The sequence below is a fragment of the Haliotis rufescens genome, unplaced genomic scaffold, assembly GCF_023055435.1.
Source record: "Haliotis rufescens isolate VD_foot unplaced genomic scaffold, xgHalRufe1.0.p SCAF_8, whole genome shotgun sequence".
In the NCBI taxonomy this organism is placed as follows: Eukaryota; Metazoa; Mollusca; class Gastropoda; order Lepetellida; family Haliotidae; genus Haliotis; species Haliotis rufescens.
The window spans coordinates 14,893,926-15,038,104 of record NW_025964372.1 but is presented as its reverse complement, the minus strand read 5'-3'; the positions used below and the strand labels follow the sequence as shown (position 1 = coordinate 15,038,104).

General features: G+C 42.2%; 2 protein-coding genes across 3 annotated transcripts; both read left to right on the top strand.

Annotated features, from left to right (window-relative positions):
- The first annotated feature begins 36,472 nt into the window (after positions 1-36,472).
- Positions 36,473-113,680, top strand: LOC124149067 (protein lev-9-like). Of its 2 annotated transcripts, none has more exons than XM_046520429.2 (13): positions 36,473-37,966; positions 97,738-97,872; positions 98,543-98,737; positions 99,964-100,161; positions 100,961-101,137; positions 101,768-101,953; positions 102,894-103,070; positions 104,083-104,256; positions 104,348-104,432; positions 106,118-106,209; positions 106,744-106,920; positions 107,806-107,982; positions 108,416-113,680. In XM_046520429.2, the coding sequence occupies exons 1-13, from the start codon at positions 37,897-37,899 to the stop codon at positions 108,691-108,693; spliced, it is 2,121 nt and encodes a 706-aa protein (XP_046376385.1). In that variant the 5' UTR covers positions 36,473-37,896; the 3' UTR covers positions 108,694-113,680. The 2 variants fall into 2 exon arrangements, with proteins under 2 accessions (XP_046376385.1, XP_046376384.1); XM_046520428.2 differs by having other exon boundaries at positions 100,958-101,137.
- A 9,393-nt stretch (positions 113,681-123,073) lies between these two features.
- On the top strand, positions 123,074-125,227 carry LOC124149017. Its single transcript, XM_046520349.2, has 2 exons — positions 123,074-123,154; positions 124,017-125,227. The coding sequence occupies exon 2, from the start codon at positions 124,019-124,021 to the stop codon at positions 124,949-124,951; it is 933 nt and encodes a 310-aa protein (XP_046376305.2). The 5' UTR covers positions 123,074-123,154; positions 124,017-124,018; the 3' UTR covers positions 124,952-125,227.
- Positions 125,228-144,179: the final 18,952 nt, after the last annotated feature.

The window sequence follows — 144,179 nt, the reverse complement described above, 5'->3', positions numbered from 1 at the left end:
ACTCACAGTTTCTGAAAGTACATGGGTATTTAGTAAAAGTGAAATGTGATCACTCCCCCTAAAAACAATGATATTATTAGTTGTGGTGCCTTTTATAGTTTCCGTATACGGTGTCATATTAGGTTAGCAGTCTGGGGGAAACGCCGAGTCCAATATTGTTCTGCTTACCTAATATGACACCGTATACGGCAACTAAAGACACCATAACGAATTTATTATGCCGAAAAGTGTACACTATTTGGTATCTTCCTCGCACCTCGATGTCAAAATAAAAAGTTGATACTTACAACCGGTATAGTTGACAGGACCAGTACATGTGTTTTCCTTACAACGCTTTAGTTTAAACACAGACGTTAACAATGGGATATATAATGCATTAAATGTTGACGGTTAAACAAGTGTTATAGCTAAATGGATGTAATTATCATAAAATTGTTATCAGAAATCTGCAGGCCTCTGTAACTTGATAGCAGTCCACTATCCCCTGACGACGGGCTGCTGTCTATTCTATTGCTATGTGACGTTATTGGCGTCACGTTTCTTGTTTGTGACGTAATCCTATATTATGTTCGATGAAGTTGCTATTTGTAACTCAGTGACCTCCGTTGTAAGCTTTTTCTCTCTGTATTTTTTATTATCAAAGTCACGAACGTGGTTTCTTTAAGAATTAATGTCTTTGCACGTCACAATTAATGATATTAAAACACAAAACAGTACCAGAATTTTCATGTGAAATAAGTCAGGTGGTTATTGGAAAATCTAAAATGGCTGTAACTGACGGTATACGGTCTCATATTATGTCAGTAACAACCATCTTGGGTTTTTACTGACGGCATACGGCTTACGGGATCATATGGGGTCAGTAGTTCTGCGCTCTGATTGGTCAATCTTACTTTGAGGCATAATAAAAAAATAAATAACATATGCCAAAAGAGTATAAAATTATGGGAAAAAAAGGTAACAAAGTTTCCTACGTAATATTGTTTTTGGTGTTGAGGTACCATACCAAACCTCGTTGGTTTTACCAGTAGTAAACGTCTAAGACCTGAATCACTTTGCGATTTTGTTGGGATTATGCATAGACTCGTTAGTCCAGCGAAAATGTAACTCTAGAATTCCAGTCTAGTTCGGTAAGGGTGAAAACTGGACTTTGATAATAGTCAGTTAACGCCCTTGCCTGGGGAAGATGATATAAACACGGCGGGAGACTCACTGATATTTCAGCTATATCACATCAGATCAGACTGCATAAACGATGCTTCAATGATAGTTATTCATAATACATATTTCATTTTTTCCTTTGTGGTTTCTGAAAAGATTTATTCCAAAAGATGAGACGTTGAAACACGTGGCACTTGTTTTCAGAAAACAGTGCAAACATTAAACATTTATCTTGAAAATATCCGCCTTTGAATAGCCTTGGGAATGTGGTCGAACTGAAAACGGATTCATAATACATATTTCATTTTTTCCCTTGTGGTTTCTGAAAAGATTTATTCCAAACGATAAGACGTTGAAACACGTGGCACTTGTTTTCAGAAAACAGTGCAAACATTAAACATTTATCTTGAAAATATCCGCCTTTGAATGGCCTTGGGAATGTGGGCGAACTGAAAACGGAGATCGTTTATTCAAAACTCGCCAAAGAGCATGTTTACACGCTGATTTCTGTTTGTGTCTGAAAAAAGCAGCGATCTTCCAGCCCAGTGACAGCTATTGACGAGCACGATGTATATTTCAAAGGCAACACGGTATCACATTTCACAGTCCCCGCTACCAGCAACATTCATGCATATTGCAAGCAACGCCTTTCATCGAATCTATTTCATTGAGATGAGAGTTGTTTGTCAGTCAGTTGTTTTCGTAGCTCTTATTTTAGCATGCGAAATCACTATCATGTGTATCTTAGAGAAAGCAATTGGCACCAAGGAGAGAGTGTTAATTATTGATGTCAATTTCTCTATCACGTTTGCAACGTGTTTGGTGTGCAAGCGCTGGGCAAGAGTTTTGCTTGCAAAGATCACACACTTCTATAAGCTCCCGGCGGCTCCGGTCAAGTGGCCCTTATATCAATTAACCCATAAACGGTGAAACACTGGAAGCCAATAATCTGTCCATTACTTTATGTCAATGGTGAATCGATAAGTAATAATGTATCTGTGTTCTCACCAGACCCGGAGAAATTGATGAGACAATTTAAGCAGGCTGAAATTGACGGAAAGGATAGTTATGTTTTCTGAGTAAATGAGTGAGTTAAACATAAACTGCCGCGCAATGGAAAGTATACACTTGAAAATTTGATTTGGCCAAACATTTACTAACGTTATCAAAATGTTACAAGGCCGAGAGCAGACGCCTCAACACTGCAAACTTTAGGTCCAAAACACAACTATGATACCCGTGTCAAATACATCACAATCTCTATAATAACTCTTTCATTCTTTTTTTAATATTTAGCAGTGGATGTATACTCTTTTTTTGACCTGTGGTATGCTTCGCTTTCAATGTAGCGCTATACCATGTATAGCGGGCGGCGCTTAATTGAATTTGGAACCGAAAGCGCACGTGAGGTTTCGAATTGTAATTGCCGCGTTGCTTAAATCACATGTGGTTATTGTGATGTGAGGTGGGCACGGGTGGCCCAGTCGTCTAAGGCGCCGCGAATTGCCGTGCAGAGTTGCGTCCCTTTGGCACGCCAGAAACCTATGATTATGGGTTCGAATCCCGGTTCGCCCTGATTATGTTTCTAGGTTTGTCAGCACTATACCCGTGCTCGTGGGTTTCACCGAAGTGGTAAACGTCTGAGACCTGCATCACTTCGGGCTTTCCTCCCACATTAAGCTGGCAGCCGCGATATAACTGGAATACTGTTATAAGTGGCGTTAAACCCAACTCACTCACTATTGTGATTTGAAAACCCCGAATGACCAATAAGCATGCAGTATTTTCAAAAGTCATGGCAGGAATAATAGTTTTGAACACCGCTGGTAACATATTGAAGTGGCACTAAAGAAACCTAGAAACATTATTTTGGCGAAAAGGGTTCGAACCAACGCCTTTGATTTAAATTAAAGGATACAGATATGGTGCAGACAGACCAAGGGAAGTCGCAATGGGTGAGCATGAGGTTCGAACCCACAATCAAGAAATAACCTAACGTATCGAGGTGGGGCGCCGCATCCCACTGGGCGAAACTCACTGTCTGTTTTCTGAGTGAGTTAGTACGTGCGTGCGTGTCAAGTGGAGATCCGGGGTAGAATAGGTCTTCAGCAACCCATGCTTCCCGTAAAAGCGACTATGCTTGTCGTAAGAGGCGACTAACGGGATCGGGTGGTCAGATTCGCTGACTTAGTTGATGCATGTCATCGATCCCAAATCGAGTGGATCGATGCTCATGATGTCAATCACTCAATTGTCTGGTCCTGACGCGATTATTTACAGACCGCCGTCATTTTGCTTGAATATTGCTAAAAGCGGTGCAAAACAATGTTCACTTCAAAACTATGTTGACTACAACACGTCAAAAGGTGATTTTAAGTTTTCTGTTAACAAGGAAAAAAGAAATAGCGTTTTCGCTTTTTAGTCGGAGGTAAATATTTATTTGAAGGATCGCGTTCACACGGTGCTGCACAATTTATTTTTAACTGCCATGCAAGCCATGTAACTTAATATCCGTGTGCTCCAGAACGTGAACAAACTATTTTAATAAATAACGTTGACATATTCATGGCAATGTACTTTGTTGATATTCTCTGTCACCGGTATCTGTGCCGTCTGAGTACAGGCAATGTTGTCCAGTCCCGTCAAGCTATACAGGTTTTAACATGCCCCACGTCGGGGTATTCCACCAGATGGATCACGTTGCAGCTTCACATCAAGACCCAGAAATAAAGATCTGTTGTTTAGAAATCTATACTACTACATATAAAATCAAATCCAAATGGAGCCCCGAAAAACCCGAGGCAATCAAAACTTGTCAAATCATTCTAGACTTGAGTTGGATTCTTTTTTTAATTGATTCTCTAAGTTTTGGGAGACAGAATAGATCATGTTACTGCTTAAAGCGTTGTATGTCTTTCATTATCACTTTGATAGCTGTCGACTGAACTAAAAAACAAGCTCGAAGCATGCTGTGTGCGTGAGTGTGGGCGTGTGCGTGTGCGTGTGCGTGTGCGTGTGCGTGTGCGTGTGTGTGTGCGTGCGTGATTGTACTATGCACTTGTTATAGTGTTATCCCACTGATATACCATACCATCAGTCAAACATGAATACCCCACCCAGTCAAAGTACTCTCCGAGCCGACCAGCCCTTGTTTCGACGTCTCAATTCCGAGCGCCAGGCAGGGTAACAACAAGTACCATCTTTTACATCTTTTGGTATGAATGAATGAATGAATGAATGAATGAATGAAACTCGACTCGAACTCCATTTTCTCGTTGAACATTATGCAAGACTTGATAGTTCGCGCAGTATCCTTAACTGCTTGTCTCGAACCACGATAAACCATATATATGTCGATTGTTACTAGATCTTCGAGTTAATTACATATGAAACAATATTTCTACTGTCGATCACTTGTCCAGTGAGTGAATTTACGTTTTAATAAGCCAGCGCTTTAACCCCTAGACCACCCCAATATCAAACAATTGAATTGAAATATGTCTCGTTCTCCTATTCTATTATCGCCGAGGATAGATGTAAAATTGCTGATGAATATTTATTCATTCCAGTTCTTTTCATGAAAATATGTAAGATCAGTTTCTTGCGTAAGAACAGCAGTTTCAAACAAAGGTTTATGATTAATCTCTCATACAAAATGAATCGTCTTCGCTATGTAGGACGCGATCCATTCTGCATGGATGTAAAACACCTATAGCAATTTCATGCTTGAAAATGTCACGTTCCAACACATTGCAAATCCATGTATTCGTACGTTCGGTAGGCGTCCCTTCTATTTCCGTGCAGCGAAGGCGTAATTCCCCAATGTACTGCCAAGCCTACATTTACAGTTTGAAGCTGAATTTGATCGGGATTAAAACAAATTTGAGTGAGTGAGTGGTTGAGTGAGTGAAAGTTGAGTGTGTGGTTGAGTGAGTGGTTGAGTGAGTGGTTGAGTGGTTGAGTGGTTGAGTGGTTGAGTGAGTGATGCCGCTTTGGAACATGCTTTAAAACATGCATCCCCCATCTCCCATCCATCCCTACCAACCTCCACATTTTCCCCTCGTTTCACCCCCATCACTCGCCCAATCTTCTCCCACCCATCCCTAAATCCACGCACCCCTCAATCACCCCCCCCCCCCCCCCCCCCCCAAAGCTATCCCATAACACACACACCACACAGGCCGCGTTTCCACCTCATCTCAGCCACGTTGTTGTAGTCTGGTGTCTGTGATCAACAACTCTACCGTTTCGTCCTGGATTGACCAGACAGGGATTTCCTGGCGCCTTCTCACGCTAGCCAATCAATGGTTGTCCATGTTACCAGGCCTGCCAGGATTAGCCGGCTCCGCTAAGAGGATTAGTGGATTATGAGACAACCCCTGCAATCATTTCATCTGAAGAGGCTGACCTAACGATGTGTTCGTTTCTTGCCTTCCTTCAGACCAATCCAGTTTGACTATTGGCTGTTAACAAAGGTCGCCTTTTTATAAAGGTCAGTCAGTCATAAGAACTAGCATCATTTACCGTTTCACAAATGTATGGCTGTATTTCAAATTGTAACCCCAATTACAATCGTTGATAAAACAGCAGGTTATTCGTATTAAAAAGTGAATGGCAATTATGAGTTTAATTTATGAAGTGGTTTGGGTGTATGGATGGACATATGATGGAATATGTGTCCATTGTTTATGTAGGAAAGGAGGGGTGATTCGATAGATTCATGGAGAGAGAATGAATGGTTGATGGTTGAATGTGTGGTTGATTGGTGACGGGTGAATGGTAGATGTTGAATGGGTGGTTGATCAATGATTAATGAATGGTAGATGGTTGTTTGGTGGGCTGATCGATGATGGATGAATGAAAGATGTTGAATGGGTGATTGATTGATGTGTTATGAATGGGAGATGATTGAATGGGTGGTTGATTAATGATGGATTGATGGTTGAATGGGAGAACGAGGGATGATGGATGAATGGCAGATCGTTGAACGGGTGGTTTGATCGATGATTGAAGAATGGTTGATGGTTGGTGTTGACCGAGTGATGATTGATGAAAGGTTGATGGTTGAATGGATGGTTGATTGATGATGAGTGAATGGCAGATCGTCGAATGGGTGGTTGATTGATGATGAGTGAATGGCAGAATGGTTGATTGATTCCTGATGAATAGATGTATCGATGAATTTACTAATATATGGCTGGTAATTAGATGCCGAATAGATGAAAGACGAATCGATGGATAATGCATGGATGACTAGATGATGGCTGGTTGGGATGGAGAAGAATGCTTGGATAGCATAGCTTGCCTGAATGAAAAATCGATTGTCTGATAGTATCAACACATACTAACTATGGGATAACAATACATTACATAAAAAAATCTGACGTGATAGATGACACCGTGAACGAAACTGAACATCAAACCAATTTACATTTTTATATTTTTGAATTTACACATTTACACCCGACTTGAAATATGAATAATTGCGTTAAAATCTCGGGTATGCCCGTCATCGCAGATAATTCACGGCAATGCTCAATAGTTAATGATCCGTGCCATCTCATTTGGAAATGCAGACGCGGCAGTTCATACCGAACGATGCGGAGGACGCAGGTCTTTGATCTCACTTCACTCGGCCGCTTCGTACGGCCATCCGTCGGAAACGCCGCATCGTTTTCATGGCTCGCCGAGGAATCTTTTAGTTTCCAACCAAAATGAAGAGGACACTGAAAAGCATGTGACCGAGTGTTGTCAATTAAACTAAAGCCAAGGAAAGATGAAACCATTACAAGAACATGAGGGCGCCATCAAAACATTCTGTTTAAGTCTTAATTTATTGATTGTCTTCGATCGGAATTCAAACGAGACTGGGAAATTATAAATATTTAACGCCTCGGGGTTGCCCCTAAAACTTTGTCTTGTAGCATGTTTTCTTGTAATGCAATCAATAGCTAGTTTGAAATCCGACTCCCTGGAGGTGTCACGCGGCAGTTCTGAATACAGGAGCTGTTTTACAGGAGGTAATAAGAAAGAGTCTTAAATTATTATTTTTTTGGCAAATTTGAGAAAAATGTTCTGTTTCAGCCTCGAATCAATACATGTAGTTGATCTTGCAATGCAGATCCACTAAAGATCAAATTGGAATATTGGATATGTGTTCAACGAAACCTATCTTCACTCTCTGATTGGCAACCAGGCCGTCGCAACTAAAAAACAACGCGTAGCTGGTGCCATTTAGCGTTGAAGGAACTACAACGGCTTAGGGGTTTTTCATTCGTATTGATTTTTTGCCAAATGTTTCATTGAAAGAAATCTAAAGGTGTTTTCAAGGTTCACTTAAGGTAATGGTTTTTTTCGAGATCCGTCTTTTATAAATGTATAAGGTCAAAAAGCATATATAGTTTCTCTCTAAAAACTCTTGAGGTTGTGGGGCTTATGTTACCCAGTAGTCGAAAGCACCGCGACTGACATGAGGAGAGTTGGGTTTCTTATTTCTACCAGGATCCGCTGATCATTGGTTCGATTCCCTGATGCGCCTTGGCAACACCATGCTGGTTCTCACTTGTTTCATCAAAGTGGTAAACATATAACACTGCATGAAATATTCCTGGTTGGAATTGGTCTTCAGCAACCTATGCTTGTCGTAAGATCGGGATCGGGTGGTCAGGCTCGCTGACTTGGTTGATGCATGTCATCGTGTCCTAATTGAGTAGATCGATGCTCATGATGTCAATCACTGGATTTTCTGGCCCAGACTCGATTATTGTGGCGTACGTCTTGGGTGTCCCCCTCCTCTCCCCTACTGAAGTTCCTTATTGCCCGAGTGCCACCCCCCCCCCTCCCCCCCCCCCCCCCCCCCTTTATTAAAAAAACCCCAAACAAACCACCCATCCTGGATGTCAGTGCATCTCTATCATGATGAAAGCACACCTAACAGTGCACCCAATGGGAATTCGTGCTGCACGTGCATTTTATGTAAATTATGTTATGGATGTGCTTTCAGTTTGATCGTGAAGGATCCAGTCCGATTTAGAAGTAAACTGACTCAACTAATCACAACCAGCCTAGCGCTTTCAGTCTTAAGGCTAAAACATGTACAAATCTATTCCATATCCGGTTAAAGGTGCCCATGCGCATTGTATTACAACATCTCAACTCATTCGTCACTACTCGCCCCTTTCCGTAACCTGCAAGAAGACTCGTCCCCATATCGATGAATGTTACGTGCGAAAATACGACAAACCAATCAGAATGCGCGTAAGTATGACTTCAATTACTTCGGCCAAAGAATTCCTCAGGAATAATGTTTGATTTTACATATGTCTTGCATTTAAAACTATACCCAAGATACATTTAAATGTGTTCAACTATACTGTATAATAATGTAAGTCTCAATGAGTTTTCAGTAGCATGAGGAATATATATGATATATGGGGGAACTATACGTGAATCATTACGCAACGAGTTGACAATTCTTTTAGTGATGCCCGTTTGCGCTTAGAACCCAATCGCAAAACTGGCCACGAGATGGGCACGAGTCGCTATTCGGCTTGTCCTGGAACATCACGAGTTGGTCACGAATGATCTCAACAAGGGCCGCGCCCCTCAAAGCAATCTTCCCGAGGCAAGGGAGTTAAGTAACTGTAAAAATCCAGTTTCCACCCTTGCCGAACTAGGCTGGAATGTCTGACCCTTCTATGTCTTTCCTATTAACCTATCAGATTCCACCTCTCATATCATTTGCATTTCCTTTAAACAAAATGGCGACCCCTAGTCAAGAAGATCTGATCGATAATCAAAATCGTTTTTTTAAATATAAAGGATTTTACTTCGCGAAGTGCATCCAATCACGCGAGCACCTTGAATAAAACCACGAAGAGATTTGGAAAATATCTGTGGACGCCGATTTGGCGGTACACATGTTTTGCATATCCTGCAATCGACCGAAATCTGCACGGCAGTTTAGGAACCGGATGTCGATTTCATTTCGCAATTTTGATTGGACAGTGCATTGACTGGTTAGTCCAACCAATATGACTCCATAATTCCAGCCTAGTTCGGCAAGGGTTAAAACTTGACTTTTATAGTCAGTTAACTCTTTTTCCTCGGGAAGATGCTCAAAGTATATTTAACACTTCGACTGTCTTAAATATAGGCACCGAGTCAATACATAAACGCTGAAAGACCTAAACTTTTTTTGTTTTGTTTGTTGTTTAACGATTGACATCATGAACATCGATCCACGCAGTTGAGATACGATGACATGCATCAACCAAGTCAGAAAGCCTGTCCACTCGACCCCGTGGGTTGCTGAAGACCTATTCTACCCGGGTCTTCACGAGTGAAGGACCTAAGTGAGTGGGTATGATTCTACGCCGCTTTTAGCAATATTCCAGCAATATCACGGCAGGGGACACCAGAAATTGGCTTCACACATTGTACCCATGTCGGGAATCGAATCGGGTCTTCGGCGTGACGAGCGAACGCTTTAACCACTAGGCTACCCGACCGCCCCTGACAGACCTAAAGTAACAAAACATAGAATTTATTTATGTACATCGTACATTGCCCTTTGTGTTCAAGAAAAGTCTTCATCCATTCCTTTATGAAAGGGACAGCATTTAAGTCTAGTAAAGTTAAGGATGGGAATTATGTCTGTCGTAGCTTTATGATCGATTGTTTTATCACACCGGTAATATACGGCGACGGAAATTGTATCCCAAAGTCAATAATTTCACCTCTGATACAGATAGCGACAAAGTGATAGTAGAGAGTAGTGAACATTGATTTCCAAGAAGTTGCAATCAGAGAATGTTCTTTCCGAGAACGGGGAGCACGGGTGGCCCAGTCGACTAATAGTCCAGTAATTAAAAGGTCCAGGTTCAACAAAATTGACGGAAAAGGTTTATTGCTTGATTTTGGTGCCTTGGCACCTATACATTAAAATAAAAAATAGTTTACCAAAATCGGACATGGGGAACCATCCGAAAATAGGTCAAATCCAAAATGGCCGCCAACAAAAGTAATAATAGTCATAAACGTGGAACCAATAACAATAAAAACATTTATGATGAGTTTATCTATATTAGCTTGCCAGGATAAATGCAAAGAAATGTATCTTTAATCATTTTGAAAGGAAAATTCACATAGAAGTTTTAAATAATGCTTCAAAATGACGAGAAAGTACATAAATTTGTTAATATCAGTAATTCTTGCAGAACATGAACCGATTTATTATAATCTTGACGTTTTACATAGAAAATCATACCGTTTATTGTCTTCACTTAAATAATCAAGTTAGAAACAAATATAATTGAAAAAACTTCTTCAAAATGGCGGCCGAGCATACAATGTTTTAAAGACAGACCTCAATAACATAAAGGTATGTATAAGCTATTTTTCTTTTATAGCTAAAATGAAAACTTGTATAATATATAGTTGATTGGCTCTAGAGAGAAATAACTGATGAAAATATGAACAAATATAAATATAAAATTTGAAACAGAGCCTTAAAATTAACATCAACATTTGTTTCAAGGAAAATCAAGGGAGATAACCCAAACTCCGGGAAGCAGTTATTTTTCTCAAATGGTATTAGCTTCTCAGAAACTTTATTAAAAGTTAATTCAGAAGATATAATCAAGACATTTAGCACAAAAATCATTTGCTATAATCGGAAAAGCAACATTTGTATCTGTACACATGTCAACCATATTTCTATCAACTGTTACTATTCTCAGGTGACTATTCTCAACTGAAGGTGTCCTATGTAGATCACAGATGGCGACTTGTTTGCTATGTATGGAACCAGTTAACCTGGACAAAATCCAGGATTATGTGAAGTTGACAGCAACATGCTGCTGTAGCATTAATAACGCAAACAGACTGTACAAATTAGATGCACCAGACATCATATACAACTGTAGCCTGTTGGTACACAGACAGTGTCGAAGTATGCATATAAATCCAAAGGCAATCAAAGTAGCTGAAAACTCTTCGATCATATGTTTAAGCCTTAAATTTTAAAACTCACTGTTTTCTATGTGGTTCTTGTATTGACCAGGATGTTGCATACAAACATCCATACAGAAGTGTACTTCAGCCGTGCGATGGCTCTTGAGTTACTCAACATATGTCTGCAACATACTGTGTCAACAGGCAAGATGATTGGGCCAAGATAGTACAGTCAAGTATCGTGCCCATATACGATCTACCAGCTGAAGAAGCTATCCATCACCATTCTTGTGATAAGAATTTTCGGAGAAGGACAAGTATACCTGCAGCTTATATTGAACATGAGGAGGCTCCACCAAAGGAACGGAGACTTGGTCGACTGAAGTGTATGTCCTAGATGACAGCATTTGAGATTGCCATTTATTACTTGGAAGAGAATGATGATGAAACGATTCCTTTGGACAATTTGCATCACATTATGAAGTCAGTGAGTGCACTGAGTGATGATCAACTACACACTACATCTCAGCTGAAAAGGGAATTCATGAATCACTATGGGAACAAGGTATTCATAACTACAATCAGGCAACAACCTAACATTGCATCTCTTACAGCATATGAAAATGTTGCAAAGGTGGACAAATCTGACATGGACAGTTTGATTAAAGTTGGGGGAGGATACGTTCATACACCATGTCGAAACATGTTGATGTGTATCTCGACAATGAGCAGATGGCATTGATTGACACCAATCTTGATTACCTCCCACATGCATTACGCATCCTCCTTCAAGCGTCATCAAGAGCTGAAACAGTAAACCCCATACTGCGTCATTGGGTCAGGCAATAATGCATTCGACATGTCCCCATCATTTCTGCCTCCTCGACAAGTTTGACAAAGTATCACACTATAACACAAATATGGTCATTGTAATTAAGTGGATATGATAAGTCAACTCGGTTTCAGCTCCTCGTAAATTTAGAAAATTCTCGGTGACCACTCATGGTGTTCACCTAATCAGAGACATTGCAGATACATTCGTGCAATACCAGGCTGGTTATATAGATCATGCCAGCAAAAGGTTTGATGGCACTGGCTCAATCCATGCCATGGGCGAGATGGTGAAACGGAGGGTACCAAGAGTTGAGGTGGACTTGGATGATGTTAAAAAAATCAACAGTGTCAAACTATTCTCACAAAGAAATCCAAAGGCAGTGCTGGCGAACATTATCTATCCACCAATTGGTGACTTCTGTCTTGATGAAAAGAATATCAAATTATAGATATTTCGTGGAGTGTGCCACTTCTGTGTGTGTTGACCACTGTGTTCCGGTTGCATGCAGTTGCTCCATTCTGACATTCCATACCCCAGGAAGAGCTCTGAGATATTCTTGTCGATTATCAACGTGACACCAAGTGACAAATCCTGTGTCAGATCAACGCTGGAGTATATTTCCAAACATGCCAGACGACATGGAATCACACCGGTTATTACAATCGACCAGCAACTTTGGTGAATTGCATACATGATCATCGAATCACGGCAAGCTGAGAGCCCCTTGCATCAAATAGCCCTGGTCTTGGGGGGATTCCATACTTAGATGAGTTTTGTGGGTACAGTTGGGAATCTGATGGCTTGATCTGGGTTAAAGAAGATCATCACTCAAGTATATTCAGAGGGGTAGTACAGATCAGATGTTGTCCGGCAAATCAGTGTCACAAGCTGTGCGGGCTCATTTCTTGAGGAACCACTTCTGCAATGCTCTTTTCGTGTTTGATGGTTATTGTGGTGTTTTTTGACCAAGGATGAGACCCATCAGAGAAGAACTGGAAGTGAGATTGGAGTGGATGTGGATTTCACAGCAGACATGATTCTGAAAATGAAGAAAAAGCCCTTTTGGCAAATGAAAGAAACAAACAGAAATTCATCAGTCTGTTGGGGTCAAAAATCGAAAAAGGTGGGTTTTCAGATTAAACACTCATCCGGAGATGCTGACTATGACATTGCAATGTCTGCCTGTACATTGGCTCAAACACAGCCTGTGGTAGTGGTAGGGAATGACACAGACCTTCTCATCCTGTTGCAATATCACTTCAGACCCGATACCATGAGGCCATCTTTCTTCAGACAAGTACAAAGATCATTGAAATCTTCATCCTACAGATGATTCTTGATCCTAATCTCAGCCATTCTTTGCTCTTTGTACCTGCATTGTCAGGGACCGACACAACATCGTTGCAATATCACTTCAGACCCGATACCATGAGGCCATCTTTCTTCAGACAAGTACAAAGATCATTGAAATCTTCATCCTACAGATGATCCTTGATCCTAATCTCAGCCATTCTTTGCTCTTTGTACCTGCATTGTCAGGGACCGACACAACATCGAGGCCATATGGCATAGGGATGGTCTCAGGAATATTCAAAGGTTTTCATGGTGACAGGTGAAAACCATGCAGAAATCGAGCAGGCTGGTAATCGGGCACTTGCAATCCTCTACGGCTGTATGCCTGGCTTGGATTTGAATTCTGAACTTGTGACAAAATTCACTGAGAAGGTATGTATCAAGCTCAAATTACCTACCCCTTCGACACCTTCCACCGACATCAGATGCTGCCAAATTGCCCAGCCAACGAGTCTGACTCCAAGTGGAGACCTGGCTAGGCAACAATATGGATGAGACAGAATGGGGCTGGACGCTTCACAAGAGCAACAAGGGCACTATATTGAAACCAATCACAAGGCACCAAGCTGTCACTCCTAAATTTCTGTTGGAAAATAATCAGATACAATTGCATTGGAAAGTGTGATGAAAACACATGCTCATGCGGAATTTTTTTGTCTACAATATACCTCAGCATGGGGACAACGCAAAGGGATGACATGTTCAAATGAACCAAGTCATGACTTTTCTGACATTACTGAATAATCGTCTCTTCATGTCCAGTATATGAGTGTGAATATAAAGACTGTCTTGAACTTTAGACATTTAAATTGATAGTAAGTTTGGCTTGTAAAGTGTAGTATTGCAGGGTTATTCCCTCTTTATAAGCCCGTGTTAAGTATTTTGTAGTCCGATATTGTACAATTGCATTTTTTCACATTTCGGGCAGCCTTAATTTATTTCTGTGTAAGATTTCAATTCAAAATTGTTAAATATATATTCTCCTGTCTTGATCCTATGAAGTTGATTGTAAATAGAGTCATCATCCATGTTTAGATTTTGAATGATTCTTTTTTTTTACTTTTCCGATTTTCGTTTGTATTGATGGCGACCATCTTTGATTTGACCTATTTTGGGTGTTTCCCCAAGTCAAATTTTGGTAAACTATTTTTTTTTTTAAAGTAGACCTATCAAGGCAGTGAAATGTGTTAAAAAACCTTTTCCGTCAATTTTGTTGAACCTTCATGAAAAATAAACCTTTAATTACCGGACTATAAGGCACCGCGATTCGCTGTGCAGAGTTGCGTCCCATGGGGACGCCAGAAACCTATGATTGTGGGTTCGAATCCCGGTTCGCCCTGATTATGTTTCTAGGTTTGTCAGCACCATACCCGTGCTCGTGGGTTTCACCGAAGTGGTAAACGTCTGAGACCTGCATCACTTCGGGCTTTCCTCCCACATTAAGCTGACACGCCGCGATATAACTGGAATACTTTTAAAAGCGGCGTTAAACCCAACTCACTCACTCTTTCCGAGAACTGTCCGTCAGGCCGACAGTTTCAGCCAGTGCACCTGTGCGCCATCTGGTTGTTGACTCAGAGTTAACCTGTCCAAATATGTCCATGCGGCACGTGTTTCACGCGTGTCAAGTGAGGATTCCGAGTGTCGATTTCGCCAGTTCATTGGGTCTCTGTTGGTCGGTTCCCAACAGTTGTGTTCTTGCAATAGTGTTGAAGCGGCGTAAAAATATATTCACTAAGTTTTGTCTGGATGATTGGATACATCCTCGCAGAGTAAGACGTGACCTAAAAGACATTAAAATGATATAGTTTTGCCAACGATGTTGGACGAATTTTATCCCATTTTCGTTGAAATCCTGCTATTGGTTGTCCAAACATTTCTCCACACCTGCTATGACGTAATTGTTCGAGTCGAAATGGGTCCCGGGTGGAGGTGTCTTCATGTCTGGGCACAGATGAAAGACTAAGGTTGGTACTGACGGAATTCAAAGTCACACTCGTGGTTTGTAGCAATGGCAGTTGAATTGTGCACTGGCACATTGCCCTAAGATAGAGCACACCTTTTCTCAACACGTCTCACGTCTAAATTTCACCCCGTAATTACCTGAAAAGTGCAGCTAAACGTGTTTGGGCTGGAAGTGGTAAACCCAGGTTTCACACATAATCACAAACCGTTGCAAGAACCTTTCTGGATCATCTTCAAACAGAGCAAAATTATCACTAGACAAGTTGTGCCTGGCTTGTTTTTGATCAGATGCCAGAATCTTTGGAAACCCAATTAGCTGATACTCTTCATTGCGAAAGTTGGTGTGATAATGGAATGTACTTTCTGGGAACTAACAATATGACGCACGCTCATTCGCCTGTCGATCATCAACATATCGTAGATTGTCTGGATCATTTCTTGTGTTGCCGACTTCACAGGCTTTCCAGGGTAGGGGTCGTCTTCGAGGTTCTCCCTGACACACTTAAACTCTGCTGCCCGCCTCTTTACCCCATATGAAGGGGCATCCTTCCCTATTGTTGTACTAGTGTTAAGCCATTCTCATGCATGTACTTGACCACCCGATCCCGTTAGTCGACTCTTACGACAAGTATGGGTTGCTGAAGATCAATTCTTACCCGGAATCTTCGCGGGAGTGAGTGGTCAGGCTCGCTGACGTGGTTGATGCATTGCATCGTATCTCAGTTGCGTATCTCAGATGATGTCAGTCACTGGATTGTCTGATCCAGACTCGATTATTTACAGACCGCCGTCATATTAATGGAATATTGCTGAGAGCCTTAAACAAACAACAAACCAACATAACGGTATTTTCTAGCTTTTATACATTCAAATATATTATTTTGTATACTTATCACATTCTTGTGTACCTGTAAAACAGGAAAATAATTAGAAATCTACAATATACATTTACATTATGCGTTTAAATATATTCGTCAATGATGTAAGGTTCCACCTAGTAATCTGTAACGATCAGATGGCAAAGATATTGATGAGCGAATTTGCTCCCGTTTTAAATGTCGAAAAAGCCATGATTACTCGCTCTGGGCTTGGAATTAATCAATTTAAATTTGGAAAACGTGAGACATCACACTATGACAAGTGCTTAATGCCCAAAAGGAAACGTCGGTGGATTGAACGCATAAATTTAGTGAACGAATTCTTGTAATCAGTGAGCTAATATAAATAATGGTCGGTGAAACAATTTGTGTAATTGTCATGGAAACAATATGGGTAATGGTCATGGCAACAATATGGGTAATTATCATAGAAACAATCAAAGGCCCCCCCAACCGAATAATAAATGCTTAGTTATCCAAACTTGCAAACTCAAGGAGGATCAGCGAAAGTAACATGTCTTGAAATTCACGTTAAAAGTTTTCAGGTTTTCAAGCCAAATTACAAAAGTCACAAATGTAGGCAGCACATGTTTAGACCAGTCAGTGCCTTCGACATATTGAAACGCCCAAGCAGGGCTGTTAGACAAGTTATCTTGGCCCGGGTGAAGGGTAAGAGTCGTGAAACGGCAAATGTCACGCTTTTCCACCGACTGTACGCTCACAGTGCTAGCATTCTCTGACCAAGTGTCATCAATCAACGCAACTCCGAATAAATAGCTTCTCGAGGTAATGAAGTGTGCCGAGTGTCGTGGAGTTCCTCGCTAAAACAGACAAATTAACTCTTTTGTGGCTCCAATTCCAACTATCAATTTCTTTGTCTGGAATTCATTACCCGCACAAGAACAGTTAATTTCAGTAAAGGGTTGGTAAGTTCTTCCGGATTGTAAAGAATGGATACATTAGACTCATCAATATGTGTCCCTCTCACCCATCTGCATCTTATCACCTGTCTCTCGGTGCTAACAGCGCCCATGAAGATGCCGGTAAGAGTTGGTCTTCAGCAAACCAGACTTGTGGTAAGAGGCGACTATACTTGTCGTAAGAGGCGTCTGGCAGGATCGGGAGGTCAGACTGGCAGACTTGTGGTAAGAGGCGACTATACTTGTCGTAAGAGGCGTCTGGCAGGATCGGGTGGTCAGACTGGCAGACTTGTGTTAAGAGGCGTCTATACTTTTCGTAAGAGGCGTCTGGCAGGATCGGGAGGTCAGACTGGCAGACTTGTGGTAAGAGGCGACTATACTTGTCGTAAGAGGCGTCTGGCAGGATCGGGAGGTCAGACTGGCAGACTTGTGGTAAGAGGAGACTATACTTGTCGTAATAGGCGTCTGGCAGGATCGGGAGGTCAGACTGGCAGACTTGTGGTAAGAGGAGACTATACTTGTCGTAATAGGCGTCTGGCAGGATCGGGAGGTCAGACTGGCAGACTTGTGGTAAGAGGCGACTATACTTGTCGTAAGAGGCGTCTGGCAGGATCGGGAGGTCAGACTGGCAGACTTGTGGTAAGAGGAGACTATACTTGTCGTAATAGGCGTCTGGCAGGATCGGGAGGTCAGACGGGCAGACTTGTGGTAAGAGGCGACTATACTTGTCGTAATAGGCGTCTGACAGGATCGGGAGGTCAGACTGGCAGACTTGTGGTAAGAGGAGACTATACTTGTCGTAATAGGCGTCTGGCAGGATCGGGAGGTCAGACTGGCAGACTTGTGGTAAGAGGAGACTATACTTGTCGTAAGAGGCGTCTGGCAGGATCGGGAGGTCAGACTGGCAGACTTGTGGTAAGAGGAGACTATACTTGTCGTGAGAGGCGTCTGGCAGGATCGGGTGGTCAGACTGGCAGACTTGTGGTAAGAGGAGACTATACTTGTCGTGAGAGGCGTCTGGCAGGATCGGGTGGTCAGACTGGCAGACTTGTGGTAAGAGGAGACTATACTTGTCGTGAGAGGCGTCTTGCAGGATCGGGTGGTCAGACTGGCAGACTTGTGGTAAGAGGAGACTATACTTGTCGTAAGGGGCGTCTGACAGGATCGGGAGGTCAGACTGGCAGACTTGTGGTAAGAGGAGACTATACTTGTCGTGAGAGGCGTCTGGCAGGATCGGGTGGTCAGACTGGCAGACTTGTGGTAAGAGGAGACTATACTTGTCGTAAGGGGCGTCTGACAGGATCGGGTGGTCAGACTGGCAGACTTGTGGTAAGAGGCGACTATACTTGTCGTGAGAGGCGTCTGGCAGGATCGGGTGGTCAGACTGGCAGACTTGTGGTAAGAGGCGACTATACTTGTCGTAAGAGGCGTCTGGCAGGATCGGGTGGTCAGACTGGCAGACTTGGTTGATGCATGTCATCGTATCCAAGTTGCGTAGAATGTTGTCAATCACTGGATTTGTCCAGACTACCCATCATATAGCTGAAATATTGCAAACAAACAAACAAACTGGCAAACAGTGCCAATTGGTCCTCTGCTGTCGGTTTCCGTCTTCTGTACTCGCATAGTAGGTTGGTCACGTCGTCTGTCCTCTTCCATCATGTAGCTACGATCTTCAGTGTCGTGTAGCTCACCTCTTCTGTCCTCTTCCATCATGTAGCTACTATCGTCAGTGTCGTGTAGCTCACATCTGTCCCAAACCATCATGTAGCTACTATCCTCAGTGTCGTGTAGCGCACCTCGTCTGTTAACTACAATCATGTAGCTACTATCTTCAGTGTCATGTAGCTCACCTCGTCTGTTCCCTACCATCATTTGGCTACTATCTTCAGTGTCATGTAGCTCACCTCGTCTGTTCCCTACCATCATTTGGCTACTATCTTCAGTGCAATGTAGCTCACCTCGTCTGTTCCCTACCATCATGTAGCTACCATCTTCAGTGTCGTGTAGCTCACCTCGTCTGTCCCAAACCATTATATAGCTACTATCTTCAGTGTCGTGTAGCGTACCTCGTCAGTCCCGAACCGTAATGTAGCTACTATCGCCAGTGTCGTGTAGCTCACTCGTCTGTCCCCTACAATCATGTAGCTACTAACGTCAGTGTCGTGAAGCCAACCTCGTCAGTCCTGAACCATCATGTAGCTACTATCGCCAGTGTCGTGTAGCTCTCCTCGTCAGTCCCCAACCATCATGTAGCTACTATCGCCAGTGTCGTGTAGCTCACCTTGTCAGTCCCCAACCATCATTTAGCTACTATCGCCAGTGTCGTGTAGCTCACCTCGTCAGTCCCCAACCATCATTTAGCTACTATCGCCAGTATCGTGTTGCTCTCCTCGTCTGTCCAAAACCGTCATGTAGCTGCTATCGTCAGTGTCGCGGAGCTCACTTCGTCTGTCTCAAACGATCATGTAGCTACTATCGTCAGTGTCGTGTAGCTCACATCTGTCCCAAACCATCATGTAGCTGCTATCGTCAGTGTCGTGTAGCTCACCTCGTCAGTCCCGAACCATCATGTAGCTACTATCGCCAGTGTCGTGTAGCTCACATCTGTCCCAGACCACCATTTTGCTACTATTTTCAGTGTCGTGTAACTCACATCTGTCCCAAACCATCATGTAGCTGCTATCGTCAGTGTCGTGTTGCTCTCCTCGTCTGTCCCAAGCCATCATGTAGCTGCTATCGTCAGTGTCGTGTAGCGTACCTCGTCAGTCCCCTACAATCATGTAGCTACTAACGTCAGTGTCGTGAAGCCAACCTCGTCTGTTCCAGACCATCACGTAGCTACTATCTTCAGTGTCATGTAGCTCACCTCGTCAGTCCTGAACCATCATGTAGCTACTATCTTCAGTATCGTGTAGCGCACCTCGTCTGTTCCCTACAATCATGTAGCTACTATCTTCAGTGTCATGTAGCTCACCTCGTCAGTCCTGAACCATCATGTAGCTACTATCTTCAGTATCGTGTAGCGCACCTCGTCTGTTCCCTACAATCATGTAGCTACTATCTTCAGTGTCATGTAGCTCACCTCGTCAGTCCTGAACCATCATGTAGCTACTATCTTCAGTGTCATGGAGCTCACCTCGTCAGTCCCGAACCATCATGTAGCTACTATCTTCAGTGTCATGTAGCTCACCTCGTCAGTCCTGAACCATCATGTAGCTACTATCCTCAGTGTCGTGTTGCGCACCTCGTCTGTTCCCTACCATCATGTAGCTACTATCTTCTGTGTCATGTAGCTCACCTCGTCTGTTCCCTACCATCATTTGGCCACTATCTTCAGTGTCATGTAGCTCACCTCGTCTGTTCCCTACAATCATGTAGCTACTATCTTCAGTGCCATGTAGCTCACCTCGTCTGTTCCCTACCATCATGTAGCTACTATCTTCAGTGTCATGTAGCTCACCTCGTCAGTCCTGAACCATCATGTAGCCGCTATCTTCAGTGTCGTGTAGCGCACCTCGTCTGTTCCCTATCATCATGTAGCTACTATCTTCAGTGTCGTGTAGCGCACCCCGTCAGTCCCGAACTATCATGTAGCTACTATCTTTAGTGTCGTGTAGCTCACCTCGTCAGTCCCGAACCATCATGTAGCTACTATCTTCAGTGTCGTGTAGCTCACCTCGTCAGTCCCGAACCACCATTTAGCTTCTATCGCCAGTGTCGTGTAGCTCACATCTGTCCCAGACCATCATGCTGCTACTATTTTCAGTGTCGTGTAGCTCACCTCGTCAGTCCCGAACCGTCATGTAGCTACTATCGCCAGTGTCGTGTAACTTACTCGTCTGTCCCAAACCATCATGTAGCTACTAACGTCAGTGTCGTGTAGCCCAACTCGTCTGTTCCCTACCATCATGTAGCTACCATCCTCAGTGTCATGTAGCTCACCTCGTCAGTCCTGAACCATTATGTAGCTACTATCTTCAGTGTCATGGATCGCAACTTGATATTTCTGTTGTAGGAAACATGCTTTCTCAAACTGCCAATCATATATAACATTCTTACCAACGTGATAGTCATATGAAATAAATTTTACTTAGAATGGCAGTCATATAAGAACATACTTTCTCTAATCACCAGTACCGGTACAACGTATTTCTCAAGCTGCTAATTCCCTGACCTTAATGATCGCCTTTGACCACTGCCCATCCTGGACAATTTGCCCACCTTGTTCAACCATCACCCCTCCTGTGTACACCATGCGGTAATCACGGACAGATGTCCCCAGTGGACACGGCGTTGACCACAGTCTGTAATGTCACCTCTGCAGGGAGTCCCACCGGTCAAGTGTGTCCAGCTCTATGGAATTAGAGGACGGTTGTGTGAGAAGACAATGCTATTAATTCTCTGTTGGTAGATGAATGTGTCCGATAACACAGATATTAAGCTTCACCAGAGGTCGCACCAAGGCTAAGTAGGCCCGGCTGTGTCGTAAACTTGTCTGTCGGACACACGTGCGCTGTGTAACTTAAGTCTTTGTGTGAGGTGTTAAGTCACATACTAGCAACAGTAACAGTTTATTCCACTAAGATAGGAAGAGAGTGACGAAACTATCCAGGGGTGAATGACAGGAATGATGACTTCAACTTCCAATTGGAAACTTTCTGTCATGTCCAGCAATATTCACAAGTTCCAGGTGTCGGTGACTACCTTTTACAACTTGTAAGGTACGAGGGGCGTTCAATAAATTTTGCAACTTCAATATAAGGCCAAGTCGCAGAATATCTTTGGCACTTTTATTTTTCAATATAATCTCCATTCACCTCAATACACTTATTCCATTTGTCCATCAAGCTTTTAATACCACTTTTATAGAAATCCGTAGATTAGCCCCCTAACCACGCCGCTGTGGCAGCCTTTATGTCCTCGTCATCCTTGAAGCGTCTTCCATGTAGGGCAGATTTCATTTGCCGGAACAGGAAATAGTCACCGGGGGCTAAGTCTGCACTGTAGGGTGGACGATTTAACCCTTTGAGTTCACATTCACATATGGCGGCCTGTGCAATTCTCCACTTGTGAACCGGGGCGTTGTCATGCAAAAGTAGAATACCACGTGTTAACATCCCAAGGCTTTTCTGGCGAATAGATTCTCGGAATTCTTTCATTACATTAGCATAATACTGTCCAATGAATGTAGGTTTTTGGGGTGGAAGTTGGGGTGGGGTGGGGTGGGGTGTGTGTGTGTGTGTGTGTGTGTGTGTGTGTGTGTGTGTGTGTGTGTGTGTGTGTGTGTGTGTGTGTGTGTGTGTGTGTGTGTGTGATCAATCAGTTATGTGCCAAAATATGGTGGCCATTACTTTGCCAATTTAATTTCTGGGTCCCAGTGGTGGATCCATGTTTCATCACCTGTCACAAGACGAAAAAGAAATCCGGCTTCATCAGCAGTATAGAGATCCATGGGGTCTCGACAACTTTCAGTTCTCTGATGGATATCTTAAGCTCTGACGTTTCTAGGTACCCATCTTGCAGATACCTTGGACATACCAAGATGCTCATGAATAATGGTTCCAACAGTTCCAACTGATATTTGGAATTCCCTAGAAAGTTCAGATACTTTCACTCGTCGGTCAGACAAAACTCTTCTTACTATAGCAGCAATGGTTTCCGGTTGGGTGGCATCTGAAGGCCTGCCTGGCCTTGGGTCATCGTCTATGGACTCCCTACCCCTTTTAGACTGTAGGGACCAACGGCAAACTGTAGAATAGTCAGGAGCATCACTTTACACATGCGATCATGGATTTCTTTTGTTTTTCATTCCTCCTAGGTAAGGAACTTTATTACAGCGCGTTGTTCATTTTTGAGAGAATCCATGATTGTGACCACCCTTGGGTGAATGAAGCCATCACATCTAACTTATTGTTGTGTCTGGAACTTGTTATGACACGTGTCAACCTGATGTTATGACTAGTGTCACACCTGTCACAAGTTGACATTGTTTGTGTAAACACAAATGCCCAAGTTGCAAAACTTATGGAACGCCCCTCGTACAATCGAGCATGCTCTTCCTACGAAGCTTTCAAAGTGCGTCACACGACTCTGTTTGTTGTTAAACGCCGCACTCAGCAATATTCCAGCTATATGATGGCGGTCTGTAAATAATCGTGTCTGGACCAGACAATCCAGTGATTGACATCATGAGCATCGATCCACACACGACTCTTGCTCAAAGTTGTTTGAACTGGGTTACATGCAGTACCGGTACTTACGTTCTTGGTAAATTCTCAGATCTTCTTATTGAAGACATGTTAAGGATGTTCCCCAAATTGTCGCATAGGTGAACAAACTGATGACTGATGCAATTCCTATCGATTTGTACCATATGTTCCTGTGTTTTGTATGGTGAAAAGTTGACGTTCCTGTGCATGTGTTTGTAACGGATGCCACTGATGGGGCGGCATACACTGGCCTTTTCGCGAACGCCTGTTATCGTCATTGTTTGATAGTGATTCATCAACACATTATCATGATGTAGTCGTCTGGTCTGCTTTTAGCAGATATCTCTTATGAATATGGCAAGGGCTTTGTCGCTTTTATTTTTTATGTAGGATTTTGTTAAAAATAACAGAATGCAATATTAACTCGAGTCAACTGTTTGTTTTGCGAGATACGTTCAATCATACCGGTGACGAGTGAAGAAAGGAAATTATAATTTGACCTATCCAGACCACGTGTTACTGTAGGTCTTCCAGCCTTTTGGTATGATTCGATGACCATCTTTAAGTAGCTTTATCGGTGCATACTTCTCAAGGATGTGTTCCTGGTTTGAATCCTGATTTTATGTCTGAAATGTAATGGTGATTAATCATTTATTACGGACATTAACTTCCCCATGAACGGAACTTAATCAAACTACATTCCAAAGACAAGGTTTCTCCAATTCAGAAACAAGTCATACATCATTTTCGGTAATGTCTTCAACGTCAAATAAATCATATTCTTCAATGCTGTGTTCGCATTTGACGCCATGATTGAGTATGTCTAATAAAAGGAAAACATTCTGGGGATATTTATGGCTTTCACTGCATATCTGAAAGATCGATTTAGAAATTGAAGGAAACGCTGCATATAATTTTAGCGATTTTTAAAGTTGATTTTTAAAGATGATTTTTGGGAGCTCTGGAACCGGGCTGTAAAATTAACTTTCCGTTGCTTAGTTTTATCCCGAAAAAATATCTTTAAAGATCAACTCTGCTATAAAATTAAACAAGGGAGAAACATTTTATACTACCCGTGGTGATTATTGTTATATTATTACTGTGGGCTGTATAAGTCCCCAGTAACTCATGGCTGGGTGACCTTGCTGTGTCACCGTGACCTTGACGGGAGAGGTCATTTGGTGCTTGTGATGTCAACGAATTGGTTCTCCCGTCCAAACTCAATCATTCACATGCTGGATTGTCTGGTCCAAACTCGTTTATTTACAGACCTCCGTCATATAGCTGAAATATTGCTGAATTCGGCGTTAAACAACAAACAAAAGTGTCACGTTTTAAAAAGAATAAAGGAGTTGTTATTCATACAAAGTGAAGATGTGAGTATGGTAATGCGTCGTGTTGTTGCAACATTCCACCAATATCAAGGCGGAGGACATCATCTATAGGCTTTACACATTGTACCACGCGGGGAATCGAACCTGTTCCTTCCTTCGTCAACCGTTCTTGTCTTACACGTCTAAGGCGTGTAGAGGCCTCAATATGTTTCAGTAGCCATGGCACTATTTTACGATGAGCAATGACACAGCGTGATATATTCCGCACTGTATTCTTACACCGGCAGTTATTGTTATTTTGGCTTCTATCGTGCGGCACTAATGTCCTACACTCTAAATAGGACTAAGCGATCTATTCCTATATCTACTCTGAGCTCCCTATCACAGACAGTGAATCTCTTCAGTACTCGTGTCTGTTAATCCAGAGAGCAATTTACTGTCTGAATTCCAGACAGACCAACAATGCTCCATGGCTACTGTTTATGCATGACGACAAGCTCTGTAGCTGACGAATCCCGTCTAGACCGTGAACCTGATGCACGAAGTGTCTCAATACAGACGTAAGCCCGGACCAGTATTCATAAATGGGTTACATTTTCTGCTTCTGTTTTTCGAGATCTCATATTTTTTAGCAGTCCTTTGATTAAAAATGTCACATTGAAATGTAGATGAAAAACGTAGGTTTCCAGCCGTCATGTCGGGCTGACACGTGAGTGTTATTAATAGGAACGCGTGGACGTAAATGTCAGACAATGTCCAAGGCCCATTTGCAGAAAACAATCTTAGTGTTAAGATCATCCTTGTCTGTGTTAAAGATTGGGAGTTAGTTCTATGGTGCAGTCTGAGTTCCACGAATATTGTCAAACGAATAGATAAAAAATAGTCGGTTTCAGAAGAAGGCTTATTATCTACGATGCTTCAGTTTTTATAAACAAATAAAGAAAGCTGACACTAATGTTATTTGTCTGAGCAGAACCTGTGATATTTGGGAATTGTATCCCTGGGAAAAGTGGAGATCGGTGAGTGTGTGTAATTCAGAAGACTATGAAACTGACGAGAAAATGGCCTAGCGTGTTAGTTTCTGTACAATGATTTGCACATGGTTGCGCCTGGTATTAACGCAAAAAATTATCCTTTTCGACTCATGGAGAACAGTCAATATTGTGCAGGTGACCGTGAGTGGGTGAGGTACCGAGTGAGTGAGTGAGTGAGTGAGTGAGTGAGTGAGTGGATGGATGTGTTTGGTTGGACGGAGTTATTCGTTGTATAGAACTAGAGTTGCTTCCCTTGCGAGGATTTTCTGATCCCTTATTCGTCTCTGATTATCATCCTTAGTTCGCCGTGCTCGTTGCTTTATTTGCGTTTCCTTCCTTCCTCTGCAAAGCAATATAATCATTATCTTAATTTACAAATGAATATATATGGTCATAGTTCCATTTGCCACTTTGTGTATTTCAGTGTGTTGCAAAAAGCATTGCCAGAGCAGACAGGTAACTGACTTTGTTTTTTTTCCAGTTTATCTAATTTGGTTAAACTTGCACATAATTAATTAATTTTAATAGCGAAAGTTTTAATCTGCTTAATATCTTCAAATTCCCTGTTACTGTAATGGCTGACGTGCGTAATCTGTTCAAGGTCGTTGTTTACACATACATAATTTCCGGGTTAGAGTCGTAATTTATGCAACCCAGTCACCTATGCTAAGTCTACAGATGCGACTATTGGTAAATATATCGTGTGGTCAGGGTCGGTACCTTAGTGACGAGTGTGAAATCTGCGTGTCGTCACACACTGACGACGTTCGACGTTATATCAAGTACTCCAGGCGTGTTATTTACAGGACGCCTTTGATTTTACAGATCGCCTGGATTATTACCGACCGCGGATAACAAACACACAAACAAACGAAACAAACAAAGACAGAACTGTTGAAGACAGCAATGTTGTACCTGCTGAGGATTTCACTCCGGGAATTGCACAGCAGTTATCTGCCCTTTATTTGGAGTTCAAGGCCTTTCAATAATTCCAATTAAGTCAATATTGGCGATTCAATTAGATAAAGTAAATCAGTTTCCATTGGATATTTATGCAGTACTCCAGTACCCGGCGTTCGATTGATTAATTGTACTCCCATCCATGGGGACTTTTCATAATTCCCCAGATCTAAATAATACATAAGTGCCCGGATGCGATTATACAGTCCATGCGTGCTTCTAAACATTTCGTGTATTTATTTATGCAACTTTTATGCATTTCTCATGTCACTGAGATGTGCTAATATTTTCTCAAGTCGCTGCCATCGGCTATTGCAATTGGACACATTGTTGATTCCAGTGTCAGTTGCCTAAATTTAACGGTCCCTTGTGGGGGTCTGAATTAAACATTCATATCCATTTCTATGGTATAGCTAGGGCTGTTACGACGGAGACTGATTTAGTTTTCGACATCCACACGAGTCAGGCGTTTTATTGTCGCCCAAGAATCCCTTAATTTGTATCTCTAATTTGTATGGGTATTCATATCACCGACCTAAAGTTATTCACGGTGTTTGCTCAATTGGACTTGGAAGTGTTTATTCATCCCTGTTTGTTTCTTTGGGAATATAATAATTGGGAAGATCTTGAACAAAATTCTGTCTGTACTGGGGCAATCAAGGAACTGCCTTCGGCTGTTGGGTGTTACTCAGGCATGCTCACACTGTACGACTTATCGTATGCTATATGTTGTCACGGGCGGGTCTTTATTATATGAAGACCCATGAAGATCCGGGATAGAATAGGTCTTCCGCAACCCATGCTTGCCGTAAAAGGTGACTATGCTTGTCGTAAAAGGCGACTAACGGGATCGGGTGGACAAGCCAACAGCATGACACAGTTTCTGCTTCTCTGCCAACAGCATGACACAGTTTCTGCCTCTCTGCCAACAGCATGACACAGTTTCTGCCTCTCTGCCAACAGAATGACACAGTTTCTGCCTCTCTGCCAACAGCATGTTACAGTTTCTGCCTCTCTGCCAACAGCATGACACAGTTTCTGCCCCTCTGCCAACAGCATCACACAGTTTCTGCCTCTCTGCCAAAACCATGACGAAGTTTCTGCCTCTGCCAACAGCATGACACAGTTTCTGCGCCTCTGCCAACAGCATGACACAGTTTCTGCCTCTGCCAACAGCATGACACAGGTTCTGCCTATGCCAACAGCTTGACACAGGTTCTACCCCTCTACCAACAGCATGACACGTGTTCTGCCTCTCTGCCAACAGCATGACACAGTTTCTGCCTCTGCCAACAGCATGACAGTTTCTGCCTCTGCCAACAGCATGACACAGTTTCTGCCTCTGCCAACAGCATGACACAGTTTCTGCCTCTGCCAACAGCATGACACAGTTTCTGCCCCACTGCCAACAGCATGACACAGGTTCCGCCCCTCTGCCAACAGCATGACAGTTTCTGCCCCTCTGCCAACAGCATGACACGGGTTCTGCCCCTCTGCCAACAGCATGACACAGTTTCTGCCTCTCTGCCAACAGCATGACACAGTTTCTGCCTCTCTGCCAACAGCATGACACAGTTTCTGCCTCTGCCAACAGCATGACACAGTTTCTGCCTCTGCCAACAGCATGACACAGTTTCTGCCCCTCTGCCAACAGCCTGACACAGTTTCTGCCTCTGCAAACAGCATGACACAGTTTCTGCCTCTGCCAACAGCACGACATTGTTTCTGCCTCTCTGCCAACAGCATGACACAGTGTCTGCCTCGCTGCGAACAGCATGGCACAGTTTCTGCCTCTCTGCCAACAGCATGACACAGTTTCTGCCTCACTGCCAACAGCATGACACAGTTTCTGCCTCTCTGCCAACAGCATGACACACAGTTGCGGCCTGCTGACTTTGTGGTGACGTAATCTGTAAATTAATCACCTTGGACTTCTCTGCCTCGTGCGTGTCCGCTGCGTTTTGACGCAATTGAAATTAAATATTTAAATGTTTTTACCAACTTTTGACATAAGAATATGACGCCTATATCTCCCACTGTAGGACAATTACACAAAATTCACAAGCAGACATTAATATTACAATAACTCGATTAATGGGCGCTGATGAAGAAGATGATGTTATGGGATTTAATCGTATGGTGATGAGAGAGCCTTGATGATAATACATATGGTGTAGCGAGGGTTGCGAAACATAAGAAAAACATCAGTGTAATATTTGTGGCAGGCATTTTTTCAACAGTCTGAAGCATAACTATAACGAATATCCGGGGGATTCTTCTTCGATGAAATCCCAGCTCCAGCGCGTATCAACCACTAAGACCCATGTCTCAACGCTGACGCAGAGCAACATGAACATTCCTGTTTTGCCATGACCTTCAAGTTCTTCAAGACATGAACCACATCAAGCATTTGTGGAATTATCTTGACAGGCAAATCAAAAGGCGACCAGTCAACCGTCAGGGCATCTTTATGAATCTTCTTTATGAATGGCACACAACATCTTCCCGAGGCAAGAGAGTAAACTGACTATAAAAGTCCAGTTTCCACCCTTGCCGATCTAGGCTCGTGTTATGGAGTTACATTTTGGCTGGACTGACGAGTCTATGCATAGTCCAATCAAAATCGATCACTGAAATCGAAGTCCGGTTAGTTGTCGTTGTCAACATATATTTTCCAAGTCTTTTCATGTTTTTAAACAAGGTGCTCACGTGATTGGATGCACTACGCGATGTAAAACCCGTTTTATCACAATATAGATCTTGATTATCGATCAGGGCGCCGCCATTTTGTTTCAAACAAATGCAAGTGATACGAGAGGTGGAATCTGATTAGTCCATAGGAGAGGCTAAGAAGGGACAAAACTCGTAATAATCACTGGTGGCGCTACGATCGAGCCCAGGAATTCATGCTTCCTGTACTTTTTCAACATCATGCCAAAACACGAATGTAAACTATGGAGATATCCACTTACTTGTTGATTGAATAAACCTTTACACATGTCAGATTACAGTTTCTTGAAAAAAACATCAATAGAATATTCCATTTCTATGTTTTTGGTGACTGAATATTTACTGTTTGAGTCTTTAATCCTGATAGTGCTACTAGTGGTAGTAAATATGGTTCCTTGGTCGCAGTGTGTTCTATTTGCGCTCAATGTATCCTCAGTTATCGCCCTTGGTGTTTTTCGGCGTTCGTTTATAACATATTCCTGTTGTTTAACCGTTACCTCCAAACTGCAGGGCAAAAGAAAGTACACACCCATGTTTGATGATGGCTACAAATGAACCAACAAATGGTTATGCGATGGTGATGTTGTGATGTACGGGTATCAGAGTTTGGGGCCTTAAGTGTGCAGTGTTTCAGCAACTGTTTTCAGTAACGATTTGATGACGTTTGTAATTTGTTTGTTTCGGGTCAAATCCAGTTTTCAAGTGTATGCTTTTTTTGCCCGACAGTTTACACGAACGACCCTTACTTATAAGTGTAAAGGGGTTCAGTATACACGAAAACAACTGACGATCCAGGGAAACCTTTGGCTCACCACAGACGACCCATGGTTTTTTTCCATAATGGATCCATTTTCTTTTTCTGTTTGGTCACTCACTCACTCACTCACTCACTCACTCACTCACTCACTCACTCACCCACCCGTCCACTCACTCACTCACTCACTCACTCACTGCACACTATCGAGTAGACCAGGGTCATTTTTTGAGTGAATACCAACTGACGATCCAGGGAAACCTTTGGCTCACCACAGACGACCCATGGTTTTTTTCCATAATGGATCCATTTTCTTTTTCTGTTTGGTCACTCACTCACTCACTCACTCACTCACTCACTCACTCACTCACTCACTCACTCACTCACTCACTCACTCACTCACTCATTCACTCACCCACCCGTCCACTCACTCACTCACTCACTCACTGCACACTATCGAGTAGACCAGGGTCATTTTTTGAGTGAATACCAACTGACGATCCAGGGAAACCTTTGGCTCACCACAGACGACCCATGTTTTTTTCCCATAATGGATCCATTTTCTTTTTCTGTTTGGTCAGTCAGTCAGTCAGTCAGTCAGTCACTCACTCACTCACTCACTCACCCACCCGTCGACTCACTCACTCACTCACTCACTCACTCACCCACCCGTCCACTCACTCACTCACTCACTCACTGCACACTATCGAGTAGACCAGGGTCATTTTTTGAGTGAATACCAACTGACGATCCAGGGAAACCTTTGGCTCACCACAGACGACCCATGGTTTTTTTCCACAATGGATCCATTTTCTTTTTCTGTTTGGTCACTCACTCACTCACTCACTCACTCACTCACTCACTCACTCACTCACTCATTCACTCACCCACCCGTCCACTCACTCACTCACTCACTCACTGCACACTATCGAGTAGACCAGGGTCATTTTTTGAGTGAATACCAACTGACGATCCAGGGAAACCTTTGGCTCACCACAGACGACCCATGTTTTTTTCCCATAATGGATCCATTTTCTTTTTCTGTTTGGTCAGTCAGTCAGTCAGTCAGTCAGTCACTCACTCACTCACTCACTCACCCACCCGTCGACTCACTCACTCACTCACTCACTCACTCACCCACCCGTCCACTCACTCACTCACTCACTCACTGCACACTATCGAGTAGACCAGGGTCATTTTTTGAGTGAATACCAACTGACGATCCAGGGAAACCTTTGGCTCACCACAGACGACCCATGGTTTTTTTCCACAATGGATCCATTTTCTTTTTCTGTTTGGTCAGTCAGTCAGTCAGTCAGTCAGTAAGTCACTCACTCACTCACTCACTCATTCACTCACTCACTCACCCACCCGTCCACTCACTCACTCACTCACTCACTGCACACTATCGAGTAGACCAGGGTCATTTTTTGAGTGAATACCAACTGACGATCCAGGGAAACCTTTGGCTCACCACAGACGACCCATGGTTTTTTTCCACAATGGATCCATTTTCTTTTTCTGTTTGGTCAGTCAGTCAGTCAGTCAGTCAGTCAGTCAGTCAGTAAGTCACTCACTCACTCACTCACTCACTCACTCATTCACTCACTCACTCACCCACCCGTCCACTCACTCACTCACTCACTCACTCACTGCACACTATCGAGTAGACCAGGGTCATTTTTTGAGTGAATACCAACTGACGATCCAGGGAAACCTTTTGGCTCACCACAGACGACCCAGGTTTTTTTTCCATAATGGATCCATTTTCTTTTTCTGTTTGGTCACTCACTCACTCACTCACTCACTGCACACTATCGAGTAGACCAGGGTCATTTTTTGAGTGAATACCAACTGACGATCCAGGGAAACCTTTTGGCTCACCACAGACGACCCAGGTTTTTTTTCCATAATGGATCCATTTTCTTTTTCTGTTTGGTCACTCACTCACTCACTCACTCACTCACTCACTCACTCACTCACTCACTCACCCACCCGTCCACTCACTCACTCACTCACTCACTGCACACTATCGAGTAGACCAGGGTCATTTTTTGAGTGAATACCAGATGCCAGGCGCAACCATGTGTCAATCACTGTACAGAAACTGACACGCTGAGCCATTTTCTCGTCAGTTTCATCTTCTTCTAAATTACACACGCCCACCGATCTCTACTTTTCCCAGCGATACAATTCCCACATATCACACGTTCTGCAGGGACAAATAACTATCAGTGTCTGTTTTGTTTATACAAAAAACTGAGCATCTTTGATTATAGACGTGCTACTGATACAGACTATTTCTTCTGTCCATGTGATCGCTGAAGACTCCCACAAAACACGGAAGTTGTGTTTTCCCCACGTGAGTGTGTGCAGAAGGACCACTTATAGTCATAACAGGGCGATGGACAACAGTCTTTTAATTTTTCTCTTCAGAAGGGGAGCGGTGTATTATTTTGTGTTTTTTGTTTGTTGTTTTAAGTTACACACTTTTTATCGGATCACTTCTATCTTAAAGATAAAACAATAAGTCTACATAAAAAGGATCAGCTCCTTAAATCAGCTCGACTGTTGTGGGTGTATGTTACACCAGCCAGCTATGTTACCGGCCCAGGTTGCTTAGTCACTTAATGTTGAATGACAGAATCCTATTGTCCTGGTTCGAATCTCACATTCTTTCTGAACCACCATATCGGTGTGCGTTGGTTGCACACAAAGTGGTATAGCCACACCGTGATACAAGTGGAATACTGTAAGTTCAAATCGGCGTTAAACCCAACTCACTCACTCAATTATTATAAGGGAGGAGTTCAATAGTTCCCATCCTCGACCATGCAGGGTATACTATATCCACTCTGTAATGATTAATACCCTTGATCCATTCGCTGCAAATAGGGGCGGCTGGGTAGCCTTGTGGGTAAAGCGTCACGCCGAAGACCAATGCGTGAAGCCCTTTTCTGGTGTCCCTCGCCGTGATATAGCTGAAATACAGCTAGAAGCGGCGTAAAACCATACTCACTCCCTACTCACTACAAAGACTGATCTAGAATCAGACATATGGTTACATCCTATGATGACAGCCACAGTGGCGAATGATTCCATGGTAATTATAAAAATATAAAGGAAATATATGACATTAGATAATCGAGGTTGCCTGGATACTGATATTATTCCTGTCACGAGTAATATACACCGGTAACGTTACTGACACGTGAATGCCGTATAACGAGGTGAGTTAAAGTACGGAACTCACTTTCATGTAGAATAGTGTAAATATGTTCAAGGTGTTGGCAAATCTTCTACTCCTGCAGCTGTTTTAAGTGAGGGTGGTCGGTGTAATATATATTGTGATTCACTCACCAGGTGCATTAAATATTGGTGGAAACTTGTCGGATACTAGATATCCAAAACAATGTCATGACATGTTGGGAATATTGGACGAGCAAGGCAGAATTCCATGGGCCTCAAATGTTAAGAAATTACTTTATTCATGTTGTTGTGTGGAATAATCAAAGTCTAGGAAACATTGATTTATTTCTTTTAGAATTTCAACAAAGAATTAAAGACTGTTGTGTTCAATCTCTTTTTTCAACGCTAAATGAGCATTCAAATTTATTTTTACTCCACGATAAGGTCAACTTTCGCAATTGAACCATATTTGCTGCATGCACACCAGAGACTAAAGAAGATATTAAACATTAATAAGAATTGGAGAAATACAAATTATGAAACATATAGGCAGGCGGGAGGGTGTAGCTAGAAATCTTACATTTTGTCCTTTTTGTAAAAATATTACAGAAGATGGGTTACCCTTTTTTAGTATGCCCAACTTATGATATTCTAAGACACACATATTTTCACAACACTAACTTAACTTAATATATTCTCTCAGAACTTTACTACAAACTTCTACCAATGAAAACTTGTCATTATGTGCTAAATACATTAAAGATGCCCTATCTTTACGTTCTTCATTATTATAATTCTAATTTGTACTTTAACTGTTCATTGTACATCTTGATATTGTACCACCACTTTGTATACGATACATGTATCTATACTGCACTTGGGCATGTGGCCTTTATTATTGATTAAAAGTATCGGAGTCGTTATATCCGGACCTGTATTTTTAACTTCGTGGAGGCGGTAGGTAGATATGTGGTGCAGGTGGTCGCTCGTGTATCGGAAGACTGGGTTCGATTCCCGGGATTGAGTGTGCCACGTCGTGATACTGCTTGAAAGCCTGGGAACATTCGCGTTAGAATTGTCTTCAGAAACGCATGCTTCGCGTAAGAAGCGGCCACCGGATCGCTGTATCGCATGTCATCGTATCCCAATTACGTAGATCGATGCTCATGATGGTAATCACTGGATTGTCTGCTCCAGACTCGATTATTTACAGACCGCCGTCAAAAGCTAGATTTTTGCCTGGTGCGTAAAACAACAAAGAAAGAAAGAAAGAAAGAAAGTAAGACAGAAAGCAACAAACAAACTGCCGCATGAAAGATAGTTGACAGCGGCATAACCACGAACTAAAAACTGTCTGTGTGACTTTGTTTCGTCTTCAACACACAGATATTTTCCAAATCTTAGTTTTTAATCAAGGTGCTCACATGATTTGATGCACTTCGCGATGTAATACCCGTTTTATCACAGTACAGATCTTGATTATCGATCAGATCGAATTGACTGGGCACCGCAATTTTTGGTTGAAGCAAATGCAAATAATACGAGAGGTGGAATCTGATTGGTCCATAGGAGAGTTATTGAAGGGACATAACTCGAAAAAGCCACTGGTGGCGCTACGATAGAGCCCAGGAATTTCAGCCTAGTTCGGCAAGGGTGGAAACTGGACTTTTGAAGTCAGTTAACTCTCTTGCCTCGGGAAGATGTTTGTTGTGGGGATTTTGTGAAACTTGTTTCTTTTTTATTCTGCTGAATAATCATTTGATTAATTTATGAGAAAAGTTCTGAAACATAAACGAATGGCCATAAAACAACCATTTCTAAATCTCTCCAGACATCAAACAGGCAAGCCACGCTCTACTAGACAGAATATTAACACGGCCTGTTACAGTTTCAATAAAAAGATAAGAACGAAGAGTTATTTTAGTGTTAATAACAATTTCTTTGCTTAGTTATTTCTTTTCCATATCAGGAGTTTTTATTTTCCGATTTATTGTGTTATGGCAATCTTTATTTCATCTTGATCAATTCCAATATTAACTCTGCCGGTTGAGAAAAAATGTCAACACGTTCAATGACTGTTTACAATATCTCTCATTCCGTCAAATTAAATATTTAATCAGTCAGTCAAACAACAAAGAAAATAGATTTCCCCGTAGGCTTCTCCGAAGACTATGACATTAAGAGTGAAGAACTTTAATTTGACTTCATCGCTTGTCCCATTTCCTCAGAAGTTACCTTAAAACAAAACCGAAGAAATACGGCTTCATTTCCCGAAGCGAAAGACGAATACATTATTGATAGCCGTGAGCGATTGAATTCCTCAGTCAATTGAAAAGGATACAAGCATTTTTTCTACGCGTTGTAATCCACGTTCTAGCAAAGAACTACATAGAACACAAGTAACTGCTAACTACACACTACCAACGTCATGATCATCGCACATTTACGCTGACCATGATAAAAATGTACATGTAAATTATGTGTAAAGGTTGTGTAAAAGGTTTAACGATGTGAGAACATTGAAAACAGCACTAAAACTCGTGTGAATGTTCGGATAAATAATTCGAAGGGGATTCTCATTTTATCCGAGAGACTGTATCATGTATGTGAACAAAACATCAATTCTCACCTGGTGAACGATTACTGCTAATTCAAATGTTTAAAGTCCGGATTTTAAGCATCACCGATGAAGCCGTGGTATGGATTAAAGGGAGATTATCAGCTCAGCCGTAAGGCAATACAGTTTTGCAACGTTATCAACCGCCTATAAAGCACGAATATCTCAGGCAAGAATATCTATTTATCTAAGTGCGCACGACCAGGCAGAACACGTGCATCGATATTTATTAGCGGTCGCGGACGATATATCTAGGTTTATGCTAAACATGACCTCAATCAAAGGCAAAGCTCTCATAACAATATCATAAAATATATATTGATATTGGAAGGAAATCCCGCGGGATGCAATCTTCAGCTGATCATGCATTTATAGGCTTAGCAACTGTATACTTAGTACATTTTTTCTTGGTTACGCAGCATCGTGATTCTGGTCGGCCAGCGCCGATAAAATGCTTGAATATGAACATGTCAGCGAAAGCCTCGTATTACACGGGAGGTAGAATGATAATATTGATTTGACACGTGTAACTAAAATTTCTTTCAGGCATGCAGCCATTTCAGATGCGCATTGGTGTATTAGGAAGGATTACATCGCGGTAAGCAATCTTGCGTTAAAAGGAACTTCGTGAACGAAAGATCGAATGCGGAATTTTATGCCCCGGTAAGCATTGTTGAATTTCTCAAGGAATTCATCAAATGTGAACGAGGCATATCTGTCAAAGACCTCATCCTAATTACCCCGGTCGAAGGAATAGGTTCAACCTGCAATGACTGTGTGGATCGAAGACGAGTCTTCAGTTTAGTGTGCATCGTGTAAAATTCAGATTTTCAAGATTTGATCTTCAGTGCATTAATCATTCATAGAAGTTGGGATATCAGACATTCATTATGATGGTCAGCTAGCCCCGAGATCTCGTTACTCCTGACGAGAGTTGTCTTGCCACACTGAGAACAATGAGAATGCGAAATGATTGACTTGGGAAAATTAATCGTACTTGGGAATATGGAAAGCGTATCGAATATTTCACATAACGGACATGTGATGGAACAGCTCGGGGCATTGTAAATATTTTGAAATTCCTTCGAGTGAAAGTGATGTGCCAATTTGATGCCAAGGAATAGTTTGGAACGCTCTCCCAAGCGCCGAAATGGGCATTTCGGTGTGGTCTTTAACTGTAATGGGGTGTTTTTCCTGATAGTGTCTGGGTTCAGTCAATACTGACTTACCAATGGATTTTCTCACGGAATAAAAGATTGCTTCGACTTGCGAAAATATCAGGAAAAAGCTAATTATCACGATTCTCAGAAGTTTTTGTGGATAAATGTAAAATGTACCGACTCGATAAAACCGATGTTACATTCATACTGAGATGTTTGCCTTGCAACAAATGGCAAGCGTCACGCTTAGCCCTATAAAAGCATATGATTTGAGCTGGAGCCAAGATTAGTCTGTAATAAAATCGCCTCTGAATGCGGGATTACGTTTTCGTACCAGCTTATATAGTTCGCTTATATGACAGCAGAGTTATGGAAAATTGACAAAAGTTTCTTGTACACACGCAATCGTTTCACAATGCCATCTCAACCTCGGGCAAGCTGATTCGCCAACCAACTTAGCGACTGTATAAACATCATCAGTGACTCATCAAATCAAAGCTGGACTGACCAGTCCACTGACCGGTACACTCCTCGTATCGATACAGTCCAAAACAAAGCCGCTGTATCGAATTATCGACTTTCATATCAAAGCTCTGAATACGGGACTTTTTCATTGCGGGTTCGCTATATATTCACGTGCAGTGCTACAACGAACGTCCAAACAATCGCACGCGGGCTCCGGGGCTAGAAATGCGATACACTCTCACTTGGAAAAACGGCAGCCGACAGAAGTCGACGTTCAGCTAATTGGAGGGGGTTTGATAAAGGCGCAGGGATCTAACACTGTGACGACACGGGGGATACCAGATCGCTTCGTCGACATCGACAACAGTTGCCACAATGGGCAGGCAGTGGATCTCGCTAAGTGTGTTGTTCATTGCGTGTACATTTCAACTGACTGACGTAGCAGGTGGGTGCTGTGCTTTTCGTGATCAATGTCGAGTGTGTGTACATTTCGCTCTTATTGCCATCAATCAAATACATGTAATGGCAAAAGTATTCTTTCTGAGGAGAAATACCGCTCCCATATTTCCTTCGTATGCATTATAGCATATACATTTATAGATATTTTGTTTATGATGAGAATTTTGAATTCGTTTATATAAAAAGGCATATTTGTTTCGTGTTTATTTGATGGATATGAAGATCTCTACATTTATTGGGATCGCAGACAACTTTATCATTCTAAATTAAGTTTGATCTTTTCTTCGCCAAACATACATATGTATTTATCACCCGTTGTAGAGTCAATATTTTAGATCTAAATCCAAATGATTGAAACATAGTGGCATGGGTGACATCGATTTGCTTTCATAAATAAACAATCCCAATAAGACATGAAGAACGATAGCACCTGTTAAACAGTTTGCCTTCGAGCGGTGAATTGGTGCACATCCTAGGAAATCTGGTTCAGTGGGTTTGATACACATTATTCCTCACAACGTTCAAAGGTGATGGCTGAAACTAAGCCAGGTAATATTGGAGCTCACCCAAGCGTCTTGTATACGTCATGCCAGGAAAGAAACATGTTCAGTGTAGCACCTTAACCTCGGTGAGGAGTTTAGGTAAGGATTTGAACCTCTTAACGAATTCCAGGTGAACTGTTTTTAGAATTATTTCAGTCTAAACACGATTTGCGTGAATCGTTACCTATGTAACATTTAACATGTAACTTGTAACATTTAACATGTAACTTGTAACATTTCAACCACCTGTGTCATTTATGTTTTAAAATGGCACTGAAGGGAATAGTGAAAGACGTGTGGTTATCGAACGGCGTGTGGTCCACATAATCTTATCCATCGTGATGAGGAGGGATGTCGGCTATTGCTGATGTAGATGCAGTCCTTGCTTGAGGGATATCGTGTGGCATGTTTCGTGTGCGTTATTCATCAGTACGTAATGAAAGTATTTTTACACACAGCGACGCATGCATGTATGTTGTGTGCGTTTAGTGGTGGGTCTGAACGTCATTAGAAGTATGCCCCGCTTGATATGCGTCCAATGTTACTGTTGCCTTCAGGTGATGCTGTTTGGGTTTCGTTATTACGTGTACAACACCATTAGAAATAATGATAATAATGGTAAGAATAATCATAATTATTGCAGAAACATGATGATGGCGACATAATGGTCAAAATATTTTTGTTGATAAAACATGGTTATTCTAATATAATGATACGCTGGTGATGATGATGATGATGATGATGATGGTGAGGATGAGGATGAGGATGGTGATGATGGGTATCACAGTGGACAAGTTGATTGTTCATGACAGCATCATTCCAGCCAACATATTGTTTTCACGCGCCCTTCATATGGAAGTTGATTGAGTGAGTGAGTTGGGTTTAACGCAGCTTTGAACAGTATTGCAGTTATATCACGGCGTGTCATCTTAATTTTGGAGGAAAGCCCGAAGTGATGCAGGTCTAAGACCTTTAACACTTTGGTAAAACCCACGAGCACGGTATGGTGCTGGCAAACCTAGATCATAATATAGGCGAATCGGGATTCGAACCCACGCAGAAGTTAAATATGAATCAAAATGATAACGGATTTATGTAATAAAATATGATTTGTATGAGATCAACGTTCAGTGTGATTATAGGGTTGTTCACAGCTATAATACACCAACCTACAATTTACAATCTCAGAAAATGCCCTCCCTCTCGGCTTTCAACTGTTGAAGAATTATCTGAACGCGAAGGGATCCATTTGTAACGGGAAGCATTTTGACTCCGCACCGGAAGCTTAAGGTCTCCAGCTGGAATGAGTCGCGTTTCGCTGTAATACGCTCGGTAAATCCCGATATGATTACGTGTCTCGTGAATAGATTCATAACGGGATTAAAACGAGACATTGAGAACGTTGAAATATTAGAACACACGTAACCACACAAGTCACAAAATCCCCTGACAATAGCATTTCCATGTAACGCACCATCATCCGTACGGCACACTGCTTTTGACATGCTTAATGGGGATTTTACATCGGGAATAGGAGAATTTATTAAAGCAGTGGAAAATTCCTGTGATATATGACGATATGAATTTCACAAAAGCATGCAGTGTGCCAGTGGAGTAGAATTATTGTTCTGCATCAAACATCACGACAAGCCGAAACTCAGGTGTCAATAATGACGACACCCAGTGTTCTATGTAAATGTGATATGAGATATACATATTCGCTATGACGTAATACTAAATTCTTTGGTAGCTGCGGTAACTATGGTAACTATGCTGATGCAACTGCTTATTTCGCTTCTATCAGTACTCACGTCGCTGCAAATACGACTATAACAAATACTGTCGTCACAGCCTCTAGTATTACCAATACTGTTATTGCTTTGATGGGGCGGTGGGGTAGCCTTGTGGTTAAAGCGTTCGCTCGTCACGCTGAAGACCCGGGTTCGATTCCCCACATGGGTAAAATGGGTGAAGCCTATTTCTGGTTTCCTCCGCCGTGATATGACTGTACTATTGCTAAAAGCGGCGTAAAACCATACTCACTCACTCACTCACTCACTATTGCTTTGATATGTACTACACATTTTACCGTTACAGCCTATAGCATTTTTCATAGCGATGTTACCTATACAAGTACTACATTTTCTGTTGTTGCTAATGATAACAGTAAACCGACGGGCTAAAGAAAGTATACACCCATTTTTAAGGGTGGCTAAAAATTAAAACGAACAAAAAATGGTTATTCGATGGTGATGTATTTGATACGGGTATCACAGTTATGTTTTTGACAGTTTTCGGCAACGGTTTTCACAGCGCTGATAATTTTTTTGGTCAATTTTCAAGTGTCTTGTTTTTCCCGGTAGCCTACAACAGATGCTGTTGCTGTTAGTACGAGTACTACAGATGCTGTTGCTGTTAGTACGAGTACTACAGATGCTGTTGCTATTGGTACGAGTACTACAGATGCTGTTGCTATTGGTACGAGTACTATAGATACTGTTGTTACCGTTACTGTGGAGCTTTTCTATAACTCGAAAGTGAGATCGGGGTCACCGCGTGTGACCTGATTGTTTGTTATCGTACATTGACGGCGTTGATTGTTACTCATGCTATCAACCACTGGTTCGTCTGATCCGGACACATTATCCAAGCAACTACCGTTTGATAGCCACGTGACACAAGTCACTACTTCACTCACTCACACTCCACTGCTGTTGTGTTTGGAGTGAGTGAGTTGTGTTTAACGCCGCTTTTAACATTATTCCAGTCACATCCCGGCGTGTCAGCTTAATGTGGGAGGAAAGCCCCAAGAGATGCAGGTCTTAGACGTTTTCCACTTCAGTGAAACCCAAGAGCACGGGATGGGTGCTGATAAACCTAGAAACATAATCGGGGCGAACCGGGATTCGAACCCACAATCATAGGTTTCTGGCATGCCGAAGGGACGCAACTCTGCACAGCGAATTGCGGCGCCTTAGACGACTGGGCCACCCGTGCCCCCTGATGTGTTTGGAAGAAGTCTGATGAATTTAGATGCAGCGTTAAGCAATATTTTTTCACTGATGTACTCCCCAAGTTAGATCCTCGTGCAACTAATGTCGATTTACTAATACTACGACATTTGCGTTATCGTTCATGTGGTTAACAAACGTCGACCGCCTTCATGGTCAGATTGACAGAGTGTCCGAGCGGAAAGTCGGTGGTTCGATCTCATGCCCCGTCATACCAAGAGACGTTAAAAGATGGTACTTATTGTTACCCTGTCTGGCGCTCGGCATTGAGGGGACAAAAGCAACGACTGGTCGGCACGGAGTCCGTGTACTGTGTCGGAATGGGGTATCCATGATTAACTGTGGCTGGTATCTCAGTGAGGCAGTTCTGTAAAACCAGCATCCGGACTAGTACAAGCAGCTCCCTCTCAACCAACACACAATACATACGTATATATATATACACGTATACATACGTACACGCCGCACTATACGTGCATAAACCTCACCTCACCAACAACCTTCGGGTTTTTCGACGTTCAGCTAGAACAATTTTCGGTTGTTACGAAGTCCGGATAGAGCAGTTTTAAGGTTATTACGAAGTTCGAATGGAACGTTTTTTTGGTTATTACTAAGTACGAATAGAACAATTTCCGGATAGATGTTCGGATAGAACAGTTTTCGGTTTTATTTACGAGGTTCGGATAGAACAATTTTCGGTTTTGAAGACGTTCGGATAGAACAATTTTCGTTTTTTACGACATTCGCATGGAACAAGTTTCGTTATTTACGACATTCGCATGGAACAAGTTTCGGATATTACGAAGTTCCAACGAGATTGTTATATTTCGGATTTGACTGTGCATCTATTTCTTCAATAGCAACGACTGCCTCTCCACCTACTACAACATGTACAACTACTGTGCTACATTGACAGTACCGACGACAACCCTCATCACTAGACCCATGTCATTAGCGTCGAGGGGGTCTTATTCAGCAAATTAATGTCGTACACACGTGTAGTATGACCCGTTCTGACCCACGTGAACCAACTAGATCATCCTGACTTGACAAGCAGTTGTCAGCTGCATTTATCAGTAGGGTAAAAATTCCCAACACAATTGTTCCCAGATCTGTCCGGCACTCAACAGATCTCTCAGAGGGACGTTTCCCAACCTCGAGAGTTCGCGATGCATCTGTTCCGTGCAGTCGTCTTAGTCTGATAAAGTGGACAGATTTTCTTCGCCAAGTGGGAATGCTTTTAGAACTCTAGAAAATCTATTTTGATATCTTTATTCACGAAGATTGCGTGACGAGTGGAGGTTATTCTCCTAAGATATGTAACACTGCTGTCTTCACTGACAGATAAAGTAAGGATGTCGTCTCACAATAGACGATGTTGTACGGTAATAGGCTGGAGATTTTTGTGATTAGCGGAGTATGCCGTGAAGTGTCTTCCAGCCAAAGTCGCAGTGGGAACATGCGCATCATGGCTATTTCGGGACTGGCTGAGTATGACGAGTTCCAGATGACATACAATGTCATACGTTTGATTGATGAGGTACACTGGCGATAACAAGTTGTCTGTGTTACACTGCGCTTGGCGGCAATTGTTGTTGTGGACATGTTGTTAATGATGATGGTGGTTGTGACAATATTTGTAGTTATTATTATGATGATGATGGTGGTTGTGACAATATTTGTAGTTATTATTATGATGATGATGGTGGTTGTGACAATATTTGTAGTTATTATTATGATGATGATGGAGGTTGTGAAAACAGGGGTATGGTGATGATGATGATGGTGATGGTGGTTGTGACAATATTTATAGTTATGATGATGGTGATGATGATGATGGTTGTGATAAAAGGGTATGATGATGATGGTGGTTGTGATAAAAGGAGTATGGTGATGATGATGGGGACGATGGAGTTGGTGGTGAAGACGACGACGATGATGATGTGACGATGATGATGATGGTGTTGATGATGGGGACGATGACGATGATGGTGATGATAGGGACGATGATGGTGATGGTGTTGATGGGGACGATGATGATGATGGTCTTGATGATAGTGACGATGATGATGGTGTTGATGATGATAGTGACGACGACGATGATAATGGTGACGTTGATGAGGGTGTTGTTGATGATGGTGAACATGAATGGTTGTGATGACGAGGCTGACCATGGTGTTGTTGATGATGCTGATGATGCTGATGGCGATGTTGATGTGGCTGCTGCTGATTCCCCTACCTTAAAATAAATCTGCAACGGTCTAACTTACCTTCAGTCACACCCTAACGGAAACATACTGTTTTATTAAATACTGTTTCATCGATAGTCATCAACCCCCAAAATAAGTTCTTTTCGACAGTAATTTTTACCTGTAATATTTATATCATTTTTATGTTTTGCACCAAGAACCGTTCTGATAAAAAATTAAATTAATGAGCCATTCGGATTTAAGAACTTGTTCCACGGAATTATTGGATTTGATGAAATCTCATCAAACACATCAACTTCACAATGACAATTTCCACGTGAACAGGTGCAATGAGGTGAAATACATGCGTTTAAGGTTCGGATCGATGGAACTGTCATAACCCTCGATGTCAACGTGACTTGTAATTGACATGAAATTGACATGAAATTCACATCGCGTTGACAAGGCCAGACCGTTAGTCATACGTGGATCGACAGAAAGGTTATATGAACATCAACAGCAAAACAATCTCGTTTTGACAATTAATTGAAATGATACGCGAGCACGGAATTGCAAATTGTCTGTGTTTGAAGTGAAATCTAATCAGCTGATATTTGTATGTTGCTATTAATTTTTGTTGTACATTTAATACGTCAAGCCGTTATGGTATTGCTGTAGGAATGTATACAGACTTTCAAAATGTCAAAGAATTATGATGACAAATCGATCACAAGTTGCAGAACGAAATATTTTTATGATCTTTATTTAGTTTTATCCCAAATATACTGTTCAGCCATTGCTAAGAAAATGAGCACAGGTATGGTTCTGATAAACCAAGAATCATTTTCAGGGCGAATATGGGATTCGAACCTGTTGTTGCTGGATTCTGGTACGCCTGTAAAGCAGAACAGCGAATTTCGGGCCTTAGTCGACTGGGTCACCCGTGCCCGCGTATCTTTTTAATGTCACATATATGATGGGTGATCAGTCGGTGAGTGGGTTTTGTTTTACTCCACAGTGAACAGCAGTCTAGCAACATCATGGCGTTGTCTCCTGTGTAGTGTTGTATGATGGGTGATGTTTAATACTTCAAGGTGTTGAATGTTCTTTAAAATAGAGTCTTCCTTTCTCTGTTGTTTGACCGGTGTAGATCCGGGGTAGACTAGGTCTTCAGCAACCCATGCTTTTCCCCCGTGTAGATCCGGTTAGAATAGGTCTTCAGCAACCCATGTTTGTCCCCCGTGTAGATCCGGTTAGAGTAGGTCTTCAGCAACCCATGCTTGTCCCCCGTGTAGATCCGGGATAGACTAGGTCTTCAGCAACCCATGCTTGTCCCCCGTGTAGATCCGGTTAGAGTAGGTCTTCAGCAACCCATGTTTGTCCCCCGTGTAGATCCGGGATAGACTAGGTCTTCAGCAACCCATGTTTGTCCCCCGTGTAGATCCGGTTAGACTAGGTCTTCAGCAACCCATGCTTGTCCCCCGTGTAGATCCGGGATAGACTAGGTCTTCAGCAACCCATGTTTGTCCCCCGTGTAGATCCGGTTAGAGTAGGTCTTCAGCAACCCATGCTTGTCCCCCGTGTAGATCCGGGATAGACTAGGTCTTCAGCAACCCATGCTTGTCCCCCGTGTAGATCCGGTTAGAGTAGGTCTTCAGCAACCCATGCTTGTCCCCCGTGTAGATCCGGGATAGACTAGGTCTTCAGCAACCCATGCTTGTCCCCCGTGTAGATCCGGTTAGACTAGGTCTTCAGCAACCCATGTTTGTCCCCCGTGTAGATCCGGTTAGAGTAGGTCTTCAGCAACCCATGCTTGTCCCCCGTGTAGATCCGGGATAGACTAGGTCTTCAGCAACCCATGTTTGTCCCCCGTGTAGATCCGGTTAGAGTAGGTCTTCAGCAACCCATGCTTGTCCCCCGTGTAGATCCGGGATAGACTAGGTCTTCAGCAACCCATGCTTGTCCCCCGTGTAGATCCGGTTAGAGTAGGTCTTCAGCAACCCATGTTTGTCCCCCGTGTAGATCCGGTTAGAGTAGGTCTTCAGCAACCCATGCTTGTCCCCCGTGTAGATCCGGTTAGAGTAGGTCTTCAGCAACCCATGTTTGTCCCCCGTGTAGATCCGGTTAGAGTAGGTCTTCAGCAACCCATGCTTGTCCCCCGTGTAGATCCGGTTAGAGTAGGTCTTCAGCAACCCATGCTTGTCCCCCGTGTAGATCCGGGGTAGACTAGGTCTTCAGCAACCCATGTTTGTCCCCCGTGTAGATCCGGTTAGACTAGGTCTTCAGCAACCCATGCTTGTCCCCCGTGTAGATCCGGGGTAGACTAGGTCTTCAGCAACCCATGCTTGTCCCCCGTGTAGATCCGGGGTAGACTAGGTCTTCAGCAACCCATACTTGTCCCCCGTGTAGATCCGGGGTAGACTAGGTCTTCAGCAACCCATGTTTGTCCCCCGTGTAGATCCGGTTAGACTAGGTCTTCAGCAACCCATGCTTGTCCCCCGTGTAGATCCGGGGTAGACTAGGTCTTCAGCAACCCATGCTTGTCCCCCGTGTAGATCCGGGGTAGACTAGGTCTTCAGCAACCCATGCTTGTCCCCCGTGTAGATCCGGGGTAGACTAGGTCTTCAGCAACCCATGCTTGTCCCCCGTGTAGATCCGGGGTAGACTAGGTCTTCAGCAACCCATGTTTGTCCCCCGTGTAGATCCGGTTAGAGTAGGTCTTCAGCAACCCATGCTTGTTAACAGAGGTGACTATGCTTGTCGTAAAGATGCGACTAACGGGATCGGGTGGTCAGGCTCGCTGACTTGGTTGATTAATGTCATCGTATCCCAAATGAGTCGATCGATACTTATGATGTCAATCACTGGATTGTCTTATCCAGACTCGATCATTTACGGACCGAAGTCCTATAGCTGGAACATTGCTGAAGGCGGAGTTAAAGAACAAACAACAAACTTGCGTAGTGTTGAACGATGTGTGATATTTAATACTGCGTGCATGGTGTTGAATGATGCGTGGCGTAGTCTACTGCATTATGTTGAATGATGCGTTGTGTCAACTGAGTGGTGTTTAATGCTGCGTGGTGTAGTCTACTGCACTGTGTTGAATGATGCGTGGTGTAGTCTGCTGCATTATGCTGAATGATGCGTAGTGTCTACTGTAAGGTTTTGAATGATGAGTGGTGTAGTCTACTATGTGGTTGAATCATGCGTGATGTCTTTTGCGCGGTGTTGAATTCTACGGGCTGTTGTTTGCAGCGTGATCTTGAATCAATGTAGATGTTGGATTTACAATATAATGTTTGGCGCCTAAGTGAGTGCTGCGTAAAGATGCTAAATGTCAAATGCTGGGGAAACTCGAAGTTGCTTGTGATGTGTGGCTGCATGCTGAAACTCGTTTACATCGCACACAACTCTTGGGAAATTGATACTATCAGTTGCCTGCGCGCCCTCTGACGCTAAGCGTGTAAAGCGTGTTATTGGCACGTGCAGCACGAGCATTCAATCTCCTATCTACGTGACGCACGGGCTGCACGCGGGATGTGAAGCATTCCTTGCTATCTCTGGTGTCTCAAATGCAGAATAGACAATCGCTCAATATTTTTTTGATGATCATTTCTAGCTCATAACGGAATCCTGATTCTACAAACGTTACACGGGGACCCAATTCTTTTGGACGTACGGAATGTGCAATATACAAATTGAAATTGAACAAACAATGAATGAAAAAGCGTTCGTGTTTTTTTATGAAATACTTCACAAATCTCCCAAAAAGGACAATTCTCCACGACCAGGGCAAATCTAGACGGCAGGTCTAGACGTTGTAATTGGTACTTAACCGAGGCCGTTATAAACTGGAATATTGCTGAATACGGGGTAAAACAACACATGAATATTATTTCAGTGTAGTTAATCGCGCACTGTCCGACTGATACATCTTATAATTTGATTTTTTTTAATAATAACGTGAATCAAACCTGTTGCCCTATTTAATCCTAATAAATGATAATATATACTTATACGTATTGTTTCGAGGTGATTTCCAAACTGAAACGCGAAGGTTAACCCCGACATCAGTACGTACATATCTAAATTGTGAAATCGGTAAATGACTTTAGAGATCAATGAATAATCAATGAATTTGAAACGCAGTTTTAGGTTTACAGCAGGAAAAACAATGTTTGTTTGTTTGTTATTTAACGCCGTACCAGGCAATATTCCAGCTGTAAATAATCGCGTCTGTACTAGACAATCCAGTGATTGACATCATGAGCATCGATCCTCGCAATTGGGATACGATGACATGCATTAAACAAGTCAGCGAGCCTGACCACCCGATCCCGTTAGTCGCCTCTAATGACGAACATTGTCGCCTTTTACGGCAAACATTGGTTGCTGAAGGGGGGCACGGGTGGCCCAGTCGTCTAAGGCGCCGCGATTCGCTGTGCAGTGTTGCGTCCCCTGGACACGCCAGAAACCTATGATTGTTGGTTCGAATCCCGGTTCACCCCGATTATGTTTCTAGGTTTGTCAGCACCATACCCGTGCTCGTGGGTTTCACCGAAGTAGTAAACGTCTAAGACCTGCATCACTTCGGCTTATTCTCCCACAGTAAGCTGACACGCCGTGATATAACTGGAATAATGTTAAAAGCGGCGTTAAACCTAACTCACTCACTCACAATGGGTTGCTGAAGACCTATAGATAACACACAGAAAGAGGCCTGGAATCGCCCACTTGCCGCTCTTATATATGCACGTACAGCCAGCCTTCTAGAAACTATTCCATCCCGAAACTTCTCGAACGGTCAAGCCTGTCATGTTTGTAAACAACCAGCGGTTTGATAACTCTAAGTTACTCACTGTCGCTGACCGCTAACACATATGTGAAGTGACGCCACAGGTGACAATATTGAGCTGGACCGAAAATTCAAGTAGACGACATGGCACGTTGTCCGTCGCCCGTGGATAAAATTTAAAAAATAAAACTGTTAAAGAAGCTTCTTTTAAAAACCGCAAGGCCTAAGACTTAAAAAATAATGATGAAATGCAGGACTAAAATACTTTACTTGGCAATTAAATAAATGTTTTAGTGTCCACTTCATAGAAACCGATGGCTCAGAGAACTGATATTTTGGTTAATTCTGTGGACCACAAATGGTTTTATCGTGCCATTTAGATAAAGATCAAGCTGAAACTTTGTGTGACAAAATACATATTATAAACACTATAATCTGTACTTCGTTGACGATCTTTTGAAAAATTCTCAGAAACTGCTTGCAGTGACACTTTACATGAATGTCAGTTACCATGACAATGAAATGCTCTAACAATGGTACCATGCTCCCCTGACACACCAAACAAAGCCAGTTAACAGCTGGCCACACTCTCTTTCCTGATGCTTAAAGACTTCACTGCAGATCACCTTCTTGTCACTTTGCACCGTTTGAGCAACAGTGCCTTAACGCTATTTTTACAGATTAGTCAACTGTAAAGATTGTTGATTGAAACTAGTCAACTTGGGAGTAGTAAGAACAAGAACACACACATATAATTCCCCATGCTCCCCACAGGGCTATCCCATTACGTACTGAGAGTGGCGCTACGTGCTTCACTCCAGAGCATCTCATTTGAAATGGTTTCTATTTGGAGGTCATTCTGAGAAATCTATATATAGACTCCCTGCCAGTAGCCGTGCTGGGTTTGCTCTTTTGTTTGATGATCGATATCTGTACACATCACAGGTTGTCGTAAATTTGAATATCAAATGTAGAAAACGAAAGTAAATACATCTGACCTTGTGTCGTTGAAGCGTACTTGTATACGTGTGAAAAGGTATTAACAATCTAACCTTGAAAGAAATACTGATCTTTTGTAACCTACTTTTTGAGAGTCGGCAGATTTTTTTTCACAGATTCTCTCATCCGTTTTCAGATCAAACTTTAACCAGATTTAACCAGCTCCGATGTAACCATCGGTCATCCATCTATGTACTGTTATTTACAGTATTTTCTTTGTTATTTAGTGCATGTTAAACTTAAAGACACCTTTATGCTCTCGAAAACCTTGGATACAAGGTGCTCTTAGATCTTACGATTACTCTTTACATTGTGGGGCATGGGTGGCCCAGTCGTCTAAGGCGCCGCGATTCGCTGTGCAGATTTGCGTCCCTTGGGCACGCCAGAAAACTATGATTGTGGATTCGAATTCCGGTTCGCCCCGATTATGTTTCTAGGTTTGTCAGCACCATACCCGTACTCGTGGGTTTCACCGTAGTGGTAAACATCTAAGACCTGCATCACTTCTGGCTTTCCTCCCACAGTAAGCTGACACGCCGTGATATAACTGGAATTATGTAAAAAAACCGACGTTGAACCCAACTCACTCCTTCACTTTTTATTGTGTACACCCGGTGCTCTTAGCTCCAACAATTACTTTGTAACATTGTGTACGCCCGGTGCTCTTAGCTCCAACAATTACTTTGTAACATTGTGGACACCCGGTGCTCTTAGCTCCGATAATTACTTTGTAACATTATGTACGCTCGGTGCTCTTAGCTCCAAATTACTTTGTAGCATTGTGTACGTCCGGTGCTCTTAGCTCCAACAATTATTTTGTAAAATTGTGTACGCCCGGTGCTCTTAGCTCCAACAATTACTTTGTAACATTGTGTACGCCCGGTGCTCTTAGTTCCAACAATTACTTTGTAACATTGTGTACATCCGGTGCTCTTAGCTCCAAATTACTTTGTAACATTGTGTACACCCGATGCTCTTAGTTCCAACAATTACTTTGTTACATTGTGTACACCCGGTGCTCTTAATTCAAACAATTACTTTGTAACATTGTGTACACCCGATGCTCTTAGCTCCAAATTACTTTGTAACATTTTGTACACCCGATGCTCTTAGCCCCAACAATTACTTTGTAACATTGTGTACGCCCGGTGCTCTTAGTTCCAACAATTACTTTGTAACATTGTGTACACCTGGTGCTCTTAGTTCCAACAATTACTTTGTAACATTGTGTACGCCCGGTGCTCTTAGCTCCAACAATTACTTTGTTACATTGTGTACGCCCGGTGCTCTTAGCTCCAACAATTACTTTGTAACATTGTGTACGCCCGGTGCTCTCAGCTCCAACAATTACTTTGTAACATTGTGTACGCCCGGCGCTCTCAGCTCCAACAATTACTTTGTAACATTGTGTACGCCCGGTGCTCTCAGCTCCAACAATTACTTTGTAACATTGTGTACGCCCGGTGCTATTAGCTCCAACAATTACTTTGTAACATTGTGTACGCCCACTGCTCTTAGCTCCAACAATTACTTTGTAACATTGTGTACGCCCGGTGCTCTTAGCTCCAACAATTACTTTGTTACATTGTGTACGCCCGGCGCTCTCAGCTCCAGCAATTACTTTGTAACATTGTGTACGCCCGGTGCTCTCAGCTCCAACAATTACTTTGTAACATTGTGTACGCCCGGTGCTATTAGCTCCAACAATTACTTTGTAACATTGTGTACACCCACTGCTCTTAGCTCCAACAATTACTTTGTAACATTGTGTACGCCCGGTGCTCTTAGCTCCAGCAATTACTTTGTAACATTGTGTACGCCCGGTGCTCTTAGCTCCAACAATTACTTTGTAACATTGTGTACGCCCGGTGCTCTTAGCTCCAACAATTACTTTGTTACATTGTGGATCCCGCAATTACTTACTGGTCCTCTTAGACCCCGCACGCGCATGCTTTTGTTTTGTTTGTTTGTTGTTTAGCAGTATTAATGCTATATGACGCCGGTCTGTAAATTGACCTTTCAATCATTTACTCCTCGTATCATAAGGACCTCAGACACGGGGCTTTGATATCATGTTCTGTAGCATTATGCTCTCGACAATCATTGACACATTGCGTCGACTCGGGATGATCCGGGGTGGAATAGGTCTTCAACATCCCATGCTTGTCATAAAAGGCGACTATGCTTGTCGTAAGAGGCAACTAACGGGATCGGGTGGTCAGGCTCGCTGACTTGGTTTGATGCATGTCATCGTACCCCGATTGCGAAGATCGATGCTCATGATATCAACCACTGAATTGTCACTCACTCGATTATTTACAGACCAGCGTTATAGATGGAATATTGCTGAGTGCGGCGTTAAACAAACACAAAACAACCACATGTTATGTCATGTGTTCTTTCATGCTCTTGGGGACCGCGGAGACCTAGAACTCCTAGCAGCGCCAGATCCGTGTATGGAGTTATAAACACTTAATCGCTGTTTAGACCAAGAACGGAATACATGATGTATAATCATCTCGTGTGATCTTGTAACCCCCTCCATAAACTGGCCTGTGTTATATTGCTTAGAGGGCCTCGGGGGTAGGATGATCAACTCAGGTGTCGGCGTTTTTTTTCAATTCATGGAAGCTGCCAACTTCATACAGGAAAACGCCATATTTTCCATCCCAATCGATCCCTTGACTATTGCCGCTCGTCATATACACTATGTAACTTTTGATAGGGACCCTGGTGTACTCCGCGCAGTGTTCGGTGTATCAGTGTAACTCACTCACGCATACACATACAACGCAAATGTGCGTGGAGCGTTATCATCTAATGGAAAGTGTCATCGATGCAATAAGCCAATCCTATACACTTGCTATCACCATCTGGTCAATATATGTCCCGTGAAGATCCGGGTTAGAATAGCTCTTCGGCAACCCATGCTTGTCCCCCGTGAAGATCCGGGTTAGAACAGCTCTTCGGCAACCCATGCTTGTCCCCCGTGAAGATCCGGGTTAGAATAGCTCTTCGGCAACCCATGCTTGTCCCCCGTGTAGATCCGATTAGAATAGCTTTTCGGCAACCCATGCTTGTCGTGAGACGCGACTAACGGGATCGGGTGGCCAGGCTCGCTGACTTGGTTAGTGTTCGTCATCGTAGTGTTCGTTCGATGCTCATGATGTCAGTCACTGGATTGTCTGGTCCCGACTCAATTATCTACAGACCGCCGTCATATAGCTGGAATATTGCTGACAAACAAACAAACAAACAAATAAACAAACACTAGTATAGTACTTTTGAAGTTACTTCAGCTGGTGAAGTTACGTATTCAACATCGACTTAAAATTTTAAGAATGATATTATTAATAGATTTTTACCCCGTGTGTTTCTTCGTCGTAATGATCATTAAGCGTACATATATGCATGAGGCTCGCCAATGGTTCGTGTCATAAACTATTTATTTTTTATATATGATATATGGCATTTACAGTAAAGAAGCACACTCGGCTAATAATCTTTACTTTCGTTAATGTTTAATAACGCTGAAAGTGCGTAAGTTCCGTGACAAAATTGAAATCTATTCATGTGACAATATGTCACATACGTCTCCAGTGAGTGAGTACGCGGGTGGGTTGGGTTCAACACCGCTCCGAACAGTTACATTAAACTACGTTTATAACGACACTCTTATAACAAACTGCCCGATATAACGAACTCATTTTTTTTAGTCCCGGCTATTTGTTGTAGATTTCCTGTATATACGCTTAAAACTAACCACGGTTATTAGGAACTAAAGTTTGTGGTCCTTTTGAGTTCGTTATAACCGTAGTTTACTGTATATCACGGCATGTCAGCTATATATGTGGGCAAAGCGCGAAGTGATGCAGGCCTCAGACGCTTACCACTTCGGTGAAACCCACGAGCACGGTTATGGTGCTGACAAATCTTGAAATATACTTGGGGCGGATCGGGATTCGAACCTACGGTCATAGGTTTCTGGCGTGTCCAAGGGACGCAACTCAGCGCAGCGAATTGAAGGGCCACCCCTGTCCCCGTCTCCACTTAGGGAACCCTTTCAAACTCTGAGTAATATACCCGTCTATCATAGCACAGCAGCTATTTATACAACAATAATCCTTCAGTTCAGGCCGCTGTTGCAGCGCCTCACCGTCAACGTGTGATTGCGCACCTGACTTTGGAATGAAAACCTATCCCCAAGACAACCAGACGCAGAATAAATGTGTTCAATTGGTTGTTTTTGAAATATATCATTAGGCGAGGCTTACGATTTCATAATGCACTTTCGAAATCAATTAACAGTGTTTTTTTTCGTTAATGAATTATTTTGTGTACGCGGGGCATAGTAACAACTGTCTTCATGATCACCATGTGATATATTGATGTCAGTGAAATGAGTTTACGTGATGGAGGCTGAATGATGCCAACATTGTTAATCCAGGCGCAGTCATTTCGCAGATGACAGATTGCTTCGGCTGAGAAAACAAATGATTATTTGTCCGTGTTGAGACACACATGTTTCTGTTTAAAATGCCTATGTAATTATTTTGAGAGTTACTTACGAGATATTTGGAATTACAACTTATCTGCCCTGAGAGAATTAAGTGAGCGAGCATTCGAGAGGAGCTTTCAACATCAATTCACGAGGGATAGATAATCGGTAACTCCGAGCTGCGAGTAGGTAATCCTTTATATTACCCATAGTCTTTTGTTCTGAGACAAATGTAGAGAAATGTGAGATTCCTGATCTCATAATGAGAGATCAGCTCAGTTGCTCTATTGCTGGAAAGTCACGTAATTCATTTGTGACGTCGGTTGTGTCGTTATTAATGGATGACGTTGTATTAAATTATTTGCACCAATGCGTTCATATGCAGCCACGTTGCCATAGGCCTTTTCGAAAACAATTAAAACATTGGAACGAGACCCGTTGTGTGGATATTCATCTGCCAAACCAGTGCCCCTTAAGACAGCTTTTTCGCTTTGTGTTTGTTTGTTGTGCACTCAGCAATAGTCCAGTTATACGGCAGCGGCCTGTAAATAATCGAGTCTAGACCGGACAATCCAGTGATTGATATTGTGAGCAACGATTCACGTTTTGAGAGTACGGTGGCGCACAATCAACCAAGTCATCGAGCCTGACTACCCGATCCTTAAAGACGCCTCAACACAGGTTTCTTGGGTGCAGTTCGAGTCAAAGTCAAACCCACCCATAACGTTTCGGTGAATGTGAAGACTCCCCAGCACTGCAGCCTTCTGCATTACCCAGACTGTCAGAAGGGCTGTATTCCGGGTAGCTAACCCGAGTACTCAGTCAACAGATTGGGAGGTACCAAACCTAAGGGTACAATGGGGAGTCGGACAACTTGGTACTTGGGATGCAAGCGTGACATTTCGAAAGCGAGGCCTGCATATTTGCCATGCCTTTCCCGAATCTTGTCAATCACGTTAGTGTCAAAAGGGACAGAAAATTCAATAATATAAATAAATTTTATTAGATTTATCAAAAAGGACAAGATCAGGTTGTTTGTCTGGATACGCCTGAAGCTATATACTGACCTATTCCAAAGAATTTTTTGTTTATCATTTTCCATGACGCCCTCTACATATTCCGAGTCGTACCATTATTATTATTATGATGATGATTACGATTATGTTCAGATTAAAATTAAAAAATGCATCTCTTTATTACTATTATTATTATTATTATTATAACAACGCACCCCCCTGATGATCGAGGTTCCAGTGAACCATGCCAATGTGTATTGCGCTAACTACGCATAATGATGAAGTATAAGTGTGTTCACGCACACGCTTTGATTCGAAATTGTGCACATAGCTGAACGGCTCAGACGTTCTTGTGTTGTACCTTGACGGCACCGACTACAAGAATCACACGGAATGGCTCAGCGAGGAATTCGTAGAGATTCGTTTCATAACGGTTGACAAGGCTTTGAAATTTGAGCCAGATAGGGCTACATCGCCGACAATACATTTTCATTAGCCTGCATTATTCCGTCTAACGGTAACCGCGTGTCACTGCCGACCCCATTGCACCACGTCGGCGCGTATTACATGACAGCCTTTGACAGCATCTGTCATCGTGGGCCTGTAATTGACACGGGTCTCTCGTCAGCCACGTGTCTATGTCCCTGCTATCGATTAGGTTTAGGGCCTATGTATGCCAATCAAGTCCATTCACAACCTTCGCATTCGTCGCACGGGGATCACGTGCGTGTGGTGCTACTATAGACTTGTTAATTGCAAATCCGCTGACAGGTTCATCAGTGGTTACACGCAGACACGCATTTCAAGGTGATTAGCGAAAAAACAGATGGTGAGACCAAATCCAGTTGGCAATGAAATTAGGCGTACAGTGTCACAAAGTGCGTATCAAGTGCACCTGTCGAGATCTGTTGCATCAGAATAGGTTCTCAAATTAACACATGTACGAGTGGGTTCGAATCCCAACGCCGCGTTCTGCACTTGTAAAGCGACATGAATGCACGCGTGCGTGTGTGTGTGGCTGCCAGTTTTATAGTGCTAGCCCACAGAGATTCCATGCCGCGGTTTAACATGGCAACCCGACTCATATGGACTCCGAGCCGATCAGTCCTTGTTGGGGCGGTCGGGTAGCCCAGTGCTTAAAGCGTTCGCTCGTCACGCCGAAGACCCCGGTTCGATTCCCGACATGGGTACAATTACTGGCGTCCCCCGTCGTGATATTGTTGGAATATTGTTAAATGCGGCGTAAAATCAAACTCACTCATTCACTCACTCAGTCCTTGTTTTAGACCCCTAATGCCGAGCGACAAGCAGGGAATCACCCACTACTATCTATTAACGTCTTTAGTAAGACACAGCCTGGCATCGAACTCCGACATTCCATTCTTTGGGCAGACACTATATCCACTAGGCCAGGGAGACGGTCGCGATGTAACTGACAAAATCAATCAATAGCAATGTCAATAGAATTTCGCATACATGTCGACTGATGGCACTGAAGATGAACGTGATAAGAGAGTTCGCCACCTATTATATCGCACAGATGTAGGATTTTAATATACGTAGTTTATACAACAAGACTTAACAGACGGATTTATCAAATTTACAAAGGCATATTACATATGTATTCCCGAATTAACGATATAAGGCACAAATAGAATTCATAGTGACAAACCACATGCCTGTAATTAACTGTCTATAATATTTTCATTCAACACATCCGGTAAACATGTTATTATTTATCCTATGTGGTTCTAATATTATGTATAACTTCTCAATATGCTTATTTTCCACATGTCTGTATTGATAAATGTGAAATCGGTTCCTGCAGTTAGTGCACATTAACACAAATTCTCCCATTTGCTAGGGATGTATTAAAGAGCTGTTGGATTTCCGTGCAAGATAAATACATTAACAGGCCATCATCAGTGCAGGGGTTTCGGAAATTGAAGCCATGGGTTTTGGGAGGAAGATATTGCGTTCTCTTTGAGAAATAATTCCCTTTAAAGAATCCAATTGTTTTTCTTCGATTCCGGAACACCCACGAAGTAAACACGTTGCTTGGCAACCCTGAATGTTTGTCGCGACAAGGACACTTCCTCATAAGAAGCTGCAGAGCGTGCCCCATAGTGTCATGTTTGCGACGAGAGAGTGCATTAAAGGAAGGCATCGAGTGATACCCAAAGGCTGGAAGTCCAAAATATCACGTGACCCAAATACGTCCCTTTATGCAAACGACATCAGTATTATAACAACTAGTTAGGACTCACGTGAAGAAAAAAGGGGGATTAAGCGGCGCTTTGAATGAGCGGTCTATTTCTACCCTTTATGGGTACGTGGCATGTCACATCACTGGCTGTGTAGTGAAGGAATGGAATAAGGCGACTGAGAATTATGTGTGGACGCCAAACTACTGTACTACTCCTACAGCTACTACTGCTACAGCTTCTCCCACCACTGTACCTACTACCACTACTACTACTACTGCTACAGCATCTACTATATTACATGCCTGCCACTACAACATTGCATTTCTGCTGAATTTGAAGTATGACGATCGTAAAATGTTTTTCGCATTTTAACAACGGCGATGATACATGACACATCTATAGCTACTACGTCTTTAACCACCACTACTACTACTACTACTACTACTACTACTACTACTACTGGTGGTATTAGTCACTCTTGCAACTACCACTAAAGCTACGATTACGTCTACTACAGCTACGACTACCACTTCTACTACTGCTGCTGCTACTACTACTTCCGTCACAAGAGGCGACTAACGGGATCGGGTGGTCAAGCTTGCTGAATTGGTTGATGCATGTCATCGTATCCAAATTGCTTGGGTAGATGCTTATGATATCAATCACTGGATTGTCTGGTCGAGACTCAATTATTTACAGACTGGCGTTTTATAGCTTGAATATTGATGAGTGCGGCGTTAAACAACAAACTACTACAGCTGCTGCTGCTACTGCTACTACTTCTGTTACTACACCTGCATCTGCTACTACTACTAATACTACTACAGCTGCTACTGCTACTTCTATTATTATCACTGCAACAACTCCTACTACAGCTTCTACTGGTTGGTTGATTGTTGTTTAACGCCGCACTCAGCAATGTTCCAGCTATATGACGGCGGTTTGTAAATAATCGAATCTGGATCAGACAATCCGGTGATTGATATCATGAGCATCGATCCACACAAACAGCTTCTACTACTACTATTAGAACAACTACTACTCACAATCTTAACATCACCGTTCATAATCATACATTGCATTTATGCTGAATTTGTATGACGATCGTAAAACGTGTTTCGCATTTAAACAAGCATGCTGACGACGATGAGTGAACTATCTGCCTTGATGTTGATTCAACATTCAACACCTTTTTCGGGGTGTACACAGGGCCAGGGGCTCGTCTCACAGACACCATTTGACTCCTCACTGATTTCAGTTCAGACAAATCCGTCTGACAGCATGTTGATAACGCGAGCACATTTACCTGACGTGCATACAATGTAAAACCGGTCTAGTCCTAATTTGATGACTGTGTTCAGTCTAGTGTTGTTTGAATAGGCGATCGCATTCTTCCTATGAAACCGCTTCATGATTACTTTTAAAAGTGTGAACAAACCCATCGACCACGAAATATTGAGATTTATGATTTTATGAAAAGAAATCAAATATCATACGCGTCATTTATGAAATAAAGCCATAGCCCAGTGAATTAGATTGTACATTGACCGCGAACGCATTACTCACGGAGACAGACGCGTTGCTTGGAAGCAGAAAAAAAGAGCGACCGGTTGAGTTACTCACCGGCTTTTAACGTACTTCCTGTAAACCTGACAAATTATTGAAATGGGTCCATCAATATATTTCTCGGGCTGAATTTTGGTGGGTATGAATGGCTCTCGACATTGAATATGACAAAGGGGTCTACACATGCGAGAGGTTTTTTCTTCGAAACGTGCGTGTATGTATTGATTTTCTTCCGTTTACACAGAGACGAGATAGAATAAGGCAGTGCGTTTGTTGGAATGGTTTAGAGGGCTGGGATGACATCATGTTTAGCTCTATACGAGCAGTCATGATTAGTGATTGGGAATACCATCTTGAATCCGGGATCTTTTGCCTCATGCGTGTAGGTAGGTCCTTGTTGGCGGTACTGCAGTTGACGGTGAGGATTTGTTGAATAGCCAAGGTTATTTCGATCCATTTCATCCGTTTCCTGTCTATGTATTCAATATTGTGAAACCCCATTAAAGGTATTTTTAAACATTTTATTATTCGTTTTTTAATAAATTTCACATAGGAAAATAAATCGATTGTCCTTTCGTGGAATAGTAATATCAATCATATATGAAAAGATAATCACCATGTGCTGTTGGCTTAAAATAAATTAATCAGAACAGATCGAAAATATATCCGCCCCTATAGATTATGTAAGTGACGCAACGCATGTACAACCAGGAACCATTCTTTATTGGAAGGGTTACATGGCAGCGTGTGACGCATTCGTTACCATCTCGATAGTCCACGAGATATCTTTCTGGTTCTCTCTGTGTACGAACCAAACGATTAGGTAATGATTAGTTGCTCCAGGTGAATGAGTGAGTAATTTTTGTTTAACGCCGCAGACAGTAATATTACAGCTATGACACAGGTGTGTAAATAACCGACCTGTAACGGGCAAACCGCTGAGTGAAAGTGTGAGTGTTAAATATGAAAATATAAAGATAGACAAAGACTTCGCTTCTTTCGACAAGCTCAATGGCACTAGAGGCCGAGTTCTCCCCGCAGTTCACACGCGGTTCATCTTCCCAAGGCAAGTGTGCCCATAGGACTATATCAAAGCCAAGTTGCCCTTCTTTGATTTACACTAATAGACCCGTGAAGATCCGGGCTGAAAAAGGTCCTCAGCAATCCATACTTTGCGCAAAAGGGGACTAACGGGATCGGGTGGTCAGGCTCGCTGACTTGGTTGATGCATGGATTGATGCTCATGATGTCAATAACTGGATTCTCTGATCCAGACTTGACTATTTACAGACCGCCGTCATGTAGCTGGAATATTGCTGAATGCGGCGCTAACAAATATAATCTCGCCCGATTGTCTATCAAATATATTCCTTGTCGACACTAGATTAAAACTCCGAAGTTTTTCGACGAGTGTTTACATGTTTGATATCTCCTGATCTCACTACCCAAGCAAGACCCAGAGTTGGTGTGTTCAACCTTGTTCCTCTGCCACACCGCAGCAATATGTCCCAGTCGTCACACCTCACGCAATCCATTCAACAGATTACATATGTTTTTTAACTGTTTCATTTTTTAAAAGTCTACACATTTAGATGAACGTGTGTCATAAAAACTTGAGAAACCATCCTAAAACGTGAAAAACGATTTCTATTTGCGTATTTATCCTTTGTTTACATTGGTTGTACGGCTCCACGAGATCGGATGGGCAGGCTTGCTGACTTGACATATAAAAATGTATTGTCGCTCTCATCACTGTTGCTGTTGAAGTAAGATATTCATTTTATTGTGCAAATCGCAATAGGGGGCACGGGTGGCCCAGTCGTTTAAGACGCCGCGATTCACTGTGCAGAGTTGCGTCCCTTGGGCGCGCCAGAAACCTATGATTGTGGGTTAGAATCCCGGTTCGCCCCGATCACGTTTCTAGTTTTGTCAGCACTATACCCGTGCTCGTGGGTTTCACCGAAGTGGTAAACGTCGGAGACCTGCATCACATCGGGCTTTCCTTCCAAATTAAGCTGACACACCGTGATATAACTGTAATACTGTTGAAAGCGGCATTGAACCCAACTCACTCGCTCAAATCGCAATGGAAGGCTTGCATTAGGCCAATACAAACAAGAGAAAAGTCCGGTCATGTGATGTGCAAATTAGCTTGAGATCACTGTGCTGGAGTGTGAGATATTTCCAGTGGAAGCCAGCTTGGGATGGTTAATGATCCCTTATTTACATTAATTGACACCTCATCGAAAAGACCCTTAAAGTCCAGTCAGTAAGGGGCCCTATTGAAAGAATTTAGCACCAACGAAACAAGTAATTTGTTGTGAACGGTAATAACAGCGAGAACGACAGATTAACAAGGTTTCCGATTAACGAGGTTCCGTTATGACTTGCGCGGTAGTCATCAGTATTTATATGTGATGTTTGAATTTCTTTTCATGATTGCTTTTTACACTATCTCACATGGGTTACTTTTTCTAAACTATGCAACTCCTAAACTTTCTAAACTATCCTTTATCAAGCGACCAGCGAGGTTAATTACATTCTCCATTTTTTTCACATGAAATGAACACGCCTAAGAGAAGCGCTGCGAGTATATCAACCTTGATTGACAACATGCTCGTCTTAAATGTGTGAAATGCTTTTAATCGCCCCTTTGTTTTATTGCGGTAACAGACGTCGATGTGAAAAAGCCATTTGAAGAATTGTTTTTTTATCCTGCTGAAACCAACGTGAGTGTACGCGGCGTTAGAACGAGCTGAAGTTCAAAGACTTAAAGCGAACCTTTGAAGTAAGGAACTTCTGATAAGTGCTATTTATAGATACTGGGTATTTGGTAAACAATATGGTCTCGCAACTTTGTGAGAAGTCTAATTGTCCTAATGGTTCCGTTTCAAACTGATCCGGGGGCGTTAACTCACTCACTCACTCACTCAAACTGATCCGAGGCCGATCGCTGGTGGTCTGTAAATAATCGAGTCTGGACCAGACAATCCAGTGATTGACATCATGTTCATCGATCTACACAATTGGGATACGATTACACGCATCAACCAAGTCAGCGGACCTGACCACCCAATCCCGTTAGTCGCCTTTTACGACAAGCACGGGTTGCTGAAGACCAATTCTTACCCGGATCTTCACGAGAATATGGCCATATCAGAGCCAGTACTGCGATAACTGGGGATGAAACTCGATGTGACTAGTAGAAAAACGAGAGGACCCCCCCCCCCCCCCCCCTATTCTTGGTAATTGTGAAAAAAACGGCGTCAGGCCGGGATTAGACAATTGGTCGTGACAATTGGAGCACCGACCATATAATAACGACACTGGGACAAAAGAAAAACTGCAAAAAAGTTCCCAAGTTTTAACTATGATGCTTCCTGTTGCCAGGCAACCGCATGACATCCGACCTATGGCATTTTTCTTCCAACCGAAGCCGATCAAGAAAAATAAGAAATATGAATGATCATGTTTGAATGATCAGGGCTTCAGATAAGAATTGAGTATTGACTCACAAGGTATCACTCACATTGGGTATTGGGTTTTCTTTGGGACGGTATTCAATGCGCTTTTAATCCCATGAACCAGTTTATTGGCACAGGAACTCTATGATAGCGTGTATAGCATAATATTTTCTTACATAAACACCCCCCCCCCCCTCTATATACATTCTATATGTATATATAGAGGGGTGGTTTTTTTTCTATACCAATATATTGGGCTATATACGCTATCATCGGATTCCTGTGTCTGTTGGGTATGTTTACACCAAATGCTGTGTCAGGTGACTTCTAGTTTTGTTCGTGTTCTGTCCCAAGTGTGGAACGTTCCATGAACTGACAACAGCTGTGTACTTGTCTAGTTACAAGACGGAGACGCCTTCCTTATGCGTTATTTACAGCAGAAGACGAGAGGTCATGTATGTTGTTGTTATAGTTTTGGATTTTTGAAAGTTTTCAGGCGTATTTCTAAAAAAAATTTAGGTAATGGTGATTAATTTTGCGAATTTAACTTAGATACGCAGCTTATCTTGATTACTGATGATGATATGCTGTTATATTTCCACTATGTTAAGTATTTCCCTTTTTAACAAATCTGACCGACTGTACATTTGATCTCCTTTTTGATATGTCCGTCTGATGGAAAGAATGTGAGTGTGTGAGTTTAAAGCGGCTTTGAACAGAATTTCAGTCGTATCACGGCGTGTCAGCTTAACGTGGGAGGAAAGCCCGACGTGATGCAGGTCTTAGACGTTTACAACTTTGATGAAACCCACGAGGTATAATGTGTCTCGTGTCCGCAGCCGTCATGTTGCGTATATTGCTAAGAGCGGCGTAAAACTATACCCGCTACTCATCATTTTGTTTCCGATATACACTCGTTTCAACGATTTGACCGTTCATGCTCTTTGTTCCCCTCTTCTGTTGGCACCACTGGACAAACTACGTCCCCAGCGTTCCCTTGTTCCGTTGGCACCACGGGAAAAACTAGGTCCCCAGCGTTCCCCTCTTCCGTTGGCACCACGGGACAAACTAGGTCCCCAGCGTTCCCCTCTTCCGTTGGCACCACGGGACAAAGTAGGTCCCCAGCTTTCCCCCTTTCCGTTGGCACCACGGGACAAACTAGGTTCCCAGCGTTCCCCTCTTCCGTTGGCACCACGGGACAAAGTAGGTCCCCAGCGTTCCCCCTTTCCGTTGACACCACGGGACAAACTAGGTTCCCAGCGTCCCCCTCTTCCGTTGACACCACGGGACAAACTAGGTCCCCAGCGTCCCCCTCTTCCGTTGGCACCACGGGACAAACTAGGTCCCCAGCGTTCCCCTCTTCCGTTGGCACCACGGGACAAACTAGGTCCCCAGCGTTCCCCTGTTCCGTTGGCACCACGGGACAAACTAGGTCCCCAGCGTCCCCCTGTTCCGTTGGCACCACGGGACAAACTAGGACACCGTGTTCCTTTTCCGTTGGCACCACGGGACAAACTAGGTCCCCAGCGTTCCCCTGTTCCGTTGGCACCACGGGACAAACTTGGTCCGCAGCGTTCCCCTCTTCCGTTGGCACCACGGGACAAACTAGGACACCGTGTTCCCTTTCCTTTGGCACCACGGGAAAAACTAGGTTTCCAACGTTCCCTTGTTCCGTTGGCACCACGGGACAAACTAGGTCCCAAGCGTTCTCCAATTCCGTTGGCACCACTGGACAAACTAGGTCCCCAGTACCCAATGTTTGTCTCAGACAGAACAGATAAGAACCCAACAGGAAGAGCCTTCATTGCGCTTCAAGCCGCTCGCTGCAAGTACAGATTCGTTTTACAACTATACATGGCATCATAAAATGTGATATTTGAATATTGGACAAAATTAAAATATGACACTTTGTTTTCATATAAAACCTGAAGCATTTCATTATGGTTTGGTACTGACCCAGTTATGGAAATTGTGTAGTTTTGGATTTTACGACAACAGCAAAAGATTTGTATTTTTTCATCGCATTGACAGACGGACGATGCATGATATCCGTTCGATTTTTTAAATGACTGACACAATGTACACGGTCTATCAAACATTGGAGTATTATTCTATCGTCGATCGGAGGGCGGTGGGTAGCTGTTCGAAAGTGGACAAAGCGGCGTCATTTACTTTTCGGTAATAATGTGGCTCGTATTTGATTGGATCAGGTGGTCAAGCTGGGTAACTCTGTTGATTTCGTATCCTTTTCAGACGACGTCGTTGGCCTTTGCTCATACAATCAACCACTGTTTTATTTAAGTAGAAATTTTGGTTGGTTTGTATGTTGTTTCACATCGCAGACAGCAGTATTCCAGCTATATGTAAAACATCGAGTCTGGACCACCCAATCCAGTGATTGATATCATGAGCATCAATCCACGCAATTGGGATCGATGACATGCATCAACCAAGTCAGCGAGCCTGACCACCCGATCCCGTTAGTCGCCTCTTTCGACAAGCATAGTCGCCTTTTTACGGCAAGCATGGGTTGCTGAAGACCTATTCTAGCCCGGATCTTCAGGGGTCAGAAATATTGGTGACTACGCCTAAAACTAAGTGGGTGATCACAATGAGTGTGGTTCCCCGACGGCGTGATTGATCATGCTATCAACCACTTGTTCGGTCCAAATTCACCAGCTGTAATGTTTTGTTTGTTTTTTTAACGCCACATTTTGCAATGTTCCAGCTGTATGACAGCAGTCTGGACCAGACGTTGGCATCATGAGCATCGACCTACGCAATTTGGATACGATGACATGCATCAACCCAGTCACCCGATCCCGTTAGTCGGCTCTGGGTTGCTGCAGATCTATTCTAACCGGGGCTTCACGGGTGACTGGCCGTAACGATAAATAATGACCATAAACAGCATTCACTGTTTCACGAAACAACATTTGACATGATTCTTCAATCTTTGACCTTGTCGTTATTTTTTAATTGAACGCAAACGTGGAATGGTCCGTCTTGAAGCTTAATCCGACATCAGTTCGCTTCTTCAGTTTCCTGCTGTAAGGGCTCAGTCACACATTGAGGATTTTTACTGCCGTCCTTGATAGGACAATTCTCGAATAAAATTTGTCTAAAGTCTGATCAAGATCCGGGGGGCACGGGTGGCCCAGTCGTCTAAGGCGCCGCGATTCGCTGTGCAGAGGTTGCGTCCCTTTGGTGCGCCAGAAACCTATGATTGTGGGTTCTAATCCCGGTTCTCCCCGATTATGTTACTAGGTTGTCAACAGGTATATCAAAGCCCATACACGTGCTCGTGGGTTTCACCGAAGTGGTAAACGTCGGAGACCTGCATCACTTCCGACTTATCTCCCACATTAAGCCAACACGCCGCGATATAAATGGAATGTTAAAAGCGGCGTTACACCCAACTCACTCACTCAGTGATCAAGATCCTGTGATTCGTGGCGGGAAATTCACAATTGTGTTAAAACATTTATTTAATCACGACAACAATCAGATAACAAGCGTCCCGATTCAGCCGTTTTCAGACGAATTCGTCCCGATTCTCTCATTCTCAATCCGAATCTGATCCGATTTGTATCTTCTGCATGGTACAAAACGACCGAATCTGTCCCAACAGCGTCCCGATTCTCCCGAATGCGATCCGACAGAGATCAGAGAGTGACCGAAAGGTGAACCGACAAAGGCGGTTCGTATTCAGCAAGATCTGGAACCGAGAAGAAACAGCAATGAACAATTTCTCCAAATCATGCCCGTTCATCACGACCACGTCCCGATCCACAGGACACCGTCCAGACAATACAGGACATTGTTACGATTTTGATCCGATACAGCAGAATCTGTCACGACATAGTCACGATTGTAATCCGACTATAAAAAGATCCCGAATGTTACGGGACGCACCATGCTGTCGGGAGTGCTTAGCCGACTTCTCTAGACCTTTTCCGATCCGCAGGACTCTGTTACGAACGTATACGAGTGCGTTCAGACAATGATAGGACATCATTGAGAATACTTATCCGACTTTTTCACTCTTCGTGTCGTAGCGCTGTCGGATCTCAAACGGGAGCCACAATCGGCACTGTGTGAACGCAGCCTTAGAAGTCGGTCATCACAGTTCGTGACATCACGGACGTGGGACTCTGTGATCTACAGAACTAGGCCTAACGTTTATGACGGGTGAAGAAAATGTGAACAAATATTATCTCGAATCTTAAGTGACTGTTACATCCAGTCATATAAATTGGCGTTGCAAAGAGTTTTATTCTCATAGACCAGGGCCCACTTGCACAAAGCGATCTTAGCGCTAAGATGATCGTAACTCCCATACTTTAGCATAGGCTTACAATAGTCTTAACGCTAAGATCGCTTTGTGCAAATGGGCCCAGGTGTTCCCGAACCACACATCCACGTCTCGTGCTGATTGTGTGTGAATTTGAACACCTGCGCATGTGCTGCAGGAGGATTTTAAGATCCGCGTACTGCACGTGCACAGATGCACGGCTAGTGATCACGTTCTGCACGAGCACATGTTCCGGCTAGGAATCACGATCCGCACGTGCACATGTATGTCACTGAGATCAGGCTCCGCCCCTGTCATGTGCTTGTGATCACGTACCGCATACCACAGGCGTGCATGTTAATGATCTCCGAGAACGAGGCTGGTAGTTTCATATCCGATCGACATTCACCCCATGGGGATTCTGGGTTAGAATCGGTCCCCATCAACCTATGCTTAATTGCGACCTAATGGCTACGGTGGTCAGGCTCGGCAACTTGGATGATTGCGTGTCATCGACTCAATCATTAACAGGCCGCCGTCATATAGCTGGAATATTTTTGAATGAGACCTTACAAAAACAAACCCGACCAACCGAAATAAACCCTGGGAAAACACTAAACAAACCCAACACGTCATAACTGCACACTAAACAAACGGAATTAATCCACAAAACAATATACTAACACACCTATGAAACTTAACGCAAAACTAGCACCCCTACCAACCTAAATTAGAAGATTTGTCATATATTTTGCACAACAGTGACAAGTCGAATCAGCGTTAATTATATTTTTCATCCCGTACACGTTCTTCATGTATGACGATGATATGCTTCACTCTCGCGTATGAATCTTTTATGAAAGATGGCTATTTTTCAGACACAGCTGTTAACGTCTCATCACGGTGATGGCACCTCTGTCGTTCCAGCCTCGTTGCAATGAATTATTCACAGTGATGTCATGAATATGGTAGCAGGCGTTTTGTTTCTGGAACAAGTCTTATATCTATTATATATATACCAGGGAATACGCGTACAGACAGCGATTGATCGCCATGTTGCTTTGCTTTCGGGTCTATACATTGTATAAACAGTATTTGCATTCTATGTAAATGTTGCCTAGTAACGGATGCTGGAAAACCATGTATTTATTCCATTATTTATGATGGTCTGGTGTATAAAGTGCCCTGTTTAATAAGGCTAGAAACGTGTTTTAACTCTTTTGATTGCAGAATAAGTTATTATGAATGTCCGGTGTGGCGATGTCCTGATTGACGAGGGTCCATGTGGTGTTGTCAGAGAACGTTGTAGGAAGTAATATTACAGAAGCATTTAATTAATCCAGACTGTTGTCATGCCACAAACGAAGCGATAATCATGTTCGAGTTCGTAATTTGTGATAGTCCGGAATACGAGGTGCAAAGTGTAATAAGATTGGACACATATTTTAGCTGTTGTTGTTGTTGTAGAATAATTCGTTTGTGATCATCCGGTGTATGGGGTGATCTAATTAACGAGGTGCAGTGTTTAGGCAAATGACGTAACTCCCTAAAATAACTATTAAATGTTTTTAGCTACGCCTACAAAACGCTACACGTTAATACATATAATCTCACAAAATTAATCCAGTAATCTAAGTGGTATTTGAGAATCATGTTGTGCTATGCCGGATGTATATTGACTACGTATTCAAAAGATCATAGAGATATTCTTTTTCGGTGTATTCCGGTAAATCTCCACAAAAGCTTACCCAACCGTGAAGGTCGGACAGAATAGGTCTTCAGCAACCCATGCTTGCCGAAGAGGCCACTATGCTTGTAAGAGGCGACTAAGGGGATCGGATGGTCAGGCTCGCTGACTTGGTTGATGCATATCATCGTATCCCAATCGCGTAGATGGATGCTCATGATATCAATCACTGGATTGTCCAGACTCGATTACTTACAGACCGCCGTCATATAGCTAGAATATTGCTGAGTGCGGCGTTAAACAACAATTAACATCAACAACATCAACAAAAACTATTTTCAAGAAAGACCACTTGAAGCCGCTAAATGTCAGCTTGTCATATACTTCTGATTACTCGTCTCGATATGTTTTTCAGTTGATGACGTATTATGACGTATTGTGACGTGTATTTTGACGTACTTACGTGACAAATATTCACGTTCAGTCTTTCTTGATTGAACTGTCACATCAGTATGAAACGCATCTTCCCGAGGCAAGAGAGTTAACTGAATATAAAAAGTCCAGTTTCCACCCTTGCCGAACTAGGCTGGTATGATGGAGTTACATTTTGGCTGGACTAACGAGTCTATGCATAGTCCAATCAAGATCGCGCAACCAAATCGAAATCCGGTTCGTAAACTGTCGCGCAGATTTCGGTCGATTGCAGGATTTGCAAAGAATGTGCACCGCCAACTCATTGTCAACAGATATTTTCCAAACCTTTTCATGTTTTTAATAAAGGTGCCCGCGTGATTCGATGCACTTCTCGATGTAATAAGACCCTTTTTATCACAACATAGATCTTGATTATCGATCAGATCGTCTTGACTAGGCGCCACCGTTTTGTTTGAAACAAATGCAAGTAATGGAATCTGATTGGTCCATAGGAGAGGCTTAGAAGGGACATAACTCGTAATAACCACTGGTGGCGTTACGATCGAGCCCAGGAATTCCAGCCAAGTTCGGCAAGGGTGGAAACTAGACTTTTAAAGTCAGTTAACTCTCATGCCTCGGGAAGATGTATGAAACGTTTTAACATTTAACTATAAGACGCTTATGTGACAGCACATAGTTTATAAACTGAAAAAAGGCATTATGAATACTTTAGGGGAGGATTCTATAAAATCTCAGTCTTCACTACAAAACAATTCCCAAAAATAATCATCTGTGTGTGTTGTTTAACGCCGCATAGCACATATACTGAGCAAAAATGTTAGGGATCATGAATATTTGGGGGATTTTTCAATGAAATTGTGCTCAGTCTTCACTACAAAAAAACCAAACCAACAAAATATTCATTGACCCTAACTTTATATAGGTCACTATCTTGATAACGCACTTGTTCACTGTATACGTACAGCGTGATTGACGAAAATGAAATGTGCCAAAACGCTTTGTACTGTGAGTGCCAGAATGATTTTGATTTTTTAAATGATATATTTTTTCACCATGAAAACAAGCTATGTTCAAACAGCAGGCGGTTAAACTCAATTACACAAGGCAGTAAAACCAACATCCGGGTTACCAAGTTTTATTACCCAGAGAGATCTGGTCAACGTATCAGCTGGTTTGTTTCTCTGAGTATTTCAGATATCCGCGAAGTATTCCCACACATTCCGCTAATCACCTATTCTCGTTTATCTGATCCAAACTTCACAACAATCTGTCATATTTGTAAACAACGTCATATTTTCCACGATATCAATCCGGTGTCATCAAGGGCAATCTGGCAGACGACTTTCGCGGCCGCCATATTGATATTTGTGTTGGCTCAGTTCGTGAACATCTTTTTCTTCATTAAGAACCCATATTGCACGGCGTTGTTTGAGTAAGATTGTATTCATAAGACAAGCAGATAAACAGTTACGCTGCGGAAAAGGTCGTATTTTGCATTGATGATTCGTAACAAAAATACGTGAACAAACGCCAACAGTTTATACATGATCAATGCTATTTTGCACAACCACCTGGAGAGCGATATGCGGCCGTGGCAATTCATCCTAATCAGCTTTTGTACATCTGTTTTTGTGTGTGATTGTCTCAACTGTTGTTTTGTGAGTAATAGAGCCTATTCGCTAACAAGATTGCTGGTGCAAACTGAAAAACATCATTCGTAATTGTTGATGGCAGTTCTGTCCGGTGGACTATGTTTATAATTTCAACAAGATTATATAAAACCTGCACAGACATGTATTTCCTGAAGGTTCCTTTACTTTCTCCCTAAAAGATCTTTGATTAATAACTTAGATTATGCCGGGTACCACATTTTTCAAGTTTGAAAGGTATGAGTGAGTGAGTGAGTGACTGAATATGGTTTTACGCCGCTTTTACAATGTTTTACTGCGGGTGACACCAGGAATGGGCTTCACACATTGTACCTATTTGGGGAATCGAACCCGGGTCTTCGGCGTGACGAGCGAACGCTTTAACGACTAGACTATCCCACCGTCCCATTTTGAAAGGAGGAAAGCTGCCTACCTGGTGACACGCAATCAAGCAAGTCGCGTGTGTGTGTGTTTATTGTTTTGTTTTTTGTTTGTTTGGGGAGGAGAGTTAAAGCAGACAGAACAGAAGGCAACACATACAAGCAGCACGCATTTTAGTGTATGTTAAATTCAATATATGTACAAAAATCAATAACACTGTTCGTACTGCTGCGTCTACTGTAGTCGTTCTACCACTTGTGTAATGGAAACAGTTCTTACACCAAGGTTACTCAGAGATATATGAGGAATGAACGCGGCTTCTTACACCATCCAAAACAGTTGTCTAGCCGACGCTGTATACTTTGCCTGGCAACTGAAACGCGGATAGCGAAATTTCAAGTCAATATACCCCAAATCTTCCGACCCAGCAAAAGGGCTTCAAGAAACGCAACCATCGAACGGTAACTTAATGTAGAAGTCACTTAGAAAATTATTTCATTTTCCGTTTAATGTGTAGAACTGGAATAAAATCAATATTACGTAAGACTGGCTTGCTCATGGCCTTTTCGTAAGACCAATCAGAAATCAATGAGTTTTGTCATGATTTATTTCTTAATACGTTATTTTCTTCTCCAGATTTCCTCGAAGGGAAAAGTCTATAGAAATAAGCAATTTATTGCTGCTCTTGATTCACTAAATACCACTCATTATGTGAATTTGAGCGATAGACTCCATGAACAGATCAACCTTTGCCACGTCGTAACGTATTTGTCGATTTCAGTATAACATGGCGCTCTATACAGCGCGCTAAAATAGCCTTTATCAACGTTAAATGCTCTTCAATCCGCGAACCCACCATGCCAAGGGATTTTCCAAAAAGTGATAGCTAATCGAAGCAATTAAATGTTGGCATTTTTAGCGCGGTCTGAAAGTTATATTTCGTTCAGTAATCTGATTGATTGGGATGAAGCCATTTTGCCTTTCTTTCTGCTTTCGTAATTTCCTTCCCAGCGGCTGCCCTGGTCTTTAGGCAAGGGGGAATTAATTGCGTACAGGGCGAGACGTTGACTTTCACGTTTACCAACCAGCCTTCATAACACTTAATGTAATTAGTTCCCTTCATTTCTTAAGCCTTTGCAACCTTGGTGTGTAAGGCGTGGAGTTTCAAAAACAGGGGGGGAATGTATTTGCCAAAATGTAATTGTTTCGCCTGTTGTTTGAGATTTGACGTGCCTCTGTCCTTGTTGAAAGTTTGAAACTGACGGGCCTCGGATCATGGAATCTGTTCGTTTTCTACCCAATAAACCTTTTGAAGTGCCGTTCTCATTTTACAGTCAGATGTTTCTTGTGTGTCAATAATGATCGTTTACACTTCGACGTTTGTGCTGCAAGATTGCGTTGCTCTACTCGGCGCTTTCTGCCATTTTGTCAGACTAGCCTCGTTTTGACATTTTAGTGTCGGCCGTGTCATATGGACATTTGAACCCGTGGAGGTTGGGGGTGGGCTTTGGGGTTTGGGTTGGGGTTAAGGGTATGGGTTGGGGGTTGGTGGTGGTGTGTAGTTCATTGAAGAGCACGTGAAAAATCTTGGTCATATACAGGGCTATTGGGACTTACTGGCTAACGAACTGAGAATGCAATATACAATGCACGCTGTTTCCTGGGTCCTTGGGTACGACATGTCACATGCGTTTTGCATATTTGCATACATCTGTTTTCAGAATGGCGTTCTATTAGTGCATTTGTATGTTAAATCATTATAGTATTATCCTCGCTGTTATTGAACAGAATGAATGCAATAACAAGCACATTTGTATTGATGACAACTTCTAAATTTGTGATGTTAAAATGATAAAGATTCTTGCATCTACACCGAAATGTGGATACAATTTAAGGAGCTAGTATTTGGACTGAAATGTTGATACAGTTGAGGGAATCTAGCATTTGGACTGAAATGTCGCAACAATTTTAAAGAATCTAGCATTTGGACTGAAATGTTGATACAGTTGAGGGAATCTAGCATTTGGACTGAAATGTTGATACAGTTGAGAGAATCTAGCATTTGGACTGAAATGTTGATACAGTTGAGAGAATCTAGCATTTGGACTGAAATGTTGATACAGTTGAGAGAATCTAGCATTTGGACTGGAATGTTGATACAGTTGAGATAATCTAGCATTTAGGCTGAAATGTCGCAACAATTTTAAAGAAACTAGTATTTGGACTGAAATGTTGATACAGTTGAGAGAATCTAGTATTTGGACTGACATGTTGATACAGTTGAGAGAATCTAGCATTTGGACTGAAATGTTCACACACTTGAGAGAATCTAGTATTTAGAACGAAACGTTGATACAGTTTTATAGGGGTTAGCATCATCACCGAAGCGTCAACACAGTGTATAAAGACGTATCCATGAGCACCCCGTTGTCGTTAACTAGAATGTATAGAATCTCCTGTTGTGTCCAACTCAAGTTTCCTTTTTTTCTCGAACTCAATTCATAGGCATAAGACTTAAAAATTAAGTTACATCTTACCCTGATAAATCGAACTAAGTTAGAATTTGTAGTATTTGAATAATTTGCCTATAAAATTTGCCTATCTATAAAAGTAGATATCACATGCTTCTTTTTTAATTATATATTGTATATAAATGTTGTTTACTTAGCATTCACGATGCAGTACGCTTACTTTCTGCTGTCCGATGGCAAGGTCGGTTCGGATGTGTCGAACCTCAGTAAGTCGAAATATGTATCTGATCCCCAGGAGTTCGAGACAATGGGGTTCCATTGTATGCAGTTAAAACGGAGATCCACGATTCTCACCCCAACTACATGACAACCAACTCCAACCCCCACACCGACCCCGCGTTACCATCTTGACCTTGCTAGTGACTCGCTAAGCCGTACACCCACACGTTTGCTCTCTGACCCCTCGAGACAAAATTGTTGTAATGATTAATATGAAAACTCACTCAGAACAAAAATCTCTATTTCACGCTTTCGTTAAATCAAAAATGCATTTGTTACAGTTTCGTGCACAATATTTTATTTATTTTAAGTCTTAACACGAAAGTAATTATTGTAAAAGAAAATAAGGACCATCGAGTGGGTGGCTGTAAGATGGAGCGAGGGGGTTAATCTTTAAGCTGCATCTGAATCTTTTTGCCACTCACCTCCGCATGATTCAAATGTTAGATCAAGAAAAGATCGATCGAATTCATAATCTCTGTTCTGTACAAAAACAGAAATCAAACATCGAGGCAATATTAAAAGATGTTTTATTTTGAAAGTGGATGAAGGCAGGTTTCAACCGTATTGGTCTGCAAGTTAACATGCGTAAAACAACGTAACCGTTTTACTCTTATAAATTAATGCCACAAAACAGCTGTAAACGTGAATATTTCTAAACCATGCATTTCCCTTTCCTTTGCAAGTTATCTAAGCGGCAGATGTAATAAACTCAGATGCAGACTTTTCGTCTCCTCTATCAACACGAGGCGGGTGAAAACAGCAACATTCCTTTAACATGCATTTTATTGGGATTGCAGCCTTCTTGGATCCAGACCCGTGAAGTTCCAGGTTAGAATAGGTCTTCGTCAATCCATGCTTGTCGTAAAAGGCGACTATATGGTTGCCGTAAGAGGAGACTAACGGGATCTGGTGGTCAGGCTTGCTGACTTGATTGATGTATGTCATCGTATCCCAATTGCGTGGATCGATGCTCATGATGTCAACCACTGGGTTGTCTGGTCCAGACTCGATTATTTACAGACCGCCGTCATATAGCTGGAATATTACGGAGTGCGGCATTAAACAACAACAACAAAAATGATAAAGGCTAAATGGCACTTTTACCTCGGGAAGATGCACGGGCCCTCGCTTGAGTGCATGACGAGGAAGTGTTTTGTGTTAATTAAAGCATACTTTGATTAATTGATGAAAATTTGATATTTTTTTCTTGACTGGCGTTAGATTTAAGTAGCTATGTAACGTTTCTACCGAGAAACCTAGCGTACGTACGACCGTCGTAACTTTAGTGGAAAGATTTGCGACAGTGGCCGCACAAGATCGTATTATAGGCGTGATGGTTGTCTTGGTGCCCTCTCGTGTGGGTTTACAAGACACGTCAGGCAAAGACGATTCGATAATCTCTGTAGCTCTGTGCCAGCCCCGGTACCTCATGATGTGAGGGCGAGTGGAATGGGTGTGGTCAGGCTATGTGACCTGTCTGATAGTGTGTCATCGTAATCCGATTACGTTGGTCCAAACTCGATTATTGACAGGCCGCCGTGATATAGCTGTCCGCGCCGTCATCAGTCATATCAGTCAATCATTTCACTGTAATAGGTCAAGGTTACAGAAGTAGAATGGATACATTTCAGTGCTCAACTCATCCTCAGTAATACAGTGCATTTTGTCTTCGACCCTACAATTCAATTCTTTATGGAATAAAAGGCCACAAGCCTAAATACATCGGAGGTACATAACATATTTATAAGATACAAAGTCAAGGTAACAATTCACTTCGTAAGGAAAACGCATTATGTATGTACAAAGCATTAATGTATCGAGTATCCCTGCAGGACAGTAATGTAGACAATCTTATGGCATTAACATGAGATAAAGACCACTGCGGTGAGTACTTGTTTCTTCGATTTTCGTATACAGGGCAAATTAACATAAAATGGTATTCATCAATGTCACAGAATGTCCCAGAATGTGCATAACCTTAGGGATTTCTCAACAGATGAAAATCTCCCTGTGTTAATTTTTAGATCGTTCAATCCAAGTCTAAAACGAATAATGATGTTACAAAAAATCCTGTACCGTAAGTTTGACAAATAAGATTCTGGTTCAAGCAATGACTTGAACTGGCGATATGTATCATATCTTGAACTTTCGTAAATATCTGAATGCTATTTCTGAATGCACGCGTGCGAAAGTACTAAATGAAAACATTTGCATTACCAATTGTCAGGGACAGCCAAATGAAACCAAAGCAATGCGTAAAGAGTCATTTTGCTATATTCCCTTGATCCATTCTCTACCGTATACATGTATATGTGGGGCGGTCGGGTAGCCTAGTGGTGAAAGCGTTCGCTCATCACGTCCAAGACCCGTGTATGATTCCAGAGATGGGTACAATGTGTGAAGAATATTTCTGGTATCCCCTGCCGTGACATTGCTGAAATATTGCTAAAAGCGGTGTAAAACCATACTCACTCACTCTACTGTATATGTAACTTTCTTTTGAGCCTGATACATCTATCCCGACATATTATGGTCATATGCTACTTTTAAGTCTTCCAGCCTTTTGGTATTGCTCGATGACTATCTTTAACAAAGATGCTCTGTCATAAAACAACTGTACACTAATCGGCTTGATTTAGCATCAGGGATCCAGACATCACCATTTATGAGTCACTGAACAATACATCATTGTCCGCCAGAACAAGACAAATGTATCTTGTGTCCCCTGGTCTACCAACGCTAATGTGTGTTATAATCGTTAATGAATCGAATGAGGAGACACGTCACGAATAAATGTCATTCAGTCACGAGATGTAACATGGCAAAGCTAATACTATAGTCGATACTGTTATCTACTAAACTGCTCCTAACGTTTCAGTTTTCATGTTTCTGTTCGCTTCAGAAGACATTAGTGTCAAATAAAGACGTATATGTGTTAAATGCAGCAGAGTAATCATGTATTTTCATGGTGACACAATGTATTTTTTTGGTATGTGTATCGTGAATGAATAATGTTTAATATGACGATTTTTGGGGGTTATTTTTAAGGCTATTACTAATATTTGTGTGACGGAAAGAGTATCGTGTTTTGAGATGTGACCGGCAGAGATTGGACAAATTATGATCATTATGACTAGCTCGAGTGAGTGAGTGAATTCAAATGTAACGTCACATCGACAATATTTAAGTCATCTCGACGATCGTCGGAGAGGGGGGTGGGGTGGGAGTAGCGCTTGTTATTACGGGTCAGTCAATCATTGTATTTCACGTCTTGACTTGGGTAGCGTACACCCCCACCCCACCCCACCCCAACTCGCTCAGCCCATCCACTACGACCCCGGATCCGGCCATGAATTATATTCTTACCGTCATACTTTGTGAGGGAGTTTGTTTGTTTGTTTGTTTGTTTGTCGTTTAACGTCATTCCAGCAACATGACTGCGATCTGTAAATAATCGAGTCTGGACCAGACGATCCAGTTATTGACATCATAAGCATCGATCTACGCATTTGGGATACGATGACATGCATCAACCAAGTCAGTGAGCCTGACCACCCGATCCCGTTAGTCGCATCTCACGGCAAGCATGGGTTGCTAAAGACCTCTTCTAACCCCTGGATCTTCACGGGTATTGTGGTTGAGTAAACGAATAAGTGAGGGAGTGAGTGAGCCTTTGAATTAAGGCGTCATCTTGCCAGGTCGAAGATCCGGGTTCGATTTCGGCCATAGTTACACTCTGTGAGTCCCAGTTTGGTCACTGATGTGGGGTGCCTAGCCCGTGTCATCAGAGGCGACGAAAATGAGGATCCAGTGGTCAAAATGGCTACTGATTTGGATACTAATTTCAAGTTGACCAGCAGGACGAATATTAACGGTATGGCGGCTGATTGTGTGTCAACCTCCCCCCCTGGGTAATAGATCGTCTTGGTCACTAAATTAATATGCTTAACGAAGAGACAACTCTATCGATCGGGAGGTCTGGCAGTGTGATTTGGTTGATTGGGTGTCATTTTAACCCTAGGGCGAAAGACGGTGCTTGTAATGTAATTGTTTGGTCAATTTACAAGCAGTCGTGGTATTGCTGGAATATTGCTTAGTGCGGCGTGCTACAACATTCACTTCACTCAACGCGCCTTGACGGGATGATCGATGATCATGTTAATGACAGCTAGTTTGTCTGTGCCGTATTATCAACGTCTGTATGTAGGGGATAACGTTTAGATTTCTGTGATCGAAGAGAATATTCACTTACTCCCTCACTCACTCCAGATACACTGGTCCAGCTATGGCTCTTCCGGTTGGTTAAAGATTCTCCCGACACACCAAAGGCCGGGGCTCGATTCCCCATGTGGGTACTATGTGTGAAACCCGTTTCTGGTGTCCTTCGGGAGACTGACTGACTGACTGCAACATGTTCAATGCGTTTCAACTGGCATTTTTAAATATGCTGCGAGGAGACTTTTTTGGATAATTCTATTGCAGCAATCATTCGATATTTCTGAATAGCAATCAATCAGACGAATACCGCTCCGCTTGGCTTGAAATTTGATCGTAAATTTAATCCAAGTTCACGGGGAGCCTTCCTCATCGTAGATTATTTCCTTCGCATCAGTAAATCGTTGCATTTTTCACAAAGTGAATTTAATTTTACTCGAACGAACTCTTTAAGACACCCAGTCGCCTGCGTTTGATTGAGTACAGAATAGGGCACGGTATCTTGTAAAAGTTGGAACATGTGGAAAGAGATGGAACAGGGATTTACAAGAGGTAATGGTTATTTATAAAACAAGAACGGATGATTTATAGAGATTTGTTTTTTTCTGACGTACAACACGATATCAATTCCATGAAGGATTTTCTTAATGTCTTTGAAATAAGATAGTATTTATATAGCTTAACGAGAAAGAGCGAATGCTTTTTGTATGACATCGCACCTGGTTACCATTGTATTACACTTTGAGCCAAGTCTTGGAACTCTCTTGTCTTTGTTGAGAACTCATACCATCTTAGATCGATATTATTCTCTTTCCGAAACAATAAATTTGTTCTTTGAATTCAACATATCCGATCGCAATCTAAGAATTGTTAAAGTGTAATGTATGATCCCCATGTTGCACGGATGAAAATAGACGCACATTCTACTTCTGTTAGTCCTGCTATTGCGAAATGCTGCTTGGCTCGACATCGTTTGTGTGTCTCGAAGCTCGGGTTACTGTTTATCAGTTCGACAGTATGGGAAATACATGAAAAGTATGGGTAAATACATGTAAAGTATGGGTAAATACATGTAAAGTATGGGTGAATACATGTAACGTATGGGTAAATCCACGTAAAGTATGGGTAAATACATGTAAATTATGGGTAGGGTAAATACATGTAAAGTATGGGTAAATACATGTAAAGTATGGGTAAATACACGTTACGTCTGGGAAAATACATGTCAAGTATTCTGTATGATTCATGTCTCATTGTCGGTACATGGCGGCGGTTCTGTATGATTCATGTCTCATTGTCGGTACACACCGTCGGTTCTGTATGATTCATGTCTCATTGTCGGTACATGACGGCGGTTCTGTATGATTCATGTCTCATTGTCGGTACACGCCGGCGGTTCTGTATGATTCATGTCTCATTGTCGGTACACACCGGCGGTTCTGTATGATTCATATCTCATTGTCGGTACACACCGGCGGTTCTGTATGATTCACGTCTCGTTGTCGGTACACACCGTCGGTTCTTGTGATTCATGTCTCATTGTCGGTACACACCGTCGGTTCTGTATGATTCATGTCTCATCGTCGGTACATGGCGGCGGTTCTGTATGATTCATGTCTCATTGTCGGTACACACCGGCGGTTCTGTATGATACATATCTCATTGTCGGTACACACCGTCGGTTCTGTATGATTCACGTCTCGTTGTCGGTACACACCGTCGGTTCTGTATGATTCATGTCTCATTGTCGGTACACACCGTCGGTTCTGTATGATTCATGTCTCATTGTCGGTACACGCCGTCGGTTCTGTATGATTCACGTCTCGTTGTCGGTACACACCGTCGGTTCTGTATGATTCATGGCTCATTGTCGGTTCATGCCGTCGGTTCTGTATGATTCACGTCTCGTTGTCGGTACACACCGGCGGTTCTGTATGATTCATATCTCATTGTCGGTACACACCGTCGGTTCTGTATGATTCATTTCTCATTGTCGGTTCATGCCGTCGGTTCTGTATGATTCACGTCTCGTTGTCGGTACACACCGTCGGTTCTGTATGATTCATGTCTCATTGTCGGTACACGCCGTCGGTTCTGTATGATTCACGTCTCGTTGTCGGTACACACCGTTGGTTCTGTATGATTCATGTCTCATTGTCGGTTCATGCCGTCGGTTCTGTATGATTCATGTCTCGTTGTCGGTACACACCGTCGGTTCTGTATGATTCACGTCTCGTTGTCGGTACACACCGTCGGTTCTGTATGATTCATGTCTCATTGTCGGTACACACCGTCGGTTCTGTATGATTCATGTCTCATTGTCGGTACACGCCGTCGGTTCTGTATGATTCACGTCTCGTTGTCGGTACACACCGTCGGTTCTGTATGATTCATGTCTCATTGTCGGTTCATGCCGTCGGTTCTGTATGATTCACGTCTTGTTGTCGGTACACGCCGTCGGTTCTGTATGATTCACGTCTCGTTGTCGGTACACACCGTCGGTTCTGTATGATTCATGTCTCATTGTCGGTACACACCGTCGGTTCTGTATGATTCATGTCTCATTGTCGGTACACACCGTCGGTTCTGTATGATTCACGTCTCGTTGTCGGTACACACCGTCGGTTCTGTATGATTCATGTCTCATTGTCGGTTCATGCCGTCGGTTCTGTATGATTCACGTCTCGTTGTCGGTACACACCGTCGGTTCTGTATGATTCATGTCTCATTGTCGGTACACGCCGTCGGTTCTGTATGATTCATATCTCATTGTCGGTACACACCGTCGGTTCTGTATGATTCATGTCTCATTGTCGGTACACGCCGTCGGTTCTGTATGATTCACGTCTCGTTGTCGGTTCATGCCGTCGGTTCTGTATGATTCACGTCTCGTTGTCGGTACACACCGTCGGTTCTGTATGATTCATGTCTCATTGTCGGTACACGCCGTCGGTTCTGTATGATTCATATCTCATTGTCGGTACACACCGTCGGTTCTGTATGATTCATGTCTCATTGTCGGTACACACCGTCGGTTCTGTATGATTCATGTCTCATTGTCGGCATATGGCGGCGGTTCTATAAGATTCATATCTCATTGTCGGTACACACCGGCAGTTCTGTATGATTCATGTCTAATTGTCGGTACTCACGGGCGGTCTATAAGATTCATGTGTAAACAACGGTTTAAAACAAGTTTGTGAGCAGAAGTGCTTGTGGAAAACCTAACCTCTCGGGCGAAAGATAATGAGTTATTTTGAAAAACCAAATTAAAGTACTCTCAAAAGATTTCCTAACTTGTCGTAATAGCATTATGATGGCGTGCCCGCCCCCTGTCGGAGCGTGGCGATGCCGTGATGAAGACAGCTAATACGATAAGGAAAAATGTTCTCCAGCGGCTGATCATTCAACGGCGCTTAGACAGATTTTACCGTAATAAAAACAAGTGAGCACTGGCTTATGTAAATGTCAATGTGTCGTCCATGATGTTGTATATATCTTTGGAGTAGTTTACGTTAGATTGTGTTTAAATAATGGTAAAGATGTGATAGATATGGAGCAATATGTTTTTCGTCTAAAATAGTATTCATGAAATTCACGTAAAACGCGCACTTCAAATTCACTGCAATCGATTAATTGCTTCAAATGGTATTTAAATGTACATCATGGTGTTTAAATGTACATCACGGTATGCGATCCTAATGTTTGAAGAAAGTCCAAATGTGATCATCTGATATAATCCATCAGTACGGGTATGTTGCTGACAAACCAAAGATCATACTTAGTGAGAATCTGAGATTCGAATCAAATATGTAGCGGATCCTGCACGCCCAAGGGACGTAACTCTGCACAGCGTAATGCGGCTGGATCTCCCGTGTCCCTTCTGTGAGTTAAGTGGCTTTGTTTTAAATAGAAGCTATTATCAAATGACAGGTGTCCTCTCCGAGAGAGTTGCATCGCAGCACGTGCAGCAAGTGCATAAAGCCTAAAATATGCCACCTGGTACACCAGATAATGCCCTCCTCTTAGTTCACGAATCCGTGAAGATCCGGGGTAGAATAGGTTTTCAGCAACCCATGCTTTCCGTAAAAGATACACTTGGTTGATGCATGTCATCGATCCTAATTGCGTGGATCGATGCTCATGATATCAATCACTGGATTGTCTGGTCCAGACTCGATTATTTACAGACCGCCGTCATATAGGTGGCATATTGCTGTGTGCGGGATTAAACAACAAACAAAACTCTCAGTTCACGTGCAAAGTTCGATGAAGATTTGAAATCATGGATTACATAAAATGGGGGGTCGGCAAAATGTGATCCAGTCTGAACAGCTCCCGCACATCTCCCACCCCTCAGCTCCCGCACATCTCCCACCCCTCCCGTAGTAAATGAGCAGTTCCTCAGTTATCGAATCTGGACCAGACAAACCATATGTTGATAACATGCTCAACGATGAACCAGATCATCTCACATGTAGTTCTGCCATTTCCGTCTGTTCCATGACAAGTATAAGACTAAGATCTTATTTAACCCTTGTATTGCCACGGGGGTACCCTAATAACGTTATCCAGTGAAGGTATAGTTTGTGATTAAAACCTCAATCACCTGTGTATAAATTGATATAAGCGTGTCTGTTACCGATGAATACAAATCACTTCATCCTGAAATCGGATTGTTTCTGATCGATAACCTAAGAATTCCGATCACGTTGAACCTAATTGAACAAAATCACTTGTGTCATGTTATGGCTGACTAGTATGGTAGCCAGTCTACGTGTTTCAGTTATCACTGCCCAAAATACACAATCTTTCCAATAGGGCGATATGGGGCTATTTGTTCAGCGTCTATAGCATTACCGAGTTATTTATCTAATTCCAAGACAAGAATGAATCATTCAGACATTAACGAGACGAGGCGAAAGTCTTATTTATGTGATGTATCGCTGGCGGCGAAGGCACAGCATCATATATACGGTATAAAAAGTGATGGAATCGGATAAAATTAAATGTGAATTGTCTCTCGCTTATTAAGTATCTTACTACTTGTATATAGGCATTGTCTTTGTGTGCAATTATCTCTATTCTTTTTATACACACTTTGATATTTGCTCTATTTCACTTGAACAAATTTGATATTTGTAGTAGCTTTCCTTAAACAAATTTTGATATTTCTTTAAACAATTTAACAATCTAATATCAAACATTCCGCTTAAAACATCAGAGCAAATAATTTATCATCACAATATCTTCCCAAGAATTCAATTTTCCACCTCAGTCTTAAGGTCAAATGATGGTCTGCTAGATTAACCTAGCAGGATATGGAAATGTACCATTAATCATGTAGAACGTGCAGATTACTAAAAATTCTAATTCAGAAAACTATCAGTTTTAACAAAAGGAAAAAATATTTTTAATTTTCCATTTAACGAAAACCGGTCTTTTTAGTTTTCGCACACTTTTACCGAAAAGAAGAAGTTTTACAACCCAAAACATATTGGCCACTGATTTGCCGGTTCATGTGCCGATTGTTAAATGGAGTGTTTGTCTTGAATCCTATCCATGTTAGAAATCAGAGAAAGCAATGCCTACAATTTATACACAGGTATTACCCATTATAAAAGCCACACATGCAGTTAAGTACCGTTACTTTACAAACTGTTGCCAATTTCGGCTCTACTTGATAATCGTGTTGTTGATCAAATGCAATTACGACATTGTGCACATGAAAACGACAAACACCATGCGTTCGTTTTATGCAAATGTCTGAAGTTTGTACAAAGCATGTATTTAAACGGCGCGAATGGGGAATATAATAGCTGTATAACACACATCATTAAAAGTCGAGAGGACGCAGATGGTCATCGCATGTTTTAACGTAACGTGTCAGGGAAGTTTGTAACGGATACCTGAAGCCTGTGTCACGTCAGTGTTGACATCCGGGAGTCAAATGTGGGCGGGGCTAATATACATGTTCTGCATTTCATTGGACCAGCTCCAGACCGGTCAAGGTCAAGGTGACCCGTATTAACGCTCGGCATCTTCGTCGCGTGGGAAAGAGATTAGTTGTGACGAACAGGATGTTAACAAACAAGCGTGCGCTGCAGCTGCAAATCCACAGCAGATATGTGCCCAGGATTTGCATTCCCAGTCCGTTGGCGAAACTCACACGATAAAGCTATCCGGCACTCTTAATAGATATATTCCCGTGTTATTGGTTTTTGGACGCTTAAGAAACATTCGTAGTTTTTTCGCTAATCACAAGAACAACTGAAAAGCAAACTCACGTATAAAAAACGACTTTATCTTAAAAACAAGCCATCATCTGAGTATTTACAAAGTCTGTGTGACGCTACACCCCTTGTTATTGCGCGAGTATTCGCGATCAACGTGGCCGTTCGAAAACGTATGGTGGCCGAAAACCTATGATCCGACGATAATACATGTACCGTACTCACGCATATAGAAGCCTGGGAGTCGTTATTTTGTCTGTATTATTTCTTTTGGGGAAATCCCACATTGTTTTTGGGTCTTAATTCGAAGACAGCCGGTACAATTTCACTGCAATAGATGAAGGCCTCGTTCCAGCGTTACAACAATCTAAGAGCTATGACTGTCGCAACTCCTTTACTTACTTTACTCGGAGACTTAAAGTAGTCTCAATGCAAGGACAGCTTTGTGGAACGGGGTCCTATCATTGAGCCTTCTGCTCATGCTATCAATCATTGGTTTGCCTGCCCAGACCGTCGTGAAACATCCACATTGCAGTCTTTACAATCTATGCCAACACTGGCGCGTGCTGAAAATGTTCACATGCTGCAGGCTACTGGAATCTTGTATACTTACACGTTTGGTGACGTGTTATGAAACAATCAACGATATATTCCAGAGTGCGAAACAAAAGGTTGGAAAGCCTTAAACAACACGTGACCTAAATACGTATCTTTATGTAAGTGACATCGGTGTTATAACCACTAGCTAGTATTGATGTGTAGAAAACCCCGTGACGCTAAAACTAGCACGGTGGGGATAAACAGCACTTGAAATAAGCTCTTGATGGTTACCTTTTAGGTTGAGGCAAAATTAGTGTCGTGATTTATGAGAAAGTTGCATGTAAAATAGTAACTGTGTTTTAGCGAACTAAGATTATATGACGGAGGATATGAACAGGTAATAAATTTCCATTAATGTCTATTTTGGACCGTGAACATCCGGATTAGAATTGGTCTTCAGCAACCCATGCTTCTCGTAAGAGGCGACTAACGGGATCGGGTGGTCGACTCGCTGACTTGGTTGATGCATGTCGTCGTATCCCAATTGCGTGGATCGATGCTCATGATGTCATTCATTGTATTGTCTGTTCCAGGCTCGATTATGTACAGACCGCCGTCATACAGCTGGAATATAAGTGGGGTGTTAAACAACAAACAAATAAACAAACATGGGATGACTCTCTCTGTTTACATCACCAAAAATGCGGGACTTGTAGACATTATGATTTTGATATTATTCTCGACTCTTGGGTGACATGTTCTTTCTACTGAAACCTTTTATCCTTCCTTCGCCACAGGCTTGAGATTCATGGAACCAATTACTCAAATGGACGCTTACGTTAATTTGATAAAATTGCCGCCAGGTGTCGTTGGGTCAGTTTGTAGCCAATGAAAGGATTGACAGATTACAAGTGACCTGCTGACCTTCAATGTGAAGTAGCTGAATTGAAGTGGTAAGGGAGTCATTGAATTGAGTTTCTACAGATCTTCAAAGTAATGATATGATTAGACCATAGCTCGATATGTCCGCACCAATCATAGCTGATTGATATGAGTGTCTTGATTTCTAAATTCGATAATTGGCTGTTTACAAAGAGCGTCTGACTTCTCAAGGTCGTTCAATAGAAATGTAGCGAATCGGCAATTTACACGCTTGTGGGGATGAAACGAGTATTGAGGACAACAAAAAAACAAGATGAGAATTGAGTTAACAACTTTTTAAACATATATAATGTAGGAGACTGTTTAAACTTAATCAAACAAAATTTTATAGTGGATCTTTAAATTTTGCTGTGTGTCAAAGTTCATGGTAGATGAGTGTTGTGCGTGGGTGGGGTTTGTGGGTGAGGGAGGAAATGGGGGCTTTCGCCGGTTTTAGCAACAGTCCTTCAATATCTGAACGAAACGTATCGCACAAACTGGACATAGTGATGTTGTTTTTAAGTGAGCTGGGCGGTCGGGGAGCCTTGTGGTTTAAGCGTTAGCTCGTCACGCCGAAAACCCGGGTTCGATTCCCGACATGGGTACGAGTCCCCCGCCGTGATATTGCTGGAATATTGCTAAAAGCGGCGTAAAACCATACTCACTCGCTCACTCACTTTTAAGTGAGGTTATGTCCGAACGTCTTCAAAATAGACACAATGTTGACCTGTATTATAGTTGTGTTGTGTTTGTTTGTTTGTTTGTTTGTTGTTTAACACAGCAATATTACAGCTATATGACAGCGTCCTGTCCATACGCATAAGACTAGACCAGACAACCCCGTGGGGTTTGATAACCTAGCCACCGAACCTGACCACCCGATCTATTCAGGCCCCTCTTACGGTCATCAGAGGTGGGTACCTCATCTAATTCGTTGCCCCCTAGGGGGCGGTCGGGTAGTCTAGTGGTTAAAGCGTTCGCTCATCACGCCGAAGACCCGGGTTCGATTCCCGACATGGGTACAATGTGTGAAGCCCATTTCTGGTGTCCCCCGCCGTGATATCGCTGGAATATTGCTAAAGGCGGCGTAAAACCATACTCACTCACTCACTCGTTGCCCCCTAGGTGTTAATTTTAGATTGGGTTGTAACAGAAGGATATTCGTATTGCTTTATGTGAATATATATGTGTGTGTGTGCGCGCGTGTGTGTGTGTGTGTGCGTGCGTGCGTGCGTGCGTATGTTTGTATGCACGTGCGTGATGTGCGCGTATGTTTTTGGGTGTGTATGTGTGTGCTTGCATATGTATGTGTGTGTATGCATGCGTGATGAGCGCGTGTGTATGTACGTGTGAGCGCGTGCGTGCGCGTGCGTGCGTGCGTTTGTTTGTGTGTGCGTGCGTGCTTATGTTTGTGTGTGAGTGAGTGAGGCGCGTGTGTGTATGTGTGCGTATATTGATAGCTGCACGATAACTTGCTTAATGTGTGTCTTCTTATATCTTACATAATTAATGCGCATTTTCTTCTCACCATATACGGCGGCGGATATCTGTTTTGAAGATATTTCTTGCTGACTGCAAGTGCCGTTAAAGAGTGACCCACAGGAACATTCCGGCTACACGCTGAAGCACTTTGAATCATTGAGGAGGTCGCCGAAAAAGGTGTAAAGCGGGAGTAAGAAGCATGACTACATACACCGCCACCACAGCCACCACCACAGCCACCACCACCACCACCACAACCACCACCACATCCACCACCACCACCACAACCACCACCACAGCCACCACAACCACGACAGCCACCACCACCACAGCCACCACCACCTACACCACAGCCACCATCACCACCACCACAACAACAACCACCACAGCTACCACCACCACCACAGCCACCACCACCACCACAGCCACCACAGCCACCACCACATCCACCACAGCCACCACCACCACAACCACCACCACCACAACCACCACCACCACCACAGCCACCACCACAACCACCACCACAACCACCACCACAGCCACCACCACAGCCACCACCACCACCATCACAACCACCACCACAGCCACCACCACCACCACAGCCACCACATCCACCACAACCACCACCACTGCCACCACCACCACCACCACCACCACCACCACCACCACTACCACAACCACAGCCACCACCACAGCCACCACCACCACCACAACCACAGCCACCACAACCAACACCACCACCACAACCACCACCACAACCACCACCACTGCCACCACCACCACCACCACCACAACGACATCCACCACCACCACAACCACCATCAGAGCCACCACCACCACAACCACTATCAGAGCCACCACCACCACCACAACCACCACCACAGCCACCGCCACCACCACAACCACCACCACAGCCACCGCCACCACCACAGCCACCACCACAGCCACAGCCACCATCACCACCACAGCCACCACATCCACCACCGCCACCACCACAGCCACCACAACCACCACCACCACCACAGCCACCACAGCCACCACCACCACCACAGCCACCATCACCACCACAGCCACCATCACCACCACAGCCACCACCACCACCACAACCACCACAGCCACCACCACAGCCACCATCACCACCACAGCCACCGCCACCACCACAGCCACCATCACCACCACAGCCACCGCCACCACCACAGCCACCACAACCACCACCACCACCACAGCCACCACAGCCACCACCACCACCACCACAGCCACCATCACCACCACAGCCACCGCCACCACCACAGCCACCACAACCACCACCACCACCACAGCCACCACAGCCACCACCACCACCACCACCACCACTACCACAACCACAGCCACCACCACAGCCACCACCACCACCACAACCACAGCCACCACAACCAACACCACCACCACAACCACCACCACAACCACCACCACTGCCACCACCACCACCACCACCACAACGACATCCACCACCACCACAACCACCATCAGAGCCACCACCACCACAACCACTATCAGAGCCACCACCACCACCACAACCACCACCACAGCCACCGCCACCACCACAACCACCACCACAGCCACCGCCACCACCACAGCCACCACCACAGCCACAGCCACCATCACCACCACAGCCACCACATCCACCACCGCCACCACCACAGCCACCACAACCACCACCACCACCACAGCCACCACAGCCACCACCACCACCACAGCCACCATCACCACCACAGCCACCATCACCACCACAGCCACCACCACCACCACAACCACCACAGCCACCACCACAGCCACCATCACCACCACAGCCACCGCCACCACCACAGCCACCATCACCACCACAGCCACCGCCACCACCACAGCCACCACAACCACCACCACCACCACAGCCACCACAGCCACCACCACCACCACCACAGCCACCATCACCACCACAGCCACCGCCACCACCACAGCCACCACAACCACCACCACCACCACAGCCACCACAGCCACCACCACCACCACCACCACCACAGCCACCACAGCCACCACCACCACCACAGCCACCATCACCACCACAGCCACCATCACCACCACAGCCACCACCACCACCACAACCACCACAGCCACCACCACAGCCACCATCACCACCACAGCCACCACCACCACCACAGCCACCATCACCACCACAGCCACCGCCACCACCACAGCCACCACAACCACCACCACCACCACAGCCACCACAGCCACCACCACCACCACCACCACCACAGCCACCACAGCCACCACCACCACCACAGCCACCACAGCCACCACCACCACCACAGCCACCACCACAGCCACAGCCACCATCACCACCACAGCCACCACATCCACCACCGCCACCACCACAGCCACCACATCCACCACCGCCACCACCACAGCCACCACCACAGCCACCACCACCACCACAGCCACCACAGCCACCACCACCACCACAGCCACCATCACCACCACAGCCACCACCACCACCACCACAGCCACCACCACAGCCACCATCACCACCACAGCCACCACAGCCACCACCGCCACCACCACAGCCACCACCACAGCCACCACCACAGCCACCACAACCATCACCACCACCACAGCCACCATCACCACCACAGCCACCATCACCACCACAGCCACCACAGCCACCACAGCCACCATCACCACCACAGCCACCACAGCCACCACCGCCACCACCACAGCCACCACCACAGCCACCACCACAGCCACCACCACCACCACACATACACATAATTGCGAGATGTTGAGAGGGAGAGTTGAAAAACAAGCTTAGGATTATATATATGAATGAGGCGGTACATTTCCCATTGAAATCTTCCGGAATAATAAACAAATGCATTTTAAAAAGTACTGTTATTCATTGCCATTTGAATGGACTGAAACATTGTGAGGCCCCGAGTGGTGGGGGTTCCTGATTAACGAGGTCCTGTCTAACGGGGTTTCACTTGATAATTAAAGGGAATACTCAAGTTTAAATATCTGACTTTAAGGATATGTACTAGGACGCGAATATAATTACATAATTACATATAATCAAGCATAGTTTTAAAATATTACCCTCAAATGATAAGCAAAACATTCATTGTTTTCATGCTGTTGAGTTTTTCAATGGTAATTAATGCAGCTTCCAATTTAACCATTAGAGTATTTCGTTTCCGGAGAAGCAAAAATAGACGAAATAAGCATGCGACTCTCAGCACAAAAGAACTGACATGAAAAACGTTCGCCCATGAAGCAGACTTACCAGATAATTAAAGGTAATCAGAAAACAATTCATTTCTTTCAACCATGCATGAAAATGGTCCGCACAAAACATACAAATCCCATAAATCGAAATTAAGCTGATAAATACTGCATTTGGGGACTAATAGCTTCCTTGGTGCTGACTGGTCGATTTCGTGCGCATTTCACAAAAGACTTTCGTGGTAGGAGACTAACAACGGTCTGAATATTGATTGAGCTAATCAGTTGCATCTGGATTTCGTGTTGTAAGTGGGAGCAATAACACACGCTTGTTTTTGTTTACTGGGACGGCTTAGGCTGAAAAATGATTAAACGCCAATTTTACGAGATCGTTGTGTTCGTGATTGTGTCATGCATAACTTGTTGGTTATTGATTATTGTGTATAGATTTGAACTGCATACAACAGTCATCAGAGTTTCTTTTTTGAATTTGGTTAACACAAATGCTATCAGTTGGAGTTAAGGCAAACGGTTTCAAATCAATTTTGACTTCATATAACGTTAAAATGAATGACTGTATTCTTTTATGGGGTTATAATTTCAATCTACTTTTAAGACGCTCGCGTGATTTCATCGTGTTACATAGACCAGCGTACATCATATACTGGATTGTCTGGTCCAGACTCGATTAGTTACAGATGGCTGGAATATTAATGAGTGCGGCGTTAAACAACAAACAAAACAAAACAAAACAAAACAAATAAACATCATATAAATCATACGTAATGCGCTCGGAAAATATTATTTACAGATTGCCGTCATATGGCTGGAATATTGCTGAGTGCGGCGTTATTTATTTAAGAAATAATAAAAATAATAATCATAAGGGTAGATTTCCGGGGGGGCAGTTGCCCGAGCATGCGGCGACGGGAAGGGTAGTTGCTCGTGCTATCAACCACTGGTTTGTCTGGCCAATACACGAGTTTCTACAAGCCGTTGTGATATATACTGAGGGGCAAAAGAAACACCACCAATTATGGTCGTCAGGTTTCAACAAATCTGCAAAACAGCACGAAAACAGTTTGGAACACATAGCTGGAATGCAACTTACCATTCCCTGTGACCATGTGCACGTGCTTCGCGTGATTTGCGAGACAAGTGAATTTAACATAAAAAAGCGAAATATGCACAAAGTTACCCGTATGAAATTCTGGTATAAAACATGAGCAGGACTCTGATGTACTCTCTCATCACAAGAAACCGTTTAAGACAACAAAAATGCCTCGACTAACCGCAGAGCAGAGAGCCATGGGTATGTTGCAAATGGGAGCGACGCAGGAGCACGTTGCCAGGATCATGGGCTGCTTCAAGTGCAGACTTGTCACACGTCACAGGCAAACTAGCAGTACTGCAGACAGGCCAAGGAATGGAAGACCCAAGGTCACGACCCCACAGGAAGACCTGTATTTACGGGTGCTTCACCTAAGTTCAAGATTTCTAACTGTGACGTCATCATCCGCAAACAGCCTTTGACATCCAGTCAGCAGAAGGACCGTTGCTAGACGACTCCGCCTGTATGATCTCCGTGCCTATCGACCTTTCAGTGGCATGACGTAAACGTTTCTACACCGACGTCACAGACTGAGATGGGGCAGGACTGTACAGCAGTGGCAGCAGAGAAGTGGGCAAAGAGTGCTCTTCAGCGACGAGAGTAGATGTCAGCTCTTCAAGTCTGATGGGCGGGTTCGAATCTACCAACGACGTGGTGAACGGATGGCACGTTGTTGCGTCCAAGAAATGGAGCCTTATGGAGGTGTACTGGCATGATCTGGGGTGGCATCTGCGGAGACCAGAAGACTGATCTGGTCATCATCGACGGAAATCTCACTGCACGTCGTCACATTGATGTGGTTTTCCGGCCTTTGGTACTGCCTTTCCTGCAACGACACCCACGGACGCTGTTTAAGCAGGACAACGCCACCCGTCACACAGCTCGAGTCACTGGCGACTTTCTTAACGCTAACAACGTGACCGTATTACAGTGGCCAGCAAGTTCACCGGCCCAGTCGCCCATAGAGCACCTCTGCGACCACCTTGGACGCATTGACGAGGGATGCCTTGGCAATTGCCCTGCAGGAAGAATGGCGTAGGATCCCTAATCAGGATGTCAGGAGACTCGTGTACTCAGCTCGACGTGGTGTTAAGGCCTGCGTCGTTGCTGGAGGAGGTCACATCCGATACTGAGCCATGTGTGTAGCACAGGACTTTAAAAGAGATCGACGTCGATTCTGCGGGTGTGATCGAATACTGGACAGTGCACCCAGCATGAAAAACGTGTCTGCAGAACTGTTAGTACATGTTTTTTGATCTTGTCATTTTCAAATACCGTTTTTGAATAATTGTTTTTTTTATAATAAAACATCAACTGTTACTAAATTTTGCGTCTTTTTTGTGTTAGACCAGACAATTGTTTTGTGGCGTATCTTTTCCCCATTAGTTTAGTTGAAAAAGTGCTGACTGTGTTATATAGGTCAGTTTGTTTGTTTGTTCATTGTTTAACGCCGCACTATTCCAGCTATATTACGTCGGTCTGTAAATAATCGAGTCTGGACCAGACAATCTAGTGATTGACATCATAAGCATCGATTCACGCAAATGGAATAGGATGACAGACATCAACCAAGTCAGCGAGCCTGATCACCCGATCCCGTTAGTGGCCTCTGACGACAAGCATAGTCGCCTTTTACGACAGGCGTGGGCTGCTCAAGACCTATTCTACGGGTCTTCATGGGTCTTCACGGGTCTAGGCCAGTATGATCACAGCCCAGTTTGACAACAGTAATCTGACTTAGAATAAGAAAATGCGTTATAGGAATTGACTGTTCTCATTTCTGTGTCCACAATTGACCGCCGCCCCTCTGATCTTCTGATGTCTATTGCTTGTAGATTAACATTGAGGTTATTTTGCCATGGACTTCCACATGGCCCTAGATACATGGCACATACCATTACAAGGCCAAAGGTCAAGATCACGAGTTCGAAACAACTCACAAAAATGTTAGTGGTTACGCCTTCTCAAACACTGTCAATGTGTTCATCTTTAAACTTGGTATATACCTTGTCAAGGAGGGGACCCTGCTTCGAAAAGGCTCTGGTCAAGATTAGTCAAAGGTCAAGGTCAACGTTAAGGTGTTTGAAAAACCTGGTTATATCACAGCCATGGTCACATCTACAGACAAGAATAGGCAGGCAAATACAAAACTTGAAATCACAAATAATTGAGAAACATTATGTTGTCAGTGATAATCAACCTCATGTTAGTCAGGAGAAGACAGGTTCACCCAGTCGACGCTGAAAGAGAGACGGATAAGTCCTACATATATAGATATATTCACATGTTTGCGTATACACACACGCGCAGGTTATGCATTACGCGCATGCATTTATTACCTGGTCCATTAAAAACCATGAAAACAATTAATGTTTTACTTAACTTATTATTTGAGGATAATATCTTAAAACATGCCTGATCATGTAAATATATTCGCGTCCTAGTTCATATCCTTAAAGGCAGATATTTTCACTTGACTATTCCCTTCAATTGAAAAGTGAAATACCGTTAGACAGAACCTCATTTATCAGGACCCCCCACCACTCGGGGCTTCATAACGGTTGATTCTATTCAAAATACATTGACAAACAACTTCGTTGATATGAATTTGATTTTTATATTCTGGACGGTTTCACTGGGAATGGCACCGCCTTAGTTCATATAAGCTATTTTTCAACTCTCCCTGATGTCTTCATGAATAAAAGGTTTTCGAGAATATAATAGTTGTGAATATTTTTATGGGGCGGTGGGGTAGCCTAGTGGGTAAAGCGTTCGCTCGTCACACCGAAGGCCTGTGATTCCCCACATGGGCACAATGCGTGAAACACATTGCTGGTGTCCCCCGTCGTGACATTGCTGAAATATCGCTAAAAGCGGCGTAAAACCATATTCACGCAGTCACTGTGATTGTTTTTTTTAAAAAGATTTTATTTGATGCTTTGTGTGTGTGTGCGACAAAAAGAAAGCTACAGTGAATGTAATTTCTGTCAGTTCTGGCAATGAGAGACTGAGAGATATCCTGAGATTTTGCCCTTCCTTGTTGCCAATAATTACACCAAACGTCAGTATTGACATTCTCACGCTATCTGAAAGACACAAGTTGTCAATAGCTGTCACGTGCTTATTTCAATCAATCAGTCTGATCGATGGTGTATCCCACAGACTGCCAATGCTCACTGCGCGATAAGGATTGTTAATTGAGTGACAGGTAATGTTCATTTCATGTTTATATCTCGATGGGGAAATACTTCATTAAATGATTGCTTGAGTGATGTATTAGTGGGGATTTCCGTCCTTGGAAATCGACAAGAACGTGCTGCACGCTTGTAGAAAACGGACGACCTTTTTTATGCCGCTGATCCCGTAAAAGTCCTGCTGTCTGCAGTGAAGAATTCACCCAACCCCACGAACAAGTTTGGAACAAGTGCTGTTTTAAAATTTGATACGAGTGAGTGAGTGAGTTTGGATTTACAACGCTTTTAGCAATATTCCAGCAATATCATTGCGGGAGACACCATAAATGGGCTTCACACATTGTGTCCGAGTGGGGAATCAAACCTTGGCCTTAGGCGTGCCGAGCGAATGCTTTAACCACTAGGCTACCCCACCACCCCAATTTGCCGCGAAAATTGGTTTTCCAGTTTCCTGTTCGAACGCATGTCTAAACTACAAGAATACAAATAGTTTCGTTCTCAAACATTTTTCTATAATTGCCTGTAAATGTTTTTAGTGTTACCAAGTCATGAATGCCAGATGACGTCCGACACTTTTGAAATACAGCAACGTTCTCCAGAACCAATAGATTGAATTACACAGTCCTCGCGCCGAGAACGAGGTCGTTTTTTCAGATGCAGGAAATTAATAATTTATCAAGTCTTATTTATTTCTTCGGCAATGTACACAACAAATTCATCGATTCGGTGAATATTTTTATACTGTTGTCTGCCTTCGCATAAAAAATATCTTTGACCCTGACCTTTACAAGTTTTATGTTGTTGGTGATGGTTTGTTGATTAATGCCGCACTCAACAATATTCCAGCTATATGACGGCAGTCGGTAAATAATCGAGTCTGGACAAAACAATCTTGTGATTGACATCATAAGCATCGATCCACGCAATTGGGATACGATGACATGCATCGGCCAAGTCAGCGAGCCTGACCACCCGATCCCGTTAGTCGTCTCATACGACAAGCACAATCAACTCTTACGAAAAGCATCGGTTGCTGAAAACCTATTCTAACACGGATCTTCACGGGTGTGGATCCAAGGAAATACACAAAACTTACAAATAATTTTAGTAATATTTGTCGATGTTTTCTGCTGACAAGTAGCTCAGAGTTGAGGTGATTTCAGGAACAGTGTTCCGTTTGTGTGCAAATGTTACTTTAATTTTTTCTCGTATAAAAAATACCGCTTCCCACAGTTTTTAGATAAGCAATAAATTATCAACCGAACGCAGATGTGAGTGATGTAACTGTGTAAGGGGTTCTAAAAAAGAATCACTGCCATTGTTTTACATGTGCCCTTTTTTGCCGACAAGTTTCAAAGAATACAGTTCGTTGGTTTTTTTAATATATGAGCATCTGTTTAAATTGAAAGTGAATGTGTGATGTAAATCCCTTGCAAATTTTGACCAAGGGCGCGGGGCTTGCACCATGCATCGACTTGAGACAGAAAATCACAGTCCCTATTGTCTCGTTGGTTATTCTGTGTAAGTCTTAAATGTAAAACACAAGCCGTTCCGTTTGTGCCAAGCCATTGAGGTCAGGTGACAGGTCCGTTTGAGTTTAAAAAACCCTCCTTCTTACACAACTGTGAAAAAGAAACGCCCTTTGAGATAACTGGTGTCAGACGTATGTTAAAAATGGTGCGACTTTAGGATGGATAAAAAATAGATTACTGCATCAAATGCCATTTATCTTACGAGTTGTTTCAAAACGTATCTAATTGGCTTTCGCTCAGTATATGCGTTTTGAAACAACTCGTTGTAAAATATGTAGTATCTGACAGCCATTCATGCAGTTATCTCTATCATCAAGTGACAGGTGTTGTATGAGAGAGGGTTGTATCGCTGACAGAAGTGCATGTACTTACAGCACGTGCAGCATGTGCATATCGTGTACAGCACGCCACCTGCTCCAGCAGATAAATGTCCTTCTCACGGTTCACGTGAATCACGTGTCGAGGTCGACGTAGATATCCACTATTATTTATCATTTGAGTGAATGAGTAAGTGTATGGGGTTTAACACCACTAGGAACATTATTGTAGTTATTGCATCGCGGGTCAGCTTAATGTTGGAGGACATTGATGCGAATAGTTCAGGGCGAAACATACTCAGGACGAAACTGGTATTAGACACTCCATCCTGGGACAGTGAAGGGACGCAACTTTGCCCACTAGTATCGCATATTTTACGCCCGCTTCATTTACCGTTTAAAACTATATCAGGTTCATACCAGCACCATGGCGGGCAAACTGTGCGTACTACTGCAGTGTATGGGACATGAATTCACGGGTAGGTCTGGGCATCACATAGCGTATACGTGTCAAGTTTACGACCGCTGGTAAATCATTGTTGTATTGGTGTATATATGACACCACTGTTTACTATATCTCATGTATATTGCACAAATGAGACCAATTTGTCAACTTTGTTTCCTCTCCGCGTTGCCATCAAGTATCGTTACTGAACAATTAAACACTTAATTAATTAATGATAACCTAGAATATATATTTTAAAGTTGACTAATTAAGGAACGCAATACAATCGGGTAGAACCTCTTCACTGGTGAAATCTTATCTTATGATAGTAATAATGGCTATGATGAGGTTGGTGATGAGATAGCGATGATAACACTGATGATGATGATGATGATGATAACATTGGTGATGATAACACATGAAGATGATAACACACTGATGGTGATAATGATAACACTGGAGATGATGATGATAACACTGATGCTGATGACGATAACACTGATGATGATAACACTGGTTATGATGACCATAACACATGACGATGATGATGATAACACTGATGATGATGATAACACTGATGATGATAACATTGATGATGGCGATAACACATGAAGATGATAACACACTGATGGTGATAATGATAACACTGGAGATGATGATGATAACACTGATGATGATGACCATAACACATGAAGATGATGATGATGATAACACTGATAGTGATGATTATAACACTGATGATGATTTGTTGTTTATGATAATAACGATTGAAGACTATGACGATGATGATTGAGGCCATCATCAAATGATTTGTTGTTTTTGCTGCTGCTACTGATAACACTGATGCTGCTGCTGATGATGGTGTAAGCATCGTTTTGTGATGTTTATCATATTGTTCTTGATGGTGTTGATAACACTGATGATGTTATTCTTGTCGTTGCTGCTGCTGATGTTAATGATCACCGTTGTTGTTGATTGTTTTGATGATTTCTTGCTGATGATGTTTACATGTTGATGATGAATATTATATTCAACTTGCAGTCGGAGAGTCCTGCCCGCGGCGTGACTTGACCAACAGAGCATGCAGAAAGGAATGTTCCATGACCAAACCTTGCCTCAGTCCCAAGAAGAAGTGTATGTGTGATGGCGCGTGTGGCAAGACGTGTGTTAATCCAAGTAAGTACCCGCACGTTTTTCACATGCCGACGTCGTATCAAATTCAAAATGCTGCTACTGTTATGCTGGCAGACCATATTGTGGAAAACAAGTTGACCGAAATGCTGGTAGGCCATAGCGTGGAAACATAACAGTTATCGTTATTCTGCTCTTCTGGATTAACGGGGTCCGGAATACCGGGGTTCCACTGTGCATGTAGTGTAAGTCATTATAATGTTTAGGTAGATCATGGTTGTTACGTCCTCGTGAAGATCGGGCATAGAATTGGTCTTCAGTAACCCATGCTTGTCATAAGAGGCGACTATGCTTGTCATAAGAGGCGACTATGCTTGTCGTAAGAGGCGAATAACGGGATCTGGTGGTCAGGCTCGTTGACTTGGTTGATGCATGTCATCGTATTCCAATTGCGGGGATCGATGCTCATGATATCAATCACTGGAATATCTGGTCCAGGATAGATCTTTTACAGACCGCCGTCATATAGCTGGAGATATTTCTGAGTGTGGCGTTAATCAAACAAACACAAAAATAAACAAACAAATGTGGTTGGTATGCTCTGATCTAATCGCGGCAATTTTGAAACATTTATTGTGTTTAATTTTGTTTTAAACAATATCGTAGCTTATGCATTGTTTGCACTACATGCTGGTTATTCTCTCTGTTCGTGTAGATCTGCGCTGTGAGGATCTTCGCGATATTCCTCATGGACGTGTAGAAATCATTCCTTTCAACCAGTTCGGCGCTGTTGCCAAGTATATTTGTGACGATGGGTACACGCTGTTCGGAGTTCCGGGGCGTGTCTGCCAGGGGGACGAGACCTGGAGTAAAGAGGAACCACGCTGTGGACCCACCAAGGTGATAGACGGTAAGTTGCAAACTGCAGCATCAGCTATTCGCGAGTACCTCGCGAGTGCTCCGCGAGTGCTCCGCGAGCTATTACTTGACACATATATTGTTTGGTTCTAGCGGATAGACGAGGGAAGAGCATTTCACAGGTCACATCGTGAGATGTTCGGTCACAAATTGATCCCAGATAAACCAAAAGATAGATTGAGTCCGTAAGAGTAAACAATTCGCGTGTCGCTCGCGAGTTATTCTCGAACTATTCGCCATTGCTGAAAGGACAACCAAGACCCAATGACGAGTCCACCAAACATAAATTGTGTGTCGTTATTCACCACTGGACCAAAGAAATATGTGTTTGTTCCTAGCGGTTATACAAGGAGTCCAGGGGGATTTGCATTTTGCATTAAACAAAAGCCACGTGTCTCTGTGACGATTTTGCATCAATAGGAATGTCGAATGAGTAAGACCATTCAGAACCAAGTAGTACATACCTTTTTGACATAAGTAACAATTATTTATTCAAGTAGGTTTGTTATATCTATTTGGTGATGGAAAGGATGTCGTTGTACGACTCATTTAGCGATATTCAAGCAAACGAAAGTAGATTTGGAACTAAGACTTAAAAAGGTCATTGAAAGGTTGCTAGGCTGAAAACAGTCACCGAAACACTACAAACTTATATATATATATATAATTAAGGTCCAAAACATAAATGTGATACCCGTATCAAATACATCACCATCGAAAAACAATATTTTTCATTTTTGGCCACAATCAAACATGGGTGTATACCTTCTTTTGCTCGGCAGTTTATAACACAGCAATCTATAGGTAATCGAGCACAAACCAGCGATTGAAAGCATTAGCTACCATCAGCTTCGTCGGGTAACGGTGAGACGCGCACTTTTGTAACGACTATGCTTTAACATTTGTATTGGTAGTAGCGCTATGATCGCTTTGTATTGGTCATACATGGTTACTCGATCCTCTCTTATGTCAGCTAATACGCACAGAATGAGGTACTGAGGACCGACTAACGGGATCGGGCGGTCAGGCTCGCTGACATGGTTGATGCGTGTCATCGTATCCCAATTGCGTGGATCGATGCTCATGATGTCAATCACTGGATTGTCTGGTCAAGACCCGATTATTAAAAGACGGCCGTCATAAAACTGAAGCCCCGGAATCCACAAACGTGTTGTCATATAATAACAGTCATAAAATATAGATTTTGTGCCTGTTCAGAGAAAAACGAGTGCGGCCTTCCACCCCGGGTCCACAACGCCAAGCACAGGCCCAGCGTGTCGGGGCGGATGACGTACCCCCTGGGGAGCATGCTGCAGTATGAGTGCGAGGACGGCTTCACGGCCCGGAAGGAGCGGGTGGACAGGGCGTGGTGCGTGGGAGGAGGCGTGTGGGTCGGGCCCAACATGACCTGTGCTCGTAAGTCAGTTGCGGAGTTCAACGACCCCATTAACACCCTTGGATAAAATGTAATGTTTTACTCGTGTCTTTACAATGCATGTAACTACATATGTAGAAATTATTTCATATTTTTTCCACGCCTCCCTTATAGTATAAATGTATGGATGGATAGACGATCAAACTTTTTTATTGGATAATTGATATATAGATAACAAGATAAATAGATGATAGATGATAAACATATGATTGGATAGAAGATAGACTGATCGATATACATATAGGTAGAATATATAGCTGGGTTGATGAATATATAGATAGAAGATTGATGATAAGTACATGGATATATGGATACATACATATATGTATTGTTAAGATCAACTTAAAACATCCAGGTTATAAAGGCTGACGATGTTTTGGCTTCCACCAAGAGAACGCACTCTCTTGTTTACCAAGTCATCACCTCCATCAGGAAAAGGAACGGCAACGTTGTACTTGAATTGTATGGATGGGATTTATGTAGACTCGTTTCGATAGTGTTTTAAAAAAATAAGCAATGGCGTTAGCTTTTTGGACAATTATATTTGAGATTTGAATTTGAATTTATAATTTGTTCAGAACCCTGTTGATCCAGACGATTGTTTAAGGACACCGCTACGTCTGGACCAACAGGGTGCCTCTCTTCTATTTACTGTTTGGCGATTCTGGCAACAGGTCCATTTCATGTGACCCGGCAAATGATACTAACCCCTCAAAAACTAACAGCCTTTTCACGCTGTTTAGAATTCACAGGGTGTCCTTGTTATTATTTTTGTTGAAGACGCCGGCTGCCCCCTCCTCCCCGAGATAGAGCATGGGTCTGTCCAGATCCTGTCTAACACCATCGACGGCCGGGCACGATACTACTGTGACCAGGGCTACCACCTCGCAGGCAGGGAGGAGAGGGTGTGTCTCCCTGACGGGCAATGGGACGGCAAGGACCCAACCTGTGAAGAGGGTAAGGCACCGACCTTTGGATTTTCTGGGGAGTGGGATGGCCTCATCTTTTTTTATAAGTTGCTCTAGAAAATATTAGAAATATATTTTTTTCTAGAGTTTTACAACAAACGTATTCAGTGTATCAAACTTAGCAGTGTTTTATAAAGCTAGTGGTAGAGTTTTCGTCTCTGTCCAGTTAACTGATTTTTCACTCTAAATGTTTTTATATACACGAGGAAGATGCCGTCAAATATTCTTCAGCAACCCATGCCTGCCGTAAAAGGCGACTAAGCTTGTCGTAAGAGGCGACTAACGGGGTCGGGTGGTCAGACTCGCTGAATTGGTAGATGCATGTCAACGTATCCCATTTGCGTGGATCGATGCTCATGTTGTCAATCTCTGAATTGTATGTTCCAGACTCGATTATTTACAGACCGCCGTCATACAGCTGGAGATATTGCTGAGTGCGTTAGACGACAAACAAACACATGTCTTAATGACAGTTAGCGCGCTTATGTATTAACTTGAACTGTAAATTCCTGTAGGTTGATTTTGTTGGATGGAAAACTTATTGCGATTTGACCAGAGGCACTCTCATCTTCATTGTAGAATAAAACATACACGGTACCATGTTGATGTTTACTTCCAGTGGTGTGTGGCCTCCCTCCTAACGTGGACCACGCGACACATGACGCCCCCACAGACCAGATGCAGTTCCCAGCGGGAACACAGCTCACCTACACGTGCGAGTTCGGCTACTACAGGGAGGGGATCCCAAGGGCCGTGTGCAGCGGGGCCGAGGGCCAGTGGATTGGGCCAAAGATGTCCTGCAAAGGTCAGTCACACGATGGCCTAGAGCGGCCATTGCATTTTTGCCCTACCTTACTGCGCGACAGGGCGAAATTGCAGTCACGAATGTCTAAGAGTCAACGAATGTTGCTTGAGGGAGGACCATTCCATCTGTATCAGGGCGGCCTGTAAATAGTTTGAACCAACCAGACTAATTTTTAGTTGAAATCTAGATGTACCAATGCTCGTTATGTTTAATGTTTTATAAGTGTAGAGTAGTGCATTCAGTATTTCACTTAAATTGGTAGGCTTTATGTATGTGTAGTCAAGCAGCATATTGAAGGAAGTGCCGTAAAATCACTATTTTAGGTGTTTTCATCGCCTAACCTGCTACATCTTCCTGAGGCATCAAGAAAACTAGACTTTGTGGACTAGCGGATACGCTTGAGAAGATGAGTGAGTGAGTGTGTATGGTTTTACGCCGCTTTTAGCAATATTCCAGCAATATCACGGCGGGGGACACCAGAAATGGGCTTCACACATTGTACCCATGTCGGGAATCGAACCCGGGTCTTCGGCGTGACGAGCGAACGCTTTAACCACTAGGCTACCCGACCGTCCCCTTGAGAAGATGACCTTGACATTAATATTTCCGTAAGGTTAGGTTAAATCAGGTTTATACACGCGCCCCCCCCCCCCCCCCCCCCTTGAATATTGTAAAGTATAGACATTTTTGTTTCAATTTTAATGTCAACATATTGTAATGTTCAGGGCTCAGTCGTTTCAAATGCGCAGAAATTCGTTGTGCAGAGTTGCGTCCATTAGGTGAGTCACGATCCGACGTTCGTAGTTGGAATCCCTAACTCGTGGGTTTTAAGACCTTCACCATGTTGGGTTACCTCTGATTTAAATTAATGTATCTGAACTGCTGTTTGAAACGAGTTAAACTTTAGGTCCTCGTTCATTTAATTTTGAAACAATTTCAGCCCGGGACTGTGGTACGCCAGGAGAACTCGTCAATGGCTGGCGTAACCCTGGTTACCGCTTCACATTCCCCAGCCGGGTCACCTACCATTGTAACGAGGGATATGAACTGATGGGGAAAGGCTTCCGAGAATGTCAGGCAAACGGTGATTGGTCAGGATCATTACCAACATGCAATCGTAAGTATGACTGGACAGTCTCAAAGCAAATGTACCGCAGATTGAACGCGTAATTGACCTGCCATTTATTCGAACTGAAAACGGGAAAATTTGCACTTAAGGGTACATACTTTGACGTATAAAATTCTTACACAATATTCCGTACGTGTCGTGTCTAGATATTTTTTTTTCTTAAATCAGCTTTTTTTAAGACTGGTACTCCCCAGCTGCCAGGATAGGGACAATCAAGCTAAATGTTATGCTTCATAATAATAACAAGCGACAAAAACAGTATCCTGATACGGCAATATCTGATCCAGGATGATCCTATAACGGGGTCCATAAATAACTGAAAGGTCTTTGTCAAGTGGGTAGTGAATGTTATTTAACGCCGCACTCACCAGCTACATCAAGTCAGACACACAATTCACTAGAAGCATGAACAACGATCCACATGATGACAGCCAGATCACCAAACCTAACACATCAGTAAGACATCGTTGTTTACTCAGGTGGAGCAGATATATTCCTTGATAAATGCTTTCCAGTTCCGAGAATTGTCTCCCTTTAACTGAGAACGTCGTTGGCCTTATGACCGATGACAGTAAGTCGGGATAATTCACTATTCTTAACAACAGAGGTATGATGTGTATATATATTACTGAAACCCGTTTAGTCGAGCTCTGATGTGTCGAGTTCTCGGTTGTGTGGAATGGTTGTCCGGTGCCGGCGAATTCTTAAATGTTTATTAATGTTTTATTTAACTACTGTTTAATCAGTTAGGAAGTGTCGAAAGTTTGGTTGACTCGAAGTTATTTTGTAGTCCCGAATAACAAATGCCTAATTAGTCGAAGAATGGGAGCATTGTATGCTGTGATTAATAACTCAACAGGTTATTGCTTGATTGCATTAATAGGTCTTTGCTGTATTCAACTGCACTGTTTTCGGAAGCGTCGAACACTCTAAGATGTCGATGTTTTTCTCAGGTCCTTTTGACTTCGAAACAACCATATAGTGTATTTTCTTCTTCCAGCTATCAACTGTAACGAACTGGGCCCGCCTCTTCATGGCACCATGATAGGCTCGGGGACAGAGTACGGCTCCGTCATCAGATTCGTTTGCAACGACGGGTTCAAGGTCGTCGGATCCAATGACCGACGCTGTCAGTCGGACAGGGAGTGGAGCGGCCAGGAGGCCACGTGTGAAGGTGCGCACAGCAATCAACTGGAATGTCAGTTTGTTTAATTCATACATTTTGCGATAATTTAATTAAAATTGTTCATTTGTTACCTTTACAGAAATTAACTGTGGGATGCCGGGTCCTCTGTGGAACGGCTACCTTGACGGCCACAGAACCACCGTCGGAGCAGTGTACTTCTACAGGTAAACGCCAATACAGTGGATGTCACACTAATAGCGGAAGTTTACAGACAACTGCAGACCTTCCTATTTGAGACCGTTAATTTTTAGAGACGTGTATTTTTTGGCCACAATACATATTTAACTGTGAAAAGGAGAGGCCGAACAAAATTATCGTTTTCCGCATTTTTCGGGAACAAATGATTTTTTTCCGCGAAAGAAATGCTCGCGGCCACTTGCGTTTGGCTGTCGTGTTAATTCTTTTGAAAACACATATAATACATAAATACGTTAACACCAGTACTGTAGTATACACAATCATTTATAAAACGTCAAAATGTATTATACTGTAAATGTATTAACACTGTAGTTTTCACGCTCATTTATAAAACTTCCAAATGTATTATACTGTAAATAAATCAACACCGTAGTATACACGCTCATTTATAAAACTTCCAAATGTATTATACTGTAAATAAATCAACACCGTAGTAAACACGCTCATTTATAAAACGTCAAAATGTATTATACTGTAAATGTATTAACACTGTAGTTTTCACGCTCATTTATAAAACTTCCAAATGTATTATACTGTAAATAAATCAACACCGTAGTATACACGCTCATTTATAAAGCTTCCAAATGTATTATACTGTAAATAAATCAACACCGTAGTATACACGCTCATTTATAAAACTTCCAAATGTATTATACTGTAAATAAATCAACACCGTAGTAAACACGCTCATTTATAAAACTTCCAAATGTATTATACTGTAAATAAATCAACACCGTAGTAAACACGCTCATTTATAAAACTTCCAAATGTATTATACTATAAATAAATCAACACCGTAGTATACACGCTCATTTATAAAACTTCCAAATGTATTATACTGTAAATAAATCAACACCGTAGTATACACGCTCATTTATAAAACTTCCAAAAATGTATTATACTGTAAATAAATCAACACCGTAGTATACACGCTCATTTATAAAACTTCCAAATGTATTATACTGTAAAAAAATCAACACCGTAGTAAACACGCTCATTTATAAAACTTCCAAATGTATTATACTGTAAATAAATCAACACCGTAGTAAACACGCTCATTTATAAAACTTCCAAATGTATTATACTGTAAATAAATCAACACCGTAGTATACACGCTCATTTATAAAACTTCCAAATGTATTATACTGTAAATAAATCAACACCGTAGTATACAAGCTCATTTATAAAACTTCCAAATGTATTATACTGTAAATAAATCAACACCGTAGTAAACACGCTCATTTATAAAACTTCCAAATGTATTATACTGTAAATAAATCAACACCGTAGTAAACACGCTCATTTATAAAACTTCCAAATGTATTATACTGTAAATAAATCAACACCGTAGTAAACACGCTCATTTATAAAACTTCCAAATGTATTATACTGTAAATAAATCAACACCGTAGTATACATGCTCATTTATAAAACTTCCAAATGTATTATACTGTAAATAAATCAACACAGTAGTATACACGCTCATTTATAAAACTTCCAAATGAATTAATATGTTTCAAAACCAAACCAAAGCAAAGAAAAAAGTGTGTGTGTTGTGGATTGCGCACCCTTGTAGCATCCCTTCCGGGTGAATATCTGCAGTTTGTTCATGCCAACAGGGCCGATTGTGATATCATGATTTTATCTGCAGATGTAATACCCGGACCAAGTTTGATGGAGTGTCCTTCTCAACACAGTGTCTGGAAAATGGCCAGTGGTCCCATCCGCCACCGAAATGTCTAGGTCAGTGAAACGGTTATCGAGTGAGTGAGTGGTTGAGCATGTTTGTTTGTTTGTTGTTTATGACCGCACTCTGCAATATTCTAGCTATATGACGGCGGTCTGTAAATAATCGAGTCTGGGCCAGACAATCCAGTGATTGACATCATAAGCATCGATCTACGAAATTGGTTGGTTAGTTGGTTGGTTTGTTGTTTAACCCCGCACTCCGCAATATTCCAGCTATATAGCGGCGGTCTGTAAATAATCGAGTCTGGGCCAGACAATCCAGTGATTAATATCATGAGCATCGATCCACGCTACTGGGATCGATGACATACATCAACATACAAGTCAGCGAGCCTGACCACCCGATCCCGTTAGTCGCCTCTTACGACAAGCATGGTCACCTTTTATGGCAAGCATGGGTCGCTGAAGACCTATTCTACCCCGGATCTTCATGGGAATTGAGCATTTGAGTGGGCGGGTGCTTGCATATGACTTGGTTAATGCACTGATTGGTCTCTGGCGTTGACGTTCTACATTTTCTCTACATAGGACAGTGCCGAGTCAGCTCCATCAAGAATGGTACTCTGCAATTGGGACATGAAGGGGCGTGGGTGGACGACGGCACTATAGTGAACTACACCTGCAACTATGGCCTCGTCCTCAACGACACCCGGCCCGTCAACTGCAACAACGGAACGTGGACTGTGGTGCCACAGTGCGTGCCATGTGAGTAGAGGATGCACTGAGTGAATGTTGTCTTACGCCGCAGACGGATTGCGCTATCTCACGGAGACCTGTAAATAATCGAGTCTAGGTCAGGAGACTCAATATTATATGAAGACGTTTACCCTTATGTTTACATGGTGGCCGTTTTAATAGTGATTGATCAATTGACGAGAGTTGATAAGATAGACAGAGTAGTTTTTTTTATATGGTTCTTTATACGTTTCCATTAAGAGACAGCATTTCATAATGTAATCACATTAAAATCAGACCCTAGTTCTAAACAAAGATCTGAAGACATCCCATCAGGGGTCACGTCAGAACGACCTTTCATCCGACCAATCAGAGCGTCGCTTATAATAATGAAAGTGACAGTCGGAATGTGATTTCTAATCATACAACCTCGAAAACTTTCACACGGGGTATTCCGAACGATAGTTACGGGTTTAACGACTGAATCCATACAATCTAGACCATCGATTAGCCATTCCAGAATGTTCTTTTGTTTAGGTCTCAAACTTGTAATCGAGAATTTGTCAAAATATGTTGCGAAGCGTAGACGCCAATTTGAAATTAGTTCCGTAAAGCACGAGAAAGCTGCCTTCTGATGTTCGCGCAAGGTCGGTCTGACGTGACCCGTAATGGGATGTCCTCAGATCTTTGTTTAGCGGTAGCGAGAACTAAGATCTGATTTTAATGAGATTATTCATAATGTTAAGTCAAGTTTGTGGTCGCATTCCCGATGTCCTCTCTTAATAGAAACTACGTTGATTCAGTCAATAGAAAATCATAAGAAACACCACTTCTTTTGTCTGTATCTTGAAACCAATCATCAACTGATTTTGTTCGAGGAAAACTGCAATTGAATGATATCCTTTCAAATTGCAGCACCGTGTGTAAAGCCCCCGCCGCATATACAGAATGGACACCGGGTGTTCTTCGGACTGAGTCATAACAACAAAGCTCGTTACTTCTGTATGGAAGGCTTCCGACTCACTGGCGACAACCAGTATCTCACCTGTAAATACGGAGAGTGGTTTGGTCCAATGCCCTATTGTGAAGAAAGTAGGTATTGTTTAACCGGCATTGGAATACGTTTAGAAATATATCTTGACATATCTTGACATGTTCTATATCTTGACATGTTCTATATCTTGACACGGAAGGCCCGTAAGGAAGGTAGCTTCGTCTCATTAGTGAACATTTTGGGGGGCAAAACGGTCTACACACAAAACAGTGACGTCATGATCAATGGCGTGCGTCAATGGATAAGAATGGCGTGTTTAGCTGGACGGCGAATTTCTTCCCCTTTGAATACTAGGCAAACGTGTAGCAATGATTCTCAATCCCGATCATTTCTTTAGAAACCGCAACACATAAAGGTTTTCTGTGTATTTAAAAAAATGAGAATGAGGAATATTAAACATAACAATATTTATCAATCGTATTTCATTATAACATTTAGTTTTCTTAAAGTATGTTTCTTTGCTGGTTGCAGACTATTGCCCAAACCCAGGGGAGATTATAAATGGTAAAGTCTTCAAAAAAGGCCACACGGGCAAGTTTCTCTTCAAAAGTTACATCATCACAATAAAACATGGCGACCGCCTAGAGTACGAATGTCACCGAGGCTACAAACTCCAAGGACCGAGAGGTGCAGCGTGTGTTAACGGGAAGTGGAGCCCGGATGATAAGCCGAAGTGTATAAAATCAAGACATCCCATCTTCCATCGGCTGTGGCGACCATCCGAAGAGAAGGACAAGCGCCGTATGTGAAGGTCATATCTTCGCCTTGCCTTACTACTTCCGGTTGTGACCTTTTTGGATGAAGCGTAAACTGTTTGTACATATGATTATCTCCCCTACAATTGAACTATTTTTAGCATTTTGAAACGGATACATTTCATTTGCCTGTTGGAGAATCTGATGCTATTATGCAAACGAAGTATTTTGTCTTCTTTTCCTCTCACTGGTTGCGTCAATGGTTATAACGAATTCGAAGGCAAGAGAGTTTTAAGGTCACATAAACGATCGTGTTTCTCAACTTAAACCAATACGATCTTAAAGTGGTTACATTTGATTCCGGTTTCGTTATATTTGGAATGGCTCACCATTCCGACATTTCGTTTTTTAATGTAATCCATCCCGATATAAGGACATCTTCTATTATCCACAGTATTATATTTCACTTCCAGTTTGATCAATACCCTGGATCCATTCGCTACCATAGATTTGTTTAACATCGTTGCTTTCTCTAACTTCTAACGAAACGGACTTTCTAACGGCGCTGACGAGAGTAATTTGATTGGACGGCTATTTTTAGAGTCGTGCCTTTCGAATCAAAACGAGGCTATAGTGGCGAATTGGTACAATTTTTTAAAACGTAATACACTGGATAATAGAGCATGTTACCATCGATGCTGTTCGTTATTTTGCAAATCATGAATTTGTGCGAGGTTTTGAAACCTTAGAAACGCGCTTTAATCAACTATGCGCAAATAAACTGTCGGGTAAAAGAAACTGTACACCCATGTTTGGTGGTGGCTAAAAATAATTTGATGGTGATTTATTTGATACGGGTATCATAGTTCCGTTCTGGACCCACAGTTTGCAGTGTTTCGCGACTGTTTTCAGCCAAACAATGTTTTGAGAACGTTTGTAATTTTGAGGTTAAATCCAATTCTCAAGTGTATACTTTCTTTTGTCCCGCGGTTCAGGTTATTCTCATTTACCAAGGGCCACATACACATACCATATACTTCATAGCATTGTTTTCATTAAGTCAAATGTGGAATAAATTTGGGATTGTAGCCACATCGATCTAAAATTAATTCGACCTATATTAATTACCTATTATATAACCTAAGGCCACAATTAACCTATGAGTTTTTCATTGCACAGCCAACTACTTGTAGCAATATGCGAGTGGCGAGTGTGTGGCAAGGCCCACATTACCACATTCAGACTAAATGAAAAGGCCAACATAACATCTATTGTCTCTTCATGGTTATTGCATTATTAGTTCTTGTTTGGAAGAATAGATATAAGATACATACATCAGCTTTTGAATTGCCGATGTTAGTTTCATAAGCATTTCTTGCCAATTGACACAAGTCCTCACTTCTGACAAAACATGCTACATCGACAAACGAAAAATCAGTTCGTTGTGGCCTAGCTAAAGTGAAACCTCCACATTCAGTACAATGGGCGAAAGCAAACCAGCCCTTGTGGGCGGGGAGGGGACAGGGAGCTACGGATGAGCATTAGGGCTATATTTTATATCTTGAAAATTCAAAATGCTAATTTGAATTTTTGACAAAAATAAAATTAATTTGAAATTATGTTGAAATTTAAAAATACTATTTTCAACATAGTATTTTACATTTAAAAAAAAATATGAGCCTAATGAGTTTCCGTACTTAGCAATATTGTTACGTGCTCCACGTGCATATCATACACTTTTGCTTCACAGAATGTATTGCATTACAAATGGGACCCCACAAGTGGAGCGCTGAAGCTATTTATGCCAAGGATGTTGGTATGTTTGCTCAAAAGTATATATTGAGAAATACGTATATAATTGAATATTTCTTAAACAGATAATATTTTATTGTGATGGACTGGGTTTTGGTTAGAAACAATTCCATGTACAGGTTACAGCGTATTATCATGCAATACATTACATGATTACCAGTAACTGTATTCGATAATAAGTAGCTAGCGTAGTGTTCGTAGAAGTGAGTGATCAATGTTCTTATTTAACTATATAGTTTGACATGTAACATTTGTCAATCGTGTCTTGTGATAATTTTTCATATCGAATATGTTACATCTGCATATACACTGTATAGCGATCTTGAGGCGCTGGTACGACGAAGTTTGGTATGGGTCAATATCATATATGCAACTGTATTGTCTTAAAACTGCATACTAAATTATATATACCATAAATGACGTGATAATATTTAACTTTTTAATGAAAATAGTCCCGTCATTCAATGTGCAGAGTTGCTTCCCTTAGTTTGCCGCATCAGACTGCTTGTGGGTTCAAATCCCAGAATCACCCATTATGACAGCACCACACCAATGCTTGTGGTCATCACGAAGTATGTTTGTCACATTGAGATAATTAAGCTGACAACTTGAATGTGACTTAAATACAGTTCAAGGTCCAAATTAATCTGTGCACAACAGCGACAAGCCTTAAATGTGGTTCATACTTGTAATTCTAGTCGATCGTTTATGCATTAAACATGCGCTCGTAACATGGACGGCCTCATTCCCATGCTTTCCAAGTATTCTTTCCGTGTGTAAGCAGGTGGCGATATACACAGAGAAACAAATTAAGCACCTCTTACTATATATTTCCATGTAAAATAGTCATTTATGAAATATTTTATGAAGGTTCCATGACAACTGGTATTTGACCACACCTTTCAGTTGCTGCCACTTCTTCTTTGCATCATGATGTGAACCAGAGCTTGGTCCATCGAGAAAACCATACATTGCTTCTTTGTCTTTGTTCCCCCAGGTTTCGGTTATAACTCAGACACTTTATAAGTGAGGACAATGTCTTGTGTAAACTGAGGAGCAAAGGAAACACCACGTATGCAATTCAGTTGATTTTATCATATGTTTGATTTTCAATTGAAAATATCTTAAGTTCGCGATATTATCTTTAAAAAATAAACTTTACTGGTGCTTAGTCAGTACAGAAGAAATAGTTCTACATGGTTTTATATTTTGTAAATAATTGATTCAAAACTTTTATAAAGTGTTTTTAATACGTAACTGCTGACGGATATCTTAGACATCTTTTCTTTGAAAATCAATACATTTGCTTTTTCGACACAAAATTTACAATTTAAACATGGTAGGGGTCAAATTCATTACTTACCCCTGTCTTCATTGAACCCATTTATTTTTACTCAAAACTACCCAGCCACAGATTACTTTTTACAGACTGTTGCAGACAGGAATTGGTTATCAAATTTATCAACATTTCTTTCAATTTTCAATTACATAAAAAATCAAATCGGTATACTTTCTTTTGCGGCTCAGTATATAGATGATGCAAAAGTTGATACATGGAACTAAAGAAAGTGTGATGCTTAGCTTTTTCCCAGGTGTATAATTTGAACTATGATTCATTGAATTCATGTCAATAAGGATTTAGTTTGCTCTTGTTTCAGAGATCGTAATGCCAATCTACTCAATAATACCAACGATTACGGTGCACGTGTTCTTTGGATCATTGGCTACTTGTTAGAACTGCACAATATAGTAACGTGAGTGAGTGAGTGAGTTAAGATTTATCGTCACATCGGCAATATTTCAGCCATACCGTGACGAGATAAAGTTAAAAATTGAATTGACAACAAATATGTTTAGAATGCATAAAACCTGTATCCGAAGGACAGTACAATAACTAGACTATCACAGATTTGAGGTAAAACTAGTTTGAGAACATGTAAAAGAATAAACTGTCAGTAAACCGCTATTGTTGGATATTGTCATATGTTCAATACTTTGTTATCCATTTACAACACGTTGTTAGATATTTTGTTGACGCAACAATATATAACAATACATTTGTTGGCTGTTCTCAGAGAACAATTGATGCATCTAACACGCATATTCCAGATCAGTTTGCGATGATTTGCTGTCACCAATTCCAGCATCAAGGCCGTAGTTAACTTTTTTTGACAGGGGGTGCAAATATTTGTACAAGTATCACTTGTCATCAAATTTTATTTTCATGATTCAAATTAAACTGTTTTCTATAAAAAAAATTCCCCTATCAAACAAAATGGCTGGACCTAAATTAATAACGAACGTTTCGGGAAACATTTTATGACACTTCAGTTTTGATCATTTCTCCTGCTTTGTTTGTTTGTTGTTTAACACCGCACTCAGCAATGTTTCAGCTATAGTTATGAAGGCTCTTCCTGCTTTAGCGTCATTAACATTCGAAGCTCTATAATTTCAATTATTGAATGTTGTTAATATTTAAATAATATTTTCTCAGTTTCATCTAAACTCGGATATCACCGTGATCACTTTGGTAGTTCATAACTGGAATATAGAACATACTTGCCCCTGGGCGTGCCTCGTCGTAGTGTCCATCTTTCTATTTAACATATATCCATACGTTTGCAGCAAAACTTGTTGATAGACTCGTTTAGCATTTACTATTTAGGTTCTATGAGTTGTTTTCAGGAGGATGTGTTATAGTAAATATTGTGATAATAGAGTAAAACTTCATTGGTCGAATTCGTTATTGACAGAATTATCAACTATGAATCATACTATTCATGTTTTACTTCGCTGTGTTAACTATGTTACGCCTTCGCATATTACAAACGACTATAGATAGAAGTGCTAGATGGCGGTAGGTTTTGTTTGACAGCTCATATACACTTTTGTTCAAATAAACCTCCCCTCGGTCGCGGCCGCAGCGCGAATTTGACGCGATCGTGAGCAGTGCTGTTAAAAGCCAACGTCCCCTTGATCGCGGCCGCGGCGCGAATTTGACGCGATCGTTGGAACGTTTGTAAGTGCAATACTGTTAAATACAAACGTCAGCTCGGTCGCGATCCGGGGACATTTGGTTTTGACAAAAGCGAAGATTTCGCGTGGCTGTCGTGATCGTGGGGATGTTTGTTTGAAAGTAGTGTACGGCAGGTTTGCTCTGTATAACACATTTTCATGGACTATTTTCTAATTTTATTGGAAAAATAAACAGATGAAAAGTGGAAAAGCACCTTTTGTTTTATGTTGTGTTTTGATTTAACTTCGTGTGAGTGAGTGAGTTAAAATTTAACGTCGCATCGGCATTATTCCAGGCATATAGCGACGAGACCAAGTTAAGATTTCTACAATTTAGTTTTTTTATGCAAAGTTATATTAAAAACAATTTATGAATCTTATTTGAGCATATTATATTTAAAAACAATTCATGAAACATATTTGAGCATAACAATATAATACAGTTTTAAAATACGGGCTATAGGCCACCAGAAACCGAAGCTAGGCCACCGTAGTGGGGATCATGGGGACTTACAGTACCTCTGCTTCCTGCATGATACCCCAGCAGGATTTACGTCATCACTTTAGCCACTGGTGGTTGTGAACAATGCTAGCCAATATTAAAAAAAATACTCAGCAGTGGCTTGATGATAGTAACATCGATTATGATAGGATTACGTGTCACACAGGGGAACAATATTTTTACGTTACGTTAACCTCCTGGACAGAGCCTTCATTTAAACCAGTTGATAATAGCATCACACCAAATTAAAAAAAACCCAAGCATTTAATTATTCACATACATATTAGATATCAATTATACAGACCAATTTCCTTCAAATAGCTGATGATAAGATTTAACGCAGTTTTGTTTGTTTGTTGTTTAACCCCGTGCCCCGACTACCTGTACATGATGGTGTCTGGACCAGACAATCCAGTGAATAGGCCGCCAGGACCTATGCTGGTTGTAAAAGTCAGGCTCGGTGGCTTGCTTGATGTTTATAATTTGAGTTGGTTTGTCTGGTAGATTACAGACGGGGATTGAAACGCAAACACTCAGGCAATGCGTTCTGCGAGTTCGGGGGAAGAATGTTCTAGTCGGTTAAGGCGCTGCAAATTCGATTTGCGTACCTTGTTAGGTGCGCCTGATTCCTGTGATTGCTGATGTAATACCAGTTTTGTCGTGAAGGTCGAAGTCCCACATCACTTGGGGATTTCCCCCTTCACGGACCAGACAATCCAGTGATTGACATCATGAGCATCGATCTACGCAATTGGGATACAATGACAAACATCAACCAAGTCAGCGAACCTAACCACCCGATCCCGTTAGTCGCCTCTTACGACAAGCATAGTCGCCTTTTACGGTAAGCATGGGTTGCTGAAGGCCTATTCTACCACGGATCTTCACGCCGTCAAATAACTGAAATACTGTTCACGGCAACATGAAACACAATTCTCTCATTCTCCTAATTTGTCTTAAGAATATGTAATGACCATTAAAAACTTAGTAGTCAATAGCAACATTCCAGCAATATCACGGCGGGGGACACCAGAAATGAGCTTCACACATTGCAGCTTGTGGAAAATCGAACTCGGGTCTTCAGTGTGACGAGCGAACGCTTTAACCACAGCTACCCCACCGCTGAACTAACAACAGAATGAAGGCAGCACTGAACACTGATTATAATATTGATTATTTGTACCCCATTATTTCTTTAATAAAAGTCGATGTGAAATTCCTCCAAGAAATTTGCACTTATATAGCGACGTGCATGTACGTGTGTGTGTGTGTGTGTGTGTGTGTGTGTGTGTGTGTGTGTGTTTCTGCTTGTACTCGTCCGGATTGATGCCGATTTATAGTGCTAGCTCACTGAGATACCATCCCGCAGTTTAACATGAATACTCCACTCAGACTCAGAGTCGACCAGTCCTTGTTTTAGCCCCTGAATGCCGAGCGCCAGACAGGGTAACAACAAGTACGATCTTTTAACGTCTTTTGGTATGACGCGGCCGGAGATCGAACCCCGTACCTTCCGCTCTCCGGGCGGACGCTCTACCTCTAGGCCACGGTGGCGGTCCTTAAATATAATGGTCTACTGAGTAAGCTTGTTTAACTGTTTCAAGGACTAAAGCCACGTGTAAGACTGAGACACCATACTCGTACCTTGATAATTACCTTAAAGTTAAAAACTAGTGGACCAAGAAAGTATTGTTTGAGAGTTTCATAAATTTCCTGGGACTGCCAATTTGCTGAGTATAGTACCGCTTTTAGTGAACAACAATCCAGTGATTGAAATCATTATCATCGATCCACACGACTGGGATACGATGACATGCATCAACCAAGTCAGCGAGCCTGACCACCCAATCCCGTTAGTCGCCTCTTACGACAAGCATACTCGCCATTTACAGCAAGCATGGGTTGCTGAAGACCTATTCTACCCCGGATATTCGGGTCACGTCAAACTGTGTAAGGGACAAATACTTTTGCATTTTTTCCCCAAAAGATGAAACATAAGCCACGCCCACGGAGACGGACTGGTTTCACCACAGTGGGATGTCGGGGAATCCCAACGCAAGTTGAGGACATTTTCTTGCCGCCTTTGTCCTGGGCCCGCTTGCACAACACCATCGTATCATACCATTACAGACCGCCGTCATATAGCTGGAATATTGCTGAGTGCGGCGTTAAACAACAAACGGATAAAATCGTGATAGCCTCAACAACCGAGCCTATGCTGAGAGATAGCAGGTAACTTTAGTTCATACTCTCGTTGGGAGTTGTGTCCCTTTGTATGTATACCAATGCCTGTTGAGCAATTTGCTCAATGCGTTAATGTTGTTGAGTATCGTGACTTTGGCAGCCTGGGAGTATAGTGACTTTGGCAGCGTGCGAGTATAGTGTCTTTGAAGGCGTGCCATTTTACGTTAATAAGCAGTCATCTTATTCATGTCTCGTCACAACATTTGTTCCTTTGCCAGGAACATCGATTTTGTCATTGACCTATTGGGAACATATTGAGTGTTGTTGTTGTTGTTGTTGTTGTTGTTAGGCCTTCTGTTTTGCGAATACCACACTACTGGGGATGTACATTCTAAAAGGTGATAACAACTGTAAGAAGCGTACTGATTGGTTATGTGCTCACAAACATATTTCTACAATTTCTACAACACAGCCATTCCGCGTCATCCGATTGTGAACTCAAATTGTATGTTATAAACTGCAGGACAGAGGAAAGTACACGCCCATGTTTTACGGTGGCTTAAATAGAAACAAACGAGTACTGGTTATTCGACGGTGATGTATTTGATATGGGACCAGTAACGTTTTTATGAAGTTTATAATGTTTGTATGTGTACAAAGTTTCCTTTCTTTTGACCAGCAGCTTAGTTCAATGTCCCAGTTTGACACAAATAACTAATTACAACGTCTCGATCTAGACTGGAAGATGGCTCCCGGCCATGAACCATGGTCCTCCTTTAAGTAGAGTTTGTGAGTAGACTTAATATCTTTAGATTCATGGGTCAATGCCGAACAATTCAAACCAGTTGGCAGTTACAAAGTGTAGGAAATTAAATTGACTAATCCGAGGGTCGAGGTGTATATAAGTTCATTGCAATTGTGTTGGGAAATGGGAACTTTAATTGAATAAACGTTAACCACATCAAGCTCATTAGATAGACTTCAACGTTTACCATGATAATTAACTTTTCATTTCTATATAATTTTTGTTAATGTTTTTGCCCTGTTCACATTTCAAAACAGTACAAACATTGTTATTTAAAATACAATTTTCTCGTATCATTTTCTACATATTAGGTCATGTTAAGTATATTTCTTTTCAGCTTTTCAACCAGCAAAGGGCGTCGGCGATTTCTTTGCGACGAGAGGAACATTCTGGTGTGATAGACTCACTCACTCACTCATGCATGTCTTTTGATAGTGGTTAAACTTATTAACCCCGTCGGAATTCCGGGTTACAATAGTTACCCAACCACCTATGTTAGTCGTAAGAAGCGACTAAATGGATCGCATGGTCCGGTTCGGTGACCTGGTTGATTGCATGTTATCATTGCCCGACCGCGTGCGTTGTGGTTCGTGTCACTGGGTCTGGTCTATTTATAGACCTCCGCCATACAGCTGGAATATTGATGAGTGCGGCGTTATACAACAAACGAACAAACTTTTAAGATTAACAACGCGCGAGAATAAACAATATTGATCATTATGTTACATGTTGAATCGTAATTGTGTAATCAACACATAATTTCATCAACTATACAGATATTACTTTCGAGTACCTATACATCTAAAAATGAGGGGGCACGGGTGGCCCAGCCGTCTGAGGCGCCGCAATTAGCTGTGCAGAGTTGCGTCCCTTGGGCACGCCAGAAACCTATGATTGTTGGTTCGAATCCCGGTTCGCCCCGATTATGTTTCTAGGTTTGTCATCACTATACCCGTGCTCGTGGGTTTCACCGAAGTGGTAAACGTCTAAGACCTGCATCACTTGGGTATCTCTTCCCACATTAAGCCGACACGTCATGATATGACTGGAATACTGTTTAAAGCGGCGTTAAACCCAAATCACTCATACTCTAAAAAATAGTAGTGAGTACCAGACAAATGTCTGACACAATCGGGAATACTATAATTTGTTTTGTTTGTTTTTGTGTTAGTTGTTTAACGCCGCACTCCAACGCCGCAATATTCCAGCTATATGACGGAGGTCTGAAAATAATCGAGTCTGGACCAGACAATCCAGTGATTGATATCATGAGCATTGGGATACGATGCCATGCATCAACCAAGTCAGCAAGTCTGACCACCCGATCCCATTGCCTCTTACGACAAGCATAGTCGCCTTTTACGGCAAGCATGGGTTGCTGAAGACCTATTCTTACCCGGATCTTCACGGGTGTGGTTTAACGCTTTTACGAATGTTCCATCAATAATCACAGAAATGATATTCTAACACTGTACCTATGTGGGAATCGGGCCTGCGGCGTGACGAGCGAACCCTTTACCTATTATGCTTTTCCACCAGCCCCTATAAGAAAGATGGTGTGTATAATCTTGAGGTTTCAAGTTCCGACTTGTGTTGCTATACACTGAAGATATGTAAAGGCACATCAATGCATGATAGGACAATGAATCATTATCTTTAAAATGTTTCTTAATTCTATTACTTTCATCATTATTATTAACCGAACCTACTGGCACCTACAATCGATGATTCTCAGGCTGCCTATCTAAGTACGTGGGGGCCCAGTCGTCTAGGTGACATCTTCCCGAGGCAAGGGAAGATGTAGTCGTCTAGGTGTCATCTTCCCGAGGCAAGGGAAGATGTCTAGGTGTCTATGTTGCGTCCTTGGCCTTGAGGCACGCCAGAGGTTAGGACCGAGGGTTCGAATATCCTGAGTACTATTTCAAAGTTTGTCAGCACCATGCCCGTGCTCGTGTGTTTCACCAAAGTAGTAAACGTCTGAGACCTGCATCACTTCGGAATTTTCCCAAACACCCAGTTGACACACCTGGGTCCACTTGCACAAAGCGATCTTAACGCTAAAATGATCGTAACTCCCATACTTTAACATAGGCTTACAATAGTCGTAGCGCTAAGATCGCTTTGTGCAAGTGGGCCCTGATATGACTGGAATACTGTTCAAAACGCTGTTAAACCAAACCAATGACTCCGAGTTCGGTGCGAGTTAGGCACGGGTCATTACGTGTCCAGTTATGATCACAATCAAAGGATACCCCGTGGTCAAGTGGTCAGTTATTCATTGTGTAGAGGTTGCAAATACCCTGGGGCTCAAGGTCAATGTTTCTAGATTCACGGTCTAAATCTCGTCAAACGGCTGTTACAAAGTTTAATGTCTCGGTAATGAAATTAGCCAAGCGGAGGGCGATTTATATGTAAGTCCGGTACACTGGTCAGTCACTACCTGACCAACCGAAGACTGTCGGCATTCAATGAAACACCACTGTTGGTCAACATAACAAAAACTTGTTCACCGACCTTCTGATTCAAGGTAAGCGTTGTGTTTCCTTCGTTTCTCTCCATACACAAGAATATTGTGACATATGTCATCAAGTTTGAATTAAAGATGGGTAAGAGACTAATCACCTCCGTGTATGAGTGTGGATGTTGAAACACACCTGTGACGCAACCCTATTGCTAATAACATCGACAAAACCATTTATCTGAATATTAGTTTTCTCTATTATATTCCCGGAAAGGGGGTTGGGTGTACGTTAGTCATGTCTACATTATCTTCAGCCCACCATTCAGTTGTAGTACATAGTGGAATTAACGGAACTGGACTTCCTTTTCACACTCAAGTGAATCGTTGCAAATTTTATGGAAACGTAAGTCGTCAGCGGGGGTCGAACCAGCATCGTATGATTTTGTAACGTGTTATAACCGGACCTATAGAAAATAATATAGAGTGAGTGAGTGAGTATATTCTAGCAATATCACGGCAGAGGACACCATAAATGGGCTTCACACATTGTACCCATGTCGGGAATCGAACCCGGGTCTTCGGCGTGACGAGAAAACGCTTTAACCACTAAGCTACCCGACCGTCCCTGAAAATATAGAGAGTACAGTTTTTTAATTTTTTTTAGTTGGCTTCGCATTCCGTTATGATCAATTATGTTACAAGAATGAGTCATTTTAGCAGCCAAGCTAAATGTCATGCTTCATTATAATAACAAGCGACAAAAAATTCCTTAATCATAAAAAAATGTCCAATAAAATCAGTTCATTGTACCATCCCGACTATTTCCAAAGTGTCTCTGAAACACTTGCAAATAGTGATGACACCATGTGTTCGCGAAAAAAGGACGTCACCCCCACTCCCCCGCGGGTAACACCCGTCACAAACACAATTCATAAACAGCTTATGAAGTTAGCTTTTCTAAACGTTTTAGTGACAAAACGTGCCCATTTAATGGATTTGGTTTGAAGATTATTTTGGTCTTTTCCTGTCCCTGTTCTGACACACCTATGTAAATATAAATGATGTAATTATTATAATATATATATATATTATTAAGTAGGCAGAAACCATGTACTATCAGATGGATTATATTAGTCAGCTTATGGGTATCTGGAAATAACAAGCTGAGACTAAAGGTTTATTGTACCCATTCATGCATGCACCGGTTTACTAGCGTCACGTGTTACCATGGCCACGCAGAACACCTGTCGCAACAGTTTTAGTTTCAGTTTGTTTGTTGTCTAACGCCGCATTCAGCAATACCAGCTATATGATGGCGGTCTGTAAATAATCGAGTCTAGACCTGACAATCCAGTGATTGATATCATGAGCATCGATCCACGCAATTGGGAAACGATGACATGCATCAACCAAGTCATCGAGCCTGACCACCCGATCCCGTTAGTCGCCTCTTAGGACAAGCATAGTCGCCTTTTACGGCAAGCATGGGTTGCTGAATGCCTATTCTACCCCGGATCTTCACGAGTCTGTCGAAACACTAATAAACGAAATAGATACAGTATTAATAGTAGTACTACTTTAGTCTGACGTTAACGAGTTTCAAATTCACCTTAAATAGTATCGTCAATGGAGATCTATAATCACGTTAGTTTGATTGAGTTTTTATCTCGTTTCTCGAGAGAGAACTATGATATGCTTTTCCATATGCCTTATTGGTATGAAGAATATTCTGAACTATTTTTGAGAACTTGTTACTCTTCGATCACAAAGTTTCTGTATCTATGTTTCTATATTGACCTCAAAATGCATACAGTTCGTCATGCCACTCGATGGTAGAGTAGTCTTGTTTGTTCTTTAAACACTGCAGCTTCAATCATGGACCGGGTGATCAGGCTAGGTGACTTGGTTGACTTCTTTGTTTGTTTGTTTGTTTGTTGTTAAACGCTGCACTCAGCAATAATAATAATAATAATAATATGTGCATATTTAATGCGCCAGATTCCATTCACCAAGTGAATGCTCATAGAGCTACACTATTATTACCCCGGTCAATGGATCAGTGAGCACTCGATTTTCATTCTCAGCTGCCTGGGGATCATACACCCCAAGCTGCCTGTGAGGAGCTAGATGGTTAACAGACACATTACCATCTCATCCTACCGGGTACCCACTCACTGCTGGGTGAAAAGAGGCACATTTCGAACAAAGTCACTTGCCTAAGGTGGTACATGTGCTTCAGTGTGGGGCAGGACCGAAGCCCTAGAAACTCTCAGGAGTCAAGCTGCTGAACGTGGTCACCCATCCCACTACTCTCCGAGACCGACGTTGCTTAACTTCCCCTGAATAGTGATCTGTGCGCTGTGCACAGGACCACGTGTCACTCCAACTGCACGAGGCGGTCTGTAAATAATAAAGGCTGGACAAGACAATCCAGTGATTGACATCATGACAACGATCCACGCAATCGGATCAACCAAGTTAGCGAGTCTGACCACCCGATCCCATTAATGGCACGGGATATCTACGATCACTTAAAACTAAAAAAACATTAATACAATTCAAAATGTTGGAAGCCATTACAACACAATATACGGTCTGTCGGGTAAAATATAATGAATCTATTAAATCATACCTAAATTGTTTTCATGCTAAACCCGGACGGGTCATCAAGTTATGAAGTGATATATAGCAATAGTGACACCGTGGTCAGCGGGAAATGTACACGTCTAATCAGTTACCCAGACATATGTTAGGCCATTGCATGAAAGAATATTGTGGACATGCAGCGGCGTTGTGTTCCGGACATATTTCTTCTATGAATAATTTAGTTTCTTTGTACATATACTTAATGAACCGCTAAGCTGGACGAGCAGCAAAAGGAGTAGCTACATTATCATACATTTATCAGAATTATATGGGCGATCACAATAATGTGGTTGATCTAACCAAAATTGCACAAAAGCAATAAGTTTAAATGTTCTCCTGTCATAAGTCGCCATGTGTGTAAGAACGTGTGAATTTTGTGTCAAATGACCACTTGGAATAACAACATTCATCTCATTTACACAGTTTTTATCGTCCAGCGATGTGACGTCATGCAAAAATATATTTACGTAGTCAAGCAACAACTAACGAGAAGAATGAAGTTTTTTTCTTTTTCTGCAATTAAAAAACAAACCTGATGCACGACAAGGGAAGACTCAGTTATCAATCAAGTTCAGCTGTACTAAGACCGTCGGGTGGCCCAGTCGTCTAAGGCGCCGCGATGCGCTGTGCAGAGTTGCGTCCCTTGGGCACGCCAGAAACCTATGATTGTGGTTTCGAATCCCGGTTCTCCCCGATTATGTTTCTAGGTTTGTCAGCACCGTGCTCGTGGGTTTCACCGAAGTGGTAAATGCCTGATACCTGCATCACTTCGGGCTTTCCTCCCACATTTAACGGAACGCCGTGAAATAACTTGAATAATGTTAAAAGCGGCGTTAACCCCAACTCACTCACTCACTAAGGCCGACATGTGTGCAGGGATGATAAAGCTATTAGAATACCTTAACCCGTTTGGTAACATTCTTAGCTATAAACGTTTTGAAAGTACAAAGTTGAACGTCCTTGGGATTGGGTTCCAAATAGCGTATCATAGTTGTTAACTAGACCATGACGTTCGTGTACCTGTGTGTAACGTAATAGCTAGTCAGTGCGGTATTCAGAGAGAACATCGTTGGGCACGTTAAACAGACAGGTTAGTAATATATTTTTCATATACCTAGTTTGGTTCATTTTTTTTTAGTGTGAGTTCAATGGAACATGAACCTTCATAGAGTGAGGGCCAAACTGTATGCACGTCGGAGTTTGTTAAGAACTACCTCAGTCAGTCACAATGACAGCAGGTCGTAATACATTGACATCAAGTAAAAGACGTCAAAATGGCCGACACGATGAACGCACTCAGCACTATTCCAACTATATGACGGCGTTCAATCTGAAATAATTAAAGAAATATGTGTTCATTGTAATACCTGAAATCTGATTGCCTCGATATAAAACAAGCACTGTTGCGACCTGTCATTGAAAAATGAAATTATAATTATGTCCATAATGCACCAAGTGCATGTCAAAATCTTTCAAATTTGTGTCTAATCCTTACTTTGAAGGGTCTTTGAACACATTTAATACCCCTAAGTTTTTGATAACATACTACATATATAATCCGTGTGTTAAGTATAATTTGTCATGCTTTCTGGGGCTTGACGTCAAACTGTGTTTATTTGTTTGTTGTTTATCGCCGCACTCAGCAATACTCCAGCTATATGACGGCGGTCTGTAAATAATCGAGTCTGGACCAGACAATCCAGTGATTGACATCATGAGCATCGATCTACGTAATTGAGATATGATGATATGCATCAACCAAGTCTGATCCTGACCACCCGATCCCGTTAGTCGCTTCTTACGACAAGCACAGTCGTCTTTTACGGCAAGTATGGGTTGCTGAAGACCTATTCCAACCCGGATCACCACGGGTCTTAAAGCCCTGAGAGTTATCTTGAACTTATCAGCTGATCTTACCTGTTTCCAACCCTGATTCGCTCATATTGTTTCAGAAATGCTGACGAAAGAAGAATCGTTGGAGTTCATCAGGGATGTTCTAGATATTTCGGATGCTCCATCCAAGATGGCTGCCAATAAACTGGATTTCCTTAATTTACTGGTGTTCCGTCTACAGCACACCGTCCTATTTCAGAACCTAAGTCTCATGGCGGAGGACCACAGCGTGAGACGCAGGCCAACCATAGACGAAATCAAAGAGTCAGTCTTCTCAAGAACAGGTGGATTGTGCTACACTCAGAATGTTTTCACTTTCTACTTGTTGAAATCCTTGGGCTATGACGCATACCTGAACAACGCGACTGTGTCGACACCCGCGATGCTTCCGGATAATCACGTGATCGTCTTTGTGAAGAATGTCGTGAAACCTGGAGATCTGTATCTGATTGAGATCAGCATTGGCCATCCAACATTTGGAGCCATTTGCATGGACTTTGAAACAGAGTCGCCTCTGATAAAAGAATCTTTTCTGGAATACAAGTACATCAAAGAAGGTGGAAAGATACTGCGCATGCACGGAGAAGGAGACTTCCGGTCAGCCACACCTCTTCCTCATGAATACAACATCGGAAGATTTAGGCGTTTTTACGACTTCGAACTGAATCTAAGGACCGAGTTGGAAGAGCTGGGCGAATGTTTCGACTCTGTTTACACCGATCCTGATATGACACCATTCCACGATACCATAAGGGCAATCACCTTCAAGGATGAAAGAGCCGTGATGATGGTGAATTCTAAGCTCATATTGGAGGGCACTGATGGAGAGTTCAGCGTACGCCAGTTTGATGACGACTGTGAGCTTGCAGTGGCCTACAATAAATATTTCCCACAGATTAGTATGGGGGTAATTGAAATGGCAATCAAAAACTGGAGGACTGTTTGCAGCCTGAGGAAGAGAGGGTCTGAGGTACCCAGGAGTACCGCGGCATAAGAGACTGACAGTTCGTTGATGTTGACTTGTCAATTATACCCTGGACAATCGAGGATGGTGATCTGAATATCGCGTGTGAAGAAAATAGATGAAGGTCCTATTTTCCTTTCATTTTCACATTTATGTAAATTGTCGAAGAAAACGGTTAACGTATGACAATAACACTACTACATTGTACATCAATATGGTAACATTTAGCTGAATTATTGTTCTATCTAGTGCAATGAGCACAAAGAAAATATATTATGCAGTGTATGAGATACAGAATAAAAGTTTCTAGCGGTAGTCTTTTTCTCAGAAATCTCCAGAAGGAAAATGATTGATGCATGGTGAGTGAGTATGGTTTAACGCCGTTCTAAGCAACATTCCAGCAATATCACGGCGGGGGACACCAGAAATGGGCTTCACACATTGCACCCATGTGGGGAATCGAACCCGGGTCTTAGGCGTGACGAGCCAACGCTTTAACCACTAGGCTGCCCGACCACCCCTTTGATGCATGGAATGTACGAGCATCTCAAAATTGCAATCTGGCAGTGATCAAAGAGATGTATAACGTACATGTTTTGCACTCCCTTGTCTTTCTGAAGGACCGCCTCCGTTGTCTAGTAGATGAAGCGTCTGTCCAGAGAGCGGAAGGTCAGTTGTTCGCACCCCAGCCGTGTCATACCAAAAGAATAATTTTAAAAGATGTTACTTGTTTCTACCCTGCCTCATTAAGAGAATAAAACAAGGACTAGTCGGCTCGAAGTCAGTTTACTGTGTCTGAGTGGGATTTTTCATGTTACACTGTGGCATAGTATCGTAGTGGGCTTGAACTGTAAAACCGGTATCAGTGCGAATAATAGAAACAGCTTCCCTAAACCTATACCGCCACGAGTCAGCTTGACTTTGGCGTGCTGTCTCAAATACTCACAGAGTCTTCTGGACTAAGGATTTACGCGGTAACATCTTTTTGGAAAAATATATTTAATAAAAATATTTTTTTTCTTCTGATAGGATTAAATATGTTCAGGGCTCGCACAACCTCGATATGAAATGTAGATCATTGCTGAACTCACAACCAGAAGGGGCCAATTGAGTGGCTGTCTTTTAGCTTATTATTGAGAGAAATTCGGTAAGACTCGGTTATTCACAGGAATAGGGGAGTATCTGAGAAACACTTTTACAGCGATGTACACGATTTGTATAACTTATAAAACAATAAAAAAATATACTTTTATTCTGCATTGATTACCTCATCTTACACTTTTATTTTTTTGTATTTGAAATTCATAAGAACTCATTTTATGATCGCTTGATGTCTGAATTATCTCCCCTGTTGAATATATTTTACGTACGCTTCAAAAATGGACCTGTCGATCAGGCTCGGTTGAAAGAGTAGGGCGTTGCACATGTAATGGGGCACTGGTTTATCAGGTCCAGACTCGGATTATTTAAGCCGTCGCTTACAGCCTGTGTGTGGCGTTTACAACCAAAATGTCAGGTAAGCTTATGTTATGGTTCAAAAACAAAGTAATTGCAAAACACAGAGGTATAATTGAAGTAGTTGGTTGGTTGGTTTGTTGTTTGACGCCTCACTCAGCAATATTCCAGCTATATCACGGCGGTCTGTAAGTAATCGAGTCTGGACCAGGCAATCCAGTGATTGACGTCATGCGCATCGATCCACGCAATTTGGATACGATGACATGCATCAACCAAGTCTGATCCTGACCACCCGATCCCGTTAGTCGCTTCTTACGACAAGCACAGTCGTCTTTTACGGCAAGTATGGGTTGCTGAAGACCTATTCCAACCCGGATCTTCAGGTTATTGGGATACGATGACATGTATCAACCAAGTCAGCGAGCCTGACCACACGATCCCGTTAGTCGCCTCTTACTATAGATATGATTACACGCTTTGATAGATTTTCTAGAAAACAATATTTCGAAAATTATTCACTTTAAACTGATGAAATGGAAGAATTTGTTTTAAATTGTCGCAAGCGCTCGTAAAATCTGAGAGATATCTGTTGTGAGTGATTGTTGGCCACAAGCTTTCTTCTGAATAAAACTGAGTTAGCAAGTTTTTCAGCTATAATTATTTAAACTCCAGATTAAAATAAAATCATGTCCAAAAAGGACAGAAAAACAACTAGTAACATATCACGAAAGGCGAAAATGTTTTTTATGTGCCTGCAGAAAGAGTCTTGGCCCCTCCCTTTCACCACCTGATACCTGTCTGGGTTGTTGGGATTGGGGTCAGACACAGGTTTGTCCAGGGGCAAAGCCACTGTGTGAGTATTGTTTTACGCCGCTTTTACCAATATTCCAGCAATATCACGGTGGGGGATACCAGAAATGGGCTTCACACATTTCACCGATGTCGGGAATCGAACCCGGGTCTTCGGCGTGACGAGCGAACGCTTTAACCACTAGGCTACCCGACCGCCCCTCAAAGTCATTGAGAGGTGTGATGATAACTATGTCACGTGCTAGTTCAACGAGTTCAAGTGTCTCGTGCCAAGAGGAATGGGAGTCTAGCAAAATGCACGTGTGCCTTCGGGACCACAGTCTTTAAGGACCACGCCCTCAGACCACTTCTCACCGGGGATATACTCCTCCTCCTGACGTGTATAGGTTTGTTTGTAAACGAGTCTGGACCAGACAACCCAGTGAGTGATGTCATGAGCATCGATACGATATGCATCAAACAAGTTATCGAGCCTGACCACCCGATCCCATTAGTCGCCTCTTATGGCAAGGATGGGTTGCTGAAGACCTATTCTACCCCAGATCGTCACAGGGATCATGGCACATCAGATGCAGAGACTATTTTGCTGGTCTGAGTGTTGTTCTCAATGCTGAATGTATGGGGTAAAGCCAAGAAAGATTTAACTATTTCACATCATTATGTGGGGCTTTGTGCAGGGCTCATTGTCTGGTGGATTTTAATTTACAAATTAATGGGAAAATCAAATATCGTTTCATAGTATTGAAATATATGTGAATAAATTGTACATAGCCTAAAATGTTGTTTTGGAAAGTAAATAATGTTTAACCTACTTGTACATGTACATATTGAGATTTGACCCTACATCAAACAACCATGAGGTACCCTGTTAAGAGAGAGTGCATTTCATTGACTTGCTGTTTAATGGAAACAATTCAAAGTTAAGTCAGCTTGCAGAATGTATTGCTTACTACGTGATATCATAACTCAACTGGAACAAACATTTCAGGCTGCCTGTGAGGTGCTGAGGGATAATAGGACGTTGGGCCAACGTTATTTTGACCGGCAGCCCAACGTTGGCCAAATGATATTTAGCCAACGTTTGGCCGGCGGTCAAAATAATGTTGGCCAACGTTGGCCCAACATAAGTGATATCTTTGGTCCAGCGTCTGACTACTATTAACTAAATTCTGATGTAGATCGTGTTGCTGTGCTTCGGAAACGAATTATTAATTAAAAGAGCTGACGAACGATCAAGCGGACCTGGGTTTCATATGAGTGTGCAATGGTAAGAGTATTTTAACAGTACAGTGTTAAAGAACAAACAAACGAACTACAACAAACCTACATACGCTACGATGATTGTAAGCCATGCAAGAGAGGGTCTGTTCCACATATATAATATGCTTCACGTTCAAACACATTTTCCCGAGGCAAGAATGCCACAAGTCTATATCAACGCCTCGTTTCCACCGTTGCCATTTCAAGTCTTTTCTTGGTTCGATCTTTGCGCCACCCCCTGTAGAACACGAGTTGCGCCCTTGTGATGAATACGCGATATCAAATCAGATCGCTGTTCATGTCTCTAAGGTTTCATACTGACTGCTACCATTGCATACGACCTGCTCGATCAGATAACACAAATATTTAATCTTTGATCAAATTACATCAGAAAAAGATACTTGTTGATGACGCATTTCGCTCTTACAAGTAATGATGCTCTACAGTGTATCAAGTAACAGTGCACATCGTAGTAACACGAAACGCTCATGTTTAAATATGGCACTGTGTCTCACTTACTGCGATAAGCGATAAGTCTTTCGAACAAAAAAGAACCAATGAAGTTTGCAATCAAATATATGAAAGTACTTAGGCGTGTATTGAAAACTGGAACCCGGATGTTGATTTTGTAAAACGTTCTCTGATTGGACTCTCGATATGTGCGATAGTCATCTTATTTTATCACAGAAATGTAGGTTTAAAATGGCCAAGGTGGAAACTAGGCTTTGGTATAGGATAGTGGACACTCTTGCTTCGGAAAGATGGTTCAAATGGTGTTAATCGTGTGACCGTGACCTTTGATAACTCAAGGCAGATAACCTCTCTAGTCACACTCCAGTTGGGAGTGATTCCCCTTTATATATGTGCCAACATTGGGAACTTTCTCAGTGTTTTTGAGTAATGCTTGTTCTGATTCGTTACACGTTGTATTTTCGCGTATCTTGCCATGATTGACAGGCACTTTCAACTTTGTCAGATGCTACTCGGCGTCGATTGGCTATTGACTTTGGAGGCGTGGCCACAAATTAAGCAGTCACCTGATTCGTGTAATGACACAAAATGAATTCCTACGAATTGAGTGTTAATCGATCTCATCAGATGTATTTTTGAAATGTATTGATCTTTTCTCATTACACTTATTTTGGGAAATTTGATTATAAGGATTGACTCCGTTTCATTGAGGTTGAAGTATGAATCGAAAAACCGCTGTAAAAAAATAACTTCGCGGGTTTGCGCATCGATATTTGGATTAATTTGAACCGATTAGATACAGTCCTACAGTGAAGTCACTTTTTATTAAAAGGTGAATATTTGCGAAATTGAAATGATATTTCAAGATTTTCCTAAGTATTGGTAGTCGAAAGAAACACTGGACATTTGAAAGATTTTCATTCCCGTTAGTTAACGCTAGCGTTACAGAAAGGGGTTCATTGTCCAGCTTGTAATCGGAATTGAAAATAAAAAGAGAAGAGAAAACCGCAGCTGGAACTGGTGACTGAAATTACCCCCCCCCCCCCCCCATACTGTGACGTCATACACCAACCGCAGAAACATCTACCTAGAGGGCAGTGGCCGGGCCTTTGAACGAAATTGCTGTGGAATATTTCACAGTGAAAGAGTAGAAAACTGTAATTTTGTGTTTTTTCACGTGTGTTCCAAAATGATTAGTAATTTCAATGTCATCTGCAATGCATTTGATCTTTTACCAGGCAGTAGTATCACACATGTCAAACATCTCGTCTGAAGTGTGACCTGTGAAGATCCGGGATAGAATTGGTCTTCAAGAAAACATGCTTGTCGTAAGAGACGACTGTGTTTGACGTAGGATGAAACTCAGCAATATTCCAGCTATATGACGGCGGTCTGTAAATAATCGAGTTCGGACCACACAAACCAGTGATTGACATCATGAACATCGATCCACGTAATTGGGATACGATGACATGCATCAACCAAGTCAGCGCGCTTGACCACCCGATCCCGTTAGTCGCCTCTTACGACAACCATAGCCGCCTTTTACGGCAAGCATGGGTTGCTGAAGACCCTATTCTTACCCGGATCTTCACGTGTTTAAAATCATGTAACGACACGAATAAAATTACTGTTAAGAAAACAAATCAATCATTCTGATTAGCTGATGCAAACTAAGATATTTCCACTCAGCAACTGTTGTTGTTTGTTATGTAACGCCGCACTCAGCAATATTCCAGCGGTTTGTAAATAATGGAGTCTGGACCAGACAATCCAGTGATTGACATCATGGGCATCGATCAACGCATTTGGGAAACGATGACATGCATCAACCAAGTCAGCGCGCCTGACCACCCGATCCTGTTAGTCGCCTCTTACGACAAACATAGTCGCCTGTTACGGCAAGAATAGTCGCCTGTTACGACAAGCATAGTCGCCTGTTACGACAAACATAGTCGCCTGTTCCGACAAGCTTAGTCGCCTGTTACGGCAAGCATAGTCGCCTGTTACGGCAAGCATAGTCGCCTGTTACGGCAAGCATAGCTATAGTCGCCTGTTACGTCAAGCATAGTCGCCTGTTACGGCAAGCATAGTCGCCTGTTACGGCAAACATAGTCGCCTGTTACGGCAAGCATAGTCGCCTCTTACGACAAGCATAGTCGCCTCTTACGGCAAGAACGCATGGGTTTCAGAGCTACCTTCTGTTCCTTCATCAGATTTACCTGCTTGCCTCAGTACCTTTCTTCTATTTTCGTTTTATTCCGTGTTGTATTGTCAGTTGTTCCTGAATACATAAATGATCAAATTAATTTGATAAACAAAGAAGAATGCTAATGATGTTATCTTTAAAAAAGTCTTCCGAGTTTGTCAAAACATACTGATCTATGCCTCACAAAATAAAACACAGTTAACAAAGTACAGTAAACTACGGTTATAACGAACTCAAAGCCACCAATAATTTTAGTTCGTTATAACCGTAGTTCGTTATACGCCTATATACAGCGTATGTACAACAAATGGCCGGGACTAAAATATAAGTTCGTTATATCGGTCAGTTTGTTATAAGCGTGTTCGTTATAATCGTAGTTTACTGTACACTTTTGAGAAGTTGTTCTGGATAGAAAAAAGTAATTATTTCACTTTCATTTCAACAGAATCAAATCAGTTATTGGCAAAAAACATGTGAAGACAAGATATTGTAAGACATGATTCGAACTTCTTTAAAGCTCAATAGTTCAGCCAGCATTATTACAGCTCTGTCACAACAGCCTGTGTAATAATCAAGTTTGGGCCAGACGAACTAGTGGGCGGTAGCATTAGCAGCGATCTATACCCCAGGGCCTGATGACACAAATAAGCCAGGTCTATATTGCAGCCACATGATGCCCTTTTGAGTAAGCATATTCTTCACGGGATCGGGTGGCCAGGCAGATGCATGTCATCGATCCCAATTGCGTGGATCGATGCTCATGATGTCAATCACTGGATTGCCTTGTCCAGACTCGATTATTTACAGGCCGCCGTCATATAACTGGGATATTGCTGAGTGAGGCGTTAAACAACAAACCAACCAACCAACCAGATTTACATCAAGCAGAACTCCCAATTAAAGTTGTAAAGGAAGTTACATTCTTAGGAATAACTTTCGATCATTACTTTACTTTCTTACCACATATTAAATACTTGAAAGCTAAATGTCTGAAGGCACTTGATGAGGAGGAGAAGAGATCAGGCGCCCCTTCTTCCCTTGTACAGATCACTTATCCGTCAGACCGCCTCCGTGGTCTAGTGGTAGAGCGTCCGCCCGGAGAGCGGAAGGTCCGGGGTTCAATCCCCGGCCGCGCCATACCAAAAGGCGTTAAAAGATGGTACTTGTTGTTACCCTGTCTGGCACTCGGCATTAAGGGGCTAAAACGAGGACTGGTCGGCTAGGAGTCTGAGGAGTATTCATGTTAAACTGCGGCATTGTATCTCAGTGAGCTAGCACTATAAATCGGCATCAGTCCGGACTAGTACAAGCCCGCTACACAAACACACACACGTACATGCACGTCGCTATATAAGTGCAACAATCTTGGCCGCGACGTTAAACCCCATTTCACCTCACCTCACCTCACTTATCCGTCATCTCTTATTCCGCCTCTTGGAAAAAGAATTAAACCTTTTATTGCTGCTGCTGATATTAAACATGAAACTATATCCGGTTGTTTCTTTCTCCCCCTTGGCAATTAGTAAAGTGGATCTTACCTTATCTAACTGAAGAAATCTGAAACTTATCAACTACAACATCAACAAGACTATAATCAGTTTAGAAGCGACTATGATATTTACAAATCTATATTTACAGATGGATCCAAGGGGTACTGATGCTGTTGCTAGCGCCACTGTCACTGGATCCAGAACTTTAACTAGATAACAAGATACCTCTTCCATTATTACAGCCGAATCAAATGCCATTTCAACTGCTCTCGAATATGTGAATAAACAGTCCCAACATAAGGAATTCATTATTTTTTTCAGACTCGCTGTCCTGTCTTCAGGCAATAAAAAATACTTCGTGTCAGCATCGAGTTTTATTTGACATAATTGCTACTGGCCAAAACGACATCATCTTTTGTTGGTTGCCTAGCATGTTGGAATCGTTGCAACACAATGGCTGATGCTGCAGCTAAAGTAGCACTTAACACATCTGTGACACCTCTTCTTATCCCATACAGTGACTATGCATGTCCTGCTTGACAGTGTTGATACCATCACAAGGGATAAAAATTTCAAATCACCATCAATTTAGGATCTTTTTAATATCATTAGTTCTAAATTGTTTGATAGGCATTACTTAGAAGTTGACAGATGACAAGATAGACACCATTTTATGGATAACAACTTCTTTAATACTGTGAACAGCGACGTTTCGGTATAGATCCTTATACCGTTGTCAAGTAATTAAGTTGTTATCCATAAAATTGTGTCTACCTTATCATTAGTTCTCATTTAATTATGGGTTTCTTCAAAGAAATTGAAGTTATTGATAAATTTTGAAATAGTGTAGATAGTTACATTTTATGAAATTGGTAGCGTATATAATTTGTAACTTAGATAGTTGGTGATTGTAATTGGGGGTCCTCAAATGGGGGTGAAATAGTGTACAATTATTGTTTCCCGTGAGGGAATGTGTAAGGCCACATCATTGAAAGTACGTTTATTCATACCACAGTTTAAACGTAGTACATTTGTTTATTCTAACTGATGACTAAATTGCGTACCATCACCAGCAGGTGAAAGGATGCTGGGGAACCCTGCAGGTAGCAGGAGTGTCGTAAGTCTCCATGGTCTCTGGTATGGGGGCCTAACATTGGTTGCAGGCCATCTACAACCCATTTTTATATTGTATTATTGAATGATGATTTATTCTGTTAAATGTTCTCAACTAGTTTTAAAATCAAAACTGTGATCATCTTGTTATTGTACTGTCCATAGATGGCAGGTTTATATTCAATCTCAGTATATGTCTTATCAATGTATAATAAGATATGGCTGAAATATTGCCGATTTTAACTCACTCGCTCACTCATGATCAGTGAGTGAGTATACTTAAATAGAAGCCGAAAGAAACATTTCCATGATCATCGGAATCTATACTGAAAGCAGAGTCCTCTGTACGATCGCGACTTTACCATAAGCACGTGTTTTTGAGTCCCTATCAAATAGTGAGTGAATGAGTGAGTTTGGGTTAACACCGCTTTTAGCAATATTCCAGCAATATCACGGCGGGGGACACCAGAAATGGGCTTCACACATTGTACTCATGTCGGGAATCGAACACGAGTCTTCGGCGTGACGAGCGAACCCTTTAACCACTAGGCTACCCGACCGCCCCCACTCGCTCACTCACCTCACTACTGTAAAATAGAATATCATTCCTGACAACTATGTAACAGATACTCCTTTTTATAAACAATAAAAGACACCCCCCCCCCCCCCGCAAAGAAAGCAAAACAAAACAAAACAAAACACCCCCCAAAAAAACAAAACAAAACAAAACCCAACCAAACAAGGAAACAAAAAACAAACAAACAAACAAACCAAAAGACCTCAAAAACTAATCACTGTCCAAGTACAATGCATGTACTTCCACTGAATCTTAACAGATACAATGCTATACAGTTACAATCCTTGTTTTACAATGATAGACACTGCCATATAACAGTTTGGAAACGTTTTGAAGGAAATGTGACAACGAAGCATGTAGATAAATCAGCGTTTGGATTCCGGCGTAGAACAGGCTTATGTCACATGCAAGAGCATTTAGCAGCATAAATCTTATTTAAGCTCATACTTGATTACAAGACAAAATGAACCACTGACAGTCTTTATTATATATATATTATGCAATTTGTATTAAATTGACATATACTGACAAATTGCAATAATTTATTTTCTCGTAAAGTCTACAATGTGACATTGAGAATACAATGACATTGACAGTAGTTAAGAGTTTGCAATATGTCATACACATATATACAAAACATTTGGCCACCAAAAACAATGACGTTATATCACGTGTATTGTGCTTCTAATATAGTTTGTTTGTTGTTTAACGCCGCACTCAGCAATATTCCAGCTATATGTAATATGTAAATAATCGAGTCTGGACGAGACAATCCAGTGATTGATATCAAGAGGATCGATCCACGCAATTTGGATACGATGACATGCATCAACCAAGTCAGCGAGCCTGACCACCCGATCCTGTTAGTCGCCTCTTACGACAAGCATAATCGCCTTTTACGTCTAATATAGATAGCCACATGTAATTGAGGTTGTTTCTTTTTGGATTGGACAAGGAAAATTAAGTCTGATTCGAAAAAGCAACTCAAGTCAGGAATACCTTGAACAATAACTCTAACAATATAATGCTTAAACAACTCTTTAGCAGGGCACACAGAGTCAAGATTGTGAACACGTGACGTGAATGATATTGACGACAATGCGTAGTTACATGTCCAGTTTCAGTCTTATAGAGAATTTTGAAAAAGGAAAATAGAAATCAATTCTCAGAGACTGCTGGAATATTTGTGCTGATACATGTATCTAGGATATGGATCGTGTCTTGAAGGCAACCCTGTCACTGATAACCTAAGCATGGCCAACATCGTCCATGAAGTCTAATCTTTTGTCGACTCTTCATATATGAGTTTGTGTTTGTTGCTTAACGCAGCACTCATCTGTATTCAAGCTATATATAATGGTGGCCTGTAAATAATCCTGTCTGAGTCAGGCAATCCTGTGATTGATATTATGATTTAGTTTTGGTTTGTTGTTTTACACCGCACTCGGCAATATTCCAGCTATATGACGGCGGTCTGTAAATAATCGAGTCTGGACCAGACAATCCAATTGGAATCAATGACATGCATCAACCAAGTCAGCGAGCTTGACCACCCGATCCCGTTAGTCGCCTTTTACCACAAACATAGTCGCCTTTTACGGCAAGCATGGGTTACTGAAGGCCTATTCTACCCCGGATCTTCACGGGTCCACAACGTGGGGGCACGTCATCAACCAAGTCACAAAGTCAGACAAACCGTCTATTAAGGCGCCTCGTACGACCAGCATAGGTTGCTATGGCGACTTCTAGTCTGGAATCGGGTTCGTAATTTCATAAAAAAGATGACCTGATACTTTCTTCAGTCTCCTGGACCGCCTCCGTTGTCTAGTGGTAGAGCGTCCGCCCGGAGAGCGGAAGGTCCTGGGTTCGATTCCCGGCCGCGTCATACCAAAAGACGTTAAAAGATGGTACTTATTGTTACCCTGTCTGGCGCTCGGCATTAAGGGGCTAAAACAAGGACTGGTCGGCTCGGAGTCAGTATACTGTGTCTGAGTGGGGTATTCATGTTAAACTGCGGCATGGTATCTCAGTGTGCTAGCACTATAAATCGGCATCAATCCTGACTAGTACAAGCAGCCACACACACACACACGTGCATGCACGTCGCTATATAAGTGCAATAATCTTGGACGCGACATAATACCCCATTTCACCCCACCTCTTCAGCCTCAGGATCCTGCAATCTAGAAAGGTATGATCATTCCACATATCTCTGAAGCGATGGTGGAAATATATCAAACATATCCCGTCGACCGTAATAAAAGTCAACGTAGTGTGAATTCGTAGCTATAGAAACGCCTCAAGTTGACGAGCAATTTGAAATGAAACGTTTGGCCAGCAGCGTGATGCACCACAGTGTAAGTATCGACCAAGAACAAGTAGGAATTGTCACATCTGTCACAATAAGATCGTCATGTATAGTTTCTTCACGTCTGGTTAAATACGTCCGAGGACATTAGTCACGATGGTTGGATTCAACATGAAAGAGACACAGACGAGAGACATTGCAGTTTGAACAATAATTCAACGTCTTTACACATTCTCTGCGCGGGAAACGAGTCACCGTGAGGGAATACTAACGAGATTGTGTCGCGTTCTTTTAAAGAAAAGGCATGTTTTCAAATACTCCATTTGACGACCCCGATGCATTAAAGAATGTATATATGCGTTTTCTCAAAAAGTGAAGATCCGGGGTAGAATTGGCCTTCCACATCCCATGCTTGCCGTAAATGGCGACTATGCTTGTAAGAGGCGACTAACGGGATATGGTGATCAGGCTCGCTGACGCGGTTGATGCATGTCATCGTATCCCCGCTATATACATGTAGCCGAAATAATGCCAATGCGACGTTACATTTTACACACCCGAATTACGTGGATCGATGCTCGTGATATCAATCACTGGATTGTCTGTTCCAGACTCGATTATTTACAGACCGCCGTCATATAGCTGGAATATTGCTGAATGCGTAGATAAACAAGAAACAAATAAAACATCGTTCTTGCATATGCACTGTCTGATAGAGCCTATTTCTAAGTCGACCCGTGAATATCCGGGGTAGAATGTCCTGAAAAGCGACTATGCTCGATGACTTAGTTGATGCTTGTCATCGTTTCCCAATTGCGTGGATCGAACCGCGACGCTCATGATGTCAGTCACTGGATTGTCTGGTCCAGACTCGATTATTAACAGACCGCCGTCATATAAGTGGAATATTGCTGAGTGCGGCGTTAAACAACAAACAAACAAAACGAAACACCAAAGCATTTTTTGCATTTTACGACAAGCATACTTTTAGGTTGCCGAAGACCAATTCTTACTCAGATCCGTCGCAGACATTAAACCATTGGGACAAAACCATAAAGCAGGTCCGTTTCACGGGGGAATAATTAAAAGTATGATGTTTCTCATAAGCGTCTCGTTATAAGACTGTTATTCAAGAAAACTCTTTGTTGGATGTAACAAAATCGGAATATAATTATCTGCCATTACAAATCCGGTTATATTCACTCAGTAGTGGTAGAAACAGTCAGTGAGTATTACGGTGTAGCCCCAGTGGGAATCCCGTGTCAGAATAAGTCCCAACACCTCATTATTGTAGTTAGAGCAGACTGAAATGAGATCCGGGTGGTCAGGCTCAGTGATTACTGACTGGCCTTTAATCAACATGAAACAAAAAACAGTTTATCCCGTCACTCTCCTGGATTGCTTGGACATGCCACAGATAAATCTTGGAGGCGAAAATAATAAAATGGTGAAGAATTTCCTTTTAGTACCAAAAAGTCCCAAGGCACTGTAGCTCACCTAGATAATTATGTAGTCAACAGTTGAAAATATCAACAATGAAAGCATTGATATTAATATATTTTCTGCATAAATATTGATGACAAGCATTATCAATTATGAAATAAGAAACTAAAGTGTTTTTTTTAAAATCTGCATCAATGAATGTACCTTTGCATAAAATTGTTGCAATACACAACAGTTAAATTACTTTACACAAAGTTTCGACTTTGAGCCTTCTTTACCTAATGCTCTTTCTTTTTTTCTGATTAGTACTGTTTCTAATGCCATGCCACTTTGTTTCACGTAAAACAAACTAAAATGCTAATGATTTGAACAAAATATGCTGCCACAATTTGGAGAATCATACAGCTTCTTAAGTCTGGCTACGTCAGAGTTACAGGGCGACAACTCCATCTTGAGAGAATTTAGGAGTGTTACATTACATTCTGAGCAGTGGCCAAAGATAGTTATTTTCAAAATGGCTGTCGCGGTGGCCATATTGCAAATCGGATTTGAACCCCCAGGACAGATCAGGGTATGTTATTGGTGATATGGAGCATGTGACATTTTCAGCTTAATTGCTTTAGTGGTTTCCAAGGAGATGATGTTTATGTAATAAGGAAATAGATTTTGACATAATTTTAGAGCAGGTGAGCTAAAGAGGGATTACCGCTGCAGCTTCTTTATATTTCCTGTCACGCTTAATGTTCCCGTTAGGTGATGGGTTATCAATGGTGAATTTGATTGACGTGAAAACGCTGAAGGATCAACGCGACATTTTACAACATCTTGTATGGCCAGGATCGCAAAACAATGTATCTCATGTCGAGCTTCAGCGTCGCATTTAGCCACACACTGATAAAAATGCGATAGAAAGTGCTGTTCCTTTTAACGTCAACCTTGATTCCATTCACTGCTGTAAGCCGTATCGATCATGATTATACTGTCAAGCATTACAATAATTCAATCTGTTTCCGATTCCATGGGAAAAGGAGGGGCACCAGAGACGCCACCACGACACTCCTACCGCCATTGCAAACGTGTAGGGAGGAAATTTGACGTTACTGATCTGCTTCATCCCGATTAAAATGCATTACAAAGCTAAAATGAATAAAACACTTTACACAACATCAATAAGCTTAAGTACATGAAATGTCTCATTAACTGTTCTGAACCATTAAACCATCATGAGGTCGGTGTTAGCATTTGTCCTAGCATCATACGCCTTCAAAGCAATATAGGTAATCGATAACAGGTAGGAAGGTTCTTTGTTTCTTCTTTATTATTCTCAAATTGCTTGTAGTGAGTTCTTTGTGGATAACATATGAAAGCAATACGGTGGAAACTCGTCAATCAGATTTGGGAGGAATCTAGGAAATCAATTACAGGTGTGACGACATTTGTGTTCCTCCATCTATGATATGTAATATATAGACTTGCTGAGAGTGAGTTCTGATGACACGTGGATAGCAGCACAACTGAACATCCTCGATCTGAACGTTTCGTCGTCTTTTCGGAACCAAAACACACGTGACGCAACACACTTTTAACTTAAGGATCATCTGGAGCACATCAGTACGGATATGTGTGATCTGTGTATATATTTTGGTATTAATAATAGAAAAAGACAGGCAAAACTACGCAAAAACATTATTCTTGTAAAAAAATGTTTTATGGCCATTGTGTATGTGGTTCAGGAAATCTATAAAACATTATCAGATTTTTTTAATGTTTTTAGTTTTTGAATGTCATCAAAGCCATTTCCTCGAACACGGTTATTGATTTTTTTCTTCTAAAGAACGATGAATTGTCTCACCAGCTAATGCACACGGTGTCCCTAAGGGATCCCTTGTGTAATGACCCTCGCCCGGCAACAAATAAAATACTCATTAAATCTACCAGTTTCACAACAACAGCTTTGAAATCACAATGTTAACGTATTATGTGTTGAAAAAGCCGTCGACGTTTTTGTAAATATATTTGGACTTTTTACTGATGTTATCTTAATGTAGGTTTAACATTTCCAACGTAAAGTAAACTAAAATCGATCTGAAACACTCACTGGTATTCCCGCAATTTGAAAGATAACTGTATCAGATCACAAACGAGCTTTTTAAATCTCATGATATATATTATATATACAAAACTGTCCCCTGGCAAAACACTGAAAACTGACGTTGTTTGCTATTTGTATAGTGGATCACTGGAATCACACAATGGACAAAACTTATGTTTACTTTCAGAACAAAACAGATATTAAAGAGGAATTGCCACTAAGAGGATTCCCAATATGTTGGGGGTGAGAATTGTTTTACTCGATATGACGAAATAGTTTCACAATATTGAGGCAGAGGAGATCATGAACGTTTTTTCTATACTTACGTTTTTATGCAAATTGTGTAAATTGCGTGTGGTACCTATTACAACTGGTGTCATCACTGATTTTCATTGATCCATTCATTTAGATTCCACAGCTTTTTTGCTACGCCAAATGGAATCTGTTTTTTCTTGCTCATTGACGTTTTATAAATTTCATACTCAGAAGTGTGTGGGGTTGCAATCAGGAATGTAGCCATTTATGCAAAGAGTTCCGGGTCTTAGTGGTTAGAATCGAAAAAGGTATTTCATAAACTGTAGCAATTTTAGGAACGAAACTTTGGCCTTCCGAGACACAATAAGAAATGTAGGACATTATCAACACAAACCCATTAAAAGCCTATGATGACATTGTACAGAGTTAAAAAGGCGTCGAGCGTTCAAGCAATTCAATTCACCATTGATGGGAACATTCCTTTGTGAACCTCATATTCATTTATGACACGTCAGATAGATTGATGTTCATTCCAATAGAGTAAACCATACTGAACAGAACAACCTTGGAAATAATGATACATGTTAACTTGTTGAAGACATTTTAATCTGCTGCCCAAGACAGCATCACAGCCCAAGCCGCAGGCAACACGGTATCAGGGCAGCTGTTGAGATTTCCACTTAATTGCTTTGTAAATAGTTGCTGAAAGACCATTTCACCGTGTGTCGGCTTCTTCATACCGTCCATGCTCAAATTACCAGTCATAATTCTATAACTGATACAGATGTAGTACTGCTGACTGTGCACTAATAATAGTTTGTAGAACACAAACTTGAGCTGCTAACAACGTCAGGAACCAAGAATCCTCGTTGCTCCAGAACGTCTATTTTGTACAGATACAACTGCCGTGCAAAAGGAAAATATGCGCATGAAAATTTTATTTGATCAAACTTTTAAAACCTGAGCAAAACATTACTAGGCTGAAACACTGCAACTTAAGGTCAAAACACAACTAGGTGACACTTACTAAAAACATCACCATCGAAAAACCCATTCTTTTTGTTTCATTTTCAACCACCGTCAAATATGGGTGTGTACTTTCTTTTGTCCGGCAGTGTGTTTAGTTAGACTAAGATGGTGTCATGTGGATGTAATTCTCTCAACATATGCTGATTAGGACATATTGAATATATGTAAGCAGCTGACGATTGGTTAAAAAAAACTACCTAATTTACTTGTTATTTGAAGGCTTATACTGTTTATAAGAATTACCTCAAATTACATATTAATATAATTATGTGTATTAACTTATGTGGGTACATTGTGTGAAGCCCATTTCTGGTGTCCCCCGCCGTGATATTGCTAGAATATTGCTAAAAGCGGCGTAAACTAATGTTTCTGTTTTAAGAAATCCTTATTTAACAGGCAGTTAGTTTTGAAATTGAACATATTTTATTTTACTTGTAATTCCGACGTGTTCCTTCGTTGCATTTATTTCATCATATTATCTCAAAGTATTTGAACATAACACACATTCACAGCCATCTGTCTTAATCAACCATAAACAACATAAGCAGCGAGAGTATTTTCCCAATTCCACAACCCGGGTTTCAAAATCTTTTCGATACGTAAAATTACCTGTAAGAAGTTAGACAAAATATATTGACAGGGCTGAGTGAAAGTTTCTTTCGATGCAAACCCATTCATCCCGTGACAACGGAAGTAACGATAGAGTTTTGTTTCATGCGAAATCCTGTTCACTGGTAAGGCAAAATCCATTTTCGGAGAAAAGGCCGGGTGACAATGAGATTTATCGAGTGTCTGGCAATTCGGACACTCAGCAGTTTATTTCAAAGTGTGAACAGAGTCGATTGTGACGTAGCTTCAGCGACTGGTATTGGGGATAACAAGATGGCTAATGGCCAGTCAGATTTCTACCTTTTATAACGAGTAACGATAAGAACTTTCACTAGAGGGGACACGGACATCACCCCGGTATAACATCCATTCCACTTCTCACGTCTAGACCAGTTTACTTCGTTTAATCATTAGGACTTGATGACATTAGTCTGTTAAATCAAATTCCCGATCTTCCGGTGAGGTTAGAGTTTTATAGAATACCAAACGTTGAGGTTACTTTGACAAGACCATCAAGGCTTATGGCAAATTTACACAAAGTCTGGGAGTAACCGCTTCTTAAATCATCGAAATCCGCAAAATCAAGAAAATCGGTTGATACGGAGAAACAGATTTAGTTAACTTAAATGGGCTTCTGATTGGGGATGAAAGAGCTTTGTAGCAAAAGGGACTTGGTTGAAGAGGTAGGAATACAACTGACGTATTGCAAAGTGTGTGGGAAGTTTTACAATTTTAAAAGTTCTTTTATCATTGGTAATGCGTGCATCAAGTTTTATCAGATGAACAATTTTTCCCACTTCTGGTTGTATAGGTCCTATGTTCAATGTTTTTTCAGCTGCTTTCATCACAGTGTGACTTTATTGAAATAGTCAATTGTGTAAGAGTCATCACATCTAATATACAAGATACATGGATACTATTATTAATTCACTCATTCATTTTCCTATTTATTTAAACCCGTAAAGATCCGGATTACAATAGGTCTTCAGTAACCCATGCTTGCCACAAGAGGCGACTAACAGATCGGGTGGTCAAGCTCGGTGACATTGTTGATGCATGTCATCGTATCCCAATTACGTAGTTCGATGCTCATAATATCAATCAAGGGATTGTCTGGTCCAGATTCCGCCGTCATATAGCTGGTATATTGCTGAGTGCGGCGTTAAACAACAAACACATCCTATTCTTTTATTGCAGTTGATAAGTTGTTGCAAAATATAAGCTTTCTGTAAATAGAAGCGACAAAAACGTTTACATAATCTTAAGCAATTTCAGCCTACGGTTGAGTCCTTGGAACGATTCCTACTATAACACAAGCATGTATTTGCGAGTCACAATCAAATAGTGATGATACGAGGTGTTCGCGAAAGGGCGAGTGTATCCGGCCCCACCGGTGGCACCCGTCACAAACACATGCAAAATCAAGTCAATTCATCACCTGAACAAAACATGGGAACATTAGGAACAAGTCCAAATGGGGAATGGACTCCACATGTTTACAATATAACCGTTAGAAGCTTTACTGAGGCATTGAATGGTGTGACCCTGATCAAACAACTTATGAGCAAGAGCCGTGTGACACTATTTGAAATCGTTGTATAAAGAGCATGCTCGAATGTATCTCAAACTTTGTGAAATGTAGACACCAAAGGCTGGAGCTATTGGGACATTGCTCGACATAAACGCAAACGTTGACTATTGGAGAGTGGAAGTCATCCCCCTTGTCATACATCCTTGTGGATATTGTGGGTACGACCTAAAGGCTTGCACAACGATCCACGCTGGGCCATGTTGACACGCCATCAACCAAGTCATCGAGCATGACCACCCGATCGATCACCTCTTACGACCAGTATAGGCTGTTTGGTACCAGGTTCCCAATACATTCGCATCTTACGACCAGCAATGAAGTGCTCGGGACATTTCTACCTCGGGTACCCACCGGGCTCTGTGTCAACGTTGTAGAGTATATGATTCACTTTCTCATTGCACAGATAGCGGTCCGCCTCCGTTGTCTAGTGTTAGAGCGTCCGCCCGGGGAGCGGAAGGTCCGGGGTTCGATCCCCGACCGCGTCATACCAAAAGACAACGACTGGTCGGCTCGGAGTCAGTATACTGAGTCTGAGTGGGGTAT

Excerpts from the sequence above, each read along its gene's own strand:
- LOC124149067 (XM_046520428.2), top strand. The coding sequence starts at position 37,897 with ATGGGCAGGCAGTGGATCTCGCTAAGTGTGTTGTTCATTGCGTGTACA. Across the intron at positions 101,138-101,767 it reads GGACCCAACCTGTGAAGAGG|TGGTGTGTGGCCTCCCTCCT; the intron begins GTAAGGCACCGA and ends GTTTACTTCCAG. Across the intron at positions 101,954-102,893 it reads GCCAAAGATGTCCTGCAAAG|CCCGGGACTGTGGTACGCCA; the intron begins GTCAGTCACACG and ends AAACAATTTCAG.
- LOC124149017 (XM_046520349.2), top strand. The coding sequence starts at position 124,019 with ATGCTGACGAAAGAAGAATCGTTGGAGTTCATCAGGGATGTTCTAGAT.